Source organism: Paramormyrops kingsleyae, chromosome 13 (assembly GCF_048594095.1).
Source record: "Paramormyrops kingsleyae isolate MSU_618 chromosome 13, PKINGS_0.4, whole genome shotgun sequence".
In the NCBI taxonomy this organism is placed as follows: Eukaryota; Metazoa; Chordata; class Actinopteri; order Osteoglossiformes; family Mormyridae; genus Paramormyrops; species Paramormyrops kingsleyae.
In genome coordinates this window covers 7,408,371-7,552,549 of record NC_132809.1, presented here as the reverse complement: position 1 = coordinate 7,552,549, position 144,179 = coordinate 7,408,371, and the positions used below count along the sequence as shown (strand labels likewise).

Genomic DNA, 144,179 nt, shown 5'->3' with positions numbered 1-144,179 from the left:
GGATAATCAGGGTCGTTAAAAGTCACTCGCGCCTTGCCAGCGCAACAGCCCTCATTAACTCGCCCCTGCCTGGCACCATTGTTCTGTGGCGTTTGAAATCCACCAAAGGAATGGAGATTTCCCTTAATCCTGGCCATCAAAAGTACCATTGTTGCAGTGGTGATGCTATGCCCTTGGATTAGGATTTATTCAGAGAAAAAGACGGTTGGGTGGGTTGGCGGGGGGGGGGTGTCATTTATTTCCACCTTGAAAATTGCACAATATAATGTTTTTAATTAATTTAGCAGCGAAGAAATTACTTATTCTTCATATTGCGATCAGTACATTAGCATATTATTGATATATATATATATGATCACTGTCTTTACACGTATGTCGGAACTGTAGGCATGCTTTCTTCAGGTTTACTGGGATGCACAGCTTCCATTTAAGGCAAGTTTAGCTCTAAAGGTCCAAAACAGCAGATAAGACAACAACAGAACAACAGAACCAGAGCCATGTGATTCCCGGGTGTGATCTGGCACGGACCACTCCTGTTCGTCAGGGGCATGCACCCACAACTCACCCCCCAACCCGCTTTTCTCGAAATTGCTCTGCACACAATCCCCGGTGAGGTAACAATGTAGCTAATAAATATTCATGAGCAGGCAGGTGGGCTTGACTTTACATGTAAATACCGCCTCTCCTATTGTTCCACCATGAAATCCACGGAGGTCCCTCTGTCTGCTCCAGGGGGCCCGTGCGCATCGCTGGGGCCCTCCATGTCAATGAGTCGCAAAGCCCCGTGGCATCATGCAGACCTGGGAGATGAGCAGGAGGATCCTGGCCACAGTGGGGGGGGGCAAATCCCGTTAAAATTATCAGACCTCCAAAGTGATGAAAGGGGGCTCAGAATCATCAAATTGAGGTAGATTTACAAGGAATCCCTGATACAATAGAGATCAGACTCAGCTGTTGTATTGTATAAACAGGGGCTCCTGTGAAGGCTCACCTCAGAGAGACTGAGTGGAGGCAACGACAGCAGAGATCTGAAGTGCGCCGTTCGGAAAGGCATCATCCTCATATCATCTCAGTATTTGTTTAGCTCTATATCTGGAGCGTGGCGCGCAGATCTGGGGACGCACCTGCCGTCTGACAGCTACAAAGCCAGTAAATATGTGATTATCCACCAGTGCCGGCTCTTAGGCAATCTTACGATTGTTTATTTTGCTTTTTGCTAGCTTATAATGTTTCAGAAAATGAAATTGCCGCCAGCGGCAAAGCCAAAGAAGCTGTATGTTTGTTTCTCTGTCTCGCGCAAGTGGATCATTTTTGCTTTCTTTTGTGAGAAGAAAAAATGAATATACATGCATTCTTACCTGTGCACTAATAGGCAGTCCTTTGCTCTGCTTATACTTTTTATAAAAACATAAATCGCTAAATCATAAGGAATAACAGATCAAACTGCCTCAAAGTTATGTCACAAAACATGTGTCTGTGAAAATGTTCCAAGGAAAACATTTTACAATTATTTCAAGGCAAACAAACATTTACCCACATTATATATGTGCACTGCTTTTCTTTTTTAGTTAAAAGTGCAGAAAATTGCAGCCCTGCTGTTTTTCAAAGGCACAAAAATAGGTGTCAGACAGCGTTACTGTCAGGGCCCACGCCAGCCAAAAGAAAAATTACACTTCAAACTAAAACGGAAGAGGCTCGACTCACTCCAATAATTATCGCGGAATTAGCTGGCAGAGGACAGGGGGGGTTATGGGGCGCATGGTGGAACGGCTATTTGTTCACCGTTAGACTGAGGAGAGGAGGATGGCCTGCCAGCCAGCACCAACGCCGAGTAAAACGGGAGATAACAACCTCAGGTAGTTGGCGGTTCCTTCCAGCTCCCTGGGGGCCCATGCGCCGCATTTAGAGCGACCTGTGAAGAGCGACCTGTGAAGAGCAGGTCTAAACCTCGCTCCTGTAATGGACACATAGTCTTATCAAGAGAGCTTCAAGGTGATGTTTCACTGAAATACAAGTCCATTGCATGTAAGCCCTGAGCTTAAGCACTCTGTTATTAGTTGTTAGCTGTAGACTCCTGCAGATAAACTCGGAGGCGCCGGGTGCCTACAGAGGGCCGAGTGAGCAGCAGGGCTGTCATCGCGGCTGCCGGGAGATGATGAATAAGCCTGGTTAGCTGCCATAGGGCCCAGGGCACCATGGGATTGCGTCTGTCAGTCGTTGCTCTGTAAGCCCCAGGTTATCGCGGCGGGCCGGCCGATTCTGAGGGAATGTTTAACTCCATCACCTCTTAATCGTGTCTCCTGCCAGCGGCGCTCTCTGCGGGGATGCCGGCTGCACTCGAGGAGCTGTCTCCTCGGAAAAGGGCCTCCACTGGACGGCCAATCAGGGCGCGGAGGAGAGGGAGTGTCGGGTGGGCTGCGGGAAGCCCCTGCAAACGCTATTACGTGTGCCACGCTGTGATGGGTCCAGACCCCCCTGGTCGCTTCCTGGGAGGAACAGATGCTCACTTATCATTGCATCTTTGAAATGGCCCACAGGAGACTGCAAAGCAGAATATTTTTCTTATTCTGCGATTGTTCCTGCGCCCCACACACACACACACACACACACAAATGTGCTACAAATATATGCACAATATATAAGCACGAAATTCCAACCTCACTGCATACAACAACAAATAGAATCCCGAACTGGTGAAGGGCCGGATCCAGGGTTTTTTATTTGCATAATTAAGGATGATCATGAAGAGGAATGGAAACATGCAAAGGTTGCATCCAGCATCGATGTACCGTAGGCTGTCAGTAGGGCTGGCTGTAATACACTCTGCACTTTACACGGTAACCTCTGCTTATGACCATAATAATAGGAATTGCGGCATAAGGGAGGAAGACTGTGCTTAAAACAGCCCGTTTCTCTTTCATGTGGTCAAGTTGCTGCTATTTTTTAATTGTTGGATAATGCAGGAGATGTATTCCTGTCCGCTGGTGTGCTTGTTTTACCCGAAACAGCTACTTAAACCTGAGTCAGGCCTTGTTTGTCCCTGGGCTGTGTAGGCTGGGTTCACCATTCTGGTTTGTTTTTCTGGGTATTTCCGAACCCACCCATTTATTTAGGCTATATTTACACACATCCGACAAGCCGGGCTTAAAAAAAAATAAAGGGCAACATGGCATTCGACAAACACACAAAGTGCGGCTCTCTGAAAGACGGCTTTTCACCTGAGCTTTGAACCAGAAGCACCTTTTGATGGCTTGGAGGAAACCCAAAACGCATTTTTATTCTTAAGCTGTCAGCGTGGATAGAAGCTTAATCCAATCTAACAGCACCTTAACCTCACTGCACCAGCACTCTGCTGATATTAGGTGTTTCACATAATTAAAATTCTGCCTCACGTGTTAATACACGCTAAAGTGGCATGACAATAAAAAAAACAAAGGACGAGCTTTGAAAGAGATTGGAATTGCAATACAGAGTCTGAAGTTCTTCCTCACACTACAGAAGGTACCTTAAAATATACCCACACAGGCTTACCTGGTTTATAAAGGATAACTGTGTCCCGAACCTGACCAAAAGGCAAACATGATACATGGTGGTAATATTGTAAATTACATAATTACAAAGCATTTGTAAGTTATGTTTACACTATATAGCAGTGGTTCCCAGTCTGGTCCTTGGGGACCCACAGTTGGTCCATGTTTTTGCTCCCCCTGAGCTCCCTGCCAGACAGGCCACATTTTTGCATCTGATACCGGGAACTAGGAGCAAAAACATGGACTGTCTGGTAGGGGGTTGGGAGGGAGCAGAAATGTGGACTGTTTGGCAGGGAGCTTGAAGGGAAGCAAAAACATGGACCGACTGTGGCTCCCCAAGGACCGGATTGGGAAACACTGGTATATATACTTGAGCACACAGTGAGCCTGGGCTGAGGGGTTGGGTCCGACCAGCTCTCCTGAGCAGTCTTGAAAGACCACGAAGTCCCGAAGTCATCGTAGGTGGTCCTGACTGGATATTGAATCATTTTGGGCATGTGCTGAATGTTGTGCTGCCACCAGAAAGCTGATCTGGCCTTTGATCAGACATCTGCCATACTATGACAGAATCATACAGCTCCATGGAGTACTTCTGCTAACTTATACTTACTAATAGCTTTTGCTACCTGGGTACAAACTCCCCTTTCATAGAACAATGTGGACTCCGGCTAAGGCTCATGGTCTCATTTCCCAGCTCTGTGGCTTCTTCACATTTGTCATATGCCTCTTCTGGTAGCATCACCCTCCAGTTCCGTCCCTCTCCAACTGCTCAGGTTTATTAGCTGGTCTTGCTTAGGTAGTTCCAGTGTGGTATGATGCACACTCCGTTTTCTGATGATTAAGTAGACTGCACTTGACTATCCTGAATCATGCTTAACCCTTTTCCTAATCTCAGTTTGCTTAGATTGCTGTTTGGTCTATAATAGGTTGAGTCGTAAAGCTTTCTTGAATATATACGATATATATTTTTTATGTTTGCATAAAAACTTTCTTCGTCACACTTTCAGTGATTTGAATTACGGCTGAGTATAAATCACATGAACATAAAGCCTGGTGTTTTTTTTTTCACAAATTCTGAAGAACCTTCTCTGGGTTGCAGAATGCCACATGTTTGCCAGAGTATCATTTCCACCACCAAAATAACAAGGAAAAGCAAACGATTAAGGATGTAAGTGATCCCCAGTGAATGGGGAACCTTTGTGGGGGAAGATGCTTGGTACCACTGAGGATGAATCAGAATTCCTCAGCATGACAGAACAAACTCCACTTATGAATTATTCCCTAACACCAGGCTCCACAGTATGAAAACACATACAAATTTAAAATAGGCATACAGAAGACAGTCAGGGAAATGCTTAGGTTAAGTTGCTGAAGATATCTGCACATGTTAAGTGGAATGCTTGGGTTTAGGTAGAGTGGAAACATGCAGGCTTTAGAGCAGGGGTCTCCAACTCCGGTCCTGGAGAGCTACCGTCCAGTAGGTTTTCTATCCTACCCGGCTTCTGATGAGCCACACCTGTTCTCAGGTAAATACCAGGAACAGGTGTGGCTCATCAGAAGCCAAGTGGGACAGAAAACCTACTGGATAGTAGCTCTCCAGGACCGGAGTTGGAGACCCCTGTTTTAGAGTCAATTACAGACTAATTAAAACTCCTTTAAAAAATACAAACCTTGGTATACAGAAGACTGAATCAACTGAATTAACAACATATTTAGTCAAACTCACACAGTAAACTACTTTGCCTAAATAGCAACTGAGAGCTAGTGTCTTTGTAGAGTCTTTACAGTTCAGCTGCTTTTCTACAGAGAATATGGAGCTTGTTGGAACATCTAGGCTCAGTCAGACATGCAGCGAGCTAGCACTGATGGATTATAAATGAAACAGGCCATGTACAGTAGGCTAATTAGGGGTCAGTACTCTGGTACCAGGCAGGCTAACATCTCTTAGCGTCAGACTGTAGCTGCTACTGCGTGACGAATCATTTCCCTGCCTTCCCCATCAGACATCAGCAAAACTATAAGCCAGCGAGGCTCGTCCTAATTAAAGCCAAACTAGAGTATCCAGAGCTTCCAGACAGAGATACGGCCAAGCAGAATGCAGTCCCACTCCGGACCCAGAGCAGGGGGCTCAACACTAGCAAACGAGTACATAGACTGAAAGTGAAAACTTATCAAGGCCTATATGCAATTAAAAATTAACCATTATTTGTCACCACTGTTTTGTATGGGGCTTACACACCACGACGCCTCCTCCCAGTGAGCTGCTCCCCAACCCAAGCCAGAACATGTCAGGAAGCGTCCCATCTTTGAAATACTAGAAATCGGGTGCTATTTGCTATCTGAATTACATCATATTATTATAATTATTATTATTATTATCCTCTGTAAACATTTATTTTTTTCTATAATACTACAATATTCTGTTTTGTTTTACTTTTCTAAATTTTGCTTGCACTTTGTTTACTTGTTTGCACTATGTGCACTGTCTTTGTACTTTGTCTGCCTTGCGTTATGTACGTCTCTTTGTCACGGCGGTACGCGCCCGGACCGCAGACAAACACACAGGAAGCCAGGAATCGGGGAACACGGGGTTTAATCGCACGAAAGGCAGGCAATAACACATTGACAATGCAATGACCGGACTGGGGAAACAAACTGAAATGCAGACTAAATACACTGAACTAATGACAGCAACAGGAAACAGCTGATGAACACGGGGAATCCACATGGGGTTAATGAGGGGGCGTGGCACATGGAAGGAGCGGACGAGCGGAACATTACACTCTTTTTTTCTGTATACACCAGGATTTTCCCCCTGGGACCAATAAAGTCAATCTTAGCTGTATGACTTCTGTATGCAGAAAAAGGGGTAAATCAACATGGTAATAGCAAGCAAAAAGCACAGGACTACAACCAGTAGGGTTGCCACCTGTCCAGGATTTTACAGGACCACATCAGATTTTGGTCGTTAGTCCTGGAAAAAACTAATTTAATTCCAGGACATGGAATGTCCTTATCAATTTCCCTATCAAGTAGACCTAAACAAACCTTTAGAGTCGTATCGTTATATGCAATATTTTTGGTCAATCCAGGATTTTATGGGACTGAGGTGACAACCCTAACAACCATTCCTGCGAAAGGGTTCAAAACCTGAAGTGCTTAATCACAAACTGTGAATGTAGAAGAAAAGCATTTGAGTTCCCAGTGACCAGAATGACCAGTCAGAAGTACACAGAACAGAGTGCTCTGTGGTGTGGGATTTGAGGGCACCTGTGTGGCCTAACAGAGGCTGGGAGTCTGTGGTTTTGGCAAACATCACGTGATATATTTCATACAGTATCCCTCACCATATGGCTGTTACAAATAAAGCCATCATTCAAGCTCATTTAGGTGTCACAAAATCGTAATACTGCTGAGCCCTGGACTGCTGGCGGAGGCCTGAGGTATTTCACTGACTTCTATAAGTGCAAAAACAGCAATACAATATAAATATCAAATAGTCAAATGCAAGCCTGCAATGTGTGGAGGCCTCCATTCCTGCTAAGGAGCCGAGCAGATTTCTTGGGGCTACGTTAGCCTGCAGCAGCCATTCTGGCAAAGCTCTCTATCCGATGCGGTGGCAGGGCAGAGCTCCAGCATAGATCTGTATTTGACTTTTGAGGGAATGTTGATGGTAGGCCTGCCGGAAACCTTCAGACGAGGAGGGCGGATCTGCGGCAACCCCTGGCACATCAGGCATTTAGCGGCACATCCACACTACAGGGCACGAGGACGCCCATCTGCAGCCATTAAGCCCCATCAATGTTATACTTACATTTATTTTATTAGGCAGATTCATTTGTCCAAAGCGACATACAAGTGAGGCAAATAGCACACTGCAAACATATAGCTGTCAAGGAGTCAACTAGGCATAAGTGCAACTAGGCTGAGCTTCCAGTGAATGCCCAGATAAAGGTGTAAATGGTATTGGAGTAGGAGCTACACAACAACTTCTAAACAAAGCAAGAACCTAAAATAACTACTATTCAATGTGCAGAAAATGCAACATTAAAAACATTTGGGGAAAGGTAGAGTGGTAGCAGGCTAGTACAGGACTTCCTGGAATAGATGGGTTTCTTGGAGGTGGAGAGCAAGTGGGATGACTGGTTGTTGTTGGGCAGCTCATTCCAGCACCGGGGAACCCCACGTGAGAATCGTCTGGACTGACAGTTCCCAGCATGGACGGATCTCCCAGCATCGTTAGTTTGCGGACCAAAGAGGTCAGGATGAAATGTTAGCCTGATGCTTTCTTTGTACCTCATGCTGTCCCCAGGTGTGATGGTGCGTCCTCCAAAGGTGAGTTAAGCTTCTGACGAGCGCCCTAACCATGTGATCCACTAACTGCCTAGCTATCTCGCATGGCCCCTGCACAAACCGGTGCCCACACCATCCTCTACTGCTCCAAAGGCCATGTGGGATGTGGTGGGAGGAAGCCCTGTCTAAGAGCCAGCAAAATGAGCCTTTCATCCAGCAGATGTGCAGCAGACTCTGGCAATGACAGGTGGAGAGAGATTATGGTGAGAAGAGCAGGTTAAAGGTGAGACGAGAGAGAGAAAAACTCCCACAGACTCAGAGACAAAAGCCCGAGATGTTTAACGGCCGCAAACCAGCACCACCTCGAAGATCTCTGCTGTTGAAGGAAAAAATGTTGCTCGCTAGAAACGATTCCACAATTTATTTTTACACCTCATTAAAACATCGATTCTGCAGTAATGCCACATCTAAAGAAATGGATATGTGCGTAATAGCTGAAGAGCGGGTAAGATCTTCTATCTGGATCTGTGTCACTGGGTTGCTTACCCGGGTTCTGCAGTTTTCCATGCAGACTTTATTGTCTGCCTCTCTCTTGATATGTAGAATAGTTACACTGAGACATGGTCATTCCAGAATGCAGACTTTTTTATTCAGAGTTTGTGCAGTCCTGCCATGTTCAGGAATTTTCCATCCACCCTAAGAAAATTGCCATCTTTGGAATGTCTTGATTTCTTAACCACTTTCTAGGGGAACCCTTCTGCATTTCTTTTATTTCTTTTCATTAATATAATAAGAGTAGAAGAATTTCAATAGTGTGGTCCAATGTCACATCCTATGCCAATGAACTAAATGGTAAAATTAAGCAGACTAGCAGCACAGGTTGATGTGAAAGATACTCATAATTTATTACATTGGTAGAGTGAAATTACTTCATTAGGGAGAGTAGTGTCATTTTTAGAGTAATTTTCTATGTCCATAAACCCCACTGTTCAAATGCTACCTGTTATTTTAGGCGGTACAAAACATACAAAGGAGGAGAATTCGCCATTTTCATTCTGTTTCTTCTGAAAATTGAACAATTCTTGCTCCATCACGCATCAGTCAATCCTCCACACACGAAAAGTTCACCGACAGAAACGACGCGCCAGGAGATCCGTCATGTTACTGCCACGGCCGAGGCGCTAAAAAGAAAACAATCGCGATTGTTGCGTCAACTCGGAACATGGCGGCCCAAAGAGCTAACAGGTCAGCAGGTCGGCATGCACTTCACAGGGGGCACCAGCAGCTCACCCATGCTGCTGACAGGTGCTAAAGCCCCACATATCACTGCTAAATATATAGCATGTATATACCAGTAAATACAGCATTCCAGTCGTTATTAATCAATCACAGATGTTGCTAATTCACTTTGTCCTGATTCTGCTATTATCACAAGCAATTTTGGAGTCTTCTGGCCATAGAATTTGTGAGGAATGTTTTAAGTGTGTCAAAACCTAGCTTAGCTCCCAATGGTGTTTATTTGTGAAAGGTCTGAAGCCAGCTATGTGCCTTTTCAAAGTAACAATAAACACGATGCCAACACTAATTCAGTTTTGGGAGTTTTACACAAACACACCAATCTGAATAAATGGGCTGGTGCAGGACAGCTGAGGGCATTAACGGGAGATTTACACTACTACAATAAAACTGTAACATTTGTTGCCTGTTGTAATCATCTACAGCAACCGTTCACATCTTCAGCAAGATGGTCTGAACGTAGTTCCTCACAGTTACATACCAGACAATAGTACCCGAATGACACTGGACATGTTGGTTAATGACATCCTATGATGCAAAATGCAGCCTGGACTAAGGGACCCAAAATGCACTTGAGATGATAAATATAGTGGCAATGCCTAACAGAAACCTTATAGAATAATACTCTCAGGTGACTACATCCATTAACTATCCATACAATAACTGTATTCTGAAGTGCACCGTGTTCAATATGGTACAGCATAGTGCACACAGAACATAAACATACTTCCTGTCATGACTGTTTTATAAGGTTAAGGTTAGAGCTGCTATTCCATCCCTGTTTCTCTGAGGGGACTGGGCATTCCCAGCCCTTCAGACAGCACTGGCATCTGGGAGTTGACAAGGCCCGCCCACCAGCGTCACCCTGGGACCCGGCCCCACCCGGCATGAGTTTTGGGCTGGTGCTACCCCAGAGATTGGCGGGAGAGGGCGAGGCCCAGGCCTGGAGCACACCGGGAATGCAGAGGCTGTGCCGTTTCGGGAAAGTTGCAGCTTCTCACTCAGGCGGGATCTGGGGCCTGAAGAAGAAGCGGCGCGGACAGCAGGGGCAGCCACTGGTTCGTTTTGTCCCTGATGTCATCTGATCAGCGTGTCGCTTTCTGAATCAGTGCCAGTGGTCCCCGGAGCTAAGGCAGAGTTTGGTGACCTCTGTAATCAGCACGCTGCAATGTCGACATGGAACATTTGACTGAAATAAAGAAGGGGATCTGCTGGGCACAGCGTCCTCTGGTGGTGGATAGCTTACTGATTCCTCCGTGGCGTCTGCAGGGTGGACAGCAGACACTGCAGGAACCGTTGGCATTAAAAAACCATGGGGCTGCCCTGGATGCAGCACTGACTTTCCGAGAAATCCTCCCGCCGGCTCAGGAACATTTCGAGTTTGGCCATAAATTTTATTACCTTAAATTTCCATCCGTCTCCCGTATCTGGTACCGGATCCCAAGAGGCACAGGGCACAAAACGGTGGAACAAGACAGGATGCCAGTTCATCGCAGCAGTTTCCAGTGTTTTAATTTAACATAGATTCATTATGTTTTCCACATGCTGAAATCTGCAGAACAAAAATACTTCCACTTTTAAGTAGTATAATGAAAAGTCTAATGGCATTATAATACACATGCATATTAAAGGTTCATAAAAATATTAACTATACATTCTTTAACATAAATTATGTGATTGTATTTATTATATTCTAGTGGTACTGCTAGTGTTGAAAACCTGATTTCTTTGACACGGTCTACTATTAAATTTGCACTGTAATACAATTTGTTTATAATATTCCTGCATTTCGGTATGAATTGAATTTCATACTTTCGGTTCCTGGGCATGAGAGCATACATAAAATATGCAGGATGTATAAGACAACAGTAATTATTTAGCTTGCCAGTAATCTTTCGTTAAACTTGGGCAGTAGCTAAAGCCAGCTTGGCTGGCAGGCATAAGTAGGGAAAATATCCTCCCATCGGAGTCAAATTAGTTCATATCACAGCAGCCGAAACAGCTCAAGCAATTCGCCAGCATTATTTATTCATACCGCCACTGTCTGTCTCGCACAAAGAGCCAACGTGCTTATTTTTCACGCCCTAATCTAACACCATCTAACGGTTTAGCGTTCCCGTTTTCCGTCTTGCCATTTGGCCGTCTAAAGGTTATTGTCATGACAGCAGGCGCGGAATACGGGCAGGTCGGCGAGAGAGAGGCCATCAGGTGCAAGGATATGTGCGAGTCGTGAAACAGCGGCGGGAAATGAAAAACAAAAGGAGAGGAGAGGGCCGATTGGGTGACGGGGGCCACTGAGGGGCCCGGGCAGCTCTCTGTGGTTTATCAAAGGGCACCTGAAAGCACTTGTGAGGTAGAAAACGGGCAGGGTACAGGTCAGATGCCCCATCACATACTCATTGGGCTCAGCAGCCCGGCCAAGCTCGCCCAGGCCACCACAGAAGAGGCTTCAAAGGCCAGCTTCAAGGACTCAAGGTTCTTAGCTTCAACGAGGAACAGCTTGCCGATTTACCCTGTATTTTCAGGGCACCCGATCACCACGTATCATATCAGCCTCACATACTGTACACTGTGCAAATATACTACTCAGTGATGAAGTAACGTTTCAGTTCAGTGTTAAGTGGGTTAGCATGAAGACCGAAACAGCTAGTATGGACTTCAGCAAGAGACAGAGAGGTGATACTGTCTGGTTTAATGAATGCTGAAATGCAATTTAAATTCTGAATTACTGCATTCAGCTGAGCACACAGCATATTATATTAAATGTTAAACCTAAGTGATCCATTCGATTAAGACTGAGACACATCTGATATAGCGCCAAGCAGGATATTTGATTGAAATCATTCCATGACCCACCAGGTTTGATGTTTTACACGACTTGTAAAATATGAGATTGCTGGCATCATAATTCATCTTGGATACAGGTGCCGATTTAATAAACAAAAGGGAAAAAAAGTGTTGAAAAATCAGTCACCTGCCATTTCAGTCCCCTGTCAAGTTTTATATCTGCGCAGTGTCTGAACGTTCACTTAACTTCACAAAAATATTAAGAGGATTTTTATAACCAGCTTTCCAGTTAACTACCTTTATTTTTTATTCATGTCATATTGAAGGAATTGCCTTATAAAAAGTTCTGTAATCTCGGGCTGCTGAACCCCTGAAAGTTTGCCTCGGTATACGGTTGACTGGGCACAAAGTTAACCCTCATCCCAAATCCTCCCAGAAATTTAATGGGAAAACTGTGTTTAAATATTGTAAATCCTACATGGTTTGGGACCTGTTTTTTTTTTTCTTCCTCTGAATGGACTTCTGTGACATAAAAGGATAATCCATGGTTATTTTGTATAGGGTGCGTTCAAGTATTGCAGATGTTTGTTGATAATGACATCTTTCTGCAGCATCACAAAAGAGGCACATTGGCTCTGATGTCGGCAGCATTGACCTGCAAAAAAAAAGCTAACATGGTCGCTTTGGTAAGCGAGAGTATTTAACACTGTGGGTGACACCTTGAATTTTAATGGATGCTTCTCCTATATCCCTCCTTTGCAACACAATCATTACAAATTGATTGCAAAATAGCTAACAATCATGATTAAATCATTAAATTCTTGTCTATGCTTCAGAGAATGGGGAGAAAATTAACTTCCCACCAACTTAATTCTTTTCCCCGAACATGAAATAATGATTTTCTGCCAGTCTAATTACAAAGCCAACATCTGATCAAGCCAGCATCCAGAGGGGATTATCACATGCTCTAGTATTAGACCTCATTACCAGCTTGAGTGCAAAATTATTACATCTTGTAATTGGATGGTGAGATTTATATACAGATCGGGACGGTTTCTGTAAGATTGTAATTACAAGCTTCATTGGTTAGCTACTTATCACTCAGCACAGGAGAGAAGAAAATAAGCAAAAGAAAGAGCATTTCATTAACCCCTCCTCCTGCCCAGGAAAATCTGCTGTTACTCCCATGTTTGCATTAGAGAAAACAGCCACATTTACAGATGAAACTATTTATTACACTTGAGTAACTGCCGTTTTTATTTCGCTTGACCCCAATGAGCTGTTTAGCTAAACTGTAGGAATAAACCATCCCTTTATTGTTGATGGGGGTCAATTTTCTAATTATCAGGAGTAACTGTCTGGAATAAATACTCAAGCTGTCTTATTGTGAAGTGCACTCAAGAGACCAGCATTGGGACGGTTCTCCGTTGTGCCCGATAAAGATCTGCTAAATCATAGGCCTGTTTGTGACATTGCCTGCTAAACAATAGGTAAGATCACTTTCACCGCCTCATTCCTTCCATATTCTTCTTTTCACTACTCCTGCTCCTCTCCACCCTCCAAATTTCAGCACAAGAAAAGAGAGATAAATGCATCAGAAATTATGCTCTTGAAGTCGACTTGAGTCTGCTGAATTATTAACCACATTGTTGGAATTAATTAATGCCATTTTCATAGCACCAATCTGCCACACATGATTAAGGGAGGATGCTATATTCCTCTCCAGGATCTGTTATTCCGAGCACTTATCTAAGTAAACATTATCTATAGCGATACATATTGCATTATTCTTTCCATATATTATTCGTCGTCCACACTGAGAAATAAAATGTAAACAGTCAAACGTATATAGACATCACGGTGAACGCACAGGAGCTTGTGACAGCCTACAAATGAAAACAAAGTCGCAGAAGAGGATCACATGGGATACGTGAAACGTGAAAGATTAAAGGAGCCTTGTTCACTCCTGAGAAATACAATAAGCGTGGACCTGATAGCAGGACATCATTTCCTCCTTTGTGCAATTCAGCAGGAATGCCGTCATCGGCTGTCACCGATCGTGACAAAACAGCAGCGCTCCTTCAGATTAAACTCTGTCACAACTTTCTTCCTTGTGCATATCCTGTGACCTTGCCCACAATCAATAAAGGTTTACATTCTATAAGGCATGGAGTTAACTTGTTCAATTATGCTGCGGACAGCTCTATTCTTTTGTAACAAGTAATCTAGGTAGTGAAATCAATACTGACAGGCCTACTCCATGCTGACTAATTTCATATTACCTCCAGCCAATGGCTGGGTCTGCAGTAATTGACCTGTAGTTCCAGTTCATTATGGGGAGGGAACAGGGATCAATAGAAGCATAAAGAGAAAGCTAGTGATGATGTGACGTTACTATAAGGGTGGCCTGAGCAGCAGGGTCCTCCCCATTCTAAACGGTCAGCCTTTTCCCGATTCCTCTTGCTTCTGTTTCAGATCAGCCTCACGACTTACATATGGGAAGACATCCTTCTTAAAGTGGATACAATCACACAATTTGGATAAACAATTAAACCCATCAATCAAAATTTCTTAGAAACACATGGGAAAGGATATATGTATATATGCATACATAACACATTGCTTACATTACAGTACTTAGTTCAAGCAACCATGTTGACACCAGTATGGGCATAATTATACCATCATTAAGTGAATATTTTGAGGCTCTCCCAAGTCAAAAGCCGAGCGGAACAGTCAGGTTGAGCACTGAAGTTATGGTCCAGCTGAAGGGTGGATGGTAAACGGTTAGGAAGTGTTTCACTTTGTAGTAGTTCTCTCATCCACTGAGGCTCAGCCTCACTGGACCGCTGCTCTGAAGCACAGCATGAGGCAGCTTGAAAGCAAGTACTTTTAAAGCATTTTATATACAAGCCGTATTCCCAGATAGCCAAACATACAGGTGGACAGCCAAAACAAACCCTGACCAATAAATAGCTTTGAATGGAATCATAGTTCAAGAAAAGTTAAATCCCATTTTGTTCATAGGTTCAAGCCTGACCCTCAGCAGAATAGTCACATCTGTGGCCCCTTGAGCAATCCCATAACCCCCCCAAGCCAAGCTTGCTCTCACCTTCTATGTCTCATGGAGAGCAAGACGGACAAGCAAAAAGAGAATTTCCCCACGGGGATCCATAAAGCATCATCATTCAAAATATATACAATTGTGATTATAAGGCCTAAGTACCTAACATGCAGACTTCCAGCCTTGTGCTGCTTGCTCGCCTGCGATAACCGCAGACACAATGCATTCAGGCTGATTCCAGCCTAAGCAGCCGAACACAAGGTTTTCCACCAGCATCATGCCAGTCAATCTTTGTTTATCCCTCCTTTCAGTGATGTAATTACCACCTGACTTCCTCTCTGCCAGGGTGATGACCTTTGCTGGGAGGCACAGCGCGTCAGGCAGGCTGGGGATCTGCTGTGCCAGGGCGCCAAACAGAAGCCGCATCACCGCGCAGCCAACGGCCTTTGTGGGATTTATGAAGATGACGTACAGGGCCCTTGTGGACCCCATAATAAATTCATGAGTGCACTGCCAGGGCAAAGTACTTCATTATGTGTGGCCTCGCTAATCGTTAATCTGACAAGGCGGCCACAGTCAAAGGTACCGCCCATTCCGGAATGCCACAAGGTGGGTCCCCAATCTGTGCTCACCACTGGGACATAAATAAATGCGGAAGTGCTCTCATTCACACCCAACAGACTTGCCCTACTGCAAATGGCATGCAGACATGAACCAGGATGGACAATCAAGTGCTGCTTCACCGCCTTGTGTTTTCTCTAAGTGAAACATCATTTCAGCTGAAGTAATAATAAAGCATGAATCTGCCCCATACTTCCTTATGTCGAAAAAAATCCTAAAGCAAACCATTAAAAACGAGCAAGAGGGGGCCAAATAGCCATAACTCTGCACTAGAAATATGGATCCCCCTCTCTATGAATATATATAATAATGTTATCACTTTGCTTTATCCCAGTGGACTCCTCCAGTTTAAACACTTTTCAAATAAATAAATAATGACAGCAGAGCACTCGGCGTAGCAGCACCAGTAAGCAGCCTGAGGTCCCAGTGCAGCCGGAGTCCTTAAACCGAGTAATTTGCTTTCGTCGGGGCCTCGGTAAATCCATTCAGTGAAAGATTATGGGCCTTTAAGTACCATCCAGGCCTGAAATGTGATGCAGGGCCTCAGGGGCTCACAGAATTCAAATTGACTCTGAAATGCAGTGAAAGAGGCACTGAGAGAGAGAGAGAGAGAGAGAGAGAGAGAGCGAAAGAGAGAGAGAGGCTCGTTGGAGTGCTCTGTCTTCACAGTGGTGCCTCCATATCTGGCCCTTGCTCACACCTCCATCTCTCCCTTGACACTTCTGCAGGAGGAACATCAATCCATCACAAGCTGTAGGAGACCACTAGCCTCTTCCTCACACAGCTCGACATTTTCTGCTAAATAACTATAAAAATGTCAATTATTTATTTTTTTCATAGGGACCACAAGAATGTTTGAAAATGATTTTGGTTTTATTTCATTATGGATTCTTTAGTTTTAGTGCCTAACTGAATCTTCACATGGCTCTACAGCCCATAACCTTCCTCTTCATGTCTCTCCCACGAAGTGTGGAACAGAAGATCAAATAACTTTGAAATGACACTTGAACATTAATGTAACTTATAAATCCTCCTACGTGACAGAGAACGCTGTATTGATTTTGAAAGGGGGTAAAAAAAAAATACTCCAAGGAGCAGCTTCTCAAATTCCAGAGCGTGATGCATCTTGAGGCACACAAACATCAGTGTGAAGCATCTCCCTTGAACGGGTGAGAAATGGGGAACGAGATGGTCGACATCAGATGCAACAGGGAGACGACAGCAAGCTGGGCTTTGATACCAGCGTGTCAAGCTTCGCTGGGTGGGAATGTCAGAAAGAGCACAGGAAGTTGCACCTGTTTCGCTCACAGTACGCGACACGTCCCATCTTGAAGCTAAGCCATGCTGCTCAGAGTTATTTGCCTTCAACATCAGTCGAGCTGCTTTGTAGTTCTGTAGGAGTCGAAAGGAACGGCGCAGGTGTCTTTTGTTCCCCACAACCTGACGTGAGTGTGGTTCCCCTTAATCCTGATATTTCTCCAGCCTGACAAGACGAGAGCACCTTGGCCTTTGAAGGTTAAAATGTGGGCTCTCTGGAGACGGGGGTGGGGGGGGGGGGGGAGCTGAAGGATTCACTAACAAATGGCTCCGCTGAGCGAGGATGATGGACGCTTTGAGCCAGGTCAAGTTTGGAGCCCTTACAGCGCACCCCACAGCCTGACCACAGCCTCCCTTGCTCAGGGAGAAAAGATGTTATTGATTAATCTGTTCAAGTTCTTCCATTGACCCTCAGGGAAGGGAGATTCTTCACATTGCACATTGACTGCTAGGGAAATGGAAGCATGTACAAAATATGAGTGCATTTGCTATCAGTGTCCTTCATATGCAGACAGTGAGACTATATGTTATGTGCTTCCATAAAATCCTCTCCTGCATCATGGATGAGATGTTCAGGAGAAAAGCAACTCCTAAAAACAACTTGAATAAAATATTTCAACATCTACCAGGAATGTAGAATAGAATAGAATAGAATAGAATAAAGAAACTTTATTGATCCCCGTGGGGAAAGTCTCTCTTGGCCTACCCCATCTTACCATCTTACTCACACAGACACATATACAGGTGAGAGCAAACTTGGGGGTCACACCCCCGGGTCAGCTAGCGTGCAGTGCCTCTGGAGGGTTTTGGTCAAGGGCCCATGGTGGCATCAGTAACTATGTTTAATATGACATGCACAGCAAGCCAGTGATTAGCAAAGCTTCTCTCTCTCTACAAGTCTCCATCACCCAGTCAGCTTTCACATCCCCTTCTCCCATTAACAAAGGAAACATGTTAACTCTGAGCAGTCACTGGAGGGGAGGACAATCTTTATATAATTACCAAACCTGGGGGGTGTTGGTATACCCAGCAATATGTGTAGACTGCAGACTTTATGAACGGATTAGTGTAACTTTAAATAATTTAGCAATATAGAAGTAATTCTTCATTACATTAAAATGAAAATTTTTATATTAAGGCTTAGACTTTGAAATAAATTAGTCATTATTTGACAATGTGTGGGTTTTGTGCCCTAGAGCAAGGAATTGCTGGTTATTCGTGCTTCAAAAAAATGGACAGTGCTGTGTATTTCATATAAGCAGTATTGACATACTGCCTCACTCTACTTTGGCCAGGCCGCCCAGTTTGTCCGGACAGAGTGGAGTGGAACAGTCATATCCCAGAATCCCAGAGAACAGGCCCAATCTGGTCAAAACATCCAAATCTTTCACAGAACTCAGCTGTTTGGAAGGACATATGCAAGAGGCATATGACACCATCTTATAAAAGCAGAACAGAAGACAATAATGATATGATTAGTAGTTTAATATATCAAAAATCTTTTTAAGAAAATCCAAAGGCAAACAGGAAAGAGGAGATCTACAGCAAAGGGACATTAAACTGAATAGAAAGATCATCCACAATGATGTATCTAAGAGACCCAAGCATATACCCATGTGCTGTATTGCTGCAATATCTTGTTAAAATTTACTGTAAAAAAGTATTTTTTATTAAAACTGCAGGCTTCTCTTTCTCCACTGAACATAAACAGCATCTCAGCTTAATGTGCCTCAGTCTTAAGAGAGAGATTTTCCACTTACACCTTAATACAAACGACATTTGACTCCAAGCTATTTATTTCCTTGGATATTGCCTAAAAATGCATTTAAAAGCACACACACACACACACACAAACACTGTGGAGGAGAAATACAGCTGGAATATCAGATGACTTTCCGGCAGAGTCAGGACGACAGAGGAATATTGGATTTCTTAAAGTATGGTGTGGTGAGTTTTGGGTGAGAAACAGCAGGAGAGAGCTGTCAAAAAGTAACAATAACAACAGCAGAAACTTATTAATATAAAATAGCATCTTCAGACACTGCATGGCCAGGTTGTCTTTAAATATTAAATACCAATAATGTTTTTTTAGCCACTACTGGGGTTTCAAAAGGGACTCAAAAGTTTTATTGTCACGTATAACAAGTTCAGTGAAATCATATGCGTGTTAACCCACAGAATCATGACAACAGACATATAAAGAACTATAAATAACACTAAATAACAACAACAACAACAACAACAAACTAGACATCAAGTAGTCCTGTAGTGCTACATTACCACGAGGTGAGATACATTGGTACGTGATTCCAGCAGTAGTTACATTATGTGACAGTGTTGCTGTATTAGCATTTAAGTAAAATGTAAATTTTACAACAGTCCCTGAATCTTGATCTTTATGTTCTTATGGTCCTGAACCACTTTCCAGAAGGGTGGATGGATCCTTGAAGATGGAATCTGCCTTTCTGAGGCGGCATGTGCAATAAATGTCGAGGAACGGCTGAGAGTCATGATGTTCTACAGCAGGGTTTCCCAGTCCAGTCCTCAAGGACCCAGAGTCGTCCATGTTTTTGCTCCCTCCGAGCTCCCTGCCAGTGGACTGTCTGTGGGTCCCCAAGGACCAGAATGGGAAACACTGTTCTACAGTTTCCAGAGAGAAGCATCTCCTTATCCAAACCACTGACTGACATTCCGGAACAAGAAGTAGAATGATCACTTTTCCCCGGCAACATGGGAGGCTTCTGCAGGCTACAGACCGGTGACAAGTCAGCCCAGAAATAAGGAGCAGAAAAAGGCAGAAATCTTTATTGTGTCTGAAATATGAGGCTGCCACACCAGCTGCATCACCTTGTGGGTTAGGATTAAATTAGATACACAACACAAAAGAGAGGTGGAAAAGAGAGACGTGCTTCCAAGATAAAGCCTCAAAAATGCAGCCATAATTTAAGAAAGATCCACGCTTTCGACAGCCTGTAGCATTAATACGACCAAATGACAAGTATGTGGACATTAAAATGTGTTACAATGGCCTATTGGGCTTCTAGATATAAAGATATTTGCTTCTGACAGTGGTTATGGAGAGTCACCACAATAAAGAAAAAAGAACACCGATATATTTGTAACTGCAATATATTTTTATTTTATTTTGACAGTCCTGTTAGTATCTGGGTCTCCCTGCTTTCAGTTCACCGAGTCTAAATATCCAGGTCGTTTTGAGGCACTCAATTGCGAAGCCAATGCAAGCGGTACGTTTGATCACATTTGACATTAACGTGATCGGTATTCGTGGGTCATGTAACATTAAAATGGCTTCTGCTAGCATGACAAGCAAGGGGAAGAAGATTCAGTAGATGAAACTAACACGCAAGAACAAGCACTAACCAATTAAGACCATCGATTTGTGGAAGAAGCACAGGAAGCACAGGAAGACTCGCTGCCACACCTTTGTTTCTCATCCTCTGGGAGAGAGTCAAGCTCCCGGTTTGTTTTTGTTTTGTTTTTGTTTCTTTTTTTCCCAGGAATCACTGCATTCCCACAGAGCGATTCCCCCCCAGGGTGCTGCACTGGAATACACCCTGACAGAAAGCAGAGTCCTGCTATCTAACAACAGGAAGCATAGTTCAGGCACGGCAGCACACCGTGTCTGAAGAACATCCGCATCATCTAGTAGAGACGTTGACCATCACATGGGATTTTCCACCGCCAGGCTGGAGAGCTGACAGAACTGCGGAGAGGTGAAGGTCTGCTCTCCTCTCCATTAAGAACTCAACTGTGACAGTGTGAGAAAGATCTCCAATGGCCCCAATCCAGACCATGATTCACACGTTTATTGTCTGTTTAAACGTCTTTATATTCAACTGTATCTCTCATTTTGTCCACTAGTTCTCGTCACAGACCAGGCCATCCAAACAGATAAAGACAAAGACATCTGCATCATGTCAGCTCGCTTCAGGGAACGGATGAGGCCTTATCAGAACCCGGCGATACCACGCTTCATCACGGATGGCAGCGTCATGGTGAAAGCTTGTGAACCACTATGTAATCACCAGGAGGAAGTGTGACGGGAAAGTGGCAAGTGAAGGAAGAAAAAGAAACATGCAAAATGATAAGCTTTAGGAAGGATTGCAGGGATGGGGGAGGGTGTTCGACACAGGGCAGAGAAGCAAACTGGCCCCAGAAATTAGGGTTCCACATGTTTCCATAAACTGCAAATCATGACAGTCCTCCCAAGCAGCACTCCGGCCAAAACAAAGTGGATTTTCAACCCCTCTCTGCCACCTTAACCATCCCTACGAATTGACTTCCCTGCATCACATATTTTGGTTCCTTGCCTGTATGTCGCTCTGAGATGGTGCTTAGTGTCAACTGGATACGTGCAGGGTCCTGATGAAGCCTACAGCATCACAAATCACAGGAGCTGCTTGCTACTTGTCTTAATGCCTTCTGAGATGGCATGGACTTCGTTGGCTGAGTGTGGGACCTTGGGATTAACTAGCTATTCCAGAAACAGAGAGGAAAAATGTCCTGTGATGGACTGGAACATACAGGAGGCTAACCCTGCCCAATAGTCCTCACTGTCTCAGATAAGGTCCAGATTACTGCACACCATACTGGATAAGCAGTACAACTGGATTAATAATCAAAATAAGCACAAATGCAATTGTTCTGTTCTTGTTATGCACAATATGAGATTTGTCCCTCAAATCATATGAAATGCTACTGTAATTTAACACTTTAAAATCTTTTAAAAATAACACCAATTTTTTCGTTTAAGTAAACATTTCTACTGTTTTGAACTTGCAATGAATAGTTTTAGTTGAAATCACATAAATGAATGGTGCCCTTCGGGGAACCTTCATTCTGGGATGTGCTTTGATGAATTAGTGATGACTGGAGTCTTACTCTCGCGTTTCAGAGGTCCATCTAACCTTTCCAAGGCGCTCAAACTTTAATGGATGCCATACCTTCCATTCCAGAATATCAGAATACCTCACATAGCGCCGCTCTGAAATACGAGACTCAATTGGTGTCTCATCAAGATGTTTGTGTTTTGGAACATCACTGATGTTCAGTAATTTATTATTATTCACAGTAGCAGAACTGCGTTATTTTGTCATATCTGACTCGACAAACCAGAGAGTGGTCTGTGGTTGTCAAGGCGACACATGGAAATGCCGCTAGCTGAAAAACAGGACACCCAGAGCCAGGAAGATTCTAAGGTCTGAGGAACGCAAAGTAAGAATATGAATTACAGGATGAAGTTATGCTGTAATAACAAATCTCTGTATTTATAGCCACACTAACCAAGAATATACCACCACAGAGAGTCACACTGTACCACACAGTAAACCAATATGAAAAAAGACTTTACAATGTTTATGTTAGACCACTGGCAAAAAAGACAAGACCTTTGGCAATATACTAAACAATGTGTTCTTACACGGATCTGGAAACAAAACTACATGCGAACAATGTTTTCATTGCATTTTTTAATTTTAGCTTGGAACAAGCCTTATGAAAACAGAAGAAAGGGTTAAGAAAAACACACAGACACACAAGGCCAGCCCAGTACTTTAATGTTATCTTGCTGAAATACACTGTAGTTTGCCAATATCCAAAAACGTTCCTTTACATGCTGGTGTTTAAATATTTTATTTACTTTTAAACATTTTTTTTTAAATATTTCAAAAACATATACTAGTTACATGCAATGCAAGACACATTTGTTCATTAAATCTTTATTGCAATCTGCTTACAGTTGCAGTTCATTTTCCAAAGCTGCTTGTCCTATCATCAAACTGCTAATCATGAACTGGGTCACTGGACTTTGTATTAATATAATGATTTTTATATAAATGTTCAAAATTTTTTAAAAGACAAATGCCCCCCTCCCCAACTGTGCCTAAAATTATTTTTCTGATGTAGCCAATCTATTTTAAAACTCTTGGTTTTAGATATGGTCTTATTGTCTGAAAATACAATCAAGGTTTCTGTAACATGAATTAGACAGACTGCGGTTGATTTGGAAATTACATCGCACCTCTGACATCATCTCAGGCCAGCAACACCACCACAGCACATAGGAAAAAGCTGAAATGAACTGATAATTACAGAACCCCGACATGCTGTATGTTTGTCAGTATGTTCAGGAAGAAGGCTGAGGTTTGCTTTTTGGGCGGTGTTTATGTCGGGGTCATATTCTGGCCAGACCCTGAAGATCAACAGTGACACACAAAAAAAGGAATTGATATCCTTGCCAAATGAATAATCAAAAGGTAAAATAACACATTAACTGAGAAAGTAATGTTAAATATTTTAAAACCAACTAATTTCCGACATCGCCACTCTCACCATCTCCAGAGTCCAGCACCTTCTCCCATTCTGCAGAATAAGCACACGTTCCTCAGATCCTATAGTATTTTTGATTCTCCCCTCAGTTCCATCTCTTTCATCTCCTACCCCATCCTTCATCTCCTCTACCCTCAACACCTATTTCATTTGTGGTTACTTCCCTGCTGCCTTCAAACATCACATTGCAGCCTCCCTTTAAAAGCCCACCCTTGACCTATCTTCTGTATAAAAATATCCCCGCACCTCCCCTTCCTTTCCCTCTCTAAAACCCTTGAGTGCTCTGCATTTAAACAATAGTTTGACTTTGTTTCTCAGAATAACCTGCTGGAGCCCCACCAGTGTTGCATTCCAGCAAGACTACACCGCTCTCTGGCTTGGACAGTCGATCTCCTCTTAGCTATGGCTTTATCAGCCTCCTCAATCTTGCTCAAACCGGCGTGGCATTTATCATAGTGAACCACAAAACCCTTAAATGTGTGCTGCTGTTAATGGTCTTAACAGCAGAGTACTGTACCACATTGACCACTTCCACCAAGTCGCTCGGTGAGATTTTGCCTAGGCCCTTTGTCGGGGGGGGGTTCCCCCAGGACGTGGTTCCTGACCTCCTGCCAGCTCTCTCCTTACAATAAATGCCTTGATTCTTTAAGCTCCAAAGTTCTTCAATCAGTTCTTTGCCTTCAGTCCTACCTCAGCACAAACACTGCCACGCAGCCAAAAACGTTGGTGTCACCACGGCCAAACAGGCATTTACAGAAAACATTGTATCAGTAACCTCATATAGTCAGTGTTGCTCTGTGCACATCTGATGCTTTTCACCGACCATCCGACCCAGATACACATTCTAGTCCATATTAACTACTTCAGCTGCCTTCAAATAAATATGTCTAACTACCCTCATACTGCCACTGCTAATTTATAACAGTGCAGTCTGGCACATCGGTCAAGCAAGTAGGTGCAGATTCATGCCTCCCTAATGGAAGATGAAGTGTATTTCAGAAAGACTTCATATATACAGTTTATATAAGACCATTGCTAAATTTACATAATCTAAACACATAAACCTATGACTCTTAAAGTATTCAGTATAGCTACACTTATCACTGAAAATATGGCAAACTGTAACTGTTTTCATTTAATCATATTTTACTATCATGTACCCACTCGACACATCTTATCAATAAATAGGTAATGAGTAATATAAATCTTGCCCATGCATACTAATAGTTATTACTATGTATACAGCACATATCCTTCATATTCCTTCCTAATTGGGAGAATTATTTGGCAAGTATGTATTTTGCTTCTATCTTCTCTTTTGACCAGTAATTTCAGTCCAGATTAATCTCTCATTTAGAGTGGTCTGTTTAAGAATAGGGCATGTTCAGTATTTGTTCAGAGTACTTTCTGTTTGAAGTAAAACAGGAAACCATAGATACTTCTCTGTGAAGAATTATTAAGCAAATTATTACTATCATTAAAATGAGTCAAAAAAGGACTTCACAAAAAGCGGAAAAAATATATAGTAAAGTGCCAGTTGGAGGGATGTAAAACAATCGAAAGTGCCAAACTTTTAAAATGTGATCACTGTGCAACAGCCAAACAAGATGGAAGAAGCATGTAGAGAGAATAAAACTACCAAATTAACTTTAATTTGTGTCAAATTAAAGAGGAGACTCCCAGAAACTCTTTAGAATTACATTTTTCAAAATTGCAATCTGAACATAATCTCCTGAAGTACTAGGTGCAGTGTTGCAGTGTGTGCTGTGACACTGCTATGGTCACAAAGGCTGAAACACAAGCTCCATTCAGTAAGACACTCAAGCTAAAACATCATGAATGGGTATGAACATGTCTCACTTTGTGGACAGATGAGATGAGAGTGTTTCTTGGTGGAGCAGATGAATGGACCTGTGGATGGACATCTTCTTCAAACACTGACAAGGTGGTGGAGGAGTGCTGGTGTGGACTGCAGTTACCAGTGATGAACTTGTAAGACCTTTCATCTAGTAGAAGATCTACTGCCAATTTACTAGAAGATACCCTTTTTACACACTGGTACAAGAAGAAGTGAGCAGCTTTCAAACATATCATGATATTCATGCAGGACAATGCCCCATCCCATGCATCAACGTATTCCATAGATTGGCCAAGAACAGCTTGAAATGTGATTATGACCTGACTTAACCGCACTGAGAACTACAGAGCCTTATTAAAGTGTGAGATCTACCAAGGTGCCAAGCAGTACACTTTTCAGAGCAGTGTCTGGGACGTGGTCCTAGCTGCCTCAGCTAATATAGGATGTGATCAACTCAAAAACCTGACTGATTCATTGGACAACAGGTTCATGATGATCACTGAGAAGAAAGGTGGCTATACTGGACATTAAACTTGGTAATGTGTTTTGTTATTCCATATATATACTGAATAACTGAAATGTTTTTTTATTGTTAATTCTGTTGATGTTGAAGAGAGAAAAATCCTATTAGTTTCTGATGACCTAATAATTTTACACACTAATAATCAAATGTTCTTCTTTTATTTTTTGTGACAGACTAACGTAACTTTTTCTCTCCGTATAAATTTACTTGTAGCCAGTCAGTGTGTGTATTATAAATGTATATACACATATAAATACACACACACATGCAGTGTATTTATTTATTTGCCTGGTTGTGTTTGTTTGTTTGTTTGTCTGTTTGTTTTACAGGTCTCAAAAGAAAACCATGGACCACAAAACACGGGTACACTCTAGGCAGGATGGCAATCCATCGCACCTACAAAGAAATGCACCAAAACCATTTCACTTCACTGCATTTTACTGTACTGCAGGAGGATACCTGAATTCTACCTATAGACCTGCAGGTGCATCAAACTGCTCTGTAAAATCAATTGGAGAATTAGAGATCTAACCATATACTGGCTATATTTCTTATTACGATGTAGGCAACAGATGTGGCTGTCTAGATAAGTTTTGTAGTTCAAAATGTTTGTCCTGTTATGCTACATTGGTTGTAGCATCAGCCTGTTTGCATAGTAAATGTAAATGTGTAGCATGAATTAAACACCGTTTCTGTGCTTTGAAGAAAGGCATATGTGGAACAAAACTTTAGCAATAAATAAAGTTATTTCTTGTCTAAGCTTATACAGCAAAACATTATTAATGCAACATATAGAGCAAGGACTGCATGTCTGTCTAAAAATCCATATTTGAAGTCTATTGGATATTTAATGTAATTTTGAACTTTTCATAAAATCTCACTTCTGTTTCTGGTCAGCTGACCACACAGACTTCAGTTACTGTGGCCCCTCTGCAAGGTCAGTCTCTCACAGCATCTCCAGCAGCAGGCGAGTAAATGCATTAGGCAAGAATGAGCCTTAAACAACAATAATGGTCAAGAGCCACTGGCGAGGAACAGGGCTGTGCAGAGATCTTAGAAGGGGCAGGTACTCAAAGGTTAGAAAATGAACACTCAGTACCTTTAAAGCTCATGCACAAGTTCACATTAAATAGTCTGGATATAAATTAGCAGGTGCTCATTTACTGCAGCACCCCCCACCCCCCCCCGACTACACATGCCTAACCAAGAACAAGGAGGGGAACATTTCATCACAAAAATAACAATAAAACACAATTAAGAGGAAGGTTTTGACAGGGAGGAGGAGGCTGTGGAAAATTAAGGCAAACATACCCACCACATATTTTGAGCCATTTAGGTTGTGTTTGGAGACAGCCCGCAAAAGGAAATGAGTCTAGGTGTGACAATGAATTATGCAGCTATCATCAATGTTTTACCTGTTCTACCTTTGCTTTACTTTATAGGACAATCTACGGCGACAGTCTTCTGCAAACCTTAATAAGATATGCGACATAGATAACAGGCCATTGCATCTATCTATTGCATATTTTATTTTCAGCAACCAGGTCACTGTTCTAAAGTGACTACAAACATGCTGAGCTACATGGGGGACAAATGCGAGGATATCAGAATGACTGCTCTGTCATTTCCCCACTTTGGTATCCAATAAAGTCAAAAAGAAATATACACAATGCTGAAGACCTTGTTGTCTGTGTTTTTCCTTTATGCATATTTGTATTTTGGCAAAAAAAAAATTGAAGCCAAGGAAAAGCGGTTGAAAGATGGATGTTTTTGAAGCAATTTTGTTGAGTTTTGGGAAACGCACTTTGAACTGTTATATCAAACCCACTGTACTCAACTGTAATTGCTCAAGCTGGATGGGAATTTGGGCAAAAAAGCTGACTGTCCAGCATACTGTTGCATATAACAATACTGTCATGTTGGGTACTGTTTCTCCTCCATTGGCTCAGATCCTCTCCAAAAACCCTCACGAAGACCCAGAAAGCAATCCGTACAAACAAACATTGGTCCGAGCTGTTTGTATTGGCACCGCTTTTACACAGCCACTGTCAACAAGGGCCAGATGGGCAGCCGCACACTCATTCTGAGAATACAGGCTCCCCACTGCCCATTGATTTCATTAGACATTTGCTTCATATCATGAACACCAAGGCTAAGATGGTACTGAATTTCTGCATTGCTGAAAAGTGGAAGATAAAACACGTGTTGTGGTGGAACTCACTAAGTTCTGAAGAAAATGTGGAGATTTGCAGGAACTAAATAAGCACAACAAGAGCAGGGAAGCACTTTGACTTTAGATGGGTTCAAACTGTTAGTTCTCAAAAAAGATGCCTAAGTTATGCCCGGTTAATATCAGCATGTCTGTCGATTTGAAATTGTTTTAAAATCCCAATGCACCAAAATCTTCCATATAAAGACCCCAAAATGGCCCTGAATACCATTAATTCTAAATGTTATTTCATTTCCAGGGCTGTAGAACCAACAAATAATAATACATGTTCTTAGAACCTCCTGTCCAATATTACTGATTTTCTTACTTATAATGCTGCACATACACATTATTGAATGAAAGCATAACCAGATAATAAAAGCTGACATTTTTATTTCTTTAATTTCCTACTGAGAAGGCACATTGTGACCAATTTATTCACAAGCTTATAGAAGTTTGTATTAGATTTAATTGAGGACCTGTGTGACCAGAGTCATAATAATCCAGGTATTAAGTGAGTTTTCATTAGAATATTTATTACTTTCTTTCAATTTCTGATAATTTTACACTGAGCTAAATCCTCTCTAGTATTACATCTCCTAGAATAAAACCTCAGTAATATTTCTGAATCAGTACGTGAGATTCATTGAAATATATCAATCCACATTAATGAGATTGTTCATCAAGATTTTACAGATTATTTGTCTTCCCTCATGTCTTTGTTTTATTATTTCATAAAAACCAGATCTATTTTATGGGAAAAAAAACCAAACCTTTGTGAAATGTATTAAGTCACGATAAAAATGCATTGCATAATTAAATTGAATTTGGCACTGCTGTGTGAATATTAAACAAACGACTGACTGCTGGTTTCTTGAGAAACAGTAACCATAAGGGCTGAGAGGAACCTCGTTTAATACTGAGTGACTGCCATTTCTATTTTAATTTATTTTTCAGCATCATATGCAAAAAACAGAGCAAGGCATTCGGAGAAAAAAATCCACGTTTTTATAGTGAATTCATAAAGTGCCAAAACTCTAGAGTATTATAGATTATTAAACCCTTCTGGAATGAGTCTCATAATAAAATTTACTTTGCAGCCTAAAAATGTGCTAAATGAGTGCTAAAATTGAACCGTCCCGGTGTCTCAGACAGTAGCAGTATATCACAAATGGAAGGCACAACAGGAATTCTCAGTATGGCCCATAACACAGCAATTACATTTTGTTGATTAGCCAACATTAAGTATATTGATCATTATCAGGTAGGAATTTTGTATATGTGGAATTAGAGAATTTCAAAGACATAGAAAACAATGATTAGAGCTGCCACTATTTGTCATATGTAAAAACTTCTGACCTGTAAGAGCCATAAGGTTTGAAGGTTGCCAGCAGTGCTGGCTACAGCACTCGTCAGACACCCTCTACTTCACGGTACCTGCGAAGACTTTGCAGTCAGCCGAAAATGATACAGAACCGTAGACTTGTGGGAAAAAAAAATGAAATATGAGCAGGACACCTTACTGAAAGAATGCCAATGAGTCGGTTAAAATGTCATAATGACTAGAAGTCATAGAGATTTATTCCTCCCTGCTTATCACGAAGACTCTTATTTGTACAATGAATCATGTTGCCAAGTTGCATTTGTTCGGCCACGCATGATCTAGCAGAAAGAAATATACTGACACTGTCATACTTAAAACTGGATTTCTGGACTTGGTAATGCATTTGATCATCTGCAAGCCATGAAAAGCAACAGAAAAACATGAGGCATGTAAGCCCATTCAAGGGCTCCATTATTAAAAGCAAATACATGTTTACTGTTGTTCCCAAAATACTCCCTCATAAAAGGTTAATACAATTTCAGGGATTTGTGCCCAAACACATATGTCAACACATAAGTCTGATGGCACCCTTTGCTGATGTACATCTTTTAATAAGCCACACAATGTGTGGTAAAAATTATCATCACCTTTGACTTGTATCATTTACTAACCGAACGCATCAACTCATCTTTGTTTTCAAAATGACCAGCCTAACGCGAAATTCTTGTCAACACACTTGTGGAAAAGTCCTGAATGACTCATGTTTCTCTGAATTCAGAATAAAAGCCCTTCAGTGAACAGCAAGTGCTTACAGTTACTCTCTTTTCTGGGAAAATGCATTTAATCTGGTCTCACAGCTCTCTGGCGCCACTCAAAGTGAGAGCCTGAAATGACAGACAGATTCTGAGGCTATTGTGCTGCTGTCTGACCGAGGCAAAGAGACGGCAGAACATTTGGAACAGTATTGCTCTTGCGTGGCCAAAATCCAGCAAAGGGGGATTAAGATGCTTCAAACACATTGCATAAGAGAGTTAGATACTGTAGCAGCACTTTCATACTACATGCGACCCCCAATATACATTCAATCACCAGAAAACAGTAACGACTTATAAAGCCTGTCTTACATTCATTGTTTTTCATACTGAATTTGCCATTTGCCTACATGCATTTATCCGGAATATACATTTCCAAATTTCCAAAAAACAACCTCACACGCTCATTTAAACCGTTCTAATATGTGCTCACCCAGCTGTGTTCCTGGGTAGAGCCCACAGATTAAATGCTTTATCATCTGGATCAGTGGAGAAAATTGACTTTTACCTACTCACTCTTTAATTCGATCTTGCTTTCTCTCTAATGTTACAGAGATTACATGATTGGTTGATCAAATGGCCTCAATACTTTCTGCTAAATTTCTTAGTCATACTAAATAAATACTCTAATCTCTGTTATTGTAATTTCAAGAAACATTCGGAGCCCCATAAACAGATATCTAAAGCTGCAATTTAAAAATGTAGTTACATGATGTAATTGTTTATCATCCACAGTGGTCAAAAGACAACAATTATCCCTTAATTTACCTGTCAACCACTTCAGATGCAGCCTGCTTCAGTTGTTTCCCTGCATTAACCTCATAAAAATTGACATTATTAGCAGTAGGCCTACTATTCATTTTGCTCTACACCACTGGCCTTAAACCAGGTCAAAGTACAGACTAGCATATTTAAAGGATTACTCTGGATTCAATCAATGTACCCTCTTATTGTGTCACCCCTAAAGTGAGTTTCTGCTCACTCTGCACCATCTGGACTCATGCATTGCAGTTTTACATGTGGATGAACTGCCGTGGTATGCTATAGGACACAGTGAAGAACTTTCTGGTAACATCATCAAATAATGTACAGTATAGGCTTAGGTGAATGAATGTCCTTAATTAGCAGTATTTATTTTTAAATCACTAACAATCCTAACACTATAGGGAATATCACACACAGGTTTTCTGATGATTTAAGCAAGAGTAACATCAGTCTGAATACATCATTTTGAGGAGGAAAAAAAAGAAGTGGAGTTTATAATGTACACCTCAGCCGTGGTGTTAGACGTGATTGGCAAAAACATTATTTTACTCTTGCTGGTCCTGCCGCTCCAGGATTACCATGACGTCACACTGATACTCTTGCATGGATGAATGCTAAAGAACTACAGAGCCACAAATAATAGCAAAAGCAGAGTCCATTTCTCTCAACTCTTCTCTTACAGTACTTTTCGACCTCGTATAGTAATCCACAATTATGCAGATTGTGCTTGATGCAGTTTAATTGCGTTATCTCTCCACCGCGAACCCGTTGATGATTTAAAAGCACAAGTCTTCACAGCACATCTTTCATAAAGTCATCTATAATTGAACGAAAGGCCGTACGTGGAAATGTCTGGCAGAATGTGCATTTGAGATTTTTTTTATTGCAACTGATCGCGGTGAATTTATTACGGATGGTAAAAGTCGAAGCACGTGAAGCTATGTCTTTTTCACAGTTTGGATATCCTTACAACGCAACTTCACAGGTAAGACCGTAAATCTACATTAAAGTAACGTGCAGCAGAACGATTCTCTTTTATTTACGTTTACAAGTTATTCACATTTAATATTTTTATTGCCGAATTTGTATGAGACTTACTTTTTAAAGGATATTAGGAAAGTACATTTCACTAACGATGTCCCATAACATAAAATGTTTCTTACTGTTTTGCTTCCTGGGTATGTTTAGACACTCTTACTATAATTCAGTTACTACATTTGATATATTTTTGAAAGCAAACTATGCATGCATAGGTTAACCAGTGGTAACTGAATTATGAAACCAGATAACGTATCTTTAAATACGGCGAAAGTGACAACCCAGGAGTTACTGTGAAACTTGCCGACTTCAGTTACACGTACATCACAGACATTTTCATATAGATAATTCCAAAAGAAGCGTAGATTCACTTTCATGTTTAATAGCGAAATATATAACAAAACTGTAGTAAACCCATGTCTTGTGTTTTGACATGCTGTAAAAATATTATTTGTATTAGTTGTTGAACTGCTTAATTTAATCACCTGTACCTTGAATGTTCCTTGAAGTAAATATAAATAGTATGGAGACTGCAGAGCTGGTAGTCTGAAAGAATTACATTTCTATTTAAAATTCTCTTCATGCAGTTTTTCGTGTCGGCAAACCCCAGTACGACTTGCTGCGATTCGATTTCCAGGTCGGTGTCTGATGGCTCCGGTGCTTCCGAGACAGCCGCCGCGTTTTGTTACCCGCCTTACGGGAAGCGCATGTTGGCCGGCACACGGACAGAGCTGAACGCGGCTCTCGGCATGTACAGCTCTCCCTACGCAGCCTCAGCTACTGCCAGCCAGAGCTATGCAAACTACCTCCAGTACAGCGCCGACCCTTCCGCTTTCTATTCTCCACTGGTGCGTACGGAAATTAATCTGATAAACGCTAAACGATAACTGATATCCTACTGTTCATAGGTAATGCGCAAAGGAAGATCGATAGCTTGTATCAAAATGAAGATGCATTTATGTCACTTCATGCGGCGTAAATAGACAGTATAGATCGTTATTAGTTTTCTCTGCGAAATTAAAAAGTTAACTATCAAAATTAATCGCGTATTATGTTTTCTTATTGACTGTGTTTTATTTAATTAAATAAATGGACATTTACAAGGATAAGTCACAAATAAGTTATTATTTGCGGGGAATATTAAGCATATGCATAGAGCGTGCCTCTTGAAAAACCTGAATTCCAACCCTTAATTCAAAAGAGATTTAATACATTCAGTACGTGCAACCAAGAGATAAGGACACTTTTCCAGCATTCCAGTGTAAAACACTGAAAGGAAATCTACAGACCAATGCTGAAATCACGTTCATCCACGTGTCCTGTTTCAGAACTCTCAGTACGATATCAAGGACAGTGCTGGCAGTTTGCACAACAGGATCTCCCAGCCAGGTGCCTACTACCCCTATGATCCCATGCTTGGGCAGTACCAGTATGACAGGTAACATATTCTTGAACTCTTCAACTCAGATATTTTCTTTAGTATTCATAAACCTAAAAAAAAAACACTGCAAGAAAAAGTAACAGAGTGCAACAAAAATTAAATCTTGCCACTGGTATGCCAAAAATCATCAAGATACTCCAGATCTTGTATAGAGATTATGGTTCGGCGTGCTTCAGAATGCAGGTGCGGCGGTTAAAATTAGGACTTCATCAAGGAACGGGTTTGTTGCTCCTCTTTGCAGGTACGGGGCTGTTGATTTTAATGGGTCGGCTCGGAGAAAGAATGCCACACGGGAGACGACCAGCACCCTTAAGACATGGCTTAACGAGCACCACAAAAACCCGTACCCCACAAAGAGCGAGAAAATCATGCTGGCCATCATCACCAAAATGACCCTGACTCAAGTGTCCACCTGGTTCGCCAACGCCAGGAGAAGGCTAAAGAAGGAGAACAAAATGACCTGGTTGGCTAAGAATAAACCAGGGGATGCTGGGAAAGACGACGTGCAAAAGATTGGCAACAACTGTGCTGGCGAAGGTATAATCTGATTTTATGAATTATAAGTATTTAAACACTGCATTAGTTGTGTGGCATGAAAAACGGAGCAAAACACCTAGCATTTGAACCTTTCTGTTGCACATCTTCTTTTAAACTTTTTTTTTTTTTTCATTATGCAGCTTCAAAAGACTCAAAGGACAAGGAGCTTCCACTAAGTGATGAGGATGATGTGGATGATGAGGGATGTGGTAAGGGAGATGATGACTGCCAGGCCTCAGACGAAGAGCGGGGCCTGCGGCACGCAGTCGCCAGGGAGCCACCAGAGAGGGACTGTAGCGGCATGCTTGGTCTTCCCAGCCACCTTGGCATGTTTGCATGTAGTGAAAAACACATGGCTGCAGCAGACTTCATGAGGTCCGTGGAGGTCAAGACTCCGGCAGGAGTTGGATCCATCTCCACAGACCCGCCGCATTTCCAGACGTCGGAAAAACCCAGAATCTGGTCGCTGGCTCACACGGCTGCCAGCGGCACCCTCCGAAGCCCTCACCCCAGCAAGGAGCTGAGCACCAGCAACGTGGCAGTCAACTGCTCACCACAACCAGCCATGGTCCCAGTAACCAGAGGAGGCCAGTGTGCCGAACTTAAGGGTCAGCAGGAGTTGCCAAATGCACAGTCACACAAAAAAGGTCACGGCACTGCCTTCAACCAGAAACCCCCACAGCTGCACTGTGCTTCCTACCCCATGCTCTCGGACCACTTTGTGTCCGCTGAAGGTATATCTTTCTGCTCACTTCAAACATTTCAAGTCTCTCGGACTCCCGGAAGTCTGTCTCTGCAAAACTTTTCTTGAGTTGTCTTCCTTAACCTACTGATTGAATCATTTAACAGCATTACTGTTGTCAAAAAATATTTACTTTATACACATATATGTTTAAGGTCATAAGACAGCACTGACTGCATGTCACTAATCAAATATAATCTTACCAAACAGTTTATGAACCCGCACTGCATAAATGGACTAGCTAAATGATAAATATGTTTTAGGTTTTTCTTGTGGAGGGTCAGCTGAGGCTGTGCTACCGGAAATGCACCAGACATGCCTATTGCCTCAGGAAGACCCAACCATTGCTTTCAGACCGGTGATGAAGAGGTGAGGAAGGTGAGCTGGTGAGACCTCCTATTGGGACATAATGCAACATTTATTCACATATTACCAAGAATTCTGCATAATACACATGCACCATTTACAACAATACGTGTCCTACTTTAAGCATCCTTCAGAGCTGATGTACTGTATACTGTAAAGTCTGAGTACTATGAGTATATATACTCATATGTAGTATATAATATACAGGATTCCTAAGAAATAATGCACAGAGGAAAAATATTTTATTATTAGCAAGGAATAACTAGGAACAAATTTGTATCTTCAAAACAAAGCTTCAGAAAGAAGAACCATATTTTATTAAATTGTGTCATTGATATTTTTCCATAGATAACACATAATCATATGAACTACACTGCAACACAGATTTTTCATTATCTGTTACTTTTAACTTGCCCATCATTACTGACAGTTACATAAATTCAACTACAATTTGTAACCTATGTAATCACAAGGTAGCCTCTAGTCAAGAATTGAATCGCGTATGGGCCTACATGCATCTCTTCACCAGAATATGTTCATTTTATTTTATTTATGCTATGTTGTTTTCATAAATAATTGTTGTTGTTGTTGTTTCTTTTTAGGAAAGAGCACCAGATGCAATTCAGTGATGCACTAATGACACCAGACAAAAAGGACGTACAGTAAACTTCACAAACTGTCCTGCTAGCTGTGGAGTATTTCAATTCCCTAAACAAGGAGTTCAGTTTAAGCTGCGGATGTAGTCGTACTTACTTCACAATATTGTTTTTAACAGTTTCAACTGTATGCAAAACCTAGAGACATACATATCCACACTGTCACATGTATACACATCCGGGAGTTCTATTTATTTACTTATTGTTTGTTTGTTTTTTAACTAGTATTTATTAAATATTTCATAAAGTAGCTCTCGTATCAAGACTTTTATTTTACATTCTGTTTAAAAGTTGATTTTAAAGGGATACTCGATGGTTGAGTTTAAGACGTTTATTTTGCCTAATTTAGTTTGCTCAACATACGACGGAATAAAGGGCCGTGTAGCCCTCTGTATCGTCCATCAATAAGAAATAAATCGTACATTCCTGTTGATTGCCGAAGACATTGTAATCAAGCTCTGTTTGCATAAATATGTTTTTCAAAACGTGCGATTCAGCGGCGTCATCTTCCAGCTGAGTCGATATAAGGGGAACTTCAGACACTGATAGTAACCATTTAAGTTTACCTTCTTGAATAGATTAAGAATGGAGCCGTGTTAGTGGGTCATTATTCAGCAGGGGAATTAATGAACTTTACAAATTGCGATGAAAGGGGACAACGGCCCGTAACTGTATTCATTTAAGTGAAAGTGGCGTCAGTTCAAACGAACAAAGAGGCACCGGGGGTAGGAAACGAAGCCGGAGCTGCATTTGCATTAACGGAATAAATCAAGTCAGATCTCAGATAATATTTAAAACTACTCTGGTACAGAATGCCTTATAAAGAGTACATCTCCCTGGCTATGTATTAAATAAAGCAATTTAATTTTGCTTTAGCAGAATAGTTTTGTTTAATGGAGATACAAAGATCATTTTATGTAACATCAGAAAATATAACTGCCGCTGACGCCGTTTAATGACCACTGTCTGGAAACATCAATAATCACAAAACCAGCACTTTTACAACAACAAAAAAGTTATGCGGCACTGCAAACATTTAAGATGTTTAAATAAGTGGGCTCATTTCATGAATCTCCCATTTATTTAAAAACAAACTTTAATGACTTCCTTAAACATAGTTAACTTAACTGTTAACTAGTAGAGTTCTTTGGTCTGCATCTACTGTGGAGAATCTTAAGGAAGCACAATTTCAATTTGAAGGTGTTATCCGATACCCAAAGATCGCAGGAACATTTAAAGTTAAAGGTCTATTCATACTAATTAAATGGATATTAATGTTAAGATAACTAAATCGTGTTTGACTTTGAAAATTCACATTTTTATATTGGATAACATGACAAGATACTTTCAAAAGAAAGTACTAATTAAATAGAAACAACCTTACACGCATAGGTGTAATTCTGCAACCACTGGCAATTGTGTTTGAGAAAGGACTTTAATCTGTTATTTAACATACTATTGTAAAGCATTTTGTACAAGAAATTTGTATTAAATGCTACCATAGCATGAATTGCAAACTTTTTTTTTGATTTGTTACAAATAAGCTATATACACTTTCTACAGAATTCTAATTCATATGATGCTTTTGTTTAATTACTAGAACAGAATATGAAAAATAATTAGAATTTTGTACATGAAATCCAAAAACACAAAGGCATTAAGAAGTAATCTGTGTGTCTATCTGAAAATAAGGTGTAAGACGTTCCCTGTTTTGTATTTGCTAAATTTTTACAGATTGTAACTCTGGCCATTTTATTAATCTATGCAATTTATAGAATTCATAAATTCATCTAAATGTAATTTTTGCAATTTATATTTGTAATTTATAATACAAATTCAACTTTACAACAACTTTAGACTTTGCACACGTTCTTAATATTTTAAGAAGACATAATTGCTGTTAAATGCAAAATATGATTGTAAAGGTCTATTCTTTATGTAGGGTAACCTATTAACATGCTTTAGTATGTTTTTTGTCTTTACATGGGACTAAAGCATGATAACAGTATGCATTACTAAAGCTTAGAAACATTAATGCTGGAAATTGCAATTGTGATGAAAATGTGTAATTTAAAATGATTTTTTTCATATCTGGGTGGGTTTTCATTTTTAGATGATGCTTTTATGCAAACCGACCAATCCCACCCATATAATCAGCTGGAAACATAAGTACCTTGATCAAAAATACAACAGAATCTGCCCTCTGGAATTTGATCCAGCAATGGCAGGTTATGAGCCTTGAACCACTATGATAAGTGCTGCAATTTGGTATACCCTATGAACAGTGTGCATGTGTTGTAGAAAAGCAATAGAGAACAGCTCACAAATATTCTTGAAGGCACTACTGTTTACAGCACTGTGGCAAAATCAGAACTTGTAAGGGGGTCAGGAATGATGCCAAGTAAAATTTTATTGTATTATCTCCGGTCTGAGAGGTAACATTAATGAATGAAGAGAGACTACATTTCAGACTGAGGATTCCAAAGTGAGTAAGACTCTGAACCTCTGAGTACTCTAATCACTGCACACTGTTTGAATAATTACTCTTGCAGTGTATTTTCATAGCATGGATTGGGGGGATGCAATATTAATCATTTGTTGTCATCATGAATCTTCAATGCCATCTTCTCTCCTTTTTAATCTTCTCACAAGATACAATCTTGCAAAAATTAACATACCTGCACATAGACACTGAATAAACATGCAGTAGTATTAGATAGTTTGTGAACCATTTAGAATTTTTGGAACGTTTGCATAAATTTGACCTAAAATGTGATCAGATCATTACCTGAGTCATAAAAATAAGGAGAACCAAATAAAATAACACATACATTTTCATTAATTTACATTAAATGGCTTTGCCAGAAAAAAGTATGTGAACCTCTACAATTATCAGTTCATTTAGAGTCAGAAGTGTCAATCAGTAGGATGGATCTCACTCGATGCCTTGATCAAAGGAGATTCCTGAGGGCCTCGGAAAAAGAAGATTTTCATTAAGCTGGAAAAGGCTACAAAACAATTTCTAAAAACATTGGCCTTCATTACCAGTCCACTGTCAGACAGATAGTGTACAAATGGAGAAAATTCAAGTCCACTGTCACTCTCCCCACAAGTGGTCATTCAACCAAAATTACTCCAAGAGCTAGCCGCATAATACTCTGAGACAACCCCAGGTGAACATCTGAGGATCACTCATATCAGTGATCAGAAGTCCACCACTCAAATACTGAATAATAACAATACGCATGGGGAGACAGTAAGGAAGGAAGCCACTACTCTCCAAGATGAAAACTGCTTCCCATTGAAGATTTGCTGATGATGAAGACAACTGGAAGAATGTTTCGGAAACAGATTAGTCAAGAATAGAACTCCTGCGTAATTATTAATGAAAAGAAGGGGGGTCTTGCAGCAAGACGACTACCGTAAATACACACATCAGTCTACCTAAGTAGCATTGAATTTTTATAGCCAAGTCAAAGTTCAGACTTTACTCCAGTAGAATTGTTGTGACAGGAGCTGAAACAGAGAGCTCACACAAGAATTCACACCAGCATTACTAAATTGAAGCAGTTCTGGAAGAAGAAATGGGACAAAATTCCTCAAGGCCCTAGTGTGGGAACTATCAATAAAACATCCACAGCAAACATTTGGGTGAAGTCATTGTTTCTCACAGAGGTGACACCAGGTGTCTTTTGTTGCTTTGGCTCTGTATTCCAACACATGTGAAATGGCACATTGCTTATGGGATTAAAGTGTAGAATATCAGCTTTAACCCAAGAATCTTTTCATCCATGTGGGATAAACTGATATGAAATGACTGCACATTTGGTTGATAGCCTGCCATTTTAGGAACTGAAAGGAATCTGACATTTGGCTTCACAGCTGTTTCTTATAAGGCAGCTGTACTTGCTTGAATCATTTGTGCACATACAAGTATGTTCTCAATGACAATGTGTCATACGACAAAATTTCACCACACTCAAGGACCTTCAAAGGGGATACACCACTGTCAGCAATTTTAAGTAGCATTTCAATCGGAAGGTGTCACACCCCAGGGAATAACAAGGGCATGAGAGCTGGTCACTGGTAAGAAAGAGCTCTGATAATCTAAATTTCCAGCAATCGACGAGTATGTGTAATAGAAAAAAGTAAAACAAGATGCCTGAAAGTTCAGAGAATTTATACATATGAAGCAGTTATTAATCACCCTGTATTATAAAACTTTCTCCATATGATCAAAATGTTAAATATTTTATGTTATTCTGTTCTAGATATACAGCCCTGGAAAAAAATAAGAGACTACAGCACAATTTTTTGTTTCACTCATTTCTCAATTTATTGGTGTGTGTCTGTGAATAATATATATTTTTCTGCAAACTGCGGCCTGGTTCTTCCCTGCTTCTCATTAATAAAGGGCTTCTTCCTTGCTTTATGGTACCTCAGTCCTGCTTCTAGGAGCCTGATACAACCCATCCTAGCAATGCACCTCACACCTGCACTTAACATGTCCCATTCCTTTTGAAGGTCACTCGATGTCGTCCTTCGATTCATGAGAAAATGTCGGATAAGTTAACGGTCATCTCTGGCATTAGAATGTTGCTTCTGCCCTTTATCTCTTTGGTTTCTGGTCGTTCCCAGTTTCTCCTACTTCACCTTATTTTTGTGTACTGCTGTCGTAGAAATTTTGTACCTGAAACCATCCTGCTGCATTTGTCCATTTTATTTATTATCTATGTAACCCAATGTTTATTATTATTGAAGTATATGTATATTTCTGCCAATATTTATATATTCATTGGAAGAAGACACTATTTTGAGAGACAAAAGCGCTGTATTTTTAAAAAAATTTTAAGTATATATAAGAAAATATAACAAAACCTTATAGCATAATAAATATTAATGAAGCATTATTGGTCATATACTCAGTACAAGTGAAATGCTTGTTTGCCTAAGTACTGTGTAAACAGAAGACATGAGTATAAAAAAAAAGAGTTAAAATTTTAAACAACAATCATAATCATAAATAGTCTGCAATTTGCAGTAAAGTGACAGGTGGTGCAAAAGTCAAATGAAGAAATTGGTAGACCGCATATGTAAATGTACAGTGGAAATACATATGGGGCTGGACATATATAGGCTGTTATGAGACATTTTTAAGTATAGGTTCTAGTCACTGTCCTCATTACAACTGCCCGGGGAACAAAAGGTTTTCAGTACAAAAAAATGCAGTAAGGTGTATCAGTGTCATTAAATTGCCCTGACAATATGGCCTGTGATGGACTGGTACCTTTGCTCCTGCCTCATGTCCTTTGCTGCCTCATCCACGCAGCCCTGCACTGGATTGCAGTGATTATGAACCATGGATGCATTATTAGGAATAACCATCTTGTTTTTTTTTTTTCCCCAGCCACAATTAGTTGATACCAAGACTTTGTTCCAAACCAGCAGAACACAGCCAGGGAATAGTCCTGAATGTAGGGTTTGCAAACTTTCTAACACAACATAAAATGAAAGAAGTGTCGATACTGTACATGCGGAACTAAAAACTGCAAGGCAGACAAACCTTCTTGGAACAGGACTGACCACGGAGGACTCTTACAGCAGATGACCAAAGACGACTTTTGAAGAAAGTCCCTAAAAACACAATCCAGAATCCAATCCAAGCATAGACATGACAATACAAGATAAGATGATACCAACTTTATTGTATCTTTATAACAAAATTTTATGTAGCAAAAGCAGCAGTAGGTACAAAGATGAATATACATATAAACAAGACAGAAATATTTCTGACATATACAACATAAAAAAGCACTCAAAGGTAAATAAGTAAAAACAGCATGGTCAAAAGACAAAGTGGATTTGGGTTAAAGTATTGTTGCTAAAAATTGTTTATATATTGCTGTAAGTAATATGAATGGGTAAGAGTGTCGAGGTGCATTAGCAGCAGTGGGGAATGGATGGGAGATGCTGACTGGAATGTACATTGCAGTCCTCAGTAGCTGTAGGGGGTGGGGAAATGGAAAATACAGCCATGGGGAGGAAGTTGTTCTTCAGTCTGGTAGTGCATGGTTTGATAGCTCTGTATCTCTTCACTGATGGCAAGGGGTCAAAGCAGCTGCGTCCCGGGTGCGTTGGGTCCTTGGTGATGTTGGGAGCCTTCTTGCGCAGGTGGCTACCATACACTGTGTCCAAATTCGGAAACTCATTTCCTATGATTCTCTTGGCAGTTTTTACCACCTGGGGCAGGTCCTTTCTGTTTTCAGAGGTGTAGCTGACGTACCACACCGTGGCACAGTGGAAGAGATGTTCTCTGCAGTGATGCAATAAAAGTTTACCAGGAGGGGGTAGTTGGGCTTGTTTGAGTTTCCTTAAGAAGAGGAGCCTTGGTTAAGCTTTCTTCACAAAGTGCGAGCATGATAGGTCATCTGTTATGTGAACTCCCTGGAGGCTGATGTTGTTGACCCTCTCCACCTCTTTGCCATTTAAACGGAAAGGGGAATGGGTGGTCTTCCTGAATCTCCTGAAGTCCACTATGATCTCTTGTTTTTAGTGGTGTTCAGGTTCAGAACCAGATCAACCAGGTGTTGGACCTCCTCCCCGTAGTACATCCGGGGCCGGCTCTACCTTTTAAGGGGCCCTAGACAAATCTGTTTTTGTGAGGCCCCTCCTACAAAGATAACTGATGATCATTTCACTTCCTCTGCAACAAAGGTAATTCAGGGGTCCTAGTTAACTGCATATTCTATACTAGGCAGCTGCCTATTTTGCCTGTGCCTGGATCTGGTCCTGAGTATGTCTCCTCTATACTGGTGTCTTCAGTGAACTTCATGACAGTGTTAGAGAAGAGGGTGGGGGTGCCATCATGGGTGAATAGAGTGAAGTGGGCAGGACTGAGCACACGACTTTGGGTTGTGCCTGTGTTGAGTATGAGGGTTAAGGAGGAATGATTTCCTATTTGCAAAAGCTTGTGGTCTACAAGTGAGAAAATCCAGAATCCATGAGCCATGCAATGTATCTACACAAAGGCTGCTTGTTGTAAGGAGAGACTGAAAATACTGGTAAACACACCTGCCAGCTCATCTGCAAAAACTTTCAGTGTGCAGCCTGAGACCCAGGCTGGCCCTGCTACTTTGTTGGTACGTATTTTCATCAGAGTGGATCTCACCTGATGGTGCAGTAGGACACATACTTGTTCCTGCCTGGGTGCTCCTGCCTTATTTTGGTTGTCAAAGCAGGCGAAGACTCAGGGAGTGTGACATCATTGTTGATCTGTGGGATCCTGTTCTTGTAGTCTGTCATGGTTTTACTACCTTTCCACATACTGCAGGGATTGTCATTTTCAAAATGCCCCTCATTGTGCTTTTTGTTCCTCATCATAGGCTTCTCTGCTGCCCTTCATCAGTCCTCTAAGACATCTTCTGTAGGGTAATATGGTCCCTGCCTTAAAGGCAGCATCACATACCAGAGATCATACTTTGCTGTCCTACCATGGCTCCTGGTTTGGAAACGCCTTGATGGTTTTGGTGGTTAATACAATGCAGAAGTTCATGTAGGCTAAGACAGATCTGCTCCTTTACCAAACACATCCCAGTCAGTGTTCCCAATGCTATCCTGCAGTTAGAAGGTGGCTTCCATACTGCAGACTTTGGACAGCACTGTCTTTATTTCAATGTCAATGAAATCTCCTGCCACAATCACAGCTCTCTCTGAGTATGCAGTTGGCTATTAGCTTAGTGTTAGCATGAGGTGGTATGTAAACAGCAGTGATTGTTATGATGGCAGTAAGCTCCCTCAGTAAAAAGAACAGTGGTATGTCACGTGTTGTATGTCCAACCATTAACAAAAACTCACTCCTCCACCCCTTACCAAATTCTGCAATCCCACCTGCTCAATAAACAGAGCCTACTAGCTCAGTAGGCAAGTTGGGAATGGTGCTGTGAAGCCAAGTCTCCAGGATAATCATTGCACAACTGTACATGTTGTGTGAAGTGATCCTCAGTCTGACCGGTAGGCCTGGTTTGTGGCCAGCACTCTTAACCCACTTTTGCATCCTGTCTCTGCATTACCTCCATCACTTCCTTAGCAGCACGGTTGTATTCCAGGCTCTGCCGGGCAGAGGATCTCCGGTGGTATAGAATTTGGGATAACGGCGCTATGATCCGTGATATCGAGCAGTACTTTTTGCTCATGTGCGTTTGTGCCCCGAGTACTCGGATTAGCAAACATGAAACATACAAAAATACTCATTTTCAGCTGTGAGCGCCAAGCCACTGAGTCAGCACCTGGTGCCATCTTGTCTCTTGTTAGCAATAAAGACAATTACACCTTTAAAGAATGAGAGGCCCTGACAGGAGTAGAATGACTTCTGTTTAGTAGTTTTCTCTACTGAGATGTTGCCACACTGCGCCAAACTCATTTATATGACCAGTGCTGGTCGGTGCCCATGTGGAGTTTCCCCGATGCCCTCCACCATTATGCCCCCTCAGAAGATGCCATCCTAGGTGGCGGCCAATGTCCCCTAATGGCTTGACCTAATGTGCAACCAAAGCAACCAGGAGTGATTTCAACACAACTACAGATGTATTTCACAGGCTGAAAATGAGAAGAAATGCAAGACTGGGGAAGTGATGGGTGATACCTGCAACTCAGACAAAAACTGCATGCAAAAAACAGTGTACATGATGTGTTAATGTATCAAAAAGATGTGAAGTTGTTAACTGTGCATTCAAGCAAGTAGATTGAGGAGCTACCACATCTCCTTAGGGTGGTTTTCAAACTTAAGTTGATAGAACGTGGCATGTAAAATTTACTGATATTGCTGCATGGACTCCATAAGATGATGCACAACAAATACACTAATTTTACATTTCAATTATATAGAAAGCGGTCTAATCTGACAAATAAAATAAAAATTTTGTAAATATTATACATATTATACTAAGTTAAGCATATTTATTCAGATATTTTACTGAACTAAAGGACACTGCCTGACCCTCAAGATTATGGATCTCAATTCATATCTTACAGTTCATATCCTGAAGCAGTTTTTAACTTACAGTATGACTTCAAAAATTGTTATATGCGTGTCATCAGCATTAACTGTATTTTAAGCACTTAAATTTAAGTCACGTTTGACATTCATCACAAAGGTGTGTGTTGAGGCCCCTTATGTAACTTCGCATCATAAGTGTCATGTGGTCCCCTGTGCATGCAGAAAACGTGAATAAAGCCATACTTACCGTGGGTTATAAAAAGTGATTGGTGCCATAGCAATAATGAATCTTTGCTAGTAACAGGTAAGCTAGCAGCCACAACACACACCAATAACACATCCTGATAAATGACTCAAAACAAGGGCATCAATTCCGGTGTCCCAGGTGGAGCTGAGAGGTATATCAACCAAATCTCAGTGCTGATGGTGCACAGTTCAAATGATAATAGAGGGACAATATATATACTTCATTACATTTGGTCAAAAGCCACAAGTAAGTGTGATTGACGCTTTGTTCCCCAACACATCTGACTCCCTGGAAGTTTTGGATTACCAAAGTCTCCATAAGGCTCCAGCTAATGAATTTTGCCTATGATAATTACAAGCTCTGAAGGAAGACCAGTGGATCTATGAAAAGCTGGCTTTGTGTGTCCGGGTGGTTGTTGTGTTACGACCCCTATATTTCCTCTGCCCTCTCAGTAACCTGTACTGCTCCCACATGCAGCTCTTAAAGTGCCGATTGTTCAGTCATCACTTACTCACAGTTCACAATAAATGGGGCAGCTTCCTGCCCGTCGGCCCCTTTCTGACCGATCGTCGACTCCCTGTAGCAGCACAAAGGTGTTGTGGATGAGAGCATCAGCTGGAGTCTGCCAGCAATTGCTTTCAGACTGGACCCCACGAGTGGAACCTCGTTCATGCTGTTAACATAGATGTGACATGATATCATCATGCTGTCATTTCCTGTTAAACATCCCATTTGGAAGGTGCTTACTGTCATTACAACGCAATTGTAACAGGGTTTTGGAGATGATAACAATCCAGTCTAATCTCTCTATCAGCCTTTATTCCATCACTAATCTGTCAGTCTATGACTTCAAGAAGTTAGAAATCCAGGAACTAGTATTTTAACATATTCCAATGGTTCATGCTACATGGAAGAAAAGAAGTTATTGAAGAACTTAGGCAGGAATTTTTTGTGGTCAGGGTCCAGGATCTATTTGCTTTAAAATTGTAACTAGAACCCACCTACTTCAAAAAAGAATCAAAGGAGGAAGGAGATGACCATCGTCAAAGATGATGTCGTGATATAACTACACTCAAATCACGATGCACCTTTTAAAGCATCTACTTCTGCAGAAACATGCTGAGTGTGAGGTAGTTCTAATTCTGTAGTATGGCGCTAAACATAGGAACAAAATGGCCTTGAGTTACAGTACATGTATACACTCACCTAAAGGATTGTTAGGAACACCTGTTCAATTTCTCATTAATGCAATTATCTAATCAACCAATCACATGGCAGTTGCTTCAATGCATTTAGGGGTGTGGTCCTTGTCAAGACAATCTCCTGAACTCCAAACTGAATGTCAGAATGGGAAAGAAAGGTGATTTAAGCAATTTTGAGCGTGGCATGGTTGTTGGTGCCAGACGGGCCGGTCTGAGTATTTCACAATCTGCTCAGTTACTGGGATTTTCACGCACAACCATTTCTAGGGTTTACAAAGAATGGTGTGCAAAGGGAAAAACATCCAGTATGCGGCAGTCCTGTGGGCGAAAATGCCTTGTTGATGCTAGAGGTCAGAGGAGAATGGGCCGACTGATTCAAGCTGATAGAAGAGCAACTTTGACTGAAATAACCACTCATTACAACCGAGGTATGCAGCAAAGCATTTGTGAAGCCACAACACGCACAACCTGTGGCGGATGGGCTACAACAGCAGAAGACCCCACCAGGTACCACTCATCTCCACTACAAATAGGAAAAAGAGGCTACAATTTGCACGAGCTCACCAAAATTGGACAGTTGAAGACTGGAAAAATGTTGCCTGGTCTGATGAGTCTCGATTTCTGTTGAGACATTCAAATGGTAGAGTCAGAATTTGGCATAAACAGAATGAGAACATGGATCCATCATGCCTTGTTACCACTGTGCAGGCTGGTGGTGGTGGTGTAATGGTGTGGGGGATGTTTTCTTGGCACACTTTAGGCCCCTTAGTGCCAATTGGGCATCGTTTCAATGCCACGGCCTACCTGAGCATTGTTTCTGACCATGTCCATCCCTTTATGACCACCATGTACCCATCCTCTGATGGCTACTTCCAGCAGGATAATGCACCATGTCACAAAGCTCGAATCATTTCAAATTGGTTTCTTGAACATGACAATGAGTTCACTGTACTAAAATGGCCCCCACTGTCACCAGATCTCAACCCAATAGAGCATCTTTGGGATGTGGTGGAACGGGAGCTTCGTGCCCTGGATGTGCATCCCACAAATCTCCATCAACTGCAAGATGCTATCCTATCAATATGGTCCAACATTTCTAAAGAATGCTTTCAGCACCTTGTTGAACCAATGCCACGTAGAATTAAGGCAGTTCTGAAGGCGAAAGGGGGTCAAACACCGTATTAGTATGGTGTTCCTAATAATCCTTTAGGTGAGTGTTTATATCTTAAATATTCAAATGGCTCATGCAATGTTGCACAAGGAGTTCAATAAGCAGACGACATATTGTGAGGGCCGGCCGCTCTCTAAAGACCCTGCTATTCACTGTTGCGATGTTTCAGTTTGCCAGTTAATATGTGTACAGCCAAGACTAATGACAAAAGATCAGAATGGCCCATTTTGCAGAGACAAGGCATTCACTATTGCCAGTGAAGGATTAAAAGTATGTTTTTCATATGACAGTGACACAAATCATCATCTTTCTCTTTCAATTGTTAACAAGTACCAGGTGTATCAATATATATTTGCAATAACTAAAAACTAATTATTAGCCTACTTTTGTCAAGGAATATATTTATCAGATTTCCCTCTCATTATATTCAAGGCATTGCCATTAATAGATAGCTGAACCACATGTACAGAATTTCATAGGGACAGATATTAGTTTTGCCTCTCCATGCAAAAAATATACCAAGTATTATTTAAAACAGTGACCTTGAAAAAGGCAAAAAAAAATCTATTATTTTAAAAATTAATTAAGACATCTTTCTTCACCACTCAAGGCAGAGGTTAAGAAACAGTCTATATGACCAGGTGATGGTTATCTCACATTCCAGATAGAAAATAATTTCTCCACTGAGCACATAACATGCCCTTTATCAATTCAGTAAAATATGTTTTGCTCTTATTAAAACATTTCTAAATTATTAAACTTGAAGGAGAGAAAAATCACTCAGGACCAATACATAAATCATGTAATATAAGACTATCAGTTTTCATATGCTCAGAGGAAGCACTTAAAATCAATAGAGGTTTTCTCTCCAGCTACTCAGATATAATTAGTAAATTTTTCCCTCATACAGCAAATAAATGATATGTTAAATACAACAAAATATAACCTAACAAATTAGGCAATCTTTAAATTACAACATGCAAACAAATAGAGTTGCTACGAGTTTGCCTGCTTCTTCATTGCAACGCAAGTGATCACTTCACGTGTTTCTGTAAAGGATTTCTGCACGGGCGATAAATACATGCGGCATGTGGGCATTATGGGTATATTTCAACACCTCGATGAAGGCCGATGATGATAATCAACTGGAATGAGCCTGTAAGCTGAGCTTAGCGCGTGCAACTCGTTTGTGCTTCAGGTTACGGTCCATGAAAAAGCAAGTCATCATAGTCAGGAATGGATGGGCGTCCCACACATGAACATGCATATGCACACACAGCCGTACCTTATCTAAGAAATACAATAAAAAGATGATAAAAATGGATGAGCGCTGCAGAAACTGGAAATTAAACGTTAATAATTACAATAGAATAGCATTAACGGTACGAGGGCTCTAGTCTATTTAAATCTAGTCCATCAAGCTCATTTGACTGTTTTGTAATCTTCAGTGTTTTGTGTTGTCACATTTGCAATGTAGATTTATTACACCAATATGTCCTTTTTCATGCTTTAACAGTCTATGAGGCATAACGGGACGGCTCCGTTATTACAGACAGATTTTCCCATGCAGTATTAGGAGTTATGAGAAGAGCAGGCCTTAAAATGAAAGCCATAAATCATATTTCCAACTTTGCTTCCATTAACAGGAGCTTGGCTATGTCATCTGGGTCATGCTAATAGTGTGTGCTGGAGGTGCGGTGCTGAAAAGGGACGGGACAGCGGGGAGGAAGGGGCCGTTTCAGAGCTTCGTACGGGCCCGTCCACGTGCTGGTGTGCTCCGATTAGCCCCCCTCTTTTTCTCTGGAGCTTAGAAGCATCTGCTCCACATTTGGCTCCACACTTCTCTCGCAGTCGTTTCTTAATGCTGCTGTGCTGAGGTTTTCCGTGGAGGGGGGACGGACCAAAATGACAAACTAGAGCTGAATTTCTGCAATGTTTTTCAGCACTGGATGCCAAAAGACAACTTTTTTTTCTTTGCTGTTAATTTGACATTTGGCAGAAGGATTTGTGCATTCCCAAGCTCACCGAAGGCAGCGGAAACCTCTCCCCGGCCACACCACAACCATAATATAACCAAAATACAAGAGAGCAGCTTCTAAACTGAACTGAAAGTAAGGATTTTCACCAGACTAAAGGCAGATAATTAAGTTCTGAGGTTTAATGTTTAGATCATCAATTTAATTGTATTCCTTGGAACATAATGTCTTTTTTTGCTTAGTTACATTACGGCTGCCACCCTCTTTGACAATGGTCCTCCCTTCTCAAAAAGACTCACGAAACGTCACGTGTGAGACTTCGGATGATCCTCAGCCCCAAATCCTTCCAGACGCCCACCCTCTCCACACCAAGCTCGAAATATCTTCCATTTCATTTCATCACACTGTTCATGCGAGCAGCCAGATCGCAGCAATTAAAGGGATATCATTCAGAGTGGTAAAGCGCAGCAAGGTTTCCATGCAATTGGTCATTAGCCTGAGTCATTTTCCTTGAGTTTGGGTGACAAGGTCAGGGGGATGTTTTTGTCTGTTTGTTTTTCCTACGTGACAGCATGCTGTGGAAAGGATTAAGAAAAAATATTTCATCCATTTTTTTCCACCTTTCCTATTGTCTAAACGGCAGTGTTAGAGTCTGCAATTCCAGCCCCAGCTGGGTCTGTGACATGTGGAACTCCACTGACCTCTAGAGACCATTTTCTCCACATGCAATATGGGGACTCAGTGACAGCTTTGGCACTGTACATGCGGGATGACATCTTGTAATTAAGACCAGGTTGAGAGCTGGAGCATGGATACACATTTTCCTCCCTCTGAGAGTGCAGAATATTCTCTAAATTGCCACAAGCACACCGCAAGCTAACTGCTATCTGATGTAACATGTTAAGCAAATATCTAAATATCCAAATATCAACTTACAAAAATATATCATCATAATGTGGGGAGCCTTTATTTATGATTCTGATTTTTTTTTCCAGTTCATCTGCAGTTCACTTAAGCAAAAGCATTTGTATACGCACATTGGGGGAGAGGAAGGAGGCCAGATTTATTTGTTCAATCTGGCTCTTTGCTTTCTCACGGGATAAAGATGTTAGAACGCTTTCAGATGTGGACCTGATATGAAAAGTCATCACATTCACAAACCAGAGGGGAATAATGTATCAAATCTATGTGGACAAACTTTTCTTAAATGACATTGATATATCAAACCAATTACCACGTTCAGGGGTGGTGCCTGTTCAGACCCATGCCACTGAGACGTAACAGGATCAGTGCCAAAAAATAAAGATTTAGTGGGACATTACCTATTTAATAGCTAATATGTTCTAATAACCCTGTGGGTAAGCACATTGACATTTGAACACATAAATTCTCCCTCCACGCCAAAGAGAGCAATGTTAACATCAGAGCAAATCTGTCAGCACGGTAGAATTGTCTACTGGACCACCTGTTCATAAGGCCATTGTCTAACAGTGCCTTGAATAAATGGTCAGCTTGAGAAACACAGTGTTTCAGCAGAAAACCATAATAGCTAATATATTTCCGACAAGAAGCGTGTTGTTGTAAAATCTGACCAAGAATTAAAATACTCAAGGTTCACAGGTGCACCATTGCTGATTTTATCACCATTTCCATCGCGATTCAGGCTCTGATGCTTAATGGACGACGATGGATGTTGAGCTGGGGATTGATGATGTGAGGAAGGGCTTTGAGTGAGGCAGAGCTGCTGATCAGCTCCCTGGTGGAAGGCTGAAAGAAAGAAAACTTTTTCTATCCCTCCCCCAAAAACAGAGAGGGACAGAATCCCACTGGAGAGGCTGATGTTTCATTTTCTAAGAGCTCATTTTGTAAACGGACTGCCTTACAGGCGACCATTTTTACTTAAGCAGACATTAGCATACCAGAAATAATCAATAAATTTAAATCTGCTAACTAAATGCAAATTTAAACAAGTATCACTCAGAGGGCGATGTTTGGATGGAAAACCTCGGGGACGGTCAAGAACGACACCCAGCAGAGTTTGTGGACATTTTTGAAAATTGCCTGGTTGCCTGAACTCCCTTTAGTGCTGAACGGACTCTCAGAAAATTGATTTTTTTTTTCTGAGGGTGCCCTTTAGCAGTCATAAGTGTGAAATATGAACCCTTGATGTCATGAATTTCTGTTTTGCCTTTTTCACTAATGATCAGCACGGGGTATTTTTGAGATTCTTCACAGCAGCCGTAACTCGCATAATTAAACAGTTCTAACAATAGAACTTTTGCTGGCAAACTGCCTTCGAAAGAAACGCGTGCTTTCCAGTTTTCGGTGGGCGATGCCATTAAAACCCGCAGTCAAGAGCTAGAGTTCACAGAGACCAGCACAAATTTGCAGACGCAGAAACTGTTTCAGAGTTTGCTGAGAAATTCCCACTCCAATATTCTTCGTTATTACCACATTAGAAACGTACGAACAGAATGCACTGTGCTTTCATTTTAAGACTTTTTAGAGTTGTCTTTCCTTGTGCTTGCAGTTCATAGCATATGCCAGTCTACTTCCCTGACAGGAAGTAGGTTTTATGCTACTGAAATAAGAACACTGCTTTGAGTGCCAAATCTGAATAAAAAATTAATCATACTTCAGAAAGCATACAACTGATCGATTCTCTTATTTAGACAGCTGTTTAAAGAACTAAGCATATCTGTAGGAAACTGGCCATCGACTCCAGTCCTTTTGTTTCCCAAATCAGCTTCCCTGAGATGCCTGACATTATGAAAATGATTTGTGATGTAAATGACATCACCATATTCTCACATATTTTAACAACGAGAAATGGAGAGCTGGAGTATAGAATCCAAACCGCCTACAGGTGGGGGTCAATTATCATTTGAATAATCTCACTCCCGCACCAGCACTGCGCTGCTGAGAAGTGAGACACATTTTTATCTCCATGCATTTCAATGAAGTCAGGCTGGAACACAAAAGGTTATCACCAAGGAAACATATTATCCTAAGCACAAGTTAAACATGCAAGTGAGATCAGCATAGATATTCAATTTAGCCAGTCAACCCTGACCTATAAATATTTCAGAAAATCCAATGAAGGAGCCCCCCCCCCCTCCTTCTTTGATCAAATTGCTTGTGAGCAATTTCATAGAAGGGGGCAGGGTGGGCTGTCACAAGGAAGGAAATATCTTTAAACATACAGTCAAGCTGACTACGGCACAGGTATTAACTGTCACAGTGTGTGAGGTTTAACTTTAAGGGATCGCTAATGTGTTCACTACACATTATTGCATAAAACAGCATTCTGTGGCGTAAATCAAGCGCACACGCAGAGACACAGAAAAATACATGCCAATTGTTTCTAATCTACTATAATGCCATTGTCTGAGAAGAGAACAAGCCATGTCACAGGGATGGTGGTAATCAAATACAGCCCGCAGCAATTTACATCGAATAAATGGCCTTTGTATTTAGAAGCATCGTGTTTTGTTAATGGAGCATATAGTGCATTATTATAAGCCAATGTACATATTCATATTCACTCTGTTAGCAGCCAGATGTCTTAGTTCTTAACGGTTTATATGCTGTACATGTATATTTGATGCTAAAGCAGGCATTGGGCATCATGGTGGTTAAAGGCAGACAAAAATCTTCAAGAAGAGTCTAAACTAGGCCAATCTTATATACATTATATGTATGGTCAAGTGAAATACATAAATGAATGAACACTGACTTGTTCTGGGGTGTAAAACAGGGATCCGAACCTGCAGTTCATAAATCTGTATAAGACCTATACAGCCAAAACAGTTAGCATGTAGCCAGATTTTGTGCTGCCCGGCGCCTACAACCAATAATTGCATTTTTCAGCAGGACACCCCACCACATAAAATTAAGAGATGTGCTACTAAACAACGCAGGTGCATGAGTGGGTGTCATGCAGGATATAATAGGCCGTGGGCAGTAGGAGATGACAGTATGGCAAGATGAAATATTTTACTATTCTTCAACCTGCTGTTCACGTACAAGAGTTCAACAACGAGTCTCACCTGAACTGGGCTGAAAAACAGGGGCTTAGCAGGACGTGATGCCAGGAACAAGCCGAGCTCTCTGTGGCTGGTCTCTATTGCTGCGCATTGTAACTAAAATAAAAGCCAAGTGCACCATGGAAAATGATCCAGGCGGAAAACCGCAGCACCAGCTGTTTATGACATGACATCACTTGACATGTTCTCTGCTTAGATGGACTATTCATACATGAAAATTATACACAGTCATAAATAATCTGCCAAATCGAAAGTAATGCAACATTTCATTGCAAATAGCCAAAAACTGCTAAAAACATTAAAGCCTTTAAAGAAAATTTAATTAACAAAAAATAAATTTAAAGAAAGTTCAATAAACTCATGACAGACCGCATAATCCCTCTGTATTTTTTGTTACTAAAGAATATTTAGACATTTTTATATATTATTTTGTTTATATCATGCAAAAGGGGCAAAGTTCCTTATTAATCAGACACTGACTTTTACTGAAAGATTAAAAGGATTTTGAAACGGAAAGAAAATGCCATAAATTCCAGCTTATAACGATTTCATGTCTAGAAGTTCAATTCAGAATCTGCATGCAATCAAAATGACAAAGAGTAAATGTGTGTGTGTGTGTGTGTGTGTGTGTGTGTGCGCGTGCGTGTGTGTGTGGCAGGTGAATGCCGAGGGTTAGCGCCCTGATGGTGTTGCCGTTGTTAGTTTTCTCCTTTTTTGTGTCCATCTTGTTTTCCTGTTTTAACCCCCCTCCAGTGTCCATCTGTTAGTTCAGCTCTTTCTCCAAACAAGAGGTCGTGAAATTCCCAAGACTAATTACTGTGAGAACACATGCAGACGGGTTCAGAGCAAAGCCTGCCTGTCTCGGCACACCCTGCCACTCTGGAACTGCTCCCAGGGGCCTTTGTACCGAGACTCAGGCGCCTCTGACCATAATGAGCGCACAGTGCACTGTGACATATAAAAGTTTTAGTTTTTAGCAATGTTCAGTGGCAACATCCCAACTGAAACACAAACCTAATGAGGAAAGCCGCAAATATCTGATGTTTTATCCATTCACTACCTGAAAACTATCTGAAACACTAAGCTTCATTCATTACTTTGTCTGTATTACAATGTCTGCTTTATTATCCATCCATCCATCCGTCCATTTTCAGAAACCTCTTGTCCTATTCAGGGTCATGGGGGGTCTGGAGCCTACTGCTACATTATCACATATTTAAAAACGAAAAAAAAAATTTAATCATTGAATATATATGTACAAAGTGCTGCACAGAGGTCCCAGTCTCTCCTGTAAAATTATAAATTTTACTAAGGCTCTCAGCAAGGATGGAGAACATTGTATACTCAGCATATAAGGACGAACCATCTCTTCGTGGCAAGGCTGAATAATGCCAGACAGCTCACCTGGACCCTGTGCGCTTTACAAGACACACAAAGCCCATATCTAAAAACCATAAGACACACAAAAAAGGCTTTAAAACTGAAAACCGTGAGGCTCTATAAATGAGTAACAAAGGGAAATGCTAAGTTTTCAGCTTCTATTGCACGACTTCTGCAGATGCTGTAAATAAATATGCTTGTCCAGCGTAAATGACAGATATGTCATGGCTGATAGCGGGTGTGGCAGATTTTAAATTGGTTGGGTTAAATGTCAGAAAGAGATGCATGGTTATACATTTTTTTTTTGCCCACTTCATTTTATTTTGCTTTGATCAACACTTTTTGGAATGATTTTCATTTTGTTGGAAGGATCATGTAACTGTTTCATTCATGATTTATTTTTGGAATAATAAAATGCACAAGTTACAGACACTGTCTGGTGGAAGTGTGTAAAAAATGGGATCAGCTTTTGCACAGCTTTTGTTTGCATCAAAAGGCCAATACAATAACTGTAGGATGTTCTGCACGGCCATTAGTGCTTCATATAGCCGACTCCTTTAGCTGCTTTAAGTATCAGTCCTGTTATTAAACACATGACAGCAGCATCGCTCATCGCATGAATCTTTCAGAGCTTTATCAACAAGCCATGTAATGCAGTTCCTGTCCAACAGCTGGCTGATCAGAGCCCTGCAGGCCCTGGGCGCACTGCGCCGTGTTCCTGTGGCGCCTGCCAACACCAGTACTTTGATCTCTGCTTGTGTAACAGATAGGTCTGGGGCCGGGTCCTAGCTGTAAACCTACCCAAATGGCTGTTGCGGGGGGGAGAGAGAGAAGAAAAAAACAGGAGACAGCCGGAGGAGGGCCGTGGGGGCGGCCTGAAATATTCATGATGCTCGAGTGGCATTGATGACACACATTTCTTGTTAATAAGGACGCAGACGGGTTCATCTCGTCCCTGTTTGGGTGTAAGAGAGAGACGGGGGGCCAGGGCGTCTCAGATCGGCACAAACTGACGCGTCTTTTCATTTCCCTCGCCCGGGGAAAACGGCTGCACCCTACGATCATTGACGACGTCGTCTAGAGCCAAACATGGGCAGCCTATATTGGCACCCTCTTCCCGCTTCAGGACAGTGGGTACGGCGAAGAATGGACACACACAAACACCCTCAAACCACCCATTTTGTTTTTGTTGAACGTTTCATTTGCAAGCCTCCTTCCACCTCTCATCTCCTCGACGACATTCACGCAACACATTCCCACACAAGAGGAAAGAAAAACCTGACAGCAATTGGACTGCCATATGCAGATTGGATTATCTGGCATGAGTGGCAGCACCCATTTATACCGCTGCTGTAAGATCAGTTTCTCCTTTTAGTGTGTAATGTAATAGGTTATGATTGCTGTTAGATAAGGCTGCCCTTGATCAGCCAGTCAGCGAGAGGCTAGTCTTATGTAGCAGGTCACTAATTGGTCGAATTTGAGCTTTGTAAACACATGTGCCAACATTTCATTCTGGCAACAATAAACACGGGTAAAAATCATGTCTTTGATAATTTCTCAGTTCCCAGTAATCTGAGTAACTACAATGTAGTTTTTTAAAAACAGATCATCAGTGTAAGACAGACGCCCATCTCGAATAATAGATTATTGTTCTGTGAGTCAGATATGGCTGTTGTTTCTAGAAACGTTAACTAGGATCAACATGTTCAGTACATGATTGTTAACTAAAAGTCACCCATCACACAGCAGATAGCTAAGTTCCGTGAGTTTCACATAAAAGTTTTCATTAACTTATAAAATATACATAATATATGTAATCTTTTGTGAAATGTATAGTTAACTATAGTAGTTGCAACAATGTACAGCAGGCATTATACAGTGATCCGCTGTAACATTAAAACCACCTGCCTCATATTGTGCAGGATCCCCTCGTGCCACACAAAACATTTGACCCATTGAGGCATGGACTCCACAAGACCTCTGAAGTTGTCCAGTGGTATCTGGCACTAAGATGTTAGCATCAGATCCTTTAAATCCTGTACGTTACAAGGTGGGGCTGCCGTGGATCAGACTTGTTTGTCCAGCACATCCCACTGATGCTCGATAAGATTGAGATCTGGGGAATTTGGTGTCCAAGTCAATACTTTTTCATGTTCCTCAAACCAATCCTGAACAATTTTCGCAGTGTGGCAGGATGCATTATCCGACTGAAAGAGGTCACTGCCATTGGGGAATACTGCTGCCTTAAAGGGGTGTACTTGGTCAGCAACAACGTTTAGGTAGGGGGTACATGTCAAAGTATCATGCATATGAATGCTGGGACCCAAGGTTTCCCAGCAGAACGTTGCCCAGAGCATTACATTGCCTCTGCTGGCTTGCCTTCTTCCCATACTGCATCCTGGTGCCACACCCAGCTATCCACATGGTGTAACAGAAAATGTGACTCATCAAACCAGGCCACCTTGTTCCATTGCTCCATGAATTGATGCTTGCATGCTCATAGTAGGTGTTTTTGGTGGTGGACAGGGGTCAGCGTGGACTTTCTGATTGGATGCACCCCAAGTGCAACCCAACATGCTGTAAGTGTAAGCTGTGATGCACTGTGTCTTCTAACACCTTTCTGTCATAGCCAGCATTAACTTTTCAGCAATTTGTGCTACAGTAGCTCTTCTGTGGGATCAGACCAGATGGGCTAGCTTTTGCTCCTCATGCACAGCAATGAGCCAGATCCTTACTCTTGCCCATTTTTCTAGCTTCCAACACATCAACTTTTACGAACTGATTGTCCACTTGACTAATATATGTCACCCCTGACAGGCACCATTTTTATGAGATAATCAACATTATCAGTAGTTTTAATGTTAGGGCTGATCGGTGTACAGCAGCTCTTAATATAAGCTGCACACGAATATTTAATTAAAGAGGTTTCTTCCTACATATTGGAGAGTTTGACACGAGGAGGAACGCGGCATGAGGAATGAAGCAGGGAGATACAGCCATAAATTGTGCAGGACACAACTGAAAAAGGATGAGGTGATGAAGGATGTAAAGACAGAGTCATGGATCAGGGATGTATGTCAGCTATAGCTAGCTTTGATTCCACAGTGTCTGAAACTCATAGCCATACAAATCAGACTCCAAGATACATGACAATAGCATTGTTACATTATTATTTTTATTATATTATTGTAATGACTGGATGATAGCTATGTTTTGGTCAATGGATTTTTATATCATTTTTTTTTCTTGACTATTTGCATATAAAGACGTCTACATAAATTTCTTATCAGAATAGTATTGTTCTTTATTTTATAGTAAAATATCAGTTTATTTGATAATATAGTATAATACGTATAGTTATATAACATTTTCCTCTATAATTAGAAGTGCCCTAGCATGAGAGATGACATAATTTACAGCTGTACTTTAGGGTTCACACCCGGGAATAACCACCCTTTAAACAAACCTATAATTTTACAGTCTCTGAAGCTGACAAGGAGCCCATTCATGTTAATTACTTTCACTTCTCACTTGCTGAACCACCCAGGTTCAGCAGAGAAGCACCAGATTATCATAACTTGAGTGGCACCTGGAAAACATTTGGTTCTAATGTGAACATGGCATCACTAAGGAATTATTCAATTATACTATTACAGTAGCAGTATATTACTTATTGCATAAACCTTCAATCATGTGAGAATTATATTCTTTACAGTTAAGCTGAGTATTATTTTTACTCAACTTACCTTTCATAAAAAAACACCAAAAAAACTCAAAGGAAATCTGACTCTATGCTCTGAAGAACAAAGTAAAGAACAACCGTTTATGAAAGAATCAAAGGGGAAAAAGTGATTTAGAAGCCAGGGGATCAAATGTTTCCTTTGTTGCGAGCCTGCAGTCAGTCAAGTGAAAGACAGATCAGCAAAGGAATACCTGGCAGGATCAGGTGAGATACAGAGACGGTCCTCACAGGAAACACCGAACCCGAGAGAGGGATCATATGCAGGCGGTGAATTTACACAGTTACCCAACTTCTACCTGCTGTCAACATCTGACCCCGGCAAACACACAATACAATATGGCACAATAACACTAATGAATAATGTACAGGTAATAGACGACACACACAGATGGAATGTGTAGTCAGACACAGGAAGCATAGGATAGATTCCTTTATGGTCAACATGGAATCGACTGATCCTTTGTTTAGGGGGACAGTAAAAGACACTGTCACTTTTCAGTGTCTGTCTATCTGCACTGCTAGGTCACAGGCCCAGATATTAGCAAGCGAATTCAGATCACAGTCCTGACCAAGAGACATGGGTTTACCTGATCCCAATTAAAAAAAAGAGAACATACAGGCTGAGAGCACAGAAACCTCCGGGAGGATTATCACAGCTGAAACGAGGCTAATCCAGCCTCGAAAACACAATAATATTAATTACACCCCCACCCACTCAACCCCCTCTTCAAAGTAAAAATGCACCAAATAAGCATAGCATTTAGTTTCACACTCAGGGTTATTAAACTTGCCAATTTGGCTTCTCTGGGCTGCCAAGACAAATCATATTAGCATCTTGCTAAAGAACGCTAAACCTTTTGGCTACCACCACACCTGCAAATGCCAGCTAAGTTCATTAGTGGGAAACGGGCTGTTAGGGAACCGCGACTCTGGGGCAATTACAGGCAGGCTCCTCGGTGAAGTCGTCGTCATGGGTGGGCTACTCAGCAGGAGCTCCTGGCTGCCTGACAGCTCATGACTATTCCGTGTGTAAAATACGCACTGGGACGGCATCTCCAGGAAGCGCTCGGTTACAGAGTCAATGGTGCCTGGCGACAGTGTTTACAGAGGAGCGGTGTTTACCTGAGGAGGATGGAATCAAAAGGAAGGCCTACCTCATGAGGAGAGAATGAGAGACAGAGGCAAAGAAGGGTTGGCATTGTGTCCCCTACAGGTTAGGGGATGGGCGGGGGGGGGGGGGGCAGGGGACAGTGATGAGGCCCCTAAGAGCTCCGATCACAAGCTCTCTGCTCACATATTCTCCCCGTCCTTCTGACTAACATCATTACCAGAAGGGCCGGGGGAGAGGGGGGGTGTTCCCCCAGCACATCAAATGCCAGAGGACACCAGAATTGTCGTTACACCTGTGTCAAGGTAGAACCTAACCTTAAAAAGGCATCCTACTGCAGCTTCATGTATGAATATCTGTCAGTATAGACATGTATGTTTAGTAAAAAAAAAAAAAAACATGGCATATATGAAGGAAATCATTCATTAAATGTCGAGTTTACCAAAAATATGAAGACCTATATTAATAATAAATGACCCTCTGTGTGTCATTCTTATAACAACTCATCAGTACAGAGCTGAAATTGCAGGGGATCCCCAAGTTAATCGTAAACTGTTCTTTGACCAAAACATTAACCTGGAAAACATGTACATACCTCTGTGACAGGCAGGCAAAACGATTATGGTGGACTGCCTTTCGCAGACGCCATTAATCTTTCTCCTTTATCTCCTGACATGACCAAGACCCTCCCAGACCTTGAACCCGAATCCTCCGTCGGTCCGATAAGATCTGTGCCCAGAGCGCAGCGGCGTGTGGATCAGGGTTACCATCGGTATCAGTGCTCGTGTCACTAAAAAGCTACAATTCAGGCCAATGGTGAAATGAAACCCAAGCCGTTCCTGACAATTGCCACAATTGTAGTCAAACGCCGGGAGAGAATCAGGCTCTGAGGCCTCTGCAGACCCCCTCGAGCAGAGGGAGAACAAAGCACACTGACTGGAAGGGGCTCATGCTGGGAGGCGCCAGGGAAGAGTAGAATGTAGCCACAAACCAGAAAGCATTTATGAATCCTCTTTATGCAGAAAGCTAACATGTATTTGTATGGAAACGGCTGCTGTTCAGGTTTCACATAACAATAGCGGAGAATGTGGGGTCTGCCACAAAGGAGAGGTGACACCCCTTGATGTGACAGTCAATAGTGACAATATATCTTGAAAAGAAAATGTATTGAGATGTCAAGGTAGGAAAGGCTGTTTGAAAAGCATACTAACGATTTTTAATAAACACTGTTGAAACAGGTTGATGGCCCTTTTACAAGTTCTGCAAAATAATAAAACAGCTGAATCAACAGTTATACAGAAACATGCTGATTCTTTTCCATCTTAATTTTTGGCAATGCTAAACAATTTACTAACCAACTGAAGGAGCTTTTTTGTCTACTTCAGTTCTCCTGAGAGGTGGGTTGGGTCATTAGCTGGCATCCAAGAGAGCACAGTAAAGGATCTGTAACCTTTTGACGGCCACAGTGATACTGGAAAGAGCAGCAGACAGGACAGCTGGGGCTCCTTGCTCTTCCCTCAGATCCTGACGCCTCATTTTGCTGTGCTAACCTTCGTACACATCTCAGCATCCAGTCAGCTGACTCCTGTGCTTCCACAAAGTCAAAGAGAAGCATGCACAACGTTACACATCAATGCGCCGTCAGGAAAGGAGCCCGCCGCATAGTCAGAGAACCATTATAATAATTCCAGACAATGTGAGGAGGCCATTTTTTTTTTTCCTGGGCCAAAAAATGTGGTGGAGGGTTTTCAGAATTGAGGCTCTCGACAGCTTCAAAAGCCTTTTACCTTAAAAGGTCTGGGTTTGTTTTGACATGCGTTCGTGAAGAAGAATAAGAACCAAGCATCCACAACAGACCCTTCAGACGTCCGTCTCCCACAGCGGCCCCACCCTTGACAAAAGGGAAAAGAGAAAAAACGAGGGAACTCAATGAAGTCTTTGAGAGGTGCAGTTACCTGAGGAGACTACACACAGATCTGGGCCGTTATGTCAGCAGTGATATCTCAAGTGTCTTCATCCAGCCAGGCAAAAGACAGCTCTCAAAACACACACCCCTCGGGAACGGGGGAGCAAGGGAAGTCAATTAACCCCTCAGGTCCCAAAGTGCTGACAGCTGCAAGGAGACACCATTTTTGTTTTTTCCTCAGAAACACGCCAGTGTTTTCTTTTTTTTTTTTGTTTTGTTTTGTTTTGAGACCGAGTGCTCAGCTGCTCCAGCAATACAATATAAGACAACCTATTTCTGTCAGTCTCTGAGTAAAGTAGGGTAACCCTCTGGAGGAGAGGAAGCTCTATGGCAGGAAAGCGCTTGCCTTCATCTACACATGGGCTCACATCTGAGCAGAACGCTAACAATGCAGAGGAAACAAAGGGGCTCAGCTCGGCGCGGATCTTAATTAAGCCTTGCGCCGTGAAGACAACGGCAATGAGATTCATCTCCGTTTCCAAGGAGCGTTCCCTGCGTCGCCCCCAAACATCGCTTCATTGTTTCATGGGAAAATGAAGAATCACTGTTTGCTGCGAAAAGCCACGATGCTCCCTGGTGTTTTATTAGAGCCAGATATTTCTTAATGGATGTCAAGATTGGCTTAATATTACACACATTCATTCTGCCAAAAAGTAAAACACAACCATTAATATTCCAAAAAAAACAAGGCCACTCAGCAGGTAGAATATATAAATAAACCACTTAAATGTTTTTCAAAGTTTAGATATATGAAGAAGAATATACAGTTATTAAAGCAGGTTTAACAAAATCATGCACAAAAGTTACCTATGACGCTACGGCACATATATTAGTGACCATAACTAACCTATATACCGTTTAGCCTGTGCCCTGTTCGCCAGCTCTTTCTTACAGATCTACTGCAGCTTCCCCAGATTTGTGAGACATTTACACTGGGATGAAGTTTGGGCTTTGACTCAGCCATTCCAAAGCACAACATGCCTTCCTCCTTGTGCATTCTTAGATTTGTTGTAATGTTTAGGATCATTGTCATGTCGCAGTACTCGTTTTCATTGCAACTTCACAGACTTACAGATGGAGAACCTGGCACCCTTCTCTGCAATTCTGTGGAATGACTCTCCGTTAATGATTCCCTGTATGAGCCATTCACGTCCATGGGAGATTTATTTTAGTGCAAGCCATTCCAAGCATCGTGTTTTTAGTTTTAGCCATCTTAGAATGTCTGTCCTGGAACCATTCTTTCAAATATCTGAAGGATAATCAAAGCAATCATTTGCAAGATGTCTTTTATAACAAAAGTGTTTAACATCCTTGCCTGAAGGAACTTGGACGTGGTCCTTGGGATCTTTTGAATAACTCACATTGTTTTGTTGTTCTGCAAGGTCATTTTGAAAGAAGATCGCACCCAGGTCTAGTCAACATGGTCGTTCTGAACTGTAAACTTGAGGAAGGATGAACCCAAATTTTTTCTAACCTCCTTCGTGATGATCCCTTACAACATTTACAATTCTTCCTGAGCTGTAAAAGGTTAATGCACACCATGTTGCTAACACATACAAACAAAACCAAGCTCAACAAGTTCTTTTTCCTTCATATAGGAGAGGACTACTAAAACTTTGGGGTTGTGATTGCTTCCTTGATTTGCTAACTTGGAGCCCAGTTTACACCCCAGATTATGCTCACTTCATTGACTTAACTGATGGACCTTGCAGTTCACTTATTATTATAATCTTATTTGCCTATTCCTTCTACTAAATAAATCAGTCCCTCTTAACACCAAAAGGAATACATAACTATGCAGTTGACACTTCTGCATCGCGACTTTCCCCATTGCAGTTTTGATACAGAAAATGGAATAGGGATTTTCTAGAAGTCTTGCAAAAGTCGCAGATGATACGAGAAGGCCAGCAGATGACACATAAAAAGTTTAGTAACTCATAAATGCATAAAATATATGTACAGTGCTGGCTTGGACACAGCAGCCTCTCACACAATATCTCACAGTCACCTCACACTGATCTTTGTATCCCACGTTTGTTGCATCTTTTTGCTCTTCTTGCCTGCTTGCATCACTTGACAAGGGAACCAAAAAATGTTGTTTCCTATGTTTATGCGTTTTTTTCCAGATTGCGAGGGGCCTGTGCCTCTAACCCCCACGATGTGGAAGCATTTTAGTAGAAGGAAAATTTAACTAAATCATTTTTAGAAATATATACAGGTCACAAACTTTTAAGCAACACTATGGTATATATAAGCAGGGTGTGGTTGGGAATTTGAGCTTTGTCAGTTATTGGAAACAAGGCCATCTGCCAGCCTACATAATTTAAATAATGCGAAAATTTGTGAGGAAGGTCTGGGATGTTTACATCTGCATAATTTGTTTGCACGGATGATGCCCTTGTCAAGGACAATGTACCAGTACATTTACTTCATTTTCAGTGAGGGTTAAAACACCTAAGACTCACATGAACCATTTTATTAGAAACATGTAATTATATGCTACAAATAATGCTCCTTCTCAAAGTATTCTCAGCTCACCTTGGAGGATTATCCCTGTTTCAGCATTATTACAACTGGTATACCTTCAATATCTCATGTTAAAGCAAATTGGTGGGGGGGCTCATCTACACAACCACAAAAGATAAAAAAAAAAGATATTTTGACCACTTTACTGACAACACACTATTCTTTTAAGTCAAAATTTGCAGCCCTTTTATCCTGCCTGATAAAGAGATGATTCCAGTCTTTCTATACATATTGTTCTATAGTGGCAAGTATCTTGCTCCACTCTCCCATGACAGACATCAAGATTACAGAGCGATTATAAGCAACTCAATTCTGTGTGGCATGTCATCCATATGAGCGACTTACAATCACATTTCATTAATTCAGCTTGAATGAGGCCTCATTTCAGGCCTCAAGAAGCTTAGGATTTATGTGAAATTAATAACATAACAGATGTCTTTACAATTCGAGTCGTCTGTGTTGAAATGTGACAGGCAATACTCGTGGGCAAAGTATCTCTTAATTCCGGATATATAATATACCCACTGTTTTGTGTTCTAGCATTGTTATAAGGCAAGTCTCAACACACTTTCACATCGATATGCTGCGTGTTGGATGTTCATGCAGAGAGTGTAGACAGATTAAATCTACCTTATGTTCTTATGTACCTTTGATAATCATTCTGAGAAGATGGGATGCAGGCAAGGGAAACTTCCTGAGACTTGGTTTCTGAATTCAGTCACATGTTCCCTCCCTCAAAGCAGCTGTGCTCACACAGCATTGTAGTGTTACAGAGAATATGGGGAGATGCCTTCACTGCACAGAAGAGCCACAGGTCAATTCGTCACCCCTTGAGTCTGAGAGATTTTTAAATGCAATTCCATTTTTCTTGTCTGCTGAATAATACATCATATATTATTTTTTTTTATTTAAATCCATTTAAAAAATAAGATACAATTAAAATCAAAGTAAAGAGTAAATAAAGGAGGAACAACTCAGGCTAGTAATTTATTGTTGAGGCATTTAAAAACTTACAGTTACATATAGAATTTATTTAATATTTAATGTACCAATATTTTTTCAAATGAGGCATTTAAAATAATCATTGCTTCTATTTTAATAGGATCCTACTTAATAATGTAAAATCAGAAAGGAAGTGGTTTTAAGAGTGATCCCCAAAAGGTTTATAATGATTTAAATCCAATTTTAATAAAAAATATTCCATAACATTATTCTTTTTTTGAGGTAGTTAACATTTTTATGAATCAATTAGTCCATAAACAAAACAGGGAAGAATTACTTGGTATAAAATCTATGCAGATGAATTACTTTAATTTTATTTCAGGTTTTCGGTATTTACTTACCGATAAAAAATAACTCCAACAATTGACTTGTTGGTAACGACTGCACATTGTGAGGTCACCTAAATGTGTTAATTTATGCTGTATTCTGGAATTAAACACTCAACATCACAAGAGCATGGTTGAGTTTCACTGCTACCCTGTTGAAACTGTAGATAGGCTGGGGGTGCAGAGTGCACACCTGAGGTAATGATTTACTGACAGTGGACGCTGATGAGGGGACGGCGACGTGAATGTGTGTGAAGGTCCCCAGAAGGTAACCTCCATGGTATGACCTGGCCTACAGGGGATCGGGATCCTCGGGACGTGGGACTTGGCTACTGGCCACCTTTGACTGTACTCACTGCACTCATCATATGAAGACAACATTCATCTCCTACTCTCCTCTGACACTTCATTTATTCCCGTGTTCATTTCTCACGTCCTAGGTTGCTCGCGTGAATAGAAACTTTTGCCTGTGATGGATAGCGTTTCAAATTAAGACAAAAACAGAGAACTGTACCCAGCCAGAGATGCCATTTCTTTTTCTTTCTTTTTTTTCCCAAAAGCCAGCTTTTACCAGGTTCCATGAGTAATGTCCTTTGTAGTTATCATCTGTCGGCTGTGGGTCACATGACACGAGAGAGAGCAGAAACACACCCGGCCACCTTTCCTTACTGCTGTTTGTTTGCTGTGCTGGAGACTAAAAAAAGCACAGAATTGTGGATTTTATTTAAAGGAAACCCCCTTAGAGATTAGCTATTCAAAGGCATGCAAATTACATTGCCATGTGATGCTTTACAAGGGGATTGTATTCATTTTAAAACGAATGCTTAATTAACTCATTTCAAAAAAAGAACCTCTCTGTTGTTTACTTAGGACAATACATATTAAGCAGAGGGAGCATTTCACAACAATGGGGTTATAATATAGGAAAAATTATAAATTGTTTTCTCTCAGTTTCCTTAAGACATTCTATAGCTGTACAGCTACAGGGTAAAATTAGCCATTGTAAGTTTTTCCTTTATGGTTTAATATTTCATCGCCTCCAAATGAGTCCTATATTATTTGATTTTGAATTAATTAATGGGTGTCATGTGATTGAATTAAAAATAAATTCAAATTTTACATAATGGCCTTTTTTTGTTGAATCACAAAATCAATGTGGAGGTTTATACACAATGAGTCATCATTATGTGAATGCCAATATAATTAATTCCATTACACACAAAAAAAGAAGTTACGTAGATAAAAAAATAATTATATATATATTTATTTATTTTACAAAAAATTAAAACTGAAAACAATAAAAATCCATTATGCTGCTATTTTCACATAGAGCAATACAGATCCTGTCCAAATGCTCCAAATGTAAAACAATGTTGATTCATTTTGTAAATCCTGTTGGCACAATTTGACCTACAAATGACTTCCAAACCTGACTAAGGGCAAAATGAAAATAAATTAAATACTCAGACATTGTAACATGGTGCAGTGCCAAACACTTAGACATGCATTGAGCAGTGCCTCTTCTCATGTGGAAATGCTGGAATAACCCCTTGTCATTAAAGGTACAGAATATTAAAATCACTTTCCATAACTCAAAAGCATATAATATATATAAACCAAAAAGCAGCTTTCATTCCAGATAATAACTGTGGCAACAAAGATATGAAAGTGAATTTGCTAAAGAACAAAAAAAAAAACATTTTGTAGATGAAGTCATCATAGATTCAACTGACAAAAACAGGAAATGTCTTAAAATTCAGGTATTACATCTGTTATTAATAAACATTCCTTACACATCCTTAGACCTCACTTACGCCACAGTAATACCTGTTCCAGTTCAATTCTCTTAACCTTCTCTTTCCTCAGTGAGTTAAAAGCTTTAATTTTCTAATCTCACATGACTCTAGCTGGACCTAAAAAACAGACACACAATGCTCAAACAACAACAGAAGATCAAATTATTATTTCTTATTTCTCATGTGACTCACTGAATCTCACTTTTAAATCTTTTTAAAGACGTTCTTATATGGTACCACTAAAATATTTTTCCCCCAGAGTGTTTAAAAATGGTCTCAAAACCCTTTGCCTTGATAACAGCTTCACAAAAACAAGTCACTCGATGAAGAGCTCAGCAGGAAATCACCTGCCGCCTCTTCCCAGCTCTTCAGCAATTCCCCGAGATGTAGAACGCTTTTACTCCTTTGTGTGATTCATCCCAAACATTCATATTCAAACGGTCTGGAGATGGGCCGGACCAGGCTACCAAAAGGTCTAGCACAGTTCTGAGGTGTGTTTTCAGTCATTTGCTTGTTGAAGAATTAAAGACTGCACAAACAGCCATAATCCCAAGGGAAAGGCATGTCTTTGAAATATGCTCTGATAGTCATTGCCAAGATCATCAAGAGGAAAGCAGCCCTAAACCATGACACTGCCTCCTCCATGCTAGACAAAGGGAATCTACTCGATCTCCCTGTCTTACAAGTATGCCGGCCTTACAAGTGATTCCAAATGAGTCATTGTGACTCATTAGTCCATAAGCCCAGATAATAGAAAAGTGTATATAGGTTAAAGCATAGATAACAATGGTTTCAAGCAGGCACACTCAAAAATTATGATTGCTACTTCATATATGAACAAAAACAGACACAGTACAAAGATAATAAAATAAAATGATGCGTAGAAAGTAAAGCTGTCATATAACTAAATTTTCTTGACATTTTTTCTGTACTTTCACTATGATAGAGAGACCAAGGTGCCCAAATAAAAAGCATTAATCGGTTAAAATTATGTAATGGCACATTTGAAATTCAGTCTCCCACCTATGTATAATATGTTATAGCTTTAAAAACATATTTCAGTAATTACATATAAATTCTCAAGCGGGAACAGAATATGGATGGATAGACACACAAATACCTCAAAGGAGAACAGATATAACGTGACTGCCCAACGCAGCATCTGTGCTTAATAGGTACAAAACAGTCAATCAAAATTTTACCCACATTTGAACAGCACAGTCTGGGGAAAATGGAGTAACAGAAAACACCATTCATCAGGCCTGTCATTTATTAGGTTCAGTTTATTATTTTTAGCTTACATCCTTCAGAGGTTCATCCTTATACTTCACAAAATGTCCATCAATCTGCTGTCAAGACCATCCAAGAGATTTCACAGTTCAGTGACGCTTGCGTGCATGTACAATTTCCCTCCCAGATTGCACACACCTAGAAAACTTGCAGCCAATTCAAATCACTGCCTGAATATATCTGCAAGTACATAGAAAGCCCATCAAGAAGAAAAACACAACTCTGGATAATAAAAAGTGGAATCCATTTGTGTAATGCAGTAAACCTGCGTCCATTGCTCTCAATTCCGTATACACTATGCAAGTTGACATTCTTTCCCTCCAAAGCATATTTATTAACTACAGAAGGTGTTTTATCTGCAGTTTTCTAACAGCAATGGAAGGAACAGGCTGCAATTTGTTAATATAATTCATCATTGATTTTTGGGAATAAGAAATAGTCCTACATCTTTGTCATTCTGGGATAAAATTGGTGTGACACAAGATAAAAAGTGTAATTCCGTGTTACTGACGTCATCTGCTTTTCTGTCATCTATATGAAATATTTGCAATAATAAACACGGCAAGCGAACGATGACTTTAACGGCAAATGAGTCTCATTTAACACACGGTAATAGTTACATGAGCAGGCTAATGCTAGAAAATAATCAGTTTTGAGAGAGGCAGTTACTTCATCTGCTACTTTTCATATATTGATCCAAAGCACATGCCCTGTGCAGCATAGCACACTCTGGACATAAGGTCAGAGTTCGCAAGATAACAACTTATAATACAACCATTCATCTACATTATGCATATTATGTGAATTCATAAGAAATTATATACAATATATCTACCTGAGTCAGATATTCATTTCAATGTTTGTCAAATGGTCTAAATCCTTTTATCAAAGATTTTTTTTTACTTTAATCTGTCACATTTAGAACTTATTTATTGAGGTTCTTCTGAAAAGTACGTCATCTCCTTTTTTGAGACTTTATAATGTGGAAATTACACACAGGGCACCACTAAAGCTCAGGCACGAAGCTCAGTTTTCTGTCTGCTTCCAGATGGTTAGCGCCCCTGTGTGAGGAGCCCAGGGTACTGGGCTGCTGTGAACTCAGCCTCAATCCGCAAGCTGAATTCGGGGGCTCAGTGTGAGCTGTTGTTCCAGCTCATGCCAGGCACAAGCTGAGGCACACATGCAGAAGATGGAGGGGAAGCGGCCGGAGTGACTTATCACACCTCAGAGGACCCAGCCATTTCCTGTGCACCTTCACAGGGGCACACATCAGTCCTGCAGGCACGTGATTCCAATAAGGAACCATAATTAACACCAGGCACCTATCAAGGGGACAGAGAAGATGAATTGCCAAAAAGGGGGTGGGGGGCAGGCATTCAAATCATCAAGGGGAAACTATTCAGACAAGCTGTGCTTTTGCCATTTGCCCAAGGTTCTCGTTTTTATTTGGAGGGGAAAAATATATATCAGTAGGATACTTTCCCTTCTTGGAACATAATTGCTGTCCTTGTAGATAGGGTTGGAAATTGGAGGGCAAGGGTGCCCCCCCATGCGGAGTTAAAAAATGACAACTTGTGCTCTGTGGGAAGGGTGCTGGGCAGGGGAGCTCCTGATAGGCCCCCGTGGGAGACTTTCCACTTAGCCGTTTCCGATATGTGTCCGCTAATCATGCAGGAGGGCCCTGACGGCTGCCACTCGTCCTGCCCCGGGACGGAGGTGCGGGGTCTCCAGGCACAGCGAGCACTCAGTGCTGCTGCCCACATGAGAAGTCATGCTGGGACACTCTCCTTTCAAGCCATATCCAATACAGGCTCTCTCCTTTGGTCTTCACACAAAAGGCATCTTGAAATGATTATCCGCACCTATGCGCATGCCACTGAACTTTCATAATGCTGGAAACCCTTTTCTTTGCATGCAGTGTTGATGCTTATCAGAAGTTTAATAAGAGGATTGTATCGAAATATACCGTGAATGACACTAATGCATTAAATTAACCGTGGATGTCATTTTAAAGACAACAACAATACACAAAATATTACATTTTTTTCCAAACCAACGGTACCTATTATAGAAAATGTAACTTAATTATAAATATTAAGTAATTTTTCATAACTGGCAAAGTTCTCCTATTTTGAATACTCATAAAGTTGAATTTTATTCCACGTTTAACTCTAATACTTTTTGTTTGTTCTTTCTTTGAGTATTTTAGTTTGAATGTGTCAAATAGATTATGTATGTAACAATAAAGCACATAATGTGCTGAAAGTGTTTAAAATGTGCGAGGGTTCAGATACTTCTACAGCTAGCACACAGGAAGTCCACACAGGAAGCAGAGGCTACAGTGTGGCGGTGCAGAGAAGGGGACCCAGCAAGCAAACAGAATACATCCTGTCAGGTGTGCTGGCTACTGGCTGCCTCGTCCCTCTTGTCAGGCTATAGCGACGCCTGTTGACTGGACACCTACAAGGCAGGAGGTGGGACAGAGCGAAAGGCAGCCCCCTCCAAGCATTCGACACAGGGCCTGCTGACTGCAAAGCAGCGCAGGGGATAGTCAGCACCAGTCACATTAATGGGGAGACTTATGAAGAGACACACGGGACTGGCCGTTCCACACTGGAGGAAATTCGGGGTGAATAAATGAAATATTAAGAGAAACATCTGCTTACAAACAAACAAGCAAACAAACAAAATGAATTTCTACAAAATACAGCTGAAGAGAAAAAAAAAAACAAACTTTATGATTTTCCAGCCGCAAGGTAGGCCTGCAGTGGCCTGCTCAGCAATATGGCTATATGGCATTAGACCTGTCCTGGATTTGTCTTCCTAAATGAGAAAACCAGATCAAATGATGATCTGAGGACACACAAATCTCTCTCTCGCACATACATACACAGAGAGAGAGAGAGAGAGAGAGAATCCACATATTCATATCTCCATTCATTTCCATTGGCATAACTCTAATCCCAACTATGACAACCTTTACCCCTACTCAGTCATAACCTTAGTCATAAGTAAACAAACAAAATACAAGACTTTTGGCCTTTTCAGTTTTTCGATTGCAGTCACTGATTTTTATGAAATTGAGGATATCCTTATGGGGGAAAAAGTCCCCACAAGTTACAGGTTTTTAATCACACAGTGTGGGACATTTGGTCCCCAATATAAACATGATCCACACACAAATACCACTGACATATATATATATATGTCAATATATATATATATGTTTTATATATATATATATAAAACCCATTGCTATTTAATTTCTGGATGGTATGTTAATCACACAAATCACCCTGACTTTAACCCTCAAAATAAGTCATTGTCCTTGATATATTACTGAGATATAATGGTACTGCCTGGGATTATATTATTATTGATACAATATATTTTATTTATTCATTCTGGTAGGACGAGAATCTCTTGCTTCCTAGCACAATATGACCATGGGATTTATCTTAGTAGACTTAATACATACAGATGGCCAAACAGTAAAAATAAAATTCAAATATTAATATATTTGTCTTGTATAATATGAAATACGATTCATCTAGTGAACGGATTATTGTTTGATGTATTACCGTACTTAGGAAGGAGACAATGTTAATTTGTAAAGGTTCTAGGAATAACAGTAATTCTACAGCGAACCATATAAATGAAATTTGAGATCTATTCTGTTCGCATATTAATACCACAGATTAGTGCTTTGCATTTATTACAATATAACATGATGAAGAAGGGACTGTGTGTTAGTACACTATGAGGAAGTCTGCGCCTACCACCAAACAGCAGAACAAGAAAAGTGACGGATAACTATGCAATATGAATTTATTTTTATAAACATCCATGAAATCTGGTTTTAACCTGCCATTAAAACAAGATTAACTCTCAACCCGGGTTCCTTGTTACAGGTTCCAAGAAAGGAGAGGTGATACAGTGAGTTTTAGTGGCCACTCTACTGTCCCCCATTTCTTCCCGCCAATAACTTTTTTTTTTTAATCCGGAAAATGTTTATCACTTGAAGAAATAGCACACTATCTGGTGCTCAGATGATAAGTCCACCAGGCCAAAACCTTGCTCTACGACAAGCCTGGACCGAAGGATGCGGTAAGACAGTTCCGGTCCTGCTCAATACCCTGCACTGTCCGTAAAAGACAGAACGTCCCTTTGCCCCGATGGAAATGGGCCACTTCTTTTAGCTTCTAGACATTCCTCTGGATTTCAGGCATGATGCAGAACTGTGGATTTGCTTACTGACCGGGAAAGCACATAAACTGTGACAGTCGTGTTAACGGTTATATTTGGGTTGCAGTCAAAGATTTAACTCAAACTCGAGTGCAAGTTTTGCACAGTTAAAGCAGAAGAACGTCTAACTTAGCTCAAAGGTCACAGCTGTAACACAACGAACGAATTCAGGCCCGACATGCAGTTTATTACTGACAGGGAACAGGAAATAAATGAAATTTTCTATTTTAAAAAAGCCCATATTGAGGCATATTAAGAATTTACAGTACTAGTCTATCCAAGAAGCTAGATTGGTGATTGAAGCATGTCTTCTGTCAATAGAGAGGAGATTTGGATTTAAGATCAAAATTCATATTGAACCCAAATGCTTAAGAATTCTGCATGGAGCAGATGTGCTTTGATTCGTGCAAGTCATGGAAATCACATCAAATGAATAGATTAAAGGCAGTTGGTAAAACATAGATCAGCAGAGAACTGAATCTCCCAGTTCTGTTTGGCTTTTGAGTTGCTGTGTTCAGTGACAGGAGAAAATGTATTTTTCAAAGAAATCTCTCACCTCCTTTGTGAAAGTATAACATCTATATCATGATAAAATTACAATATTACAAACTAGTGTATGCATTTATAACAGAAATCTGTTAATTTATCTGTAGGCATCAATATTTCCTGTTCAATAAAATTAGATATAAAATCAACAAGTTACCTTCTTTACTTGAATAATTTGAACAAAGAATTATTTAAATTATTGGTTTCTTTTATTTTTTGTATTTTTTCCTGAATTGGTTTTTCCTTCCTTTACCAAATTGCGCTGACATTTTCTGATGTAAGAAAGACTTCCGCATTAAGTTTAATGCCAACCAAGCTTAATCTAAAGCCTTGGTTGTTATTGTGTAAGAATGTGACAGCATTCTGAATAAACCCAGTGCAGGACTCTGAGGCAAGGCAAATTCACCATCAGCGCACACAGAGTAAATCAACCCAAACAATCCAGTCCACAAACAAGCACTAGGCCTTGATACAGATGGTATGCATCACTAGTGACACTTTCTCTAAGATTACCTACTGATTAGACTTGGGAAGTACCAAGGCTTCCACTGTAAATAAAAAAATCTAAGTTATTCTTTGCCAAGCTGCAGTGCATTATATTGCCAGGTACTAAGACAGATTCCAGTTCAAAGATCTGCATCGGAGGCATATGCTTTATAGTCAAAATTAAGCATTAAACTATAAGTAAACAATCAAAATATACAGTTTGGCAACTGTAAGACACAAACAAGTATACCAACCTGAAACACAAAGCAATGCTACTAAGTCACAATTGTCAACACAAAAATTCAGGCTGTTTACAGAAACCTAAGTGGAAAAAAAACAATTTACATGCAAATCAAAATTCACGATTTCAATCTCTTCATGACTGTTTCTCTGTAACTATACATTTATTCCCAGACAGACATTTACTTAGCACGAATCAGCTTTACAAAACTCAGTGTTTGTATTTGCAATAAGTGTAGATGTACCATTTAATCACACCTCAGGAATGATGAAAGATGATGCTGTGTCGTTCAGTGGACTTGATAGCATGTATCAGAGCATGAAATACATCCCCACTTTAAAATGACAGGGCCAAGGATTCATATGCTAATGCATATTACATTCGCAGCAATCTCCCGCTACATACAACCTACTGTACTATATAAACAGTATATTAAAACATTCTGTCCCAAAGCGTGCATTTTTTTTTTTTTGGAAATTCAGCTTTAGTCTCAATAAAATCAGAATACAAATCTTGCTCAATTAATCGATTAAATAGGTATCCAATAAAGCAACAATAACTATTATTATTAGCATTCAAATTACATTTTAAAAATAGGGTTTAAAATTAATAAATAGGTGACCTTTAAAAATCACTAAGGACATCGGTGATCATCAGCAACCAATGAAAATCTTTCCCCAGTCTTCTCTGCTTCGTTATTTTAATCTGATTTTTAATCCGTTTTTAATCCTCTAACACAACTGTAATTCACAGAGGAACCGCCAGATGTCCACCTTTTCCTTCCAAAAAACTTTCCAACTTTTTTTTTGGCTTCTCGTCTTATCCAGTAAAAATTGGACGAGAAGTGCCCTAATAAGCCCAAATTATTAAACCTAATTATTTAACATTATTGAAATGTAATGATACAAGACAGCCACTGACTCATTGTCAAAATATGCACTGCAATAAAGTATCTTTGAAAATAGAACAGTGAAATAATTTCAAGACAGCACTCTGCATTTTCATCATCAATTACATTTTTAAAAGGTTTGAATATTAGTACATGCAGCATTCCAAATTAAATTTCTTACGTGTATTTTAACAATTAGGTCAATTTCACAAAAAAAAAATGCATTTTAAAGGCGGTTATTCAGTGCTCAGTAGCATCTTATCTGATCTGACATTTTATCAATTATTTCGCTTAAGACTTTTGGCCTATGCAATACATGTATTTTAGTTATCTTCTAGGTAGATGATGCTTCACTTTGACTTGTTTTATTTAGGAAAAATGTGTTTACAAAGCCTCAAGCCTTGTAAACGTGAAATTACACTTGGCGATGTGTAAATCACAATGGTGATTATAGTTCTGGCTGTTTCACAACTACCTAAAGGTAAAAATATGATGGTAAACAGACAAAAGGAATGCGACCATGCCTCCGTCTCGTATTTCATTCAGTAAATTTCGCAGGATGTGGAGGCTGCGCAGTCCGACCACTCTGGAAAAACAGTGAGGAGGCTGCGCTTCACAAGTGAAGTATCGCAGAAAAATAACAGCAGAGATCAGAGTATACATTATATACTAAATATCGCAGTTTTGCATACCGGGCAACTTCAACCGGACAAAGATGAAGTGTGAGACTGTCTTCCGTCCCAGGCATCTCCTGAAAGTGTTTTTGGTACAGTTAATCGTCTTCCAGCAAACTTCAGCTGCGCCTTCGCCAATAATAAAGTTTCCTGGAGATGATAGTAACCCACGGGCAGACAAAGAAGTAGCGCTGGTAAGTTTATCGCTCATGAGTGTGCGCATATTTGGGAAAACATGTACAGTTGTTTTTGGATATATGCAGTGCGACACTATAGATATTGTCCTGGCAGCAATGACACGTTACAAATATTTATTTGTGTTCATTAAAACGCATGCAGATGTCAGCCCTGTCAGAAGTGAACTCTTCGTAAACTATTGTGGTGTACGTGCTTAAAATTACGAAACTATTCCGAAACAAATGGATATTGTCATATTAATCTGTGTTTATTCAACATGTCAAAAATGTTTTTTTTTTGTGCGTTGTACGGTAATATGTAAAGAGGGGTTATGTAGTTCTCCGATTCTATTATATTACCAATAACACTACAGTTGCAGTTGATCCAGATAATGAGGGTAGCATCTGAACTCTTTTTGTAAGGCCATGTTTTTTTTCAGTTGATTCTCCATCGCAGTTTTAGTCAGTGTTATGACCCCATCTAGGAAAAAGCTGATATACAGCAAACAGAATACAATGCAGGTTGTAACATCAGTCAAAATGATGTAGCATAACTTATTAATAAGCAATAAAAGTAGCAAGCCATAACATAACAAATGTACTCGTTAGAAGTTTACATTGTTGGAAATGCATCCTCCTTGTTGCATCATTGATGTTATTAAACCTGAAGTTGAACGCAATTAGCACACATATTTTTGAATCTAGCTAACTTGTTCCTATTAACATGTGGTTTACAAGCTTGGTGAATTAACAGTTGTTTGGCAACCAGTGTGTATTTGTTTGGTTGTCTGGATACAAGAGATTACTCCTAAGCCATAGGTCTGATTTTCACTTCTAATTCTTACAATATTAATTCAGATAAGGTGCAAATGAGTCGTTTTATCCTGAGACAGGAAACTGAATATTTCACAATGCAAACATTACTAAAACAATGTTCTCTCTTTGTAATTTCAAGATACATCTAAAGGGTAAACTAGGAAGGTTACATTACTGATATTGATTATTAAAAACACCCTGTGTGCCTTGTATAGCAGAAAATTAACACTGAACAGAATAACATATAACAAAACAGTTATAAGCCATTATAACTTCCTTTCATAACCAGACTTCCTTTCATGTTGCTGCCTGTGTCCATCCTGTTCAGTGTCCACAGCTCTAAGTCTGGTTTGTTTCTCCTCAAAGCGCTACCTGAACAGATTCTACGGATGCCCAAAAGACAGATGCAACCTCATGGTGCTGAAAGACACACTGAAGAAAATGCAGAAGTTCTTCTTTCTGCAAGAGACCGGTGAGATAGACCAGAAAACTTTGGAAATCATGAAGAAACCTCGTTGTGGGGTGCCAGATGTGGCCAATTACAACTTCTTCCCAAGAAAGCCGAAGTGGGGAAAGAATGGAGTAACCTACAGGTAGGAATACGGATCGAAAAGAATATTATTATTTTAACTTGATAGATGATTCTTCTGGGGGTGGTATTGCAGTGGTTACCACTTTTGCCTCATGCCTCTAGGACTACGGTTTGAGTCTCTGCCATGGCTCCATGTGTATGGAGTTTTGCATGTTTTCCCTGTGTCATCATGGGGTTTCCCCCACAGTCCACAAACATGCTGAGGTTAACTGGAATTCCCAAATTGCCCATAGGTGTGCATATGTGTGTGAATGTGTCCGGTGATGGGTTGGTGCCCCATCCTGGGTTGTTCCCTGCCTTGCACCTATAGCTTCCAGAGTAGGTTCCAGACCCCCCGCAAAGCTGACTAGGACAAGTGGTTACAGAAAATGGATGGATGGATGGACAAACATGATTCTTCCAAAATCGCATCCTGCCAGTGCAAAAAGAACAAACAACATACAATGTGTTTTCCTTGGAAACGACTTCCGAAAATGTACAGATTGTGCTGTTGTTTTTTCTTATTTTTGTTATTTGCCAACTCTATACTATGCAGACATTTTGTGTATTATGTGGTCTGCTAAGGAACAGCATGACTAATGTATTTCTGAAAAGAAAAACATGCCAGCTCACAAAAATGTACCTCAGTGAGAAGCAAATATGAGAGAAACCAAAGTGTGCAACAACACAAGCCACTGAACATTTATAAAAGCTTTGAAACAGATGACTCAGGCAGTGAAAATAAAGAGCAGTTAGCCAATCTGTCTCAGACCAAAGAGGAAAAAGTATCTGGCTCAGTCTCTACACATTAACTGTTGTTTTAAGTGTATTCAGACTCACGTTGTCATACAGTATATGCTCATATTAATCCTCCCTTCATTTATTTCAGAATTGAGATACTGTCGTATAGATGCTCTTTTCCAAAACCAGTACATGTTGAGTAATTCTATAAACCATTAAAGTGTGTTCATTAGTGACCATAATGGAAATGCAACCTACCCTGCAGGATTTTAGGATACACACCAGACCTGGATCAGGAGACCATAGATGACGCCTTTTTCAGAGCATTCAAAGTATGGAGTGATGTCACCCCACTGAAATTCACGCGCATCATGGATGGAGAGGCTGACATAATGATCAACTTTGGCCGCAACGGTATCGCCTCCACTTTTAGAACAAATTAGATGCACCAGCATGATGTTTGGACTTCCATGGAATCTGTGATTAGAGTCTTGGACAAAAGGAAGAACAGGAATTTTCTGTCGATGATGGTCAATAATCCAGTGTAAAATTGATGTTAAATGCAAACACAACATTGCATGCTGGGGGGGGGGGGGTGTTTGCTGTGGCTGTTCAAGCCCCCAAAAAACAGACCACACAATAAGAAAGCATTTTCTTACATTGTCCCTTGTTACTGTATGAATCCTCTAATGTTAAACAGGATAGTTTTCCTTGGCAGTAGTCTATGTGAGTTCAAATACATCATACAAAGGACTACAGATAATGTCTGTGGGCTTCAGTAAGATCGGGCATTATTTTGGAGGTTAAAAAAGCTAGCAGTGCCAACAGTTTGTGATCCCGCCTACAGAGCACGGTGACGGGTATCCCTTTGATGGAAAAGATGGCCTTCTGGCACACGCTTTCGCCCCTGGCCCCGGCATTGGGGGTGACTCCCATTTCGACGATGATGAACAATGGACACTGGGAGACGGGCAAGGTATCCAATCCATTTAACCATCACGCTGAAGACAGTCTTGAAGTACTTTTTACAGATCACTCCAGGTTTACCTGATAAATAGCAGATTCAGGATCTACTATATCTGTCACATTTGAGGATCTGTTTAAATACATGGTAACCCCAGAGTACATTCATATACACGTATACTATGTAGAATGATTTATTTGCTTTTATCAATGCCTGGATGAATACTGGTTTACTAACTGGACTCATCCCTCTCCCCGCCGTCTCTCGATGGCTCGTCTTTAGTTGTGAAGGTGAAGTTCGGAAATGCTGATGGTGAGTTCTGCAAGTTTCCCTTCCTCTTCATGGGCAAGGAGTACACAAGCTGCACAGACCAAGGCCGCGACGATGGCTTCCTCTGGTGCTCCACAACCTACAACTTCGACGAGGATGGGAAATACGGCTTTTGTCCCCATGAATGTGAGTATACCTGGGACTCCAGGCACTACTCTGTTAATATGTAGTTGACATTACAATGTTTTGCCCAAGCTTTAAAGTGATACTAACCTAAAGGAACTGTTTTGATGTAAATACCCATACCTTTTTTTAAAAAAATGTTGTGTTCATGTAAGAATCACACTGGGATGCGAAACAAGGTCACATTAAGTAAAAGAAATCATTCTTTTCTCTACTGTTTGGAGTCTTTTAAATGTAGAAATTAAGATGGAAAGAATCTTCCAGTAAAGCCACTGAATTGTACATATAAATGGTGATTCAGATTTCAGGGCTGGAATTCAGATACACACAACAAACACTTAGACAAGAAAAACACTGCGCTGGATTTTTAATTTGATTTAAATATTACGACACTATGAGGAAATGGGCTGCATAGTCGTGGTCAGTACTAAGGGCCAGACTATGGTAGTATGACTTAGGATGTAATATTTTATTTTTTTCTGTTGTTCTTATTCTTTATAGGGAAATGGAAAGATTGAAGAATAAGAATTTCCATGCGAGTTACAAATTAGCTAACAGTGTAATTCAGCAGATCAGCTGCAATTAATCCTGTTTAAGACAGTATGGAGGCAGGAACGCCCTGAGGGACCTTCTCTTCGGTGTGCCTATGTCTTGCAGTGTTGTTCACCCTGGGGGGGAATGGCGATGGAGCACCCTGCAAGTTCCCTTTCATGTTCCAGGGGACGAAGTATGAAGACTGTACCACAGCAGGTCGGGATGACGGGTATCGCTGGTGTGCCACTACCGAGGACTACGATCGCGACAAGTCTTACGGCTTCTGTCCAGTAACCGGTAGGCTGGGAGCAATCTGCTCTTCCTGATTCACAGGTTATCCTGCCATTCAAAGGCAAAACAACATAACTGCATATTTTATTAATTCTGAAGTTATGACTGATATCGGGTTTCTAATGGTACTTTTCCACTGCTACGAAGAACCAAGCTGTACCTGAGCTGTACCGCAAATTGGCAGTTTTACATTGTAAAGTATGAGACTAGTACCCAAGGCGTACCCCTGCTGACATGGCCCTGCTTACTAGAAGGGCCAAAAGCGTGATCAAACTGAACCAGTTGCATCATCACCTTCTGATTGGTCAAATGCATATAGATACCAGTGTTCTGCACATGGATTATCTGAAGGAAAAAGAGTATATTCTATATATTATTTGTAATATTGCACATTGTGATGTATTGATGCATTCCTGGTAACCCGGAACTTGAAAATTTCCAACCTCCGACTTAAAAAAGTACTATATAACAGCTGAAAGGAATGGATTCATAATGCAAATTTGCACTAGCGAATGCTAATTCCACTAGCATTTGCTGCTAACATAACACGGCGATTCTCTCAGATGTGCTAGAAAATAAAAGTAGAAAAAGCACATAGTAAATCATTATGTACAACGTGTGAACAATAACGCATCTCTACGGTTTTATGTTACTGTTGTTCTCCAGCAGCGCCTTTACCATACTCACCCTTTTACAGTGGAAAACTGAAACAAGCTGGAACTGCACTGTAACTAGTCTCTTTTTGCAGTTTGACTTGGGTATGGTTCAGATCCTATATGCCAGTGAAGAAGTGCCATCAGGCTTTGTTTGATCCCCTGACAAAATATTTTATTTCAACTATGCCTGATTATGTAGAAAACAGTATCATCAACCTACCTGCTACACATACAGGTGGACAGTCATCAAACTTTGAAGCCCTTTTTCTCAGTTTCACTGTCAGTGTAGTTACTGGGATTCGTCTTTGTAGTGCAGTAGTGTCCCTGAAACTGGCATATGAAAAAACGCAAATAAACTTTCTTGCGTTCCTAACCCTGTAGCAGCTCCTGAGGACCCAACCCACAGCTATTCTGGAAACCATTATTCTGCCCTCTAATGTGCTGCTTCACCTTAAAAGCAAACACTAAGTCCGTTATGCACAAAGTGCCCTGTTGGTCTGTGCAGCCATGTCGACCGTTGGCGGGAACTCAGAAGGGGCTCCCTGCACGTTCCCCTTCACCTTCCTGGGGAACAGCTATGACAGATGCACGTCTGAGGGCCGCAGCGACGGGAAGGTGTGGTGCGCCACCACGCAGAGCTACGACGACGACCGAAAGTGGGGCTTCTGTCCCGATCAAGGTAGACCTTTACATTTTATTTATTCACCAGATGCTTTTATCAAAAATTACATACAGTTTTGCAAAAAGTAGGGTCAGACAGTCCCTGAAGCAATTTGGGGTTAAGGGTCTTGCTCGAGGGCCCAAAGGTGAAATCACTCTGCTAACCCTGGGATATGAACCAGCGACCTTCTGATTGCGAGCACAACACATAGAAGATGAACCTTCCGCTCTGCCAAGCTTAGACTGACTGACATGTTCATCCACTGCATGTGCAAAAACTGCAGTGTACCTCTGGCTTTCATCAATGTTTCTGCAGGTTTGTGTGTATGCATGTAAGCAAACGTGTTTCTGTCTGTCCTCAATGCTGCAGGCTACAGTCTTTTCCTGGTGGCGGCCCATGAGTTCGGTCATGCCCTGGGACTGGAGCACTCCCAAGACCCTGGTGCTCTAATGGCCCCCATCTACACCTACACCAAGCATTTCCGCCTATCCAGCGATGACATCCAAGGCATCCAGGAGCTCTATGGTTCGAACGGTCAAAGTGTAGTAGATGCTTCTGTTGTAGCCTTGTTTGAGATTATTACCCTGATAACTCTACCAAGATGAACATACAACATCCTGGGGTGGCACCCAGCCTTCACGCAGTTAAAAAGTGTTCTCTTTCACCTCAGGTGTCCCAACAGACAAACCCCTCCCACCTACCCAAGGTCCCATAACTCCCATGGACTTTTGCACAGAAGATATCATCTTTGATGCAGTGGCCCAACTCAGAGGGGAAACTTTCTTCTTTAAGGACAGGTAACCAAGCTAAAGGCATAAAGACATGATCACATGATCAATACCGCTTAAAATAGAGGCGTATGAAATGAGGGACTGGTGCATTTTTTAATTCATTACTCTCTCTCTGATTTTTGCCTCATCATCAAAGTTCTAAACTAAACTCAGCCCAGCTGTGTGGGTGCCGTTTGGGTCTAGCATCCAAAGCAAACAGCTCTGTGAGCCTGGCCATCAAAAGGCAGTAGTCATGCTGTCCAGCCAGTCACGCACAAACCCTGCTTGTTCAGTCTCCGCCTTTAAATAAGTGCCTGAAATTTTTATATTCTTCATATGTCCGATTTCCTTGATTTCTGAATACTCGCCATCCAGAGTTTCACTCATCTGAGTCTGAAAAACAAGAAGCCAATTCTTCTATTTCCAAACAACATTTTTTGCTTTCACTATTCCCCGTCTCCCTGAAATCCAAATGACTTTCGGTCTTTTAATAGTATGTGAACTATATGACTGCCTTATTGGATTTTAGGTAAGATAAGATAAGATAAGATAAGATAAGAAGAACTTTATTTATCCCGAGGGAAATTCTTTTGTCATACACATGCTCAGTGCAGTAAGAGAGACAGAGATATACATACAATATAAGAAATAGGAATATATATACAGTATCTAAGAAATAAGAAATACAATATATACAATAAGAATGTTAGTTTACAATAATATACAATAGGATAGTGCAAAAATAATATCAAGTGGCTCGAAGTAGTAACGATGTATGTATCCTGAGAAAATAAATAGCTTATCTGTAAATATAAATAGCTTATCTTAAATAAATTGCTTATCTGTATTGAGTAATGAGGAATCTGTAGACTCAAAATTCTCTCTTTGGAAGAAAGACTTCTCACTTCAGAATTTATGCCATAAATGTAAATGTGACATTTTCATTTTTATCCAAATTTTGGCCTATAATGGGATCCCTGTTAAAAGTGGACATCACTGTCCATGAGCAGATGTGTTTATTTTCAATATCAGGTATTAGATTTGAGGAAGAGTAAGGGACATGAAGAAGATAATGACGACACAAGGCTCTATACATAATGTCACCCAACCTCGTTGCTCTAAAAGCACAGTTCTACAGCTGTTAGAGTCAAACATGCATGGTGGTTCTTCAAATCTGGCCTTCTGGATCTCTCCCAACACCCCCTTCCGTCTTGCAGATTCATATTCAGATCTGCCAACTTCAGGGCCAAGGCCAATGGGCCGATGTTGGTCGCCACATTCTGGAGCGAGCTGCCGGAGAAGATAGATGCTGCTTACGAGAACCCATTGGAGGAGAAGTCTGTGTTCTTCTCAGGTAACACACATTTACCGCTTCAAGGACACAATATGCCTGGAAACTGCTCTTGATCACCAAAACTGTCTGCTACTCGCAGGGAAGGAGATGTGGGTGTACTCAGCCAGCACACTGGAGAGGGGGTACCCCAAGAGGATCTCGTCCATGGGCCTACCAGCAGACCTGCAGCGTCTCGATGCTGCCTACTCATTCAGCAAGAACAAAAAAACCTACTTATTTGCAGGAGATAAATACTGGAGGTAGATGAAGTATTCTGCATTCCCTCTTCTAAACACCTCTTACCTCTTCACTTTCCTCTCTAGAATTACTGTCTTTATCCTTCAAGACAACTTCTGTTATTGCCTGGTATATATAATGATGTAACAGTTAACACAATAGCTTAGTTAGCATTACATGGGCTCTAACTTGGTCGATTATTTGGCTTGGTAGAAGACTGCTGTATGTTCTGTAATTTTGCACCTTAAGTGGGAACACACTCTGTGTGTTATTTATGACCTTCACAGGTACAACGAGGCAAAGAAAAAGATGGACCCTGGGTTCCCCAAGCTTATTGCGGACTCCTGGGGTGGTATCCCTGATAACCTGGATGCAGCCTTCAGTCTGAATGGAAATGGTAGGCAGAACTGGCTGGGCTATCAATGGGGGGTGGCATGCAGAGCCTGAGCGGAGGTATGAATTCCTGAGGTTAATAAAATGGCACCAACCATTTCAATGGCTTGCTCTCACATGCTTGAAGATGACACAACTCCACTGTACTGTCCTGCTGTCAGGGAACCAGAAAGTAACGACAACTAACTGATGTTTAAGTGTATAAGTACACAAAGTTCTGAGGTTTTACCATCCCTTTCCTGTGCTAGGCCTCCACCTCACACTACGTACAGCTACTCACCAACCTCAGCAAATGTTTCATAGAGCATGCCTGTGCTCGCTCACAAAGCCCCTTCTGTTGGCTTGCTAATTAACCAGCACCAGGCATGCTGGTAGGGGCCGCTATGCCGGCAGTACGTGATTAGATCTTTTTACTCACATTACCTATACTATTGCCCTCTCCTCCAGGCACTATGCTAACACTACGGTCACATGTGCAACAATAAAAAAAATTTAGTGCGCATTAAACAGACGTCTTGTGGAATTCCTTCAGAGTGAGTCAGAGCCACTGGGAACATGTTTGTGTTACGGCCACAGATCTTCACAGCACAGGGGCCCGTCATGTCGTTTGCAGGGTACAGCTACTTCTTCAAAGACAAGCACTATCTCAAGCTGGATGACAAGAGCCTCAAGATCGTTAAAGTCGGCGAAATCAAGACGGACTGGCTGGGCTGCTGAGCAGTGCAATTGTGCCTCCCCCAAGCTCCCCCCTCCTGGGTGACCTCTTGGAAAGGTCACTGCGGTGTATGCCTAAGACTGGTTACGATATGTACTTATACTTTGAAGTTCCAGATTATACTGGTTTGCTGTACAGGCCAATCGTCCCATAGCTTTATGCGTTTAAACTATTGGAAAGAGAACTGAATCTGAAGATTATTGCATATAATTTAGCAGGTTTGACTCTCATAAACAGAATTGCTCTGTCATTTTATTTTTAGATTCTAAGTCCTTGCCAGTAAAATTACACAGACCCCATGTAAACAGTGTAAACAACACCATTTGCAATGTGGCATAAAGGCTCTGAATTTCACTGGGATTAAGCACGTTCATGGTGGTCCAGCGCTGCATTGTGACTGTGTCCAGAACACCGGTGCTTGGAACTATGGAACTGTTGAAAAATATTTTCCAAAGAAGTGTTGTGATCTGTATCATGGTATTATCAAATCTGTATGTATCTCCTTTGGAAAATCATCCAGGTCAAGGGCACGGGTTGCCTGAAAGTTATATATAGTATTTCACATGATGGAGTCATGACAAAATATACCATTAAAGTATTGTTTAATAGTCATTTGTATTATAGTTGTTCCTATTTGTTTATTTTTTTTGCATTTGCATTTTTACAGTATGCAATATTTTTGGTAATACTTAAAAAAATAAAATCAGTTTGATGACCATTTCTTATATCTGACTGGCATTTATGTTATCCATTAAGCTGATTTGAAACTTGTCATAGTGCACCACTCTGCAAAAAAAATGGGTGTACCTGCAAGGACTGCAGCGTAAAAATTTTGGCAAAGAATATAAAATTCATAATAACTACTTAACAGATGTTACTGTGTTTGAAAGTAAACCAAAAACAAGGTGATTTAGCCAGGCACATAATATACACGAGAGTAAACTATCAACATCAAAGGTGTTTCAATGATAACTTAATGTTTCTAGAATTTCATTCTATTCTAGAGAAGATGAGCCTTCATGAATTCTGTCAAGTGAACTGGTGTGACAATCAGCCATTTATATAAAATGACAACAAAACCCAGGAAGAAATGCATCCCTTGGGCCAGTAAAGCCTGCCCCCAGGCAGCAATCTCAGCAGGGTCAAATCCAGCCCCAGCTCCTAGTGCAGGCAGTCTGTATGTTTGCTTGGGTTTCCTCCAGGTACCACCTGCCTCCCACACTCCACAGTCACATATTTCAGATTAATTGCTGTCTCAAAACAGCCCTTAGCATATGATTATGTGTCTATTCAGTGTCCATCTCATGCAACCCTTTTTTCAATATGCATTTATTTTGAATAAAATGATAGGTATTATTATATATGTAATATGTCATTGCAAAGTTATGTTAATGAAATAAATGGATAACAGTTTTATCTGTATAAAGGAAGCTAGCATGTTTAAATGAACTCATTTAGAAAACTGGACAATCTTAACTCTTGTGGTCTGCATAGCATTGTCTTAAATATTACTGAAGCCTTAAATCTGGTAAAAAAAAATGAATGTGGAAGGGTTCCCTTTTTCATTTTATTTTGATGCAGTTAATTTGGCACTGAAACACTTTTAAAACATTGAGTCAATGCTGACATCTACTGGTTAGTAATTAGTATTTACCACTGGAATGATAATCATGAAAAGAATTTAAGATATTAAAATAAACTAAATGATCTTTAACATATATGTAGAATTTCAAACATATGCAAGTATATACATCTGAGAGAGACAGTTTAGACAGCAGTACAGGCACAGGCTGGCCTGACTTTCATGTTTCTTCATGACCAGCAGGTGGCAGCAATTATCTACCTTTTGAAAGGTATCAGCAGCATCTTTGCTATGTACATGGAATTTGTCTTGGTGAATTTGGTCTTGTATACAATTGAAAAGAATGCAGAGCAAGATCACCAAACCAACACGGTAATCACAAGGTAAGCATTAAAACTTAGGATTAATTATACATGTGTGTCTGTAAGTGTGTGGTGTAGTAAGGGGATCCCCTCTTTTATTCTGTCTAGTACCAGGATGGACCCCCATAGGACTCAGTATCTGGAAGCATAAAATGAAAATCCAAGATAGCACAGTATTTTCCAATTGTTTTGGGCCAACATGAAGGATTACCCCATACAGAATAATAATAATACCTGACATAAGTAAGTCACTCAGATGAGTGAATTATAATGCTGCCTCAGTAATGTGATAACATTATCAGATGATAAACCACCAAAATGAATTCTTCCAGATAGTCTCAATCTGTTAACCAAAAAACAGGCAATTATTTAACTCATCAGTGGCACTCATCACCTTGCTCGCACTATACACTTCAACCTATAAGAGCCACGGAAATCTTAAAAGCCAAAGCTGTTTCTACCAAACACTGCAGCTGTTTCAACATTTCCACAGACATCCCCTGACACCTGATCTGAATAGCCCGTGATCTATTCTTGTGAGATAATAAAAGATCAGATCAATGGAGGCTTGGGGGCTACTGCTGAGTGGAGGAAAAAAAGCCCCCGAACAGGTGCGCAGCATCTGCGCAGATCAGCGGCACAAAACATCTCAGGATCCTGAGAAGACTGGGAGACATAAACCACTCAGAGCATCTTATTATTGCTCGAGAGAGCTTTGCAGGTCACCCTACCCATCCTAATGGTGAATGATGACTCCAGCCACTGAAATCATTTCTGGTCCCCCACCTGGCTGAGATTAAATCAATGTTTCCCAAACTGGTCCTAGCGGACCCCCAGACAGTCGATGTTCTTGCTAGGAGCTGGGAGGGAGCAAAAATGTGGACTATCAGCTTGTTCCCAAGGACTGGGTTGAAAAACACTGGTTTAAGTAACTAAAATTATACTTTATTTGCCATTTTCACAAGTATGAGTGAAGTATGAGGTACACTGGAACGCTCCTTTTTGCATATCCCATCTTGCTCTCCTTTGAGATATACACACGAAAATATATCTCCTTCGAGATATACACACAAACATTTATATTCACACAGCTAAGAATGAAGCCTGGGGTCTAAGCACAAGGTCAGGCCATTTATCTGGCACCGCCGGATCATTGCAGGGTTAAGGGCCCAACGGACATGTCATTATACTACGGAGGATGGGATTCGAACTGGTGACCTTCCGATCAATGACACAGAGAAGGTAATGCTAATTAACTGACAATCTGCGTTCCATGCAAACTGGCCAAAGTTAAGGGCCATTAAAAACAAACTTTAATGCACTGCTATAATCCGTACTCCCCCCATCTGTGGGTAAGAACATCTGAAGGTGTATTTTCATAACAGCCGTAGCATTTGCATAAATCTGTATTGCCCAGATCAGCAGTTTTAAATGGCAAACAACAGAAGCACAGGTTTGAGAAGATTAACACACCAGGCCTGACTGAGCTTTTTTTGGTGCTTATGACAGGAGGGGGGAGGCATCAATCTAAGAAGAGTCAGGTGACTATAATTGTACGTATTATTTGTGCCACCTGTCCCATTGTTTGTCTATGTTTTGCCAGTAATTCTGGATCAAGTATGGATCAGTTTCCCCTGTTGTAACACAAAGTTGGCACAAGGTGTTTCTGTGCTTATACTTCCCTCATAGCACAATTTCACAAACAATCCACAGAAGGAGTCTGCATTATATATAGCACTTTATATACACAACTAACACATGATGACTTCACTCCGCAAGAGATTAATACTTCAGATACTGTCAAAGAAAAACAGTCTAGAACACGACTGATAACTCTAGCCACACTTAAATCTAACCCCGATCTGCAACTGGATCTTGGACTTTGTCATTGATAGACTACAGGTGGTGAGGATGGGAGGCAGGGTCTCTGCTGAGCTCACAATCAGCACATGAACACCACAGGGTTGTTGCCTCAGCCCTAAACTATACACCCTGTACACTCACAACTGTGTGCCCACCCAGGACAACACTACCATCATCAAGTACGCAAATGATACAACCATCCTAAGGCCTCATCAAGGATGGGGACAAGTCAGATTACAGGGAGCTGGTCAACTACATCCTTGCCTATGGTGAAGAAAATGACTTTATCTTCAACATAGACAAGATCGAGGAATTAATTATGGACTTCAGGAGGAAACCCTTTGCAGCCTCTCATTATCAAAGGAACTGAGGTGGTGAGAGCTGACAGTTACAAGTTTCTTGGTCTTCATGTGACATGAAACCTGAGCTGGGCCAAAAACACTGCTGCTATAGCGAAAAGGCCCAGAAGCAGCTTTACTTCATCAGGCTGCTAAGGAAGGCAAGACTTAGCCATCACCTCCTCACCCCGGCTTACAGAGGACTTACAGAGAGTATCCTCACAAATGGCATCACTGTCTGCTTTTGGGAATACCACTCAGGCAGAGAGAAAGGCTCCCCAAAGAGTCAGGAATACTGCAGAGGGAATCATAGGAGCCAACCTCCCATCCAGGGTCACACTCTACACACAACGCTGCAGGAAAAAAAGCGCAGAGCATCCTCAGGTACCCAGACCATCCAGCACACACTCTGCTCAGGCATAAACGCTCAGCATATAACCTGAGACACTGCAGGCTGGACAGTATCATCACACACGAAGCACGGTTTTATAACAGCTTCTTTCCAGCCACAGTCAGATTGATGACTAAAGATATAACAGAAGGGGAAAATATGCCTACATAACCTCAGATGTTCAATATTTCTTAAAGCAATGTTGGTTTACAATGTCGGTGTTTTACTATAGCATTAAAATGCAATAATCTCAGATGTGCAAAACTTTTAAATGAAAATCTGTGTTTCATTCTGTTGTTTTTCTTTTTCTTTTTATTGTATCCTACAATGTTTTCTTAGTTGTCTTGTGCCCTTACTTATCCTGGCTTTTACTTATTTTTCTTCTTTACTTCTGACTCCGAGACCTTCGCACAAAATTGTGCCCGTACTGTCTGTGCATGTACATATGACAAATAAATCTCTTGAATCTTGAATCTAAAACATAGCAATTCCAAATTACAGCCAAGCTCTACCCAGTACAGAACAAATGTTTTTGTCCAAATGCACCTTATATAATAAATCTCTAATGGAAACAATTTAATGCAAACCAGACACACCAGGTACCAACATGAAATCGCAATACGATGGGCTAAAACATCCATTTGTCCATTTTAGGGCTAGTTAAACACCGGGGAGTGTTGGGGCCTCAGCCGGTTTTTCACACTCTCTAGCCCAACAGAATTATTTTCATTTTACTAAAATTACTCTTAAAAACACCGGCTTTATATAAATGTTGTTACTTGCTACTGTACTAGGTACACAAGGGTAATCATCACCAGTGGGAGTCCTTAGTCGGAAGTGAAGCCTGCTTTTGTTGGCCTTAATATTACATGGCGTATGTTGAATAACAAAAAGGTAACAACTACTGGCAACAAGCCTGTAGCTAATGTTCCAATTAGATTAGATCAGATTAGTGATGAAATAAGTAGTAAACACAATCAACCTGCTTACTTTCGTCGTGATATTTCCACATACTTCCGAGACGCTAAGTTGCTTTCGATGGCATTTTCACGGAGTTTTGTGGCCCTCAGGAGACAGCTGGCACTCTCCTCACCTCCCACGCACCTTCAGTCTCGCGGGGACCTGTGGCACGCGGCTAGTTTGGCGCCCCCTGGCATGAACGCCGATTATACCCCATGACAGGCCGGAGGTATTGCAATTAATAATTGTTAATAACTGCATGTGAAAAAAGTTCAAATAAATAATTATCCCCACCCCCCTGCCACCACCACTCTTTTAAAATTCTCTAGCTATCTCAGAGTCATTTACAAAAAGATTTGATTTAATGTTATCCTTACAGGTCTACTAAGTAAGGCATTTCAACCGACTTGGAATTAGATGGTTCGTTGCTAAGCACATATACATGAAAATACATTTATTTTTCCTTTCTATCCCCAAACGTCGGTTAGTGAAAATAAATTGATTCTTGATGGTCGAGCAGGTTTGTCGATTGACATAAATTTACATGTGTATCAGTTGCTGTTGGCTGTTATTGTATAATGCTAGTTTAATCGTTAATATTAAACCCCAACAATTTCTTTATTCCTTATTTATTGGTATTTTACACCGTGTCTATATATGCTTCAGTAATGTTTTTCACGACAGACAACGCCGTCTCAGTAGCAGTTATAAAAAATACTAAAAAAGGTTGGGCAAGACCAGACGTGCGTAGTAAAACTGTCGGGGTATTTACATTACAATACATAGGCTTGTAATGGTTCATTTGCAGCATTTCAGAATTTTAAGTAACTGTGGATGTTGCAAAGGGAACAGATGGTTACGGTATTCGTTAAGCACCTAAACATTCTAGCAATGTAATGCCTCTAACCTAAAGCTCATGTGAAGTGCAGAAAGTAAGGCGCTCTAGCTCAGATCTTCCCTTTCAACATCATCTTCTGCACTATCATTTGCTGCACTGGACCCGAGTCTCTGCCTGCTCCTGGCAAAAAGTCAGAAGCAATTTCCGAGCAGGCTGCAAGTTCCAGGGAAGATGAACATCCAGGTCCGCTCCGGGGATACGCTTTCGCCTATTACCTCATTAGAAAAGAGGAAAGTGGAGCAGGTCCTGCTCATAGATCCTAATGAATTCAGGTATGACGAGCCGTCCACCGCCGCGACTCCCGACTCCCATGGCTGGCCACAGGCAACCACCGGCGACGGGGAAAGAGAGACCTGGAGCAAGAAAATAGACTTTCTGCTGTCTGTTATCGGCTTCGCGGTGGACTTAGCTAACGTATGGAGGTTTCCATATTTATGTTACAAAAATGGGGGAGGTATGTGAACGAACTACTAATGTTGTTTTATATATTAGCAAGATTTAATTTAAATAACATCGATTTTCACTAAAATTGTTCGGGTTCTGCAAGGCTGAGTTATACAAAAATATTTTCCCACAAAAAATATTAACTGAATTTGACATACGTACAATGTTGGGATTTTAATTATTCAGTTTAAGTTATTTTAACATATTTAAATTTTGAATTGATTAATGAGTGATTGAAGTCAAATAATGAATGATCTTTTTTAAAAAATCGTACGTGTCGATTTAATTGCTGTTAAATTGAGTTAAAAGTAAATACAGTGTATGAAAATACAGGTTTTAAATTGAGAAGATCGGTCCAATTGCTTATTCTGGACCACACAGAGGTATTATAGGAAATTTAGAGATGCCAGGTAGCATAATTACAAGCCTTTGGAATAAGGGGCAAAACGCCAGAGGAAGAACCTGCCAATACCATCCATACCTAGAACAGAAGCGGGATTCTAACCCATTATCTTGGATTTGTAAAGCAACAGGTTTATCCTCTTAGCCACTGTCAACCCTAATATTTAAGGCGAGATTTGTTGCCAGAAAATATCTAAAGTCATGAGGTTTTATAGCTTATTTGCTGTGTTAATGTTACTATATTAAAATGATTTGAATTAAACCCTGCTATACTAGCTAGCTTCCAGCCTGAGTTAACCACATTCTGACCGCTCGTGGCTTGTTTTTCTTTTACTGTAACAGGTGCCTTTTTGATTCCATACGTCATTTTTTTATTCATCGCTGGGATACCCCTGTTTTACATGGAGCTTGCCATAGGCCAATACAATAGAGAGGGCGCTGCCACAGTCTGGAAGATTTGCCCCATGTTCAAAGGTAAAGAATTCAATAGCCAGTTCTCTTTCCCTTACTCCTAGTTATAGAACAACAACTGTCATACTGCTACCAGTATTTGTTGGTCAGTTCACTAAGATCAGCCAGGTATATGAAATTAAATCAGTAAGACAGCATGTTAAGCTTCTTATATGATGTTATTCATCTTTCTAAAGGTGTGGGCTACACAGTGATCGCTATAGCACTGTATGTCGGCTTCTACTACAACGTCATTATAGCCTGGTCCCTTTACTACCTGTTCTCCTCGCTCACCAATGAGCTGCCCTGGCTCAGGTGTGGGAATAGCTGGAACAGTCCCAGGTGCACCGACCCTCAGCTTACCAACGGCTCCCTCCTGTGGAATGGGACATCCTACTTCAAGATAACGCCAGCTGCAGAGTTCTATGAGTGAGTCCCACAGGAATCAGCCATCATTCTTGTCCCCAGTGTAGTGGATCAAGGGTGAACTAGACAGCAAGAGATAATTCCTGTAGAGGCACCTTGTTTGCTGAGGTTGATGTGGACGTGAGCTGCATGCCTTCACGGGCCAAATAATCACGGGGAGTGGGGAGAGGATGAATAAGGGAAGGTTCCATAGGACCATACAACAGTGTAATTTACCAGGATCAACAATGAAAGGTGCACTGTCTCAGAATTACAGCTCACTGCGGAGGTACTGTCTCAGAATTACAGCTCAGTGCGGAAGCGCAGTCTCAGAATTACAGTTTAGTGCAGTGGCACTCTCAGAATTACAGTTTAGTGCAGTGGCACTCTTAGAATTACTGCTTGGTCCAGTAGTACTGTCTCTGAATTACTGCTCGGTGCAGTGACACTGTCTCTGAATTGTATTTCGGTGCAGTGACCCTGTCTCTGAATTGTATTTCGGTGCAGTGACCCTGTCTCTGAAGTACAACTGGGTGCAGTGACAATTTCTCTGAATTACTGCTCTGTGAATTGACACTGTCTCTGAATTACAGCTTAGTGTGGTGGCACTGACACTGTCTCTGAAGTATATTATGGAGCTGTGGCACTTTCCCAGAGGTTCAGTAGTATATTTAGGTTATTTGGGCAACTTTCACCTGCTCATTATCCTACAGTCCTTACAAAAGTCATTGCACAATCATTTGCCAATTGGTAGGCGTATAAAGAAAACTTTCGATCCATTGGCTGAAGTTAACCAGAAAACCTCCATCTGCCCATGGAAGAAATTACACTATGGAAGAATTTTTCCACTATGTACAGGGTAATTGGTTCTGCACTCCAATGGAAGTCAAAGGAGGAAGTGAAAAGTCAAAGACCACGTCTGGTGTTATGATCTGTCTGGTGTGCAAAGCAACTGGAGGCAACAGACTGTACAAAGAGCATGTCAGGGGCAGCGTGACCATACAGGCGTCTGAATGTTAAATATCCATTATCTCCGGAATGTCTTCTGTTCCTTCTCTTATTAACTGTCAGTGTTAATCCTTTATCGGAACTAGCTAATTTCAGTTTATATAATTCAGTGGCAGAAGAGACACATGAACCACCTTTAACAGACAGACCCTTTATAAAACCCATTAAAAGGAATTCTGTATTCTGCTCATTTCAGCATTGTATTCTACATTCCTTAATTTTAGCAAGGGCTAGTCTCAGGTTTCCTTGATCAAATAGTGGTCCAGACACCCAGTGTTGTGCAGCAGTGATGATTTGGAACTTCTGCTTGTGTGGCCCAGAACTGTCCTAATTGACAACATCCTGGGTTGTAATTCGGACAGGGGGCCCAGATTTACCAGGTAGGGGTCCTTAATGCATGATTTGGGTCCTATAGGTACCTTATTACATTCTGTTATTATTAGCATGTACCTACATGCTTAGGCTTGGAATTGAGCAAGCTATGTTATTGGCATTTCGCATATAGGAAAGTAACCACAAAAAGCAGCGCTCTTGTAAGTCAGCGAAGGACTTCAGGCTTATCAAGAGCAGGACAGTAATTACCCATGACTGGAGATCCCCAGCGGTCTCTGAGGTAGGTTCTGCTAATTATGTTTATTCAGAGGCTGGCGCATGGTGCTGGTCCTTATCAGGAAGGGACAAGTAGCTCGGTATGCCGGATCTTTCCATCAGACCCTTCTGCCATTGAGTAACATGTGGCAGAACACTGTGTGCCGGGGGTCAAGGGAGGAGACGAGGCCCCTGGGACAGAGGTCAGAATTTAGCTCAGCGCAGAAGCCGTGAGCAGAGGGTGCCCAGACAAGCATCAACCCCCAAAGCAGAGTAGCCATGACCTGGTTTACAAAGTCATAAGGGAGGAGGACACATAGCAGGAAGCAGTGCTATTATAATTTAGATATTTTTTTAATTTTGTTTTTATTTTTGTTATTTTCATTTGAAATACAATTTAGTTTGACTTTTCTGAGTGGTTTTTATTAGATTTTACTTAAAAAATATTTGTAATTAGTTTTTAAGATTTATATTGTAGATTCAGTTTGTTTTATTTAGTTATTTTTCTACTGTAGGTACAGAATGAAAGTTATAGGGTTATTTATGTGTCTGATCCTACATGAATACACAGTGCGCATTATGTCCTAAAAATGGGCAAAACATGTTTGAGGTATTATTAATGGTAATTAAAGATAAGCAGATAATTTCTTTAGTGAAATTAAATTACTGTTATAAAATAGTAATGGAACATATTTAACATTTGTTCTTATTGTAATTCTTTTAGCAGTATTTATAGTGTTTGTTTAGTTGTAGTTATTTTATTTTCATATTTTATTTCAGTATATGATTGTTTTTGTTGTAGATTTACTTTTCGTTAATGCTAATAACTGTTACAAGACAACTGCTTGGGGCTTGTTCCTTTTACTTGAGGTTTTGTTAACACTAATTTCAGATACATCTTATCAAATACATTTGTCAGTTATTTGTCAATCATAAATTTGCTTTCCTGTTGGTCAGATCAGGCAGGTGGTCAAACTTAGGTGGCAAGAGGAGTTAAATCTGCATTCAATTAGCCTTCTTCATATGACCAGCTATATAAAAATAATTTGCTATATGGAAAACAATGGAAACATTACAGAATGCAAAATCCAAGTCCCCTCCTTTGTTTCTATCTGACAGCTGTACAATCTGTTTCTTCCTTATTTCTTGGTATTATGTTGTACTGATTATAACCTTGTTGCTTTTGGTATCGTTGTTGTTGTTGTTGTTGTTGTTGTTGTTGTTGTTGTGGTGGTGGTGGTTATCAGCTGGGACTGAAATACGGAATTTGGGTAGAGTTAGTCGCAGCCTAGTTTGTGTCTCGTTGACAGGATACGGCACACAAACACACTTTGAAGTGATAACAGACTCCAGAGCACATAGCTCTCTATCTCGAATAACATTCCCATCCTCAGTCTTTTTCTACAGACCTCAGGTTGTTGAATTCACTTAAGAATTTGATAAGGACCTGATAAAATATCATGACTTGCCTTAGCATTTTCAAATTCCTCTGGGTTCTAAAATGCAGCAAAATGTACTTTGGCCAATCTAGTGGCTGGGAAAGGAAACATGGCGTACAGGTACAGTAACATCACAGTAATCATTTTGTTAATATCTAGTACGCGTTTCTGGCTGGCCTTGGAATTTTGCAAAAAGAGCAGAAAGAAATAACCTAGAGTATGGTCCTGTGATTTTTTTTTTTATAATCTGCATTATTTTGATGCCTGGAACTATATTGAGTAGTAACCACATCTTAGAAACAAATTAGCCAAGACTTTTTCTGTTCTTGTTTATTTACTTCCGGCTCTATCCTGATTAAATATTAAAAACAAATCAGCTTGGCACACAGTTCCAACGGAGGTGAAAACTCGCCTTCACTATCATAAAATCAACAGGAAAATGCGTGTCTCTCAGCCAAACATTAAGACAACAGGCAGAGATACCATCTTTTCCAGGAAAAGATATGCCTAGTGCCTGTCTGCGTGTCTTCTCTTTTAGAAAATCTGGCACGTGAATCTCTCACACCATTCTTTATCTGAAATTGCAGTACAGAGTGATTTTCACTCAGGCAGCTGTAAATGTGCATGTTTTTGTATCTGTACAAAAGGAAGGTGTCCCCATCTCTCTCATCAATAAATGCTTGTGATTGATTCCACACTGGTTTGTTCCTACTCTCCCATTTCACCATGTTTAATCATAATATCATCATATCAAGTTACAGCTACAGTGGAGAAATTCAATATCCAAATGCTCTCACACTCTGTTTCAAAAAATATTGACTGTGATGGACTGTTGCCCTGTCCTGGGTTATTCCCTGCTTTGCACCTGTTGTTTTTGGGATAGGCTCTGAACCCCCACAACCCTGTATAGGACAAGCAGTATAGAAGATGGATGAATGAATGGAATGAATGAATGAAAAATATTGTAAAGCTGCCAGCATATAGTTGAAGCAGGCCTGAAAACAGTTCTGCTCTTCTAACTTGCCTACCTGGATGATTTTGACATAATTTATGGAATAAAATTAAAATTCACTTGTGGTTACATGCTTTTTCGTCTGCAGGCGTGGAGTCCTGCATGTCCATGAGAGCAAGGGGATCCAGGATCTGGGCCTGCCTCGTTGGCAGCTCACCATTTGCCTGGCACTGGTGGTCTTCGTCGTCTGCTTCAGCCTATGGAAAGGTGTCAGGTCATCTGGAAAGGTACCCCATAGCAAGCACACAGACACGGGCCCAGGGTAATCCTACATCTGCATACTCACATCGCCATGGTTTCAGAGCTACCGTTCCCATCTTTCTACCAGATCGCCATGAATCTATGACTTCCAAAAGGGACCAAATACTCTCCATGAACAAGTACTGACAAGTACTGGACATCTGAGCACTGGTTGAATTTATAATACGATGAGTCTAGTATGAACACAGATATCAATCTAAATGCTGAGTCCACATGAATAATTGGATTACAACCAGAGAATTTAATTTACACTAGAAAAGAATGTTTCTCGATTTGGAGGGTACAACAATAAGAAATGAGCACCTCAAAATGGTTATCATACAATATTAGTTACACAAACATCTTTTTAAAACTTATTACTAAGAATTCAATAATTAAAAAAATTAAATAAGTACTACATGAAGATTCAATAAAATTTCTTGGTATTTGTTATGGGTGGATAATGGGACGCCATGCTGCCGGCTCAGGGACAGTAGCTCAGCTGCGCCCTCTGTCTGTCTGTCTGTTCATGTGCAGGTGGTTTATGTCACAGCCACCTTACCCTACGCCATGCTGTTTGTTCTCCTTATCCGGGGCGTCACTCTACCTGGGGCGATGGATGGCATCAGGGCCTACCTGCACATTGATTTCAAAACGCTCAGTAAGCCATCGGTGAGACACTGCTTTCTACTGAATGGATGTTGGCCCAGCTTCCCTTAGCATACAGCTGTGATATTCACATGTGTCTCAGCTGCTGTGTGATTACTAGCGCAGGGGTCTTCGTTCATTAAGGTCACTTCATGGACTTTTCAAGGGAACTGAATAGACATTCATTGTTTTGACCTGATGTACCAGATGTAACCAATGATGTATTTTTGTTTAGGTCTGGATCGATGCAGCCACTCAGATATTCTACTCGCTGGGAGCAGGATTTGGCGTCTTGATTGCATTTGCTAGCTATAATAAGTTTGATAACAACTGCTACAGGTGAGAGCAGAAATGGATTTGGTTAACGAGCATCTGGACTAGCGGGAAGAGACGTTCATCTTCTTTGTTTTCCATTACTGTCTCTGGTAGTTAAATTATACTCTTCAAAATGTCACAGTGGGAAGCAGACCAGTGGTGTTCAGGCTGTACTGTTTATTGCCAAACATTACTTGGGGAATCTGGGGAGACGTGAAGCTGATTAATATGCTGCTTTTTAGTCTCTGTAATGGCCTGGAGCCCTCAGATGTAATTTAGCGTGAAAGCTCACAGTGGTTCATGTGAGATTAACCTAACGTGTCTCAGGTAAGACCTCTCAATGCTCATTATCAGAAAATACCTTCTGTGTGCAGGCTACAGAGGGGAAACTACATCAAACCACTGTTTTTCCACTGTCAGCTGTTTACAGTCATACCCACTGCACTGCTCTAGTCAAAAGTTGGACTATTTGTACAGCATATCTGTCACGTTCGGGCTTAAAGCGAGCAGGGAAGCAGGCGAAAGCAGCCAGGAAGTCAGGGTAACGGGGTTTATTCCACGCAGACTGACAGGTACGGACAATACAATGACAGATCTGGGGTACACTGACTTAGACACGGACTAAATACAAGACACAGGCTAAGGGTAACGAATCACAGGTAAGAGACAATCAGGGAATCACACGAGGTAACGAGGTGGGCGTGGCACACATCGGGAGCGGACGGAGCGGGGCGTGACATAACCCCCCCCCCAAAGGCGCGCACACCGGGCGCGCCCGAGAGGAGGCGACGGACGGGACGAAACCGGGGAACAGGACCTGGAAGACAAAGCAAAAACATCAACCAAAAACAGGGAACAAGACCGAGACACAAAACAGGAACAGGGACGAGACGAAGGACACAACCTGACAAAGAACCGGGAAAGCGGACAGACAGACCCGGAAGGGAGACACAGAAGGGGAGACAGGCGGAACAAAAGGGCCAGGAGTGAACGGAGGAGGAACAAAGGGACGAGGAGCAGAGACAGGCGGGACAAACGGAAAGGGAGGAGGAACAAGGGGAGCACGAGGGAGCCCAGGCGGGCGACGGGCAGCGGCCGGAGGGGGCGCAGGCGGGAGGGAGAAGGGAGCTGAAGGGGACCACCCAGGGGCCAAGGGAACGGGACGAGGGAGTGACGGAGGGGACACGGAGGGAGCAGGAGGGAACACCAGTGCAGGCGGGCAGGAGGGGGAAGCCGCGGCAGGCGGAGGCGCAGCCGGAGCCGGCGAAGGCGCCGTCCGACGCACAGCCGGAGCAGGGGGGCCCGGAGGCGACCGACATGGAGCCGGAGGCGGGACCGAGGACCGGCACCGAGGATCCAGGGGGGGACCCGGAGGCGACCGCCGACCCCGAGCCGGAGGAACCGCAGACGGCCCCGGAGCCCCAGCCAAGGCGAGCGAGGGCGAGCCAGGGGGCAGGGAGGGCGGGACCCGGACCCGACGCCTGTGTCCTCTGCCCTTACGGGACACTGACAGGCGGGGTCCCGGGGGGTGTCGGTTTTGCCGGGGTAAGGGTGAGGGAGTCAAGGCCTTCAAAGAGGCAACAGGCAGGACAGTCAGAGCCGTGGGCGTGGCCGCAGGCGGGGCAGTCAGAGCCGCGGGCGTGGCCGCAGGCGGGGCAGTCAGAGCCGCGGGCGTGGCCGCAGGCGGGGCAGTCAGAGCCGCGGGCGTGGCCGCAGGCGTGGCAGTCAGAGCCGCGGGCGTGGCCGCAGGCGTGGCAGTCAGAGCCGCGGGCGTGGCAGTCAGAGCCGCGGGCGTGGCCGCAGGCGGGGCAGTCAGAGCCGCGGGCAGGACAGCCAGAGCGGCGGCCTCAGGCGGGGCCACGGGCAGGACAGGAACGGCGGCTGGCTGGACAGGCGAGCAGGGCTGGGCCGGCTGGACAGGCGGGACAGGCAGGTCAGGTAAGACGGGCTTGGGCGTGCGGCCAGCAGGAGGTGCCGCAGGTAGAGCAGGCACCTCAGGCGTGCGGCCCGCAGGGGGCGCCTCAGCGAGCGCCGCCAGCACACGGGCAGCAGGGGGCGCAACCGTGGCAACCTCAGGAGGGTCAGGCGCCGGCAGGACCGGCGAGACAGGCAGGACAGGAGCCGGCGATACAGGCAGTTCCGGTGCCGGCAGGACGGGCGAGACGGGCAGTTCCGGTGCCGGCAGGACGGGCGAGACGGGCAGTTCCGGTGCCGGTAGGGCGGGCGAGACGGGCAGTTCCGGTGCCGGCAGGGCGGGCGCCGTCATCACGCGGCCAGCAGGGGGCGCCTCGGCGGGCGCCACCATCACGTGGCCAGCAGGGGGCGCAACCGCGGCCACCTCAGGCAGTTCTGCAGGCAAAGCGGCGGCCGCAGCAGCAGGTGCAGCCGCTGTCTGGGCAGGCTTGTCAGGCAGGACAGGCGGGTCAGGCAGGACAGGCGGTGCCGCGGGCAGATCGGCAGCGACAGCAGCAGGCAGCGCAGCCGCGGGCAGACCGGCTCTAGAGACCCGGGGAATCGCGTCTCTCACCGGGCTGATCCCTTTTCCGTGCAGGCGTTCCGGCCGGTACGGATATGCCTCCCGCGGAGGCGGCATCTCACCGTGGACGCTGAGCAGGCGGGTAGCGGCGAAGTCATCCCAGGGGAGCGGTGAGCCCTCATGCTCCCTGGCTAACTCCCAGGCGGGGAGCAGAGTGCAAGCCCCCAGGAAGAGCGACGGAGCCTCCTCCTGCTGCACTCTGACTCTGTTCCGCCGCTTCTTGCCGCTTACCTGGGGAAGCGGAGCCTCCGCGATCACTTCGCCCGGGCTCCGGGCGACGCGTTCTCCTCTCAGCCGTGTGAGACGCTTGCTGAGACGGCGTAGGAGGTTGCGTGCCCGCTCGAGCGGGTACTGCTGTCCGGGCGGGCGCTCTTCCGCGAGGAGGTCCGCGCCCCGGGTGGCCAGCTCCAGGGCTACAGGATCCTCCAGTACTTTTGGTTGGGAGCGCCAAAACACGAAGTCTTGCAGGAGACCGAGCCGGTGGTGCTCGGTCTCCCGCGTCGTGTTGCTACGGAGATCTGTCATTCTATCACGTTCGGGCTTAAAGCGAGCAGGGAAGCAGGCGAAAGCAGCCAGGAAGTCAGGGTAACGGGGTTTATTCCACGCAGACTGACAGGTACGGACAATACAATGACAGATCTGGGGTACACTGACTTAGACACGGACTAAATACAAGACACAGGCTAAGGGTAACGAATCACAGGTAAGAGACAATCAGGGAATCACACGAGGTAACGAGGTGGGCGTGGCACACATCGGGAGCGGACGGAGCGGGGCGTGACAATATCTCTCTATTTATTCATTTTTGCTTTTTGTATGTTGATGTCTTACACAGCTCTGGAAAAAAATAACAGATTACAGCACTATTTTCTGTTTCACCTATTTCTCAGTTTATAGGTGTGTGACTGTATATATATATATATATATATATATATATATATATATATATATATATATATATATATATATATATATATATATATATATACAGTATAGTGCTCTTCTGCACTGTGTTATTCTGTTCTGCTGTCTTAGAAACTTTGGGGACAACTTGCCATGGCGCCGTCTGCCCGCAGAACCAGGATTAACCAGGATTTTAAATGTAGATTTTTAAAAAAGTATATATGGAGTGATCTCAATTTTTTCCAGAGCTGTATGTAAAAGCTGTTTTTTAAAGTCTCGGACAAATGCTATTTTGTTTCAAAATGAAATGAAGTGGAACTGCATGTTTCCAGTAAAGACTGACTTGAGTTGACTTTAGAACATCCTGAGTTCGTGACCAGACCCTGCTTCCTGTAGGGACGCTCTGCTGACCAGCACAATCAACTGCATCACCAGCTTCCTCTCAGGATTCGTCACGTTCTCTGTGCTGGGATACATGGCCTTCCGGAATGGCGTGAAGATTGACAATGTGGCTACTGAGGGTGTGTGATTCTGTACCCAACAATAGATGGCCCTTTAAGTAGTTCCACCATATCACCATAAAATGGAATATTCTATATATATCATATAGTGTTTCTTTGCCCCCGCCTCATATCATCATGTCCTCTCTTATTGCTTCATCTTCGTTTCTCCTCCACTCAGTTTCTCATTTAAGGCTGTTGACGTGTGATATATTTTCTTTTCCATAGGGCCAGGGCTGGTGTTTATCATCTATCCAGAAGCCATCTCCACTCTTCCAGGATCCACATTTTGGGCCATAGTCTTCTTCATTATGCTCATAACACTTGGCATCGACAGCTCAGTAAGGATCTGAAGTATTGCGTTGACCAGCACTGACCGTATGTACATGTCCTGCCTCGGACTGCTAGCCAACCTGATGGTGTTTGCTCTCTTTGAAGATGGGCGGCATGGAAGCTGTCATTACTGGCCTTTGTGACGACTTCAAGCTCCTCAAAAGGAACAGGAAGATATTCACAGTTGTCGTCGCATCTGTGACTTTCCTAGTAGCCTTGTTCTGCGTCACGAATGTAAGTTTGCTGTGGGTTTCTTTGTAGTGGGACTGTTTGCTTTCATGCCTGCTGAGAGCTTAGAGATTAAAAAAAATAACATGATCACGTCATCCCTATATCAGCTAGCCAGAGACTACCAGATGAAAGCCAGCCAAAATCCCTTTTCACAAATTTACAGCAGTGGTTTGTCTTTTAAATACACCTTGTGGCCATAGATCCGGGTATATTGAATCAGTACCTTTTCACACAGCCATCATAAAACTATTACAGAACACAATGTACTGAATGATAGAGGAGTCATGTGACAGGTCAGGGTAGCTCCTATGACCAGGCATTTATACTACACACACCATGGAAAATCTTTTAAAACACTGTTGCTTGAAGTAACCGGAGCTGAACAGCAACTGAAGCTAATAAAAATAATGATGATCTCTGTTTTTTGAGTCATTGGAGTTCTTCTGTATGTAACAGTTTCCTTAGCAATTGTGTAGGTGAATGACAGAGGTGGAGATTTCAGGTCCAAAGAGTACAAATGCAGACCAAGGTTTTGTTTCAACCAACCAGTTTAGCATAAAGAGTCACAGTCACAGAGTACTCAACTGGTTGGTTGAAACAAAATCTTGGTCTGGATTTGTTCTCTCTGGACCTGAAATCTTCAGCTCTGGTGAATGATGCATGTAATGATAATCCATGCGTCTGCTCTTTCATTTCCTGCGGACCTCTCACAGGGCCACCTGGAGCCTATTCCAGGCAGGGGTACACTCTGAATGGGATGCCTGTAAATGAAAATCCTTAGGTGATGATTTAGTGACCCATACTGATGGCTGTGTGTTCTGCTGCTTCATTACCTTGTTGTCCCTGTTGGACCTGCAGGGTGGCATTTACATCTTGACTCTGCTGGACACCTATGCTGCGGGAACGTCCATTCTATTCGGGGTGCTGATCGAGGCTATTGGCGTGTCCTGGTTCTATGGTGAGATGTCCCATCTCTCACCTTTTTCATCATCCCTAACACTGTTTAGCAGTACCTACATACAGGCAGTCCCCAACACTCGACTCGTACTTATGAACGGACTGCCATAAAGCATATTACATTAAAAATTTGAGTTGAATACAATTTTTTGTAATAACGAATGCACTCACTATTTTGTGAAAACATTGTGCGGCTTCAGCAATTCGCCGGCTCATTCGTCACCTGGGGACTGCCTGGGTATCATTACGTCTAGTTCCTTAAGTGTCGCTATTTTCTAACGTGGTAGTAATTCAGTTTTGTTTCATTTTTGCCAAAAGTGTTTTGTTAGCTAGACTCCCTGCCCAGCTACTCATCCCCATCCCACTATAAGCAGTGCCTCAGGAGTGGAATGGAGCTCAGTATTCTTTTCTTCCCCAGGAGTAGACAGATTCAGCGAGGATATCGAACAGATGATGGGCTTCAAACCTGGCCTGTACTGGAGACTGTGCTGGAAGTTTTTAAGTCCAGCCTTCCTGCTGGTGAGTCCATTTGCAAGGAGAAGCTGTTTAATAAATATTATTTCACCGTTAATATTCAGTAAAGTGCAGGTTACTACAGAGTCCGGGTGTAAACTCATCGGATCCCTATATGGTCTTAAAATGGAAGAAAACGGTGTTTTACATGATTTTGTTGCATGAATATATCAAGTCTTTATAAACTTACATGTACAGACACTCCTCTACTTATGAACGAGATACATTCCGAACAGCTGTTCTTAACTTCAAATATTCGTAAGTCGTTATTCAACATAATTTTAAGGGTATACGCAAGTACTAGGATGCTGGGAGTACGCACGCTACGCTGCTGCATGGTGGGAGTAGTGGCCAGAAGTTGTACTAGGCGGAATTGGTGCACAGAAAAAAAAATTTGATGTTGCGGACAGGAAACAGGAGCCCAATGAACACAATTACAGTCCTCTTCGTTCGTATGTCTGAAAGTGCGTAAGTTGAAAATTCGTGTCTGTATATATTTATAATAGCTATTTAGCAGCGTTTACTTTATAGAAGTAATATGTTTATCCAGCCTAAGATTCACGACAGAAAATGGGGGCGGTGTGAGGCTCAGTGGGTTTGGCCTCTGTAAGCATGATTAGAAGGCTGTGTATCTGAATACTGTGATCCCGTGGCCTGCAGTGTGATGCCCTCAAACCATAATTGCTCCAGATAATTGATGTGACCCCCCCCCCCCCCCCAAAAAAAAAGAAAAAAAAAACTTAAAAACTTGGTCTCATCTCTGTTTGTCTTATAGAGCTAGATGAAAAGACAATTTCCCCATGATTATCATTAGAAGACTTTTTTTTTTATTATTATTATTTTAAAGCAAAGTTGATCATCATATTCCATTATCCCATTGTAATTTTTTAATACATGCATTTTAATCTTTGGGAGAAAATCCAGTTACTGTAGTATACTAAATACAACTATTGAGAAATGTACTGAAAAACAATCAAATTCAGAGTCTTTAGCAATGTGATGGTAGTGTATTAAGACGTCCTGGGAAGTGGTCATGCTAGTTTTCAGTCCGTAGCTTTCTTGGGATGGCAGTCCCTTACAAATTCTCACAGCTGTGAATAGAGTTGTCACATGTGCAAAGTTTGACATTTGTCAATTCTTACCAATCAAATCCAGCAAACACTGATAAGATGATCAGTTTAAGGTTTGGACTACATACACAAGCTTCAGATACAGGTCAGATCAGAATTTGTTGATTTTTGCATCTGAGCTCGAAGCTTGAGCATTAAGAGTTTATACAGCAGTACAGTTGGATGGGCAACACACAGACAGCTAACGAAAGCAGCTCAGAGCCACTGATTGTCAAGAGTCTATTTGGAGCCTGTCATGTTATTTTAGGTTTTACATTCACTGTCATATCTAAGGAATATTTAAATTGTGAATCTTTCTACAATCTATTTTTAGTTTGCCAACAAATCGATGCAGTCAAAGCTGTTGAAATCAAAATCCAGTTCTGTAATGTAAAATTTTTATCATTACAGAAATAAGTGAATTCATGACCTTGCCTAAGCATGGATCTAAAGGAGTCACACCAATTTTTTTTCTTTCAGTTCGTTGTGGTTGCCAGTGTCGCAACCTCCACCAGCTTGCAGTATGATAACTACGTCTTTCCTCAGTGGTCCAATTTGATTGGCTGGGGAATAGCAGCGTCATCGATGATTTGTGTGCCAGTCTATGCCATTTACAAGTTCCTCAGTGTGCCAGGAACCTTCAAAGAGGTTAGTCTGGGGAATGTCACTTTACTTTGCATGTTGAAACATGTTGCAGTAAAATCCACAGTGAGCCTTGTTATAAATTATTTTCCATTAGGATATGGTGAAAGAAATATCTGAAATAAGAAATGGTAGTTTGTTGATTTCTAAAAATACAGAAAAAGGCCATACCATGCCAGTTTCTTTAAACTGGAATCAGCTTAGAGGGATTGTCTTTGATTCTGTGTTGTGTTATATGAATCGAAAGTGTCCTTGAGAATTTCCTATGCTGCAAAGATTACAAGAGTTGTCTTCCTGTCACGCTTCAGAGGGTAGGTTATTGTATCACTCCCAAAAAAGACCATCATCGTGTGGCCAACGGTACTGTCAGGCAGTTCAAGGTGAGTGTAGGTACTGCTGCGATGATATCCAGTTTAAATCACCATCCATAACTTTGAAAGTTAACTACACCGTGAGTTCTTGTCCACCTATTTCAGTTAAAGCACTGGTTGGCCATCTGACATCAGCTAGGTCCTGCTCTTTGGGATGCCGGAGGCCGTGGTCCTTCCTGAAGACCTTCACGGTGAAGCTACAGTGTCTGCTTGTTTTATGAAAGATATCACATATCCACACTTCCATTTATATTGAATGGTAATTCCTGGCTGCGTTCTTTGAGAACGTTTTGTGTTTTGCTTTTCACAATGTGACAATGTTGATTATACCTCTTTTACGACACTTTGAAGAATATATAGGAAGCAAATATGAAGTTAGCACTGGAGCAAAATAGAGATTTATAACTGTTTGGCATTGCTTTTATATAAAATACATACACTTTTAATAAATGTATAAAGAACCGGTTCATTATCCATTTTATTTTGGTCAGGGGGGCCTGGAGCTAGTCAAAGGGTACATAAATTAGCCCAAAGTGCATGGTGTCAGAAGGTGGGGGGAAACCCACACAACAGGGAACACGTGTAAACTCCACTGACATAGATGGGGGATTTGAAGTCTCTCTGCTGGAGGGGGAGAGAACAGTAACTTACTTTCCCCAGTAAGTATAGACTCTCCTTTTCACTCTTATCTCGTATATAATACAAATTTGTTAAAGTGTTCTCTTCTTCCTTATTAATAGTTCTGTGTTAAGCTTGCATAGTAAAGAGATGTTTCTTTTATCGAATCCAAAGTGCCGTGAGACTTTTCAATCTGGTTTAACACGATTTAGATTTAAACCAGGAGTCATCCTGTTTTTGTACGATGAGGTATGGTAGGAAAGCAACATAACGATCAAGTGAGAGGGTCATATTCCTTCATTCGGTGACATATCACAGTTCCTAAACCTCATGTCAATAATAGAAACCATTTCAAAATTGTTATTTTAAGCTACGGCAAATTTATCAATGTTACTGATATATGAGCTCTATGTGAAACATTAGAAAAGTTTTACACAACCGTGCTACAATAATACAGTGTCCCTTTACCAAATTTCCCCCCAGGATTAAAGAAGGTATTCTGATTGCAATTGTGATTCTTTATACACATGCCAGTGACCATGGACAGCTTTATGATGTCATGCTCTACATGCAGCCTTTAACAATACTATATCTGAATGTTAACAGAAATATATATACTGACAGCTTATAAAAGTTAACATCTATTAAAGTAGAATTTATTGACGTTTGTAATGTGTTATTTCACTTTATCAGGAACAATTTATAAAATGTCATTTTTACACTTATCTTGTGTACAGAATTACGTTAAAATAAAGTTTTACATTTTACTTTGCGCATAATAATTGACTGAGTTTTTACTCTTTGCCTCACCATTTTCTGCGGTAAGCCAACCCAGAGATAATTCCGGAAATATCTAAGAAAAGACAGTGAATGGCATGTCTGTTAACCATGTAAAGAAAACACCAGCTGGGCTGAAATTTTATTTACCAGCCAAATGCAGATTCTGTACTTCAGGAAGTGGAAAAAATTTGTTGGCCCAGTTGCGTGTATAATGTTCATCTTTCTGTATATAAGCAGACAGATTAAATCTGTCCTATGTCTGGTAAACAGGATCATTAAACAGACATGATTACAAAAGAGGGGATCACTTCACAAATAAATGAGTCATTTTTGACTCTGTGCCTGTCATCAGAAAGTCGCCAGTTCAAATCCTGAGGCTGGTAAAGTGACTTTTCTGTTTGGCATCTGAGTGAGTTAAAAATGACTGAATCCCTGGTTTATCAGACTTTGTTATACTGACTGTTTTTGAACAAAGTACCTATGCAGTTTGTTGACATGGGGAAAATCATATGAGTCAACCAAGCTCAAATACCAAAGAAACATTTGCCACAATTTTTTCATTATCATTTCATCGAGTTAATATTCTCATGCTGAGGAATCTGGTGATGGATTCAGTGTATGCCAAGAACAACAGCTATTGTTTTGAGCTGGTCTTCATCCTCATAACACAGTGGTTAATTCCTGCAATACCAAAGAAAATAATTCTTGGTATAGGGTTTCACTGTTTCTCTATTCTGAGAGCTGAAAATTCCCTTCTCTCAGATATATGCACATTTGGCCATCTCGGTACTTGAGAATCCTTTGGATAGAAAGCATTGTGCACAATTCTCAGCAGGAGAGACTGAAGTTAAACAGAATTTATAGATTGCGATTGTCCTGTGTCTTCATATACGTTCTACACTCACCTAAAGGATTATTAGGAACACCATACTAATACGGTGTTTGACCCCCTTTCGCCTTCAGAACTGCCTTAATTCTACGTGGCATTGATTCAACAAGGTGCTGAAAGCATTCTTTAGAAATGTTGGCCCATATTGATAGGATAGCATCTTGCAGTTGATGGAGATTTGTGGGATGCACATCCAGGGCACGAAGCTCCCGTTCCACCACATCCCAAAGATGCTTTATTGGGTTGAGATCTGGTGACTGTGGGGGCCATTTTAGTACAGTGAACTCATTTTCATGTTCAAGAAACCAATTTGAAATGATTCGAGCTTTGTGACATGGTGCATTATCCTGCTGGAAGTAGCCATCAGAGGATGGGTACATGGTGGTCATAAAGGGATGGACATGGTCAGAAACAATGCTCAGGTAGGCCGTGGCATTTAAACGATGCCCAATTGGCATTAAGGGGCCTAAAGTGTGCCAAGAAAACATCCCCCACACCATTACACCACCACCACCAGCCTGCACAGTGGTAACAAGGCATGATGGATCCATGTTCTCATTCTGTTTACGCTAAATTCTGACTCTACCATTTGAATGTCTCAACAGAAATCGAGACTCATCAGACCAGACAACATTTTTCCAGTCTTCAACTGTCCAATTTTGGTGAGCTCGTGGAAATTGTAGCCTCTTTTTCCTATTTGTAGTGGAGATGAGTGGTACCCGGTGGGGTCTTCTGCTGTTGTAGCCCATCCGCCTCAAGGTTGTGTGTGTTGTGGCTTCACAAATGCTTTGCTGCATACCTTGGTTGTAACGAGTGGTTATTTCAGTCAAAGTTGCTCTTCTATCAGTTTGAATCAGTCAGCCCATTCTCCTCTGACCTCTAGCATCAACAAGGCATTTTCGCCCACAGGACTGCTGCATACTGGATGTTTTTCCCTTTGCACACCATTCTTTGTAAACCCTAGATATGGTTGTGCGTGAAAATCCCAGTAACTGAGCAGATTGTGAAATACTCAGTCCAGCCCGTCTGGCACCAACTACCATGCCACGCTCAAAATTGCTTAAATCACCTTTCTTTCTGACATTCAGTTTGGAGTTCAGGAGATTGTCTTGACCAGGACCACACCCCTAAATGCATTGAAGCAACTGCTATGTGATTGGTTGATTAGATAATTGCATTAATGAGAAATTGAACAGGTGTTCCTAATAATCCTTTAGGTGAGTGTACGTACTCACTGAATTTATTTGAATGTATGTTCAACAACTTTATAAACTTAGCTGAAATATGGAACAGCCTATTAATTTAATCAACATATAAAATGCATGCAAAATTTCATCCTTTTTGCAAAAATCCCAGATCTTATTTTGTCCCAGCCGGAACATTTGAGCACTTTAAGTGCCTCATTCAACCCTGATCCACAACCTACACAAAACTTCTTCACTGTGAAACAACAAAACAAAAACCAAACAGCTGAGAAGTGTTCATTAAATCAGTATTCACTCCCTTTGCAATGATGCTCAGGCACAACCCACTGTTATTGAATGAAGTCCATCTGTGTGCATTAAAAATGATTCATGCCGGCGCGCTACCGCCTGTGGCCGTGGGGTTCCTGCCTCGTGCTTGCCGGTGGGGGGCGCCCGGTGCCTCCTTCCCTGCCTTCCTTGGGTGGGCGCGCAGCCTTCCGGTGGCGGGGGCCCGGGTACCTGGCCACTGTGGGGTGGCTGGGTCCGTGACCCGTCGGGGCTCTCCCGGCCGTCTGGGGGCCTCGGGGCGGCGTTGTTGTGGCCTCGCACACACACTGGGAATCATTCCATGTTAACCTGCACACTCATACATACACTCACAACACACAAACATACACACATACACATATGCGTACACACACACATGCACGTACATATGCACACGCACACACATACACTTAGAACGCACACACACATAGACATGCACGCACACGCACACACACGAGCGCCTGGGGCTCTCTTCCCCTATTTTATCCCTCTTTCCCCTTGTCTGGGTGTGTGTGTGTGTGTGTGTGAGAGTGTGTGTGGGGGTTGGTGTGTGGCTTCCACTCCCTCCTCTCGGATGCGGATGCGGGTACGACAATGTTTGGACGGTGTTCCTGGTGGTCTGCTTGTGCCTACTGTATATATTTATTTTCTTTCGTTGGTATTGACGTGTTTGGTTCCAGGAGCGGATACTGGCACAGGCACGGTCCCATGTCGTGGCGGTACCACTGGTTTCTTTGTGTGTATACTGTTTGTGTGTGTCCCTGGATCTTATCTTTCAGATACAGCAGCTGGTGTGATGATACGGTGTAAAGCAGCAAGATGCAGAAGCTGTCCTCATCACTCTTTCCTTTTTTGTTCTATTGTTTGTTATGTATTATTTCTCTTTCCCTGTCTCTCTCTCTCTCTGACCCCCCTCCTTATTTTATTTTTATTATGCATTTATTTATTTTACTGTCTCTCTCCCCTTTCTCTCCTTTCTCACTCGATTTTTTTTTCCCACTAACCCCCCCTGTCAGCTCCGGCTTTGTGGCGCATTGACATATAACTGATTAATAAAGAGTATACCTCAAGTAACAAGAGGAGCTTAAATCCGAAGCTCCACTTGTTAAAATAAAAGTGTTGGCACAATAAGGCACAAAAAAAAAAAAAAAAAAAATGATTCATGCTTTCTGGACAAATACATCTGTGTCCCACAGTGGACCATGCAGGCAAGACAAAGACACACCCATGAAGATGAAGGAGCTTTTAAGGGTTGTAGAATGGTACAGATTAGGAGAAAGCGATAAAAAGAAGATTTTATTTTGAAGCAAATTAAACTTTGTTGAACAGTGAAGACCATTAGAAATCTGTAAAATTCTGTATAAGTCAATCAGACTGTGTGTGACCATGTGATTCAGACACATGTTCTCACAACCTGAACAGCTAAGTAAAGACAACATCACAAAGCCAAGGAGAGAGTCAAATGACTAAGATAGGACTACTCTGAAGATGGCGCCACCTTGTGGCAGATGTCTTCACTCCTCTCGTGAAAACTGCTTTTTGTTTTTTGTGTTTGTATTAGTCATAATTTATATTGTTAGGCACTTTCTTTGCCTTAATACTTGTATACGTGGTACATTTACATTTTTTATATGCTTATCTTCTGTGCTATTCCTTTTGGTTTTTGTTTTATATCATACGAAGTAAACAAAAAAAGAATTTTATTGGGTATACACTGTACATATGACAATAAGTTGCTTTAATCTTGAATCTAGGACCTTGAAACTAACCTTCAGGGTTGAAACAGGAAGTGTTTCGGAAGAAACCCTCATGCAGGCTTGACAAAGCAGCATGTGGGAGATGATGTGCCAAAACATTCTGTAGTCCAGAGAAACAGATAATGAATTATTTAACCTCATTACAAAGCACCAACCCCGGTGCAGTCCTACCACACTGACCTAATCACATAATCCTATAATCATGTTGTTGGTGGCATCACGATATGGGAAGGACAGTGTAAAAATATAAGGAGATAAAGATGAAAAGCTCTGAGGGAAAACCTGGTTCAGGCTGCAAAAGCTTAAGACTGAGAAGGATGTTTAACCTTTATCAGGACAATGACCCAAGACTGTGGTGACGACACTGGAGTGGGTGACCTGGAGCGGCCCAGTGTGAGGTTGAACTCGGATCCCTCTAAGAAACTGTAGAAGGACTTATGACTGTTGTCAACAATACCCATGGCTCCCGATGATTTATCCATGATTAATGATGGACTATCGGATGAGCCAGACATGTTTTGGGCAAAAGAACAGCAGCTGTGAAGGCTACCAAAAATCTTTCAGTCTATTATTGATAAGCTCAGAAAAATTGACTTAATATAACCAATAAGTTTTCAGCTTTTTTCCTTTAACTGATTGCAAAATAACAGTGAATAATGAAATACATACTAATTTCTTCCCAGTTACAAAGATACACCGGACTTCCCTTGTCCATAATATGACCACTAGACATACAGATGCAGAATTTTGTGCTTGGCAGGATATTACTACATGCTTTTACCCCTTTCAGTTACGTACACCTATGGAGTACCAGGTAGGATACACGTTTGCGTCTAGAAACATTTCAAGAATAGAGTTACAGTATATGCTCACAAAAGCCTGTCTGCACACTATTGCTCTACTGAGCTGTTATTTTTGCACTGGTGATTTTCCTGTTAGTTTTAACAAATCTTGCTGCAACAGATTGGACATTTTTTTGCTTATCACATCATTCTCTATAAACTCTAGACACTAGTACAGGGGTGGCAAACCTGATCCATGGGGAGTTGGTGCAGGTTTTTGAGATGACCTCTCAATCAGCCAATAACAGTGGGTCCCCAGGACTGGAGTTGCGAACCACTGCTTTACTACTGACTGATTGACAGATCATCCCAAAAACCCACACTGGCTCTCAATGGATCAGGTTCACTACCCCTGCTGTAGTATGTGAAAATCCTTGGAGGGCAGCCATTTCTGAGATGCTGGAATTGCCACATCTGGAACCAACAATCACAACACATTCAAAATTACTTAGATCAGGCATCTTAGCCATTCTAAGTGCATGCCGTTTGTATTCAGTTGCAGCCACATGATTTGCTGTTTGGATGAACAGGCCGTTTGCATTAGCGAGCAGGTGGCCACCGACTGTATTTGTGGTACGAGTTATGGTGCCAGTTTTAGCAACATAAATATGAACCATGGTCATTAATGGAGCACCTGCACCTGCCTACTCTTTGCATCCAGACTTGAATATTAATATTTGGACTACAAATTAGGATTTGATCATTTTGTTCATTTGACTTCCTCTGCCGGCCCCTGGAGGATGGGCTCCCCCTTAAAGTCTGGTTCCTCCCAAAGTTTCTTCCTACTAGGGTGGTTTTTCTTGCCACTGTTGCCTTTGGCTTGCTCACTGGGGGCTTTGGGCAAGACTAATGTAAAACACTTTGTTGTAATGTTGCAAAAATGTGCTATACAAATAAAACTGAATGGAATTAATTGAGTTAATGGAACACATGCCACTTGCTGCTGAGCAGCCACTCTGATCTTGAAAGCAAAGATGCCAAGTGGTGTCACATAAGGCAGAGGATCTAAAATATAGAAACCTGAAGCCTCTTAAATGAAATGGCAACAGCAGCACCTCTAGAGTGTAAATATATCACACTTCTTTCAGCTAAACTGTACTAGATGGGGGATGGTAGAAAACAATCTGCTGAACATGCTTGCTGGCTTCCCCTTTGTACCACACAGTCCCATACGGGCACCATGCTGGGCCCAAAGGGGGGGGGGGGACTACAAAGCATGTCACAATCAGAACCTCATGTAGTCATTTTCTCTGTGGAATTCAGGATGTCTTTCAAAACCAGCCCAACTACAAACAAAGTTGCCCACAGCTATTAAAAGTGCATTTAAGCATCACTGGGAAATTTGGAAGTCTAGGTTTTGCATAGTTTTATTTTTCGTCATTTGAACTGCTGAAAACTACTGTACATTACTGATGTTTTGAGTAAAAATACCACCATTCATTCCAGTTTTTAACTTATTTGTATATATTTTCATATTTGCTAGCTTTAGTTCGTTTTTTTTTTTTTTATAAACAAGTAATTTTGACACATCTGGTTGGGTACTGGTTTATAAACTTCATTGTCACTGCTCCAATACTACACCTGTACCTGGGAACTCACTGGAAGCTCAGCCTAGCTGCACTTATGCCTAGTCGACTGCGCCTAGGTTTGTAATGTGGCATTTTGCCTGACTTCTTTGTCGCTTGGACAAAGTGTCGGCAAGATAAAAATAAATGTCACATTGCTCTGGAGCTATGGTCAGGGGTGACAGTACGAGGTCCTGTGGTGAATGTCATCTCTGAAGCAAGGTCCAACAAAGCTTCTATCTAATCCATTCGTAGTTGTGAGATACTTTTGACAGGGATTAAGGGCCAGCAGGAGATTACTTGTGAAAACATTCTATAAAACACACGGAAAGGCCCATGTCTTCTCTGCCATCACCCATGTAAATCTAAATCAATATTCCTGACAGCAAAGGAAACAGAGGCAAAACCAAACAAGTTCAGAGATATTGGTGCAGTGCTTGCATATGATAATAATCGTGTCCTTTAGGCTTAACTGGATATAAAAATAAACAAGGCTACAACGTTGGTTTTTCAGCCAAATATAGGAACTAGATCCCCTTCCAAAACAGGCAAATTCATTATTCTGAGCATAGTTCAAGCCTGCATCTCTGCCCTCACTGGAGAATCTTCTGTGAGTTGACCACTTGGTTAGTTGGCCCTACTGCAAAAATCAATTACACTTCCGGGCAGCGGGACCGATCCCATCCTGAAAGATTCAAAACTGAGGGAGATCCTCTGGAACCTGAAGCGGATCTACCAGCGACCATCCCCACCTTCCTGGCCTTGACGGAGAGCACCTACTCTCCACGTGTCACTGGCCACACGAGTGCCAGGCACTGTATGAGTTTCACAGGCAAAGCTTAGCTCACCAAGGCACAGAGCTAATAGGGAGTAATGAGATGTGCATTTTGGCATGTGCTCAGGAGATTCCCGATTGGTTAAGCCCAGTGCCACGCTGGCTTACACAGAATTAAAAGTGCATGCCAATGACCTTTAATTAAATAAACAAATAAATAAAAGAGCTCATAATTCAGTTACACGGAATTAGATTGCTGCTCAATCTGAGATATAGAATATCCACAGGAAATGTAAAGCACATGTACAACTGTGTGTAGACATGCTCAGAAACTCCAGAAAGACATAGCATTCATTCTGTGCTACGAGTTCCTTTCATTAACAACAAAGAGTGCAATCAGCACTTTGTTAGCACCGTGACAACAGAGGCTTGACTTAGCAGGTGTGATAGAACAAAACAGCTCAGCATCATTGCACTGCTCCAAGTCAAAAGTCAAATGGATTGTGAGCATTTTAATGATGGGACTGATAGCTCAATGCAAATGTCAGGAGAGCTGAGAGAAGGTAACATTTTCCACACGTTTGAGGCACCACAGAATGACCTGGATGCATTTGCACTGCTGTATTTCAATCACTGCATTTTCGCCATCAAAGCTTCCCTCAGCTTGCCTGAATCTTTCAGTATCCATTTTGTCAAGCACTGTTTTTGAGTTGCATACCTCTATTTAATATCCATCATTGGGTGCAGAAGCCAGGAAAATTCATAGCATACAGAGCAAAATAAAGTATCAGTGAGACATTGGAGAATGGACATAGATCAGAAGGCAAAACACAAAAACACGGAGTCAAGTTAGTCATAGCCCTTCATTTACTGAACCCTAAAGCACAAGTAGATACTGCCCTCCAGTGGTACGACGTAGTACTTTAAAAAAAAATAAAAATAAAAAAAAACTGCTAGTTTTGCTGCGGAACTACATTTTCCCAACTGATGAGAAAGGAGTAAGAGGGTCCCAGTAGTAACTTTAATTTTACACAGGGATAATTTACATTTATTATACACTTAATTACAAAATAATTTGCAAATTCAAAATCATTGCGTCATTAATACATTGTTGATTTAGGCACAACATTTCGTTTATAAAGCAATCAAACTGCAGTTTCTTACGTGTGTAAAACTACGGCTGAAGACAGAGTGTCAGTGCAATTGGATGATTTTGCAAAATGGATCCTGCATAGTGACAAACCAAAATGCAGTGAGTGCCACTGGCATGAAAAACTGCATCACATCACAAGTAATGCAGAAGACTTTGCTTTGGAGTTTTTATCTGCTATAAGCTCTTTGGAAAGGTTTCCAGGTCCCAGTGTGTCCCTCCCTGGGATAGCCAGGTACATGCATAGGAAAGCGTCACATTGACGATAACGGGGACACAAAGGAACAGACAGGTAGAGTTTGCCAAAAACTGACAGTCTCCGTACACTGATTCTGCAGCAGCTATGTGAATATAGGCGGAACTGACAGCATACTTTAACACTAACTGTGTTCCTACCAAACCACTGGCAGAACAGTTACTGTTATTACATGTACACAGGGCTAGTTCAAGGCAAAAGGTACAGAATTCTAGTAACAAGACCAGAAATGTCAACAGACTAAGTGATGACCAGAACCTATAAGTCTCAATCCAATACTTAAATGAACTTAAACAAGCGGTAACGCACAACTGAATGGAACTGAACATATAATGCATGAACAAGCACTGACACCAATGGGACAGATCTAACAGACGAGAAGAGTCACATTATAGATTCCGGTTTTCCTATTAGATTGAAGCTGCCCATGCTGTGAGCACATATACGTTTGTCAGACAGACACATAAATTGTTAAAAACAACAAGCCTCGCAAAGTCTGTAAAGTAAACAGGGAACGCCCAGCCAGTTATTTTAGCCCTTGGGTTAAGTGACAGATCAAGACTTCACCTGCATCCTTAGCTGCAGATAAAGAGTGTGGTAATACCCACTCCGAGGACAGTTAGGACATTGACCAATAAAAGCGAAGCAGGGTCAAGCAGAAAGGAGCAGGCCCACCTCAAGCGTAACCATTCCAAAAGCAATCCAAGGTTAAGAAGCTTAAACCCTGCAGCATTTAATGCAAGCAATGTTGTTATTATAAGAACAGGAATATGCACATATAGGGCATTAGTTCAATAATGCTAATACAGCTAAGCTTGACTCTTAGACTGGAGAACATTAGGACTTGATCCCCACGGTTCATATTGCCACTTCTGCATCAGACCGTACTGCAGAATTCCTCACTGGACACTTGACGCGAACCCCTCCACGTATCTTCAAACACATGCAGAACATGCCTCACGGTCATCAGCTCACCTTCTATAAACAGCACTTTCATATTTTAGACTAACACTGGGGAGGTTCTCCTCTTTGGAAGTTTTTTGCTTTTTTGTAATGACCAGATGAATCATCATGAACCATTTGCTGTATTCTGTGACACCACTAGATGGTGCTCTCTGTTCAAAAAAGGGTTCAACGTAAACCAAGAGCACCATCTAGTAGGATCAGAATATGCAGAAAATGGTTCATAAAGTTTCATTTGCCCATCACTACTTTTTTGTTAATGTTCCAGTTATATGATAAGCCTTCTGAATTCACAACTTAAAAACCGACATAAAATTTATCCTGCACATAACATTCAAAAACAAACCAGAACCCAGAAAAGCCCCTCTTATCCAAACCAAGAAAACATCCTGCTCGTTGTGCCATCCATCCAACCAACCAGAGCACAGTCATTATGTGTCTCACTCTACCGACCACACAGAGGTAGGTAACAGCTAAAACAATTCTTCAGAAACCTACAAGCAAGGCAAGCCCTGTCCATACTCTTCATTAACATCCATGCTTTGCCTGGGATGAGATTAATTAAAGCTTTTAAGTCCTTTACATACTCAAGTCCCTTTAAGAGATTTTCTTTCACAGCAATGTCACAGCTTAGCAAAATATAACACCTTTGTGTGTATAGAACAACTCCAGTAGAAAACCATTCATCTTTTCAGCATTTTGAAGCTTAGAATTAGAGGGTTTGATCAGACAGATGTTCTGTAACTCTGTGGCTCTTAAATACAAAGTCATCAGATACCAGTTCAATGCTCCAACAAGTTCAGCTTAAAGTGAATGGCAGAGAATCTTCTCTACACTTTGTTAAACACCTGAAATAACTTTCATAATCTAAGATTTTTGTCTCAGTATTTATCTGTTGGACTAATGTCAGAGCCCTATAATTCTAAGGGGGAGGAGTCTCCCCACAGGTAGAGGGGCTAAGAGATCACTGCTGGTGTGAAAGTGAAGCACGATAGGCTTCTGGGCCAGCCTCACTGGGACAGGTCCTGCTCCTGGTGCTGGTCCTCGTCTGGGGGCCAGTGGTGTCTGCTCTCCGCAGCTGCTGCCAGCATCCGGCGACGCAGCACCACAGGGTCCGGGGAGACAGCATCACCCTCCAGGCCGTCCTCATCTCTTTCCTCTGGGGTCTTACTCAGATACCGCCTGTGGTGAGACAGGGGATTAATCGAGCAAGAAGAAGCACCCATCAGCGCAGCTGCACTCAGTGAAGCAAAACAAGGCATGAACATCAGCAAAGAAAGGAGAACCTGTCAGAGCTCCCTCTGGTGGACGAGAAAAGCAAGAATCAATGGCAGAACATAGGAACATGTAGTGATGGCCAAATTAAGCTTCATGAACCTTTTGCGGTATTTTTCCAAGGTAGCCCTCTTGGTTTGCTTTGAGGTAGGTTTTGAGGCCTTTTTGAACAGAGAGCACCATCTAGTGAGTCAGAAAGTTTAGCAAAGGGTTCCTGAAGCTTCATTTGCTCATCACTAAGTACATGCATCTCAGGGATAAATCAACTGAAGGACTCCGGTCCATATTCGAATCAAAACACAATTTAATCTGGACTGCACAACCAATGCCCCCCCCCCTGGGAAAATGTTTATCGGGGGAAGAGGACCTTGACTTTGCGTCACTGATGGAATTTGGAAATAGAGTACCCCTGATATATCTAACGGCTGGAGGTACTGCGCTGCAAGCAGCCGTACAGAAGGTAGGGGGGCGCACAGGCAGAGGGTGGACAGAAGTTCAGCCTGTAAGTGACCCTCCCAGCGGACGGCCGGGGTGGTGCAGCACCTGCGCGCTTGCTGAAGCAGCTCCTCCTTCCTCTGCAGAAGCATTCTCTGCCTCTCCACCGCCGACTTGGAGAAGCGGCCTCCCCGTGCCTCCGCAGACGGCGCCTCCTCCCTCCCACCTCTGGCCCCCGTCTGCTCCTCTGAGGCTTGGCTTTCCTGGAATGGGGCGTGCTCGCTGGGCTGAGGGAAAAGCAGAGCAATAGTATACTCAGGCCACTCAGCCAGCAGGAGTCAGGATTACACACTGGCGGGAAAATCATTACGTGGAATTTAGATGAACATGCACAGTCTGGTCCTTCTGGATATATCACTTCTAGTTTTTCATTGTTTTTTTTAATGCACAGAACAAACAGTAAACATTCAATTAAGTAAACGCTTTTCAGGTGATATCAGAAATAAAATGCTATGGTAAAAGCAGTTGGAATTGGGGTACCCAATGTGAACATCCATCAAGCCACCTATCTGTGTTGCATACATGCATGTCCTATGCAGGGTTTTGGGTGTCTGGAACACATCCCAGAGCACATATAGTCACACCTATGGACAATTTTCCATTTACAATTCACCTTAGCATGTTTTTGGACAGTGGGGGGGAAGCCTGGAGTGGGGGGGGGTCATGGAGAACCTAGAGAAAACCCCACAACGACACAGAGGCAACCTGCAAACCCCACACACGGAGCCGGGAAGGAGACTCCAATTAAAGCTATTTCCACACTGCCCCCTTGTGGCATGGAGCTACATTAAACTGACCTGTGCGGTAGAGACCCCTTGGATACGTCCCTCCAGAATGTTGTCAGTGGTGAGCTCTATGGAGCGTGTGAGCTGCAGGTCCTGCAGTACCAGTTGGTAGGGCACCTGGGGAAACATCTCGTGGATCTGATGAGCCTGTAGGGAATGTGACCGAGAAGTTCAGCCTTGAGGAGCCCATGATGCTCTCAAGCAGGAGCAACATAGCTGGTTCTGAATACTCACCATGGCATTGAGCTGGGAGTTATTGACCCGTGTCGTTCCTAGGATGCTGGTGGTGTGCATAACTTCTACTGAGAAACTAGGCAGCCAGCTAGCAATGCGAGAGCCTACAGGAGGATGCAAATACGTATTCTGTTCGGTTTGCTAGCTGGATGTTAGCGACTGCAAGCAGTACAGCATTAAAAATTACGCTAGCTTGTCAAGGTGTTTATCAGGTGTTGATCTTACCGTCAAAGTGGAAGAAGTGGTTGTGATGATTGTGGTGTGGGTGAGCGTCCGCCCCAACAACGGCGCCAATGCCATCATTGAGAAGCTCCCTCTGCTGGTCATTCCGCATCTGGCCGCCTTCGGTGATGCTCAGTGATATGCGACAGGTGGGACAGGAGGTGTCTTGCTCCAGCCAGGAACGCAGGCAGGAGCTGTGACAGCACAGACACGCCGGTGGTCAATTTGCGGGGATTTGGAGAGTGTGTTTGTCACAGTGAGGCGCTACGCTGTCGGCACTCACTTGTGGAACAGATGGCCGCAGGGCAGCTTGCGGGCCGCCTGCATGGAGTCCCAGCAGATTGCGCAGTCGTCGTCATTGTCTGCCAGCTCTTCTGGGGTGGCCAATGCGAACCTGTGAGCACACCGAGCAGAGCACACATTAGCCACCACGATGCACTGCATGGAGAAGAGCCAAAATGGACGCCACCAAAGGAAGGTTCACGCCATGACTAGGCTGTAAAAATAACTGCAGACAATCCATGGCCTCCAACCTGGCCTCCATGCTGTCGATGACACGCAGATAGTTCCTGTGACGCTGGATGCGTCGCTGCACTTCGTGGAACAGGTAGCGGAGCTGCATGAAGATCACCAAGCTGGCCATTGACAGCCAAATGTTGCCAAAGAGCTGAGGGGTTTCCGAAGATGAGAAACAACCGTTAGCTTAAAGGCTAACTCAACTGAAGGATACCCACCACATGGATGTCTATACATCTAATCACAGGTCACAAGAGCAACACAGCCATGGTCTTTGAATTATTGTCTACACTCCTTCATGTTACTCATGTCAAGCTGAACATGGCCAATAGAGCCTTGGAATGTCCCAGAAAATGTGCTTGAGAAGGATCTGCCTACCAGCATGTGAATGTGATGAATCAGGTCCAGCGAAAGGAGGGCCATCTCCATGATGAAGTCAGTGTAGTACACATAGGTACCTTTGCTCTCCCAAGTGCCCACATGGTTCAGATCCCACAGGTGAATAGTGTACCTGGGTTAGAAAGAAAAGGTCTCCTAATGAGAATGGCAGCCAAAATTTTAAGGGTGTGTGAATGATATATTCTTGAATTTCCCATTTTTTAACATCATAGTTGTGACATAATCACAAGAGATTTCTTAAACTCTCTCACTTCAAGCAGAAAACCTCCCTTAAAAAGACTAACCTTATTATGACATGTCCAGTGCAAATGGTAACCAGCAGACACTACAGAAACAGAACATCATTAACTTTTATGCAACTTGACAGCATGTACACAGACCATTGAAGTCAATTTTCAAGCAAAAGCCCAAATCTTCCCCCGCAGTAAAAATCTACTGACAAATACAAACTACAGAGGTAACTAAGTGGGCAATAAATATTGTCGACATCCTGCTCTGAGAGGAAGCAAATTTGCCACCTCCTACCTCAGCGGCCATGAAGGCCACACTGTGCAGTCCGTGGGGGTGCTCCCGCAAGCCACAGAGCACGGCCATTCCACAACAGGACACCAGCATGGCTACCAACAGGGAGAGCACACGCCCATGGTTGCTCATCGGGGTGGTGGGTGAGAAGGAGAGCTAACAGTAGGAAACGGCAGACACAAGCCAAGGCAGGCAGATGTTAGTTCACAACATAAAGTGTCACGGATGAGTCAAGACTGCTGAAAATTCAACCCCAATGTTAATTTGGTCATTTTCAGTAGCACCTTCTGTGACCAAATAAAGGCTCATGGCTATTAATGCCTTATAAACCTAAAGACCAGCAGCAACGCCCTCTGGTGGTCAAACCTACGTATTCAAAACGATCCTTGCAGAGCTGGACCATCAAGTGTAGGAAGACGAGGACGGCAAACCACAGGCACCATGAAATAACTTCCTCCAGGTTCTGCACATTCAGTACCCCAAAGATGAAGATAAATTTGTAAAAAATAAAGTTCCAGAACTTGTCCTTCAGATGCTGTGGAGAGAGCAAACAGGGTGAGGACTTAATAAAACATGTCAGGCAATTATTTTGTTTGCATATTAGAGCAACTGATATTTCAACGTTCAGGAAATATCGCTGGAATTATCGCCATTTTCAATCAAAACAAATATAAAAATAAAATCGTCCCACAAAAATGTCCAGCATAAGTCGTTAGAAAATGGATGGAAGAGTAGTAAAATGTTGTGTACCCCTGAACCTTCAAGAGACGGCGACCAGCTAACTGATTTGAATTAACACGATTCGTTTGTCCTCACCTGCTTTTCGCTGACTCTGAGAGGTCCAAACACCATGCACTGAATCATCTTGGCGACCAACATGAGCAAACAGCAAGCTGTGTTCACGAGCACCTGAAAGAAGTAATAGTTACTGAAACTTATGTTTAATACTAAATCTACTATAAGCGAAAGCAGGTTCTGCTTTTATATGTTTTTTTTTTTTTTTTTTACAAGACAGCTACTGGCAATGCAGATAAAAAAAAAGTTTCATACCCACACTAAAAGGCTATCCTTAGCTAGATACTGCAGCACGTCTGTGGCTTGGGCAGGACCCCGAAATTCATGCTCTTCATCTCCTTCAAGGGTGAGCGGCCGGTCGTCGGCCATCGGACTGTCCACTGCCAGGTCCTTCACAGCGGTGTATGCGCTCAGGATACTCCCGGCGAGCAGCACCACGCTAAGGGCTGTGTAGGTCTGCAGACTGGGCCAAGGAAACCTCTCCAAGAACAACAGGGGCATCGCGGCAGAAAATGGACAATAATGTCGCTTTTAAAGAAAGTTAACAAACCCCGATACTATGAGAATGCTGGTGGATAGGGTTCATGTGTCGGTGCTCTCCATACAGGTTTACAGCTGGATGGTGAAGTGGCTCAAGTTTAACACCCGACTTTAAGATCGCGATTTAAGTCTCTGCGTTTTCAATTCAGAAACCTTGAGAAAGCGAAGAAGGACATGTGTTTCTCCAAAAAACTACCAACTAACAGGTCGGGGGGAGGTGTGAAAAACCCAGAGCTCGGAAGCTAAGGGCAATCGGGGATCTGTTAAAAGTGTATAGCACACACCCCCCTCGCCCTGCCATAGTCCCGCGTCGATGCTGCTTATCTGGTCCAACTCCGCTCCAAGCCTGCCTTTAAAAGCAGACACGGCTCCCTGCTCGGCTGTCTTTCTGGGATAAATCCAGCTGTGACGTTAAACCGTGTCAGTCTACTGAGCGCACACAAGACCTACTTTGTTTGTTGTTGTTGTACTTTTAGCATTATTATTTATTACTACTGCTGTTTCGCTGTAGGTCGGACCTTCGCTCCTCACCCACCTCTTCCGGTTCTGCATGTCGTCACATGCTTATTTCCGGTATCGATGTCCGGAGTACTTTCTTCTTCACTTCGCCTGCTGTAGACATATTTCAGGGTTAAGTCATTTTATTTTATGACAGAACAACAGACCTGAGGTTCATAGCTAACATTTTGCCGTATTAGTTGGATATAATAAATTTTATATATTAAATACAGTTGTGTGAGTTGTGTATCAGTTTATTTCTTTCCAGTTGTTTGTTCATGGATACTGAAGTTTTTTATATTAAAATTTCAAAAACATAAAAATTACTACATTATTAGGAGAAGAAATCGCTGATGGATAGGTAATTATGAGGTTTTAAGTAGGAGGTATATGACCAGAAGATGGAGACAACTGTGAACTACCAACTCAATGGCTTGCCTGATTATATATAGTGATGCTGAATAATAATAAGATGATTTCATAGTCAAAAGTGCTGTTTGGTCAGATCACTGTTCCCTGGAGGTGTAGGTTTAAATTCAACTTTCGTTATAGTTTAGTTGAAAAAATGGAGATTATTTTTACCTAGAATAAATAGGACTGGATGCTTGTGTTGAAAGTTCCAAGGCTTAATTACTAAACAGTGGTGTTATAACTGATGGTTTTAAAGGACTTGAGAGTATTGTTTTCACCTGGAATTAAGCAGATTCAGTTTCACTGACTCTGTCACTGGATTTGCTGATTATCTACCTTGGCACCTTGTTTCCAATCTCCTCTTTAAAAAAATCCTTCCTTTAGGGCAGGGGTGGGCATTCTTATCCAGAAAGGCTGTTGTGTGGGCGGGTTTTTGCTGCAACTCCCTAATTAGATTACTAGAGGCCTGATTGGCTGAAGAGTCCTGACACCTGGGTTTGAACAAAGGTTACCTTAAAGCAGGGGTGCCCAACTCCAGTCCTGGAGGGCCGGAGCCTTGTGTAGCTTAGTTCTTTCCCTGTTCCACCATAAATGATTCAGCTGAAGAGCTGTGTGGTAATAAGCACAAGGAGTTGAATCAGGTGTGATAAATGAGGGGAAACCCAAAAATATGCAGGGCTCTGGCCCTCTAGGACTGGAGTTGGGCACCCCTGTCCTAAAGACAGGGGTGGGAAATCTTATCCGCAAAGGACCTCAGTGTATGCGGGTTTTCACTGCAACTCCCTAATTAGATTACTAATTAGAGGACTGTATTAAGACGAACTTACAGGTGGCCCTGCAACTGGCCATGTTGCCCCCGTAGCATAGAATTAAAGAGATATGTTGAATGTCCCCCTGTCACTGTGATGATTTGGGAGGTTGCAATTGTCCGACTTCGCTACTCACGATTTGGTGGAGTACCTCCAACTCCACCTAATAGACATACATATGAGGTGATTGAGGTGTGGATTGATTCTGATCATGTGTGGACTAATCATCCTGAAATTCAGATACAACGTCCATATCATCCATGATTCACTCATAATATTATTGTGTCAAGGTTGAACTGTATAACTTGTTTCTTATGAGAAGAGTCAGAATGCTTATCTTGTCCCAAGAATTTTTGTTATGGGATACTTATTCTGTTCACGGACACTTGTCTTATTATTTCTGATTTACAAGATGCTAACCCTGTTCAAGGATGCTTACTTTGTTTTTCTGAGGAGTTTTCCTGGGAAGAAAGGGTGGTCCAACATGTGTTTTATACATTTGTGTGTTGTATACGATTTGTGTGTGGGCCGCTTATTTTGTTCTCAGAAGATGTTCTCATGAGAAAGGGGAAGTTGATCAAGGACATTAGTCTAATTACTTTGGATTGAAATCATATCTAGTAATCAGTGTACGTGGGATACTGATCTTATCTAGAGAAAAAGGGGAACGTGTTGTTCATGGGAACTTGTCTTTGTATTTTTGATTTTTAACCGCAAACCGCATGCCTGAGGGGAGGGGTGAGCCTGGCCAGCTCGTCCCCTGCCCGCACGTAATGCCCAAAAATTAGTATAAAGGAAGGGGGAGATCTTAGTGTTGGTTGGAGCTCAGCCGTGGGACAGAGCACGCATCACCTGGCACTTTCTCGGGACTCACGTGTTGATCTCCTACCAGGACTGAAACGGGCTCCCCAGTCTAAGAGTGAAGGTGGGTGATGATGGCACGTCCGAGTGTGAATAGCTTTGCAGTGTCTGTGTACTGATTCAATCATTATTAGGATTAATTATCATTGTATGAGAATCACAATAAAAATAATATTATTTGGTACTTTCTATGTATGTATGTTTTATTGTCACTTTTTTATATATACATATATATATATACACATATAATCAGTTGTATTGGCAGTTTGATTATTGTTTATGATTTATAATACTATTGGATATCACTTGTGATATGGAATTATTTTGCAATGCCTTTGATCCAATATTTTGGTATTGATTTTAATGCAAGGTTATTTTGTATTGCTTGTAATAAAGCATTTTTAGAAGCGAACCCAAGTGTGCCTGTTTGTTCCTTTGAAAGCCCTATATCCCCCTCACATCATCTTAAAACAAGGACTGATTGGCTGAAGAGTCCTCACACCTGGGTTTGAACAGCTGACCTACAGGTTATCCCAAAAACCTGCATACACACTGGCCTTTTGCGGATAAGATTGCCCACCCCTGCCCTAAAGACCTGCATACACACCGGCCCTTTGCGGATAAGATTGCCCACCCCTGCCCTAAAGACCTGCATACACACCGGCCCTTTGCGGATAAGATTGCCCACCCCTGCCCTAAAGACCTGCATACACACCGGCCCTTTGCGGATAAGATTGCCCACCCCTGCCCTACAGACCTGCATACACACTGGCTCTTTGCTGAAAAGACTGACCACTGCTGCATTTGGGCATATCAATTGTCAATGAAGCAATTTAAGTCATAAAAATATTATAATAATTACTTTGGTTAGTAATATTCAATATTTTTTATTCAGTATTATGAACAAAATGTATATAATAGTCAACAGTCTGTAAAGGCAAATCAACCACACAGCTGCATTAATTCTCCATGAAATGACATTTTTTCCCCCACTTCTTTTTAGCTTTTTGTGTTTTATATAATCCTTAGCATTGTATTTTCAAAGCACAGGAATCAGATGTATGAATCACCAACTTCTGTCTCTCAAGATACCTCCCAAATAGCGTCCTTCCTGTTCTCCACACTGCATAGGAGAAGGTATTTCTTGCTTGCACAGCAGTTCTCTCTCTTTACATGCTCTCAGACACAACGAGTGAGACATGAATGGCTCAAGCACATGGCCAGCTGAGCAAATGGAGGACATTCCGGGTGAAACCGTGGCAGCCTGTGTTATCCTGGCTTTGTCTTTCATAGTGGGAATGCCAGGGAACTTGATGGTGATCTGGACAATTTTGCGGCACGTCAAAAAGCGCTCGCACACTGTTGTTCTTATCCTTCATCTGGCTGTTGCTGACCTGCTGGTGCTCATCACGCTGCCCCTGTGGATCTACTCATTCGTGCGATCATGGGTCTTTGGCGAAGTGGTATGTAAAGCCATGGTGTACATCATCAACTCCTGCATGTACAGCAGTGTGTTCTTCATCACAGTCATGAGCATCGAGCGCTTTATTGCCGTCCGTTATCCATTCACCTCCATCAACTGGAAGAAGAAAAAATTGCTGAATAAATTACTGCTTGTCCTATGGACTCTGGCTTTCATCTTCAGCATTCCTGTAATTCCCACACAAGTTCTGGAAAAAGTGAAAGACAAGGAGCAATGTCTGTTCAGGGAATACTCTTCAACCAGCGAAGAGGTGGCGTTTCTGCTTCTTGAAACCATGGTGGGCTTCGTGGTTCCCTTCGTCATCCTTGTCGTCTGTTATGGCTGCTTATGGAAGCGAATTACGCAAATGACCTTCAAATTTAAGCAGAACAGCATGGTTTTAATAATCAGTGTCGTGATTGTTTTTGCCCTGTGCTGGATTCCTCATCACATGTGTAACATTCTATCTCTGATGGCTATCATACTGGAGAGCTGGCATGCTGACATGGCAGATGGCATGGAATCTGTAAGGGCCAACATGGCCTTTGTCACTGGGGCGTTGGTCTTCATCAGCAGCACGGTGAACCCCCTGCTGTATGTGTTTGCCGCACGCTCGTTTCGAAGCTCGCTCAGGGACACTGGCATGCGAAAGCTCTTCCATCACATCTCCAGCTCAGCCACAGGTGAGGGAACAAAGGAGTTATCTTTCATATCCAAAAGGCAAGCTTCCCCATGTGAACCCAGCACTAACTGCCGTACTGACTCAGAAATTCTTCTAGATGTTCCTTAGAATGTATGTCAATCCTAGTCAGCCTTTTGAAATTTATTTGACATTTTGTCCATATTTTTGTATAATTACAGAATATTGTGTTCTTGTTTTTTGGTTTCTGTATTTCAGTATTATATGTCTCTATAAGAAAAAATCTGTATGGTTAATTGTACATTATAAAGAATATTTTATTGGTGTAGATGAATTGAATAATATTTTAACAGTGTATTGTCTGGTACCAAGAAACCGTAAGAATGGCAGGGGCTCTATACTTGGGCTTATTGTTGAAGAATTTTGTTGTCAAAACCCACTTAAATAGTGATAGATTTCATATGTTCTTTTGACATTTGTGATGAATGAACGATTTTTTTATTCAGCCTTTGACTGATTTACCTGCTTTTATATTTAAATAGTGTTTTAATTGCTTAATTATAGGAATAATTCTCCTGTACAGAACATGTATGGTAATACATTTGAGTTACATGTTTATTTTTAATTTATGTAATTAATTAATGTAATCTAATTTACATTACCTTTTCTCTCACAGTTCAACTGTTTTTAAAATTCAGTGTTGATGTAAGATGCCATGTGATTGCAAACCTCATTGTACATGCAATTCGTGTATATAGTTAAGAAGTTACTAGTTTCTACTTCCTTTTTGGGAATTGCAACATAAAAAAATTGTTTCGTAATGTGTTTAAAGCTCATGTCTGCACCACATTGCAAAATGGTCCCACAACAGTTTTTCATTACCAAGGAGATTTGTTTCATTAAACAATGTGGTTTTATCAAATGTGGTTTTGTTTTTTCCCCCACATTTTAATAGATTTTCTTTTTTCCCCTTTCTGCTGCATTATATTTAAGGAACTATTTTTGGCCCCAGACACCCCATACAGCTCTAACCAGCATAAGCAGTTGTTAGATGGATGGATGGGACTATTTTTAGAATTTGATATTTTTTTCAGTGTATTCTGGTTTTCAATGAATTCTCCATAAATTTGTGGTTTTGAGATTATAAAAGTTTGGCTTTTACCACTGTTCAAATGTGTGAGTAATTGCTGATTATATCACAGCTCATTTGATTCCAGGAGGCCCTGCAACACTACAAATGAGAAGTCCTCAAATATTTTTCCCTAAGGGACAAATTACATCAGCAACACAACGGCAAGGTCCACAGCATCAGAAAAGAGTAAAAAGCAAATGGGGGGTGGGGGTAGGGGGGAGGGTCAGATTGTCATTTGCCAAAATTTGCTGACTGGGGGTCCTCTGACAAAAAATTTTGCCTAGACAGGGGTCCCAATGATAAAATTTGTTAGCTGGGAAACTCACTATATTAGTGTTAAAATGAGACTACTCGTAGACAGTAGTAATGCTTTCAGTCTAATTTTTTGTACATTTACTGTCCTTGTATGCTCTTCAGTGTTTTACTGTAATGAAGGCTTTCATTTGACGTGGACTATCTACTTTCATTTCTCTGATTTCTTGGGCATATGCTTAGAAGATGACAACAAGTTGACACTTTTGAGTGTCGAGTTTCACTTCTGCTACTGTGCTAATTGTGACTCACAAGTAACGTTTATACTTAGTTTAGGTAGTTACTTCAACACTGTATATTCCCCTCTGACCAAACTTCTCACTGCAAATATCTAGTCAGCCAATCCTATGTAAGCAGCACAATGTATAAAATCATGTAGCTACAGATCAGGAGCTTCAGTTAATGTTCACAAACGCCAGAATGGGGAAGAAAGGTGATTTAAAGTGACTTTGAATGTGGCATGGATGCAGATGCCAAACTGGGTTGTATGAGTATTTCAGAAACTGCTGATCTACTGGGATTTTCACACAAAACCATCTCTAGGGTTTACAGAGAATGGACTAAAAAGGAAGAACATCAAGTGAGCGGTGGTTCTCTGGTTCTCTGTTATGTTTGCACTGTGTCCTGTTAACTGCAGTAATCTCTGTGTTATCTGTTTGCAGACAGTTCGCTGTACTCAGAAGGCCTCCACAGTCACCAGATCTCAATCAAATAGAGCATCTATGGGATGTGGTGGAACAGGAGATTTGGATTGTGAAGGTGCAGCCCACAAAACTGAAGAAACTGTGCGATGCCATCATGTCAACATGGACCAAAGTTTCTGAGGAATGTTTCAAGCAGCATTTTGATTCTGTGTCACAAAGAGTTAAAGCAGTCCTGAAGAAAAAAACCGATCCAACCTACTAATAAAGTAGTCAGTAAGCATATGTACACAATCACGTACTACAGGTACCTTTACAGACCCCAATAAACTTAATTGTATTTTTGGACTGTGGGATGAAACCAGAACAGGCACATAATACCAGGAGAACATGCAAACTCCACACACACAAAGCGGAAGTGGGATTCAAGCCCAAATGCCAACACACCTGCTCATTAGAGTCATGTGGAAATATGTGATTTAACTGTAACAGTTAAACCAGTGGTGCAAAGCTTCTTATAGTGTGGATCTGGCCTTGTTTTTTTTTTAAAAAAAAAAAAAAAAAAAAAAAAAAAAAACAGCTGACTGTGGCAAGAAGGCCCGGAGAATACAGAACTAGTCTGGGTTTCGTTTGGTTACTCTCCCTCAAAGCAGCCTTGACTACTGAATGGATGCCTAATGCCTGCGGGTGGAATTGAGCAACTGCACTGAGAACCACGGCTGCTGCTTCAAAAACATCAACCTCATCAAGCATGTAGCGTGAGAAGAAAGACGGGCTGGTAGCACTCTAGGTATTTGAAGGCCTGTATGAGACAAGGAAAATTTGCCATGTTAGAGGAAGAAGGAATTTGTATAGTGGAAGAAGTCCCATTACAGATCCAACTGATAGGTCAAATGTGTAAATACATGTGTAAATTATTTTTCTTATTGATCATGTTTCAGAAAGTTTTTTGTGGCTTTATTCTACATGTTCAAATTGCGATGACGATAAAAATACAATTTATTGGTCAGCAAAAGTTATGTGACACAGATACTCCACACAAGTGAAAAAATAATAATATCCAGTGCATAAAGGAGCACGCTGTTCTTCTGTGTCATGGATAAGAGTGATTGCTTGAAGGTTCCTAGTACCAAGAAAACAACCCTTACTCCATCAGCAATCTTTCTGTGTTCTAATTCTAAAATTCCAAATATTTCCCATATTTTCTTGAAAGTGTCAAATTTAAAATGATCTGAGTAGATGGTCTGGCAGTTAGCAGCATTAAGAAATGTAAAGATACTCTTAAATGGCATCAGATTGGTAAAAGCCAGAGTCATGAGTCAAAGTTGTGGGGTATGTGTGTTAGGAGGAGGACGGGGATTTTAAATTTGCACACATGCTATCCTGGGTAATTGGAACAGCTGGGACAAGAAGAAAGTTAATCACACAGCATCACATACCAAAACTCCATCAACACTTTTTCAAAGTTACACCCCCAAGTTGCAAACAAAACAATGCATTATGTCTGTGATTGTTATAACAAGAAAACTTAGGTAGTATTAAGATAATTCAGATTCATTCAGATTCAGAATACTTTATTGATCCCTGAGAAAATTATGTAATTATGTTATATACTTAGAATACAGTACAAGATAATGTAGCTAATAAAATATACTACTTTATTTAGTATAGAACATTTACAAGCAAATTCATTCACAGTTTATAGTGATTTACTTTAGAAAGCTTGGAAAGCAGAATAGCCCTGGTGAAATTATATAGCATCACAATAAAAAGCTGAGACAGGATATATGGAGCTATGGTTTGGGCCACTGGGATATCATGGACGATATTAGAGCAACAGCTCTGACTCGCTGGTCCACAAACAACTCAGGATCTATTATTATCCAGGGCTAATTGTTCACCCGTATACCTTACTGAGTGTTACAATAAGGCCAGATTTTCTGCATCATTCAGAGAACCTTCACTTCATAACGAGTATACAGTATATTCTTATGAATTATAACAAGGTCTTTCATTGACATATTCCCAATAACCCAGAAGCCACCATGTTCAGTCTTAACTACCCTGAAGCAACTAACATAATTCCTATGAGTATTGTGTCACTGCAGCAGGAAGAAGTCTGGGTAAAGCAATTCCTTAAAATGACACTGCCTCCATGAGCAAATTATAATTTGCTGATTTGAAAATGAAGATTACGCTGGAAGAAAGGCAGGGGGTCTTCGGAGTCAAAGTCAACTTCAAACATTGGCTTTCTACCAAGGACAAGGACAGCAACAAGTATTGCCAATATGGCTGTCAGACCCCATATGTGGAACGTCTTTTTGGAGTCAAAGTCCTGGTACATGAAACTATGAAGTTTCCCAGTGATGCCAGGTAAGTAATAGGAGGAGTGGTTTGTCTGGCCCAGGAAGAAACTTAGTGGCACCGAGAACACATGGCTTACTTCCTCTGGGTTCGGATGAGCTTGAAATGTGTCCTTTATGAAGGCCACCACTGGAGTCACGAAGAGGCCGCTCTTAGGGTGAGAAAGCAAATGATGGAATGGGCTTAATTTGACGTCATCAGTTTATCTCCAGTAACTAAAAAAATAGCTATTTCCTTCCTTGGCTCATACAAACATACAAATAGAGTTACATTGGTGATATTTAATATTGCGGAATTCACTATGAAAAATACAGCTTTGGGATTAGTTGTCTGTAAAAACTTGGAAAAAAAAATTACCTTACTTAATACTGGGAAAAGCCTGCCAACCACTTCCACCTGATCAGTAGAAAGACCAATCTCTTCCTCAGCCTCTCTGAGAGCAGTGTCTATCTCATCACGATCTCTTGAGTCATGTTTCCCGCCGGGAAAGCACACCTCACCTGCACTATGTTTTAGCTCAAAAGTAAAATAAAGCACAGCAGATGTCTAAATCAGAATCCCTTGCTGTCATTTATTTCAAATAACTGTGGAAATCACAAATTCAACGTCACTCATGTTCCATACATTCTTCCATAGTGAAAAAACATCTATAAAATGGTCTATTTGAACATCTTTGTTCAAACATTCGTTGGCATTGACTGTGTCTTATTTAGATCAAATCCAGTTGATTAAAAATATCTTACTCACGTTTAATGACCGAAGGGTCATTAAAATGTGGAGTTCCCCTTTCTTCATGAATAATGGAATCAATACAGATGCCTTTTGGTGTGGCGGCAGCTGAGATAATGTACTTTCACACTCAAATTGTTTCAGACAGGTTTTAAGCTTTCCTCTAGTGTCCATTCTGGAAAAATACGACTAAATTAATTTCCATTTGGATATCGTGGGAGGCCACAACAGGGTTTGATTGATCTTGAATGATTACTCTGTTACATCTGACTAAATCAATTGTATCTTTTGCTTTCAGGTAGCCTCAAAGCAGTACACAACACCATAAAGAGACATAGTATAATCTACTAAATAAATTTAAAAACATGTAAATAAAATTAAGCAATGTGAAATGCTAAAGGATGGCGACGAATGTTGTAGCTGTGCATCAAGTAACAGCTTTTTATACCTTTCTTTAATACGTTTACACACGGCGAGTCCCGAATATGCTACTGTCGTCTTTTCGTCCAAAACAAAAAAGTAAATGATTCGTCAACAAAAAGCTGCAATACGTAAAAGCATTATATGCAGTAACCAGTACAGGGCCAACAGGAAATGCCGTGATACACGACGGAACGGATATGAAGATAATAAAAAGCGACAAACTCTCCTGTCAAGTGGTGGGGAGAGGGCGTTGTCACTACCGAAAATGTTACACCTACCGAAAATGTAACTTCCGCTACTACGCATGCGCACATTCATCACGCATGCGTCCACGAAACCACATTTTCTGGCACTTCTTTATTACGCATGCGTAATGTACACTTCCACAGGCCCGATACTGCGCATGTATTCACATTTTGCGGCAGACCGTGATTGCGTGATTCAGGGCTTGGACATCGTGTATCATCATTCATTGGTCACGTACTGTGAAATGGGTCATTGATGTTTATATTTGTAGTTCAGCCGTCACTTTAGTGTGGTATTTAAACCATATTGCTTTGCCGATTGTAATATTTGCATCTGTGTGCGCGTTGTTTGTAGTGCCTGACAGTAATCTTACATAAGGTTTTTCCCAAGGGTATTGCTGAATAGATGCCTTTTCTTTAGAAAACGTAATAAAATTGGGGTGTATATCAATCTTGTGTACCCATATTGCTTATCAAGCGGCTGTGATATATGTACAGCATTTTCTAAAAAAAAAAAAGTCACACCAAAATAATAGTTAAGAACTTTTATTTGCACAACATAAACAATGTTTATGTTGTGCGGTTTGGCCCAAGAAAAAACAATCGGTCGTCTGTCAGAAACAAATATAATTAGCTTTATTTAGCACCACAAGACACTGCCATAACTGACACGAGTGTGTGGTAATTACACTGATACAATTAAGAAATGAAATGACTAAGGAGAAAAAAAGCAGACTTAGTTTAAGTAACTTCACAGCACATCGAACTGGGAGTAGTACATAATGGTAACATTAAAGTAATGTCACCTTTGACTGTAAAATTGATGGCCGTATACCCTGTATTTTACGTTGCTCCTTCTGAAGCACGTTGGGCATTAAAGGCCTATGCGGAATAAAATCTTTTAAAGTCGAAGGACTCCATCATTATCCGGTTAAATCTTGTCTTTCTTCTCGCTGTCGACATTCTTATCAAAAATCAACAGACGATGAAATGTGACGCGATGCCGTAAAAATAGAACGCCTCCTTCCAGAAGTCGCTAGCGTGCGCATGCGTAGTAGCGGAAGTTACATTTTCGGTAGGTGTGACATTTTCGGTAGTGACAGGCGTGTCTTGTGACTGCCCGATCTGCGTACGCATGCGCGACACCAGCTACCTAGCTTGGCAATGGAGTTGTAGATACAGCAAGAGAAGTGCGCTCTCAGACTTTTTTCCAAAATCTTACAAACTATCTGTTAGGTAGAAAATTGGTCGGTGATCTCTCACGTATGGCCATGGCGTACTGCGCCGTGTATCCCCAAACTATACAATTAAAGGTATGTTAATTTATATCTGTAGAGATCATGAGATGGCAATCTCGAATCATCAAAACAATTTCGAAACATTCGATACAAACAATGTTTAGAAACGGTTCGAAAAGTTTAGAAACACTAACTGTGCACAGCCTGCCGGCAAAAACCGGAACTGCAGCTATAGCAAATACGTTCTTATGTTCAATACCTATTGCGGCAAGTTTCGAATGTCACGAAGCTCGAACTGTCATAAGTGTGTATAATACTACGGTGGCCGAATAGGGCAGATCAAATTAACATTGCATAAAACAAATTAACATATCATAAAACAAATCAACATATCATAAAACAATATTGCAAAAATAAGAACAAATTTACAATATGTAAAACACTTTTACCAGTCCCAAAACCAATTTACAAAAGTGAAAACAAATTTACAACACGCGAAACACTTTTACCAATCACTGACAAAATTTTACAAGCGGAGAATCACAGGGAAAGGGTAGGTACGATACAGATGGAGTTTGTGCCGTGTCAGTCAAACAGTTTCGCCGGGTAAAGTAAACGGAGCGTGAGACGTGATGTTTTGTCCGTTTTATGGGAGTTATTACAGCCAACTGGCTCGCTTTTATGTTTCCTGTAGGAAACGTCACCGCGGTTAAGTTAGCCTCATATTCGATATTCAATTTTCTGGCTTTAATAACTTTTAACGGAAGTAAGGTGGGGCGTTTGTAATGACAGAATTGTAATGTCCAGTACACAGACAACGATGCACACCGATTTTTTTTGCGCTTCAAACCATTTCGTGATTTGTGCAAAACCGTGGTGATAGCTAATATAATAGGTCCTGGGCTCCCTGGGCGCTGCTACGGGTGGCAGCCCTTCGTGGACAGCTTACTCTACAAAGAGCAAGTTGAGGGAGGCGTAAAGACAATTTCCCCACGGGGATCAATAAAGTATTGATTATCTGTATGCAACCAGAATTTCCCCCAGTCAATCAGAACCTAAACTTGGTCTTATATCATTTATAGAGATTATTTGTTCCCATGGTTGTGTATTGTTAAAACATAATTTCTGTATTTACATACCATCCGAGTATTGAGTGTGCATAGTAATTAATTAGCTACTGAGGTTAGAATACTCATCCTATCTAGGTTTGTGTATGTTGAGCAGGTTATAGGAATGGTTTAGTTTTAATTAATTTGTATAGAATAGAACAGTGCAAAACGCAGTTTCAAACAACAGTCTTTGTCTATGTTAGCAATGTTAATATATGTATATGTAATCTATGTATCTATGCGTACTCTAGCTTTTTGATTTTTGTTTCTAACTGAATCTAAGCAAAACCTTGATATCACACCTACTATACACTCACCTAAAGGATTATTAGGAATACCATACTAATACGGTGTTTGACCCCCTTTCGCCTTCAGAACTGCCTTAATTCTACGTGGCATTGATTCAACAAGGTGCCAAAAGCATTCTTTAGAAATGTTGGCCCATATTTATAGGATAGCATCTTGCAGTTGATGGAGATTTGTGGGATGCACATCCAGGGCACGAAGCTCCCATTCCACCACATCCCAAAGATGCTCTATTGGGTTGAGATCTGGTGACTGTGGGGGGCATTTTAGTACAGTGAACTCATTGTCATGCTCAAGAAACCAATTTGAAATGATTCGAGCTTTGTGACATGGTGCATTATCCTGCTGGAAGTAGCCATCAGAGGATGGGTACATGGTGGTCATAAAGGGATGGACATGGTCAGAAACAATGCTCAGGTAGGCCGTGGCATTTAAACGATGCCCAATTGGCACTAAGCCTAAAGTGTGCCACGAAAACATCCCCCACACCATTACACCACCACCACCAGCCTGCACAGTGGTAACAAGGCATGATGGATCCATGTTCTCATTCTGTTTAAGCCAAATTCTGACTCTACCATTTGAATGTCTCAACAGAAATCGAGACTCATCAGACCAGGCAACATTTTTCCAGTCTTCAACTGTCAAATTTTGGTGAGCTCGTGCAAATTGTAGCCTCTTTTTCCTATTTGTAGTGGAGATGAGTGGTACCCGGTGGGGTCTTCTGCTGTTGTAGCCCATCCGCCTCAAGGTTGTGCGTGTTGTGGCTTCACAAATGCTTTGCTGCATACCTCGGTTGTAACGAGTGGTTATTTCAGTCAAAGTTGCTCTTCTATCAGCTTGAATCAGTCGGCCCATTCTCCTCTGACCTCTAACATCAACAAGGCATTTTCGCCCACAGGACTGCCGCATACTGGATGTTTTTCCCTTTGCACACCATTCTTTGTAAACCCTAGAAATGGTTGTGCGTGAAAATCCCAGTAACTGAGCAGATTGTGAAATACTCAGACCGGCCCGTCTGGCACCAACAACCATGCCACGCTCAAAATTGCTTAAATCACCTTTCTTTCCCATTCTGACATTCAGTTTGGAGGTCAGGAGATTGTCTTGACCAGGACCACACCCCTAAATGTATTGAAGCAACTGAGATGTGATTGGTTGATTAGATAATTGCATTAATGAGAAATTGAACAGGTGTTCCTAATAATCCTTTAGGTGAGTGTATGTCCCTCACTATATTTATGCCTAAATCACACTAACTACTAACCTGTTTCACTAATACAATTGGATTTCAAATAATAATGATCGCCAAACTACTCGCTCAAACCAACAAGCCCCGATTTTGTCCGGGATTTTTATAGTTTTTTTCTCTTGCCGTGAACAATGACACGGCGGTCACGTGACTGATGTTTCGAAACATTTGGTAAACTCCGTATCGAGACCTGGGGGGTGTTCCTCAAAGTGGGATTTCTTGCTTAGCTGGATAACTTGTTGGATTTAAAGTTGTCTGAGCTACATGTAAGTGGACAAAGGTAAAGGCAATTTAACCCAGACTACCTTAAATCCAACAAGTTATCCAGCTAAGCAAGAAATCCTACTTTGAGGAACACCCCCCAGAAGTTTCGGACGTCTTCGGAACGGATCGATCCTGGGTGCCGAAATTGCCATCTCTATATATCTGCTTGTTTCACACGGTGCGAAATTGAGTTAGGTACCGGTATATGTTTTATTATTGAATCTGTATAGTTTTCCTGCATAGAAGTACTGGTGTTTGTGCAGCCGTGTCAAATTCGACATCGATCCATCCAAAATGTAGGTTATTTTAATTTTTAATATTGTTGAAAACGTCTTTTGCCATCTTGATGACTTTGGAATTAACTGTGTTGACTAATGAATTGCCATGCAATTCTTCATGTTGATTATTAACTTTTATTATTATTTATTTTAGCCCTGCATAAGTCTCTGCATCTCAGTACAATCAAATCTTGATGAAATGCAGTGAATAATTATTTAAAGCAAGCCCACATTCTGTTTTACTATGCATGTATGTATGTTATGTGCGTTTTTTCTATTAAAGTATCTGAGCTTAACGTGGATAAAGGATGCATATAAATTTACTATAAAAACAGATGTAGGATATTCTATCCCTATGGTATCCATGTCAAAAAAGTTAATTTAAAGCTTCTAAATCGACAGATTGTCAAATTAATTTCATGCAGTTTCACCAAAATTCTTTATGTCAATGATGATATTTATGACAGATGATAGCCACAGGCAGAAACAACTCCAGTGGAAACACCGACACACATAACAAATGCCTTATTTTGACCAGTAAAATATTTCCTCATGTCTTTCTCATTCATAAGAACATAAGAACTATACAAACGAGAGGAGGCCATTCGGCCCATCGAGCTCGCTTGGGGAGAACTTAACTAATAGCTCAGAGTTGTTAAAATCTTATCTAGCTCTGATTTAAAGGAACCCAAGGATTCAGCTTGCACTACGTTATCAGGAAGACTATTCCATACTCTGACTACACGCTGTGTAAAGAAGTGCTTCCTTAAATCCAGTTTGAAATGTTCTCCCGCTAATTTCCACCTATGGCCACGAGTTCTTGTATTTGAACTAATGCTGAAGTAACTATTCGGTTGAACAGCATCCAAAGCTGTTAGAATCTTATAGACCTGGATCATGTCCCCCCTCAGTCTCCTTTGCTTGAGGCTGAACAGATTTACCTCAAATAACCTTTCCTCGTATGACATTCCTCTAAGACCAGGAATCATTCTTGTGGCCCTACGCTGCACCTTTTCTAAGGCCGCTATGTCCTTTTTAAGATATGGTGACCAAACCTGCACACAGTATTCTAGGTGAGGTCTCACCAAGGAATTGTATAATCTTAGCATTACCTCCCTTGACTTAAACTCCACACACCTGGAGATATACCCCAACATCCTATTGGCCTTTTTTATTGCTTCCCCGCACTGGCGAGAATGAGACATGGAAGCATCAACATACACACCAAGGTCTTTCTCATACTCAGCTACCTTTATTTCAGTAGGTCCCATAAAATACCTGTACTTTATATTTCTGCTCCCTACATGGAGTACCTTACATTTGTCTATGTTAAATTTCATCTGCCAGGTGTCAGCCCAGTCACTAATTAAATTTAGATCCCGCTGTAGCTGCTGAGCCGCTAGTTCATGATTTGCCCTACAGATCCGAAAGGTTCCCATATAAATGTATCTTGTACTATATTTGCTTTTAATGGTCTATTAGATCTTTTATTGAAATACAATGACAACCTTACATGATTTTAGTACAACAGTGTTTCATAATGTATTTTTGCTTGTTTTGTTTAGTCCAGGGTTCTCCAACTCCAACTTGAGAGCTACTGTCCAGTAGGTTTTCTATCCTAATGGCTTCTGATGAGTCACACCTGTTCTCTGGTAAATACCCAGGTAAATACCTCATCAGAAGCCAAGTGGGACAGAAAACCTACTGGATAGTAGCTCTCCAGGACCGGAGTTTGAGACCCCTGGTTTAGTCCATCATCTGTGCTCTAGCTCAGCTGATAGGTGTGTCCACGCAGGAAGCAGAGAATTCGTTCCTTGCTGGTCCTCAGCACAGCAGAAGGTAAGAGTTGCAGGAAAAGACCTACAAGGTTAAATGGTGCATGTAACTGTTAACTGTGTACTTTTTTTTGTCTGTTCTAGTGAGATTGAAGACCTGAGAATAACATGTCAAATGAAAAAGGACAGTCTGCTATAGGACTGTACATTTTTGTTATTGCTTTTCACTTTTCTAAGTGTTTTTTTTTCTTTTCTCAAAAGAGAATTTTTACTTTACACTATTTGCAATAAATAATTTATATATAAAGCAAGTACTGACTACCTTCATAGTGTTTTTGCTCTTCACTCATTCTTCACTTTCCACAATAAATGAGTTGCACACAACCTGAAGATAAATTGATCTTGAACTTACTACTGCTAATGCTATCTGCACACTGATCTAATATTTTATTATTTTCTTGTATTGCTTAGATTTGCATTTCCAGTATTTCTTCTCTTAATTTTTCATTCCTTATATTTCATCTGAACTATATATAATGCACCATTTCAGGTTGACACAGTGATAATTTTGATTTGCTCACACTATGAAGATCTTGATAACTTCTCAAAACATAATAAGCACATTTAGGGAGGGCCACAGTTCCCCACAGCTTAAATATAGCAAAGAAAACGTGAGAGGAACCAAGATTCTAAGAAGCAGTCTTGACAGAGTGAGTTTTTTAAGCATGGACACTTGGTGTAAGACAAAATATATGGGAAATGTATTATTAGTTAAGTATACAGTACACGCGGATCGGTGCGGCGTCCGCAGTGATGCGGGCGCTGCATCGGTCTGTCATGGTGAAGAAGGAGCTGAGCCAAAAGGCGAAGCTCTCGATTTACCAGTCGATCTATGTTCCTACCCTCACCTATGGTCACGAGCTGTGGGTAGTGACTGAAAGAACAAGATCGCGAGTACAAGCGGCCGAAATGAGTTTCCTCCGCAGGGTGGCTGGGGTCTCCCTTAGAGATAGGGTGAGGAGCTCGGTCATTCGGGAGGGACTCAGAGTAGAGCCGCTGCTCCTCCGCATCGAGAGGAGCCAGATGAGGTGGCTCGGGCATCTGATTAGGATGCCTCCCTGGTGAGGTGTTCCGGGCATGTCCCACTGGGAGGAGGCCCCAGGGAAGACCCAGGACACGCTGGAGGGACTATGTCTCTCGGCTGGCCTGGGAACGCCTCGGGATTCCCCCAGAGGAGCTGGATGAAGTGGCCAGGGAGAGGGAAGTCTGGGTTTCCCTGCTGAGACTGCTGCCCCCGCGACCCGACCTCGGATAAGCGGGAGAAAATGGATGGATGGATGGATGGATATACAGTACACAGCATACAGAACACTATGGACAGTATTTAAATATTGAAGACAGTCCACAAAATGATCAACATCCACTTTTCAGTCTGTTTATTGGGAATATTGCAGTTGAACTTATTTTAGAACATAAGAACTATACAAGAACTTTAAATCGAGCTCGCTTGGGGAGAACTTAACTAATAGCTCAGAGTTGTTAAAATCTTATCTAGCTCTGATTTAAAGGAACCCAAGGATTCAGCTTGCACTATGTTATCAGGAAGACTATTCCATACTCTGACTACACGCTGTGTAAAGAAGTGCTTCCTTAAATCCAGTTTGAAATGTTCTCCCGCTAATTTCCACCTATGGCCGCAAGTTCTTGTATTTGAACTAATGCTGAGGTAACTGTTCGACTGAACAGCATCCAAAGCTGTTAGAATCTTATAGACCTGGATCATGTCCCCCCTCAGTCTCCTTTGCTTGAGGCTGAACAGATTTAGCTCAACTAACCTTTCCTCGTATGACATTCCTCTAAGACCAGGAATCATTCTTTTGGCCCTATGCTGCACCTTTTCTAAGGCCGCAATGTCCTTTTTAAGATATGGTGACCAAACCTGCACACAATATTCTAGGTGAGGTCTCACCAGGGAATTGTATAATCTTAGCATTACCTCCCTTGATTTAAACTCCACACACCTGGAGATATACCCCAACATCCTATTGGCCTTTTTTTATTGCTTCCCCGCACTGGCGAGAATGAGACATGGAAGCATCAACATACACACCAAGGTCTTTCTCATAATCAGCTACCTTTATTTCAGTAGGTCCCATAAAACACCTGTACTTTATATTTCTGCTCCCTACATGGAGTACCTTACATTTGTCTATGTATAATTTCATCTGCCAGGTATCGGCCCAGTCACTAATTAAATCAAGATCCCGCTGTAGCTGCTGAGCCGCTAGTTCAGTATCTGCTACATCACCCACCTTGGTGTCATCTGCAAATTTCACCAGTTTACTGTATATATTGGTGTCTATATCATTTATGTAAATTAGGAACAATAGTGGTCCTAAAATTGAACCCTGCGGTACCCCACTATGAAAGCAGGCCCACTGTGACATTGTACCTCTTATAACTACTCGCTGCTTCCTATCTGTTAACCAGTTATCAATCCAGGTTGCTACAGTTCCTAAAATACCTGTCGCTTTGAGTTTAAGTAAGAGCCTCTTGTGGGGGACAACATCAAAAGGCTTTTGGAAATCTAAGTAGATGACATCATAGGCCTTCTTATCATAAACTTCCCTGAGTAGCTTCCTCAAAAAACTCCAACAGATTTGTTAAACATTATCTACCTCTCCTAAATCCATGCTGGCTATCCCTCAAAATGTTATTTGAGTCCAGGTGATCTATCATTTTCTCTTTGATTACACGCTGTGTAAAGAAGTGCTTCCTTAAATCCAGTTTGAAATGTTCTCCCGCTAATTTCCATAACTTTACCAGTTATACAAGTTAAACTGATTGGCCTATAATTTGACAAATCACTTCTATCCCCTTTTTTGAAAATGGGCGTTATGTTGGCATGCTTCCAATCAGAAGGTACCACACCTTTAGATAAGGATTTTTGAAACAGTAAAGTTAAGGGTCGGCAAATAATATCCCTCATCTCTTTTAACACTATAGGTAAGATGCCATCAGGGCCCTGAGATTTATTTATTTTGAGCTTAGCTAGGCTTTGCAAAACATCAGCTTCAGTTATATATATATTAGTTATAGACGATGCTGGATTAGTAATAAGTACTGGTAAGTTACTAGTGTCCTCAACAGTGAATACCCGTGCAAAACTATCATTGAACTCATTTACTATATCAATGTCGTTTTCAATTATAAGACCCTTACTATCCTGCAGATTAGTAATTTCAGCTTTTAGAGCTTTTACACCTCCCCAATACACTGGTTCCCCTCTGGTTCAGATGCAACCCATCCAGCTTGAACAGGTCCCACCTGTTCCAGAAAGTCTTCCAGTGTCCCATAAACCAAAACCCCTCTTTCCTACACCACCATTTTAGCCACGCATTTAATCCCCTTATCTCAGCTAACTTAGCCTGGCTTGCACGTGGCACGGAAAGTATTCCAGAGAATACCACCGTGGACGTTCTGCTTCTAAGCTTATCCGTGACTTATATAAATTTATACTGCAGAACAGCCCTCCTGCCCTTTCCTATGTCATTGGTGCCAACATGCACCACGACCACTTGATCCACCCCGGCTGGGGCCAAAAGCCTGTGCACACGATCCGGAAGGTCCCCTACCTGGGCACCAGGCAGGCAAGACACCGTACGGGACCCTCTATTACGGGTGCACACATAAGAACTATACAAACGAGAGGAGGCCATTCGGCACATAACTGTCTACACCTCTAATAATTGAATCCCCTGCTACCACAACCTCCCTCTTCCTGGGGGGAGGGGGCTCCTCAGTGCCCAAGGACCCTCCTACCTCCCCAGTCTCTTCTGGCTCTAAAGCCAGAAGCACCTGAAAGCGGTTAGATAACGTCACTTCAGGTGATGCCACCTCTGCCGCCACATTCTTGTGGTACAGTTATAAATGGAATATTTGATGGTTGGTATCCGGGTCTGATTCTTGCTCAGCCAGATGATGTGATAAGGTACTCTCAAATCAATAGGGATGGCACTCCTCTAGAATTTTCTGTTTTTATGCTTTGCAGTGGCATGTTCGATATTGTAATGTTTTTTTTTTTGCTCATAGCATTCTTGTACCTTAAAGATCATTTTGATCTTTCTAGGTGTTTCCTCATAGCTCTGCAATGCGCCAGTTTGTGAAGTTTTCCTTGGTTGAATCCTTTGTCATTTATGATCTTTCCAAGGAGGCAAAAGCTGTCTTTGTATGTTCTGCACAAAAGTTGAATGTTTTTTTTACTACAATGTAGTTTTGTCTTTTTTTACCAGTTTAGAAATAGTTTTTCTTTTTATTCCATCCTGATTGTAGCTTCATTCCAGAGTAGGGATTCTTAATAAGGAAAATTAGGTGCTCAGTTACACCCATTTTCTAGAAAGACAGGCCTG

At 41.5% G+C, this 144,179-nt stretch overlaps 6 protein-coding genes and 1 long non-coding RNA gene across 13 annotated transcripts; 5 read left to right on the top strand and 2 right to left on the bottom strand.

The window, feature by feature from the left end:
• The first annotated feature begins 31,351 nt into the window (after window positions 1-31,351).
• LOC111858181 (Iroquois homeobox protein 6a-like) lies at window positions 31,352-35,943 on the top strand. Of its 4 annotated transcripts, none has more exons than XM_023839722.2 (7): window positions 31,352-31,732; window positions 32,423-32,633; window positions 33,114-33,223; window positions 33,468-33,763; window positions 33,904-34,497; window positions 34,769-34,874; window positions 35,474-35,943. In XM_023839722.2, exons 2-7 carry the CDS (start codon window positions 32,493-32,495, stop codon window positions 35,535-35,537), a joined length of 1,311 nt encoding a protein of 436 aa, XP_023695490.2. In that variant the 5' UTR covers window positions 31,352-31,732; window positions 32,423-32,492; the 3' UTR covers window positions 35,538-35,943. The 4 variants fall into 4 exon arrangements, with proteins under 4 accessions (XP_023695490.2, XP_023695488.2, XP_023695489.1 ...); XM_023839720.2 differs by having other exon boundaries at window positions 32,373-32,633; XM_023839721.2 differs by having other exon boundaries at window positions 32,373-32,633; window positions 34,769-34,883.
• A 39,321-nt stretch (window positions 35,944-75,264) lies between these two features.
• On the top strand, window positions 75,265-85,410 carry LOC111858175 (72 kDa type IV collagenase-like). Its single transcript, XM_023839710.2, has 13 exons — window positions 75,265-75,575; window positions 76,740-76,966; window positions 77,951-78,099; window positions 78,533-78,661; window positions 78,932-79,105; window positions 79,760-79,933; window positions 81,089-81,262; window positions 81,614-81,769; window positions 81,915-82,041; window positions 83,232-83,368; window positions 83,448-83,607; window positions 83,872-83,981; window positions 84,591-85,410. Exons 1-13 carry the CDS (start codon window positions 75,423-75,425, stop codon window positions 84,692-84,694), a joined length of 1,974 nt encoding a protein of 657 aa, XP_023695478.1. The 5' UTR covers window positions 75,265-75,422; the 3' UTR covers window positions 84,695-85,410.
• Window positions 85,411-91,011: 5,601 nt separating this feature from the next.
• LOC111858176 (sodium-dependent noradrenaline transporter-like) lies at window positions 91,012-107,522 on the top strand. 3 transcript variants are annotated; one of them, XM_023839713.2, is made up of 14 exons: window positions 91,012-91,540; window positions 92,275-92,406; window positions 92,580-92,811; window positions 96,923-97,061; window positions 97,612-97,746; window positions 97,958-98,061; window positions 101,873-101,997; window positions 102,205-102,317; window positions 102,415-102,543; window positions 103,399-103,498; window positions 103,922-104,016; window positions 105,600-105,767; window positions 106,070-106,141; window positions 106,238-107,522. In XM_023839713.2, exons 1-14 carry the CDS (start codon window positions 91,258-91,260, stop codon window positions 106,259-106,261), a joined length of 1,851 nt encoding a protein of 616 aa, XP_023695481.2. In that variant the 5' UTR covers window positions 91,012-91,257; the 3' UTR covers window positions 106,262-107,522. The 3 variants fall into 3 exon arrangements, with proteins under 3 accessions (XP_023695481.2, XP_023695479.2, XP_023695482.2); XM_023839711.2 differs by having other exon boundaries at window positions 103,916-104,016; XM_023839714.2 differs by having other exon boundaries at window positions 91,371-91,500; window positions 103,916-104,016.
• An 8,191-nt stretch (window positions 107,523-115,713) lies between these two features.
• LOC111858177 (E3 ubiquitin-protein ligase AMFR-like) lies at window positions 115,714-123,596 on the bottom strand. The gene is made up of 13 exons (XM_023839715.2): window positions 122,737-123,596; window positions 122,503-122,595; window positions 122,057-122,221; window positions 121,690-121,842; window positions 121,449-121,489; window positions 121,144-121,276; window positions 120,783-120,916; window positions 120,533-120,643; window positions 120,253-120,443; window positions 120,028-120,131; window positions 119,806-119,940; window positions 119,057-119,235; window positions 115,714-118,420 (listed from the first exon to the last, which is right to left on the bottom strand). Exons 1-13 carry the CDS (start codon window positions 122,980-122,982, stop codon window positions 118,249-118,251), a joined length of 1,857 nt encoding a protein of 618 aa, XP_023695483.1. The 5' UTR covers window positions 122,983-123,596; the 3' UTR covers window positions 115,714-118,248.
• A 2,956-nt stretch (window positions 123,597-126,552) lies between these two features.
• Window positions 126,553-130,323, top strand: LOC111858184 (leukotriene B4 receptor 1-like). The gene is made up of 2 exons (XM_023839724.2): window positions 126,553-127,745; window positions 129,809-130,323. The coding sequence occupies exons 1-2, from the start codon at window positions 126,800-126,802 to the stop codon at window positions 129,859-129,861; spliced, it is 999 nt and encodes a 332-aa protein (XP_023695492.1). The 5' UTR covers window positions 126,553-126,799; the 3' UTR covers window positions 129,862-130,323.
• A 1,021-nt stretch (window positions 130,324-131,344) lies between these two features.
• On the bottom strand, window positions 131,345-134,004 carry nudt7 (nudix (nucleoside diphosphate linked moiety X)-type motif 7). The gene is made up of 4 exons (XM_023839725.2): window positions 133,329-134,004; window positions 132,899-133,055; window positions 132,509-132,667; window positions 131,345-132,302 (listed from the first exon to the last, which is right to left on the bottom strand). The coding sequence occupies exons 2-4, from the start codon at window positions 133,052-133,054 to the stop codon at window positions 131,952-131,954; spliced, it is 666 nt and encodes a 221-aa protein (XP_023695493.1). The 5' UTR covers window position 133,055; window positions 133,329-134,004; the 3' UTR covers window positions 131,345-131,951.
• A 696-nt stretch (window positions 134,005-134,700) lies between these two features.
• Window positions 134,701-140,081, top strand: LOC140578147 (uncharacterized). 2 transcript variants are annotated; one of them, XR_011982164.1, is made up of 3 exons: window positions 134,701-135,339; window positions 139,660-139,834; window positions 139,915-140,081. It is a non-coding gene; the product is annotated as an uncharacterized lncRNA (long non-coding RNA). The 2 variants fall into 2 exon arrangements; XR_011982163.1 differs by having other exon boundaries at window positions 139,660-140,081.
• The last annotated feature ends 4,098 nt before the right edge of the window (window positions 140,082-144,179 follow it).

Excerpts from the sequence above, each read along its gene's own strand:
- LOC111858181 (XM_023839720.2), top strand. The coding sequence starts at position 31,661 with ATGGTAAAAGTCGAAGCACGTGAAGCTATGTCTTTTTCACAGTTTGGA. Across the intron at positions 33,224-33,467 it reads GGGCAGTACCAGTATGACAG|GTACGGGGCTGTTGATTTTA; the intron begins GTAACATATTCT and ends TCCTCTTTGCAG. Across the intron at positions 33,764-33,903 it reads CAACAACTGTGCTGGCGAAG|CTTCAAAAGACTCAAAGGAC; the intron begins GTATAATCTGAT and ends TTCATTATGCAG.
- LOC111858184 (XM_023839724.2), top strand. The coding sequence starts at position 126,800 with ATGAATGGCTCAAGCACATGGCCAGCTGAGCAAATGGAGGACATTCCG. Across the intron at positions 127,746-129,808 it reads CATCTCCAGCTCAGCCACAG|ACAGTTCGCTGTACTCAGAA; the intron begins GTGAGGGAACAA and ends ATCTGTTTGCAG.
- LOC111858175 (XM_023839710.2), top strand. The coding sequence starts at position 75,423 with ATGAAGTGTGAGACTGTCTTCCGTCCCAGGCATCTCCTGAAAGTGTTT. Across the intron at positions 78,100-78,532 it reads GATCAACTTTGGCCGCAACG|AGCACGGTGACGGGTATCCC; the intron begins GTATCGCCTCCA and ends TCCCGCCTACAG. Across the intron at positions 81,770-81,914 it reads AGGCATCCAGGAGCTCTATG|GTGTCCCAACAGACAAACCC; the intron begins GTTCGAACGGTC and ends CTTTCACCTCAG.
- LOC111858176 (XM_023839711.2), top strand. The coding sequence starts at position 91,258 with ATGAACATCCAGGTCCGCTCCGGGGATACGCTTTCGCCTATTACCTCA. Across the intron at positions 98,062-101,872 it reads TTTGATAACAACTGCTACAG|GGACGCTCTGCTGACCAGCA; the intron begins GTGAGAGCAGAA and ends TGCTTCCTGTAG. Across the intron at positions 105,768-106,069 it reads TGCCAGGAACCTTCAAAGAG|AGGGTAGGTTATTGTATCAC; the intron begins GTTAGTCTGGGG and ends GTCACGCTTCAG.
- nudt7 (XM_023839725.2), bottom strand. The coding sequence starts at position 133,054 with ATGGACACTAGAGGAAAGCTTAAAACCTGTCTGAAACAATTTGAGTGT. Across the intron at positions 132,668-132,898 it reads TGACCCTTCGGTCATTAAAC|CTAAAACATAGTGCAGGTGA; the intron begins GTGAGTAAGATA and ends TTTACTTTTGAG. Across the intron at positions 132,303-132,508 it reads TTTTCCCAGTATTAAGTAAG|AGCGGCCTCTTCGTGACTCC; the intron begins GTAATTTTTTTT and ends TCTCACCCTAAG.
- LOC111858177 (XM_023839715.2), bottom strand. The coding sequence starts at position 122,982 with ATGCCCCTGTTGTTCTTGGAGAGGTTTCCTTGGCCCAGTCTGCAGACC. Across the intron at positions 120,132-120,252 it reads CCACTTCTTCCACTTTGACG|GCTCTCGCATTGCTAGCTGG; the intron begins GTAAGATCAACA and ends ATCCTCCTGTAG. Across the intron at positions 119,941-120,027 it reads ACTCCCAGCTCAATGCCATG|GCTCATCAGATCCACGAGAT; the intron begins GTGAGTATTCAG and ends CATTCCCTACAG.